General features: G+C 29.0%; 2 protein-coding genes across 4 annotated transcripts; both read right to left on the bottom strand.

Annotated features, from left to right (window-relative positions):
• Nucleotides 1-37,338: 37,338 nt before the first annotated feature.
• Nucleotides 37,339-78,290, bottom strand: LOC119683158 (zinc finger protein squeeze). 2 transcript variants are annotated; one of them, XM_038096772.1, is made up of 4 exons: nt 78,028-78,290; nt 77,857-77,952; nt 39,032-39,672; nt 37,339-38,836 (listed from the first exon to the last, which is right to left on the bottom strand). In XM_038096772.1, exons 3-4 carry the CDS (start codon nt 39,518-39,520, stop codon nt 37,583-37,585), a joined length of 1,743 nt encoding a protein of 580 aa, XP_037952700.1. In that variant the 5' UTR covers nt 39,521-39,672; nt 77,857-77,952; nt 78,028-78,290; the 3' UTR covers nt 37,339-37,582. The 2 variants fall into 2 exon arrangements, with proteins under 2 accessions (XP_037952700.1, XP_037952699.1); XM_038096771.1 differs by lacking the exons at nt 77,857-77,952; nt 78,028-78,290 and adding exons at nt 62,791-63,032; nt 63,254-63,431.
• Nucleotides 78,291-115,641: 37,351 nt separating this feature from the next.
• LOC119681098 lies at nt 115,642-117,087 on the bottom strand. 2 transcript variants are annotated; one of them, XM_038094174.1, is made up of 2 exons: nt 116,917-117,003; nt 115,642-116,705 (listed from the first exon to the last, which is right to left on the bottom strand). In XM_038094174.1, exons 1-2 carry the CDS (start codon nt 116,923-116,925, stop codon nt 115,779-115,781), a joined length of 936 nt encoding a protein of 311 aa, XP_037950102.1. In that variant the 5' UTR covers nt 116,926-117,003; the 3' UTR covers nt 115,642-115,778. The 2 variants fall into 2 exon arrangements, with proteins under 2 accessions (XP_037950102.1, XP_037950101.1); XM_038094173.1 differs by having other exon boundaries at nt 115,643-116,881; nt 116,953-117,087.
• Between the last annotated feature and the right edge of the window lie 17,632 nt (nt 117,088-134,719).

Below are 134,719 nucleotides of genomic sequence, written 5' to 3'. Positions count from 1 at the left end.
TAAAGTATAAAAGAAAATCATTCGGAATTTATTTTTCTGCTTTTTGTAACGGTTTTACTAAAAACAAAACTTTTTACACTATTTATGATATTTTAAACAAATTGTGATCACATAATTTTTATGAACTTATTAAATGTTTATTGCAAATTTAATGCTCTACTATATACAAAAAAATATTTTTACATTTACACAAATGGTGATAAAATATCAATGACGGAATGTAAAGCAGTTTTATCGGTTGTTTAAATATTGAAACCAGCTTCAGAAAGTTATTGGTTTTTAAATATGATCATCACATTCAACATACCACAAAGCAGGTCCAATGTCGGTTGAATAGCCATTCCTGAATCAATTCTTACTAACAATAATCACAACAAGTTCTAAGACTTTAATTTTTGTATCCTGCAGCAGTTTTTTAATTTTAAATTATGTTTCAATTTTATCGACGTGATAGAACTGATTTGAAGGAGCTAAGAGATTTATTGCGTTAGCATATTTTCTGCAAAAAAAGTGAGTTTAACTTTCTATTAATAAATATATCTATGTGGGAGCGGCTGTGATTTGTAGAACTAATTTTTATGTACTCTATTTCTGTGAATATGGACCCGTTCAAAAAATAAGAATATTTAAATTTTGCCTCAACATATAAGTATTGACGTCGACACTAATATAAACATTCTAAAATAAGAATGTTTTTAATAAAAGTTAGTGTTTCTATTAGGATGATTTTTCTACAGAGTTTTTTAAAATTTTTTTTCTATTACTAACAGAATTTATTATTTTTAATTTATCATTTTCATTTTATTATTTTTATATGATTATTTTTTATGTTACAATTTTTTTCACATTATTTCAGATTTATTATTTTTAATTTATAATTTTAATTATTGCTTTTTTATTATTATTATTTTTATATTATTACTTTTATATTATTTTTATTTGGTTTCTGTAAGGTTTCCAACCGTAGCTATGTTTCTGATATTTGATCAGGTCAGCACTTTACGCGCAGACATTGTTAATCCAAATTTACAACTTTTAGTTACGATTCCCAAAATTTTAAAAAATTAAACATTCAAAGTAAAAAGTAAATTTGAAAATTAAGTATAAAAAAATAAGACCTGATTTTTAAACATTTGAAGGCTTCGACACAAACGTTTAAATACGAGTATTCTTGAATCATATAGAAACTGTGTCCGTCATTACGAATCTCGAAAAATTAATTCAGATCCCGAAAAAGATCTTCAATCAGAAAAACCTTAATATTAATATTTAATATTATTTAAACGACTTAAATTATATTTCAATAAGCAACCTAACAAATAATATTTGATTCGATGTAATTGGCTATTCTACTGACTAAGATTTGAAAAATATAGTAATTCAAATTGCATTTATTTCGTGTCCTCTTCTAGATCCCAGGAGGATCTATCTTAATAATCATGAAATCCCTAATATATTCAGAAATTCATTTGGGAAATCATCCACTATTTCTGAGGTAGTCTTTGCAAACTGGAACGCTGTTAATACCGCTCGACTCTGCGTGAATATATATGTAGACAAACAGAAAGATGAAAGCGTGAGAAATACAAATGAAGTTATGAATTTTCGTATAAATTTATTTACTAAAGACTTTTAGTTATGGTAAATTCGCGCAGTGTATTTATTCTTCTTTATATATCTCGTGTTCAGTTTGATAATTTAACTATAGCCCAAAGTGATCTATAAAATACAGTTATCAAGTGGATCTATAAAATACAGTAATCCTCCTATAATGCGGTATTATTATACCGCGATTTCAATCCCCCGTATAACACGGGCATTCCCCCATTTAACGCGGGGATTTTTACAGTTCATAATTAGATTCACGCACCTTTGCACGTTTGTATACTGGGTATACAGGAATACCCCTATAACGCGGAACTAATCTACTGTATACAGATTACTACTGTATGGATTACTATATTCAGAATTTCATAGCTAATTGGTCTCTTTAAGTATATAATATATATTATTCAATCAGGTGATCTTGATATTTGATCATCTGCCATTTGATTAATTTCTTTATTAAAAACTCCAATAACTGTAAATTGCTGTATATACAATTTGCAACTTATATGGTAGCGGAGTCGCCAGTAATTTTTTTAAACAAAGTTCTAATATGTTGGTAAGATATCGATATTGTCCTGGTTTTATTGAGGAATATCATTTTTTGTTATTTGATTACATTTAAAGTCATAAGACTCTAGTGTGGGGAACACAGATTCCCCACATTTCTTCTCTTCTTTTCTTTTCTCTTCTCTTCTCTTCTCTTCTCTTCTCTTCTCTTCTCTTCTCTTCTCTTCTCTTCTCTTCTCTTCTCTTCTCTTCTCTTCTCTTCTCTTCTCTTCTCCTCTCTTCTCTTCTCTTCTCTTCTCTTCTCTTCTCTTCTCTTCTCTTCTCTTCTCTTCTCTTCTCTTCTCTTCTCTTCTCTTCTCTTCTCTTCTCTTCCCTTCTCTTCTCTTCTCTTCTTTTTTTCCTCTTCTCTTCTCTTCTCTGTTGCTTCTCTTCTCTTGCTGCTTCGTATCTCGTCTTTGCTTCTCTTGCTGCTGCTCGTTTCTCTTCTGCTTCTCTTCCTCTTCTCTCTTCTTATCTCTCTTTCTCTTCTCTTCTCTTCTCTGTTCTCTTCTCTTGCTTCTTCTCTCTCTCTCTTCTCTGCTCGTTCGTCTTTCTCTTCTCTTCTCTTCTCTTCTCTTCGCGTGTGGCATGGGTGGTCTCGCGCTGTCTCGTTGCGTCTTCTTTTCTCTTCTCTTCTCTTCTCTTCTCTTCTCTTCTCTTCTCTTCTCTTCTCTTCTCTTCTCTTCTCTTCTCTTCTCTTCTCTTCTCTTCTCTTCTCTTCACTTCACTTCACATAGAATAGAAGATTCTATGCTTCACTTGAAATACCTATTTATTGTAAGTGAACATATATTTCAATAAACTCAGCAAATACTAAATGCGAGTTTACTAGGCCTTTTGGTTTCTTTTAAACAAAAATATTAAAATGGTGGAAAACCCCAACGAAACTTCTGGTGTAAAATAAAATAAAATAAAATAATTTTTTATAACTACTAAACTCATTATATATTAATATAAATAACTGGAACTTTCACAGCAAATTGACAAAACTCCAAGTTCGAACGTACGTGTCAACTATGGCTTTGCGTCAGTTGGCTAACGAACACTGACTCTGAGTTCCAAATTTAACAGGGTACAAGTTCAACCTTTGGTACTTGCAGTCTCTAAAAATTATTTACGAATAATTAAATATAAAAAGTAGTTCCAAGACTACTGATGATGGGTATGGTCAGCCAAAATTTAAAAAACTAAGTTTAAAAAAGAATTTTTGTTGTAGTTCACGATAAGTATATCGAAACCTCTCTAATAAATTACTAGTTAAAAAAAAATGTAAATTTACTTTGATATCAAAGTACAAGACAATTGTAGTTAATTTTTTAAAATAGTTGATACTAATAAGATTGAAGTTTTGAATTTAGTAGATTTTAATGTTATCAAAAGTAAACCTACCGTTTAGTTATGTTACATTATTTGAAATCATTATATTACATGTCATGTAATTTGTCTGTTAAGTGTCTAGTAATATAATTTAATATTGAAGTGAGCTGCTTTTGTTGTACGGTATATAATTTTGTATAATAATGTCTTCGATATCTGATATATTGCATATTATTTCTTTGTAATATATGTTGATAATTCAACAATTCTAATTTGGCTTTGTATGTTTTAGTTAGTTAGTAGCAAGTGAAAATTTGAACTTAATATTTCATTATTTAAAGCAAACTCTTTGTCTAGCTTACACTATATAAAACTTATATTAATTGCGTACACCAAATAGTTGTGTAATTTATATTATTTATGATGTTAGCTTACACAGACTTAGCTTGCAAGACATTGAATAATATGTACAGATTTCTTGACAACACCTTCAAATTAAATCTTGAAAACCAGTCCTTGTTTTACGGAGTAATTTTAAAGTTAGACTAGGTTCAGGGGTTCGATTTGTTGGAAATGAATTTTGGTATATTCAGATATATAAATTAATGCTCCTAGTAAAGCTGAGTATCACAAGCAGTTTTTCAGAAATTGTAGTAGTAGTAAAGGAGATGTCGGAAATAACATAAATACCATTTTTAAATAGATTAATTTGATGTTCTTTTTTAGATTAAGCTTAAGTTAAGCTTAAGTTAAAATTTAACATATGTCACTACATATATATAAATATTATATATATATGCAATTGTTTTTTACTTAAAATATTGGTCTGAAAATCTCAATAGAACAAATTTTAGTATGTAGACAGTACCTAATTAAATATAGGTGTAAACGGTATTGAGTTTAGACAAACTTAAAACTAATATTTTTCTTCTTATTATAAGGATTATATATATTTATATGTATATATATACTTTGTGTTATTGTGTTTTTTTACCATTAGCACCGAACAAATTTTTGTCATCAATGTTAGTTCATGGTTCTTTGAATTCCTACTTTTTAATAAAACTATATAATATTATATATATATATATATATAATATATATATATATATATATATACTGAAATTAATTTATATATTAAATTTAATTAATTAATTTTAATTATTTATATATATATATATATATATATATATATAACATATATTATATATTTTTATATATTTATATATTTATAAATATATAAAATATATTATATTTATAATTTTATTAATATTTAGTTTTGAACTAATAGTAAATTTTTGTTATTAATTTTATTCTGGTTCGGATTAAACAATTTTTATTTTGTTTTAACAATTTTTCCCAAATTTCTCAATATTATTAATACAATTCTTTTTTAATTTCGCATACTCATTAAAGTCTCATATAAACTTAATTTTGGGAAAAAATCCCCTCTTTCTTTGAACGATGCTCATTAAACGCAGAACAACAAAAATTCCAAATTTGATCTTCCAACTGGTTTGACTAGAATCGTCCAACAGACCAAATAAAAAAAGTTAATTTTAATTTGTGTCTATAATTTTTGGCAATTAATCATTATTTTTTTATATATTTAACATTTCTTCAGATTTAGCTGGGATTTGTTGTTGCAGTCGATTTTAACACATGAGCGCTGAATTAATACAAAATTCTATCTGAAGATTGATCGAAAGTTAATTTAGAAGAAATACAAACAAAATCTTTTGAAAATATATTTTTTATTTTGGCTTTTAGTATGAATTTGCAACTTTCCTACAATTGCCAGAAAACGAAAACGTGTAATTAGCTTCAGCTTGATGCTGGTATTCTAATAAATTAATTTCAGTTCTCAAGATTCTGTTTATTTTTAGAATATTATTTTTTATAAATTTACGAATATAAAACAAATTGTTTATGACAAATTTTTTGACGCATTTTGAGAAGTTAAAACATAGAGAAAACTCTTAATAGTCAATTCTCAGAAAGACAAAGAAATCTTATACTATATAATTTTAATATTAAATTAAAACAATTAAAATACCTAAGTAGTACTTATAGTCTATCAATATTAATTTAATTATCATTTATTTAATTTAATATACCATACTTGCTGGAAAAACCATTTTTATAGCTATTTATGATAGGCCACTGATCTTGAAATTGTTGCTTACAACTATATGGTATTATAAGATGTGGGTTGAATAATGCGATTGTTGGAATTACTTTGATTCCAGACAATTGTTATTGACCATAGTACAATATCAAAACAATTTTTTTTAATGATATCCAATATGCTTTTAGAAATAACATATGAGCACTTTTCTAATTTTAGTTAGTATAAATTAATATTTTTATTTCAACTTATAGCTGTGATTTTTTCATGACTATATAAGACCCTTTGAACTTCGTTTCCTTAAATTAAAGAAAAATTATTGGTATTCCATGTTCAATTACTTCATGATTGAACACGCTCTGTTCATGATATTTTTAAGATTCTTCCACAGAGTCATAGTTCAAATGATTCAAGGTTGTTGATATCTACTGTTTTCAAAGATCAGATTTTCATGGCATAGAGAGCACGGTTTGTTTTTATATTGAAATCATGACTAGTAAACACTTTCTTATATTTGAGAAAAGTATTATGTGCTGTTTCTTTTGAGATTCATTAATATAGATTGAGATTTTTCATTAATATAGTATCCCAGATACTTAAAATTATTTACTCTTTCAATAAAAATGTTGGTAATCATTATCTTCGTGTTCTACTTATGGTGGGACGTTGGGACACCGCACCGTCCAACAAGTGGCTCCACTGAAGTGAAGGATAAGCCGAAGTGTTATCTTTGTGTTAGTATAAATGTTTGTTTCTGATTACAATCATATATTTAGTTTTATTTATATTGATTCGTAGTCTTGTTAATTAGTTCTTGTAGACCTGCTAAACTGTCAGCGATGATAGTGGTGTCGTTTGTATATCTTATATGGTTAATAAAGATATCATTCACCCAATGTTATTTATTAAATCTTCACAGATATTTTCTGAGTATATGTTGAATTAAAGGGGTGACAAAATGCATACCTATCTTACACTCTGTGAGATGGGTACATTATCGGTCATATAACCAATAAAACCACATGGGCAATAAGTCGAAAACGATTTCGGTTAGAAAGTCGTTAAGCAACATTTTAAAAGTTGCATTCTAACATAGAGTTCCGAAACAGTACTTTTTCAAATAATTCAATCATAGCCTCCTCGATCTAATATTTTTTTTAGATTCATTTGAAGAAACAATGCAAGTAGTGTTATCTTATTAATATATCTTTGATATATTGTCTCGTTGAAACCAAAAATCGACCAGAACATGTTTCCCACACATAGGAAATAAATTGTTATTAGTGGCTTTGTTGAAGACCCTTGAAAAGTGATAAATTTTTTCACTTTTGAAGAAATATGGCGTAATCATACCCACTGCTAGAGGTGAAAAGCTATCGATAGTCGGTACCATCGATAGTGAGCGATAGTTTTTTCCAAACCATTGATTACTATCGATACTTTTCGATAGTTTATTAATTTTAATACAAATGTCTGTTCAATTCAAAAAATTACGTTTTTATTTAAAATTTCAATTAAAATTTAATTAATATGACACAGTGCTGTTGCTCCTGTTGGATTAATAACCCCTGGATGAAATCTCTTCGAGGTGTTACCGCTCGTCTTATATTCTATGACACCGTTTAGATACTTGGCGAGTTTTTTATCCTCAGATTTTTTAAAATATCTCCATACTTTCGAAATACTTTTTCGTGCCAGCGTCCGAGTCAGTGCTGCTGCATTCGCATGGCACTTCGCACTCACTTTTAGGCATCGGCGAACTGCGGCGCTTTGCTTAAATTAAACGGTAACATTTTGAATACTGCAGAATAAGTCATACATGAAATAATACCTTTTTCGACTTCAGTCAGAAAATTCTTCATACTATTTAATAGTAATTTAATGAGAAAATACTTGTCTTCGTGACGTTTTTAGAATTAGAATATAAAATTCACTATGTGCTGTGGAAACAACAGATGCCAAAAGTGCGCCTTTTTTGTGAAGCGTTGCTATGGCAAACTATAGTTGATTATCGATAGTCTAGCACTGCCATCGATGGCAGATGGATAGTAGTAACCCTTCGATACTGTCGATAGTACCATCGATAGTTCTGTCCACTGCTCATAAATAGTTTGGGATTAACGTAAACTCGTAGGATTTTATAGTTTCTTTGGTTCGAAGATATTTTATTATATTGTTTTAATATACATATATATTGATCTAATAATTACATTAAGTATTTTTATTAAAACGCTTTAAATAATATTAATGTTTGAGAAACTGGCTGGAAACTTTTAAACCCAATGCAATAAATAAATTTTCGTGTGATATATTTCATATTTCACACTTGAAGAAGATAGACACTTATAGAAATTCCAGAATCTTCACTTTTGCATCTACTTCTACATTGGCATGTAGAAGTAATAAGATAATTACTTGTAAATATGAAAACTTAAATGTGATGAATAAGAGTGGTCACGAATAATTTTCTGAGCGAAGCCAATATTTATAGATAAGTCATGATTTTTTGGGATTGATGATTAAAATAATACTCGGAGGTAATAAACATTGAATTTTGCCACATTTTACAAAATGTTTATTTAACATCAAGAAGGACTGTAAAGCTTTATGCCGTGTTTGGGTAAGGACTTTGAAACATTACTTCGTATCTGGGTAATTCTATTAGATCTTAAAGTTAAAGAAATAAAGTTATAAATTAAATTTAAATTAAATTAATTTAAAATAAAATAATACTCCTTTTAATGTCCGTCATTTTTGGTTTTTTGTTTTGATATATGTTTATATTTTTATTTACATGTACAAATTTTAAAGCAAATTATTCAGTTAATTTTTTCTTATCATTTTTATGTGTTAAATAAATGGCGTTTAGTTCGGTTAAAAATAAAAAACTTATTTCTATAAATCTCTATATAAACATTTACCAATGTTTTAAGTTTGTTAAAAGCTTGCTATATCCTTAAAAAGGACACGTGTTATTTTCAGAATAAAAAATAAATATGAAATAAATTAAAAATTTTACGCAGTTAGCAGTAAAAATTCATTTTCTATTCAAAAAAAGTATTAAAACTGACTCAAAAAAAAAATAATTTTAATAAAATGCCAAAAACCAGTTCGTTTTTTTTTTGTGCTTTTAAACAATTTTTTTTATACTAAAAAAAAAAAGGATACAAATATTTTTTTATAATTAAATGCACAATCCTTTTTTTTATAAAATTTTTTTATTCTATTATTTTTTTTTTTAAAAGTACGTCATTTTGTAACAATGACACGAAAAAAGCGTTTTCTGACAGTTACGAAAAAAAGTCACCACACAGGATTTTTTATAAAAAGCCAGCATACGTAAAAAATATAAAAAAAAGCAAATCAATTATTAAAAAAGGATGTTTTTTTTTGCATTATTCAAATTGTGAGAAAAAAATTCAAGCGTAACGAACAATCGGTATACGAATTAAGGATTTCTTGGCTGCGCATCCTAATGACTTTTTCATGGAAAATAGCCCAAAAATGATGCTGCAAGTAGAAATCTGCTGATGTTACTGTTGTAGAAGCCAAGCAGCTCATTTGAATATCAACGCATAACGAGTATATCGCGTTTTATCCTTTTTTCATTGTAGAGGATCGCTTTTTCTCACGATTTTTTTCTTCATGTTTTTTTATATCATGAGCTGCATTTGTGTCTCTCAGCTGACAGTGCGTTTTGTCAGGGTGACGTTCTGAAAATATACAAAAAATATTTAAGTCAAAATTTGCATACACAAGAGACAAACTGAAAAAAAAATCCAGATTTTTTGCCTTATTTCTATGCAAGAAACACACCAAAGAAAATAATTTCAAGTAAAGATGTGAGTCTACAAAGAAAGAAGAAAGGATCACCCGAAGGGTGAACAAAAGCTGAACAATATAACGTGTAGTGATTAATAGAAATAATAAAAATTTATTTAATTTATGCACATCACGAATAACAAAAATTCCTTAATGGGCCAAAGGGTTAGCTTACTGTTGCTATAAGGGATGTCCTAGCAAAGGATAACGTTTAATTTGCATATTTGATCATAAACGTGTATGTGCTTAAATTTGTATACATCTAGGCCGGCAAACAATAACTTTATCACATATTTCTAGTCCGAGGTTCATTATTCAAAAATTTCAACGGAAATGACGCAAAAATGAAATAATTTTTTATTAAAACGCATAATAAAAATTACTAACGGAATGCTATTTTTAACACCTCAGAAAGGTACATATTATGTATGCGTAGTTGCTGAATTACATGTTACTTGCAAATCAAGGGTTAACATAATACCGATAAGAATGTAAATGCAAAACTTTAGCTTGATATAAAATATATCAACTGTCATTTTCGTTATCCTTTAAGCCGCTGGCTATATTATTTTTGTATTTTTCAAATTTTTTCTAATGATCAATCATTATCATTATTTCTCTAATGACATTAACAATCAAATTTCAATATGCAAATCAATGATATTTCAAGTTCAATTGAATTTGCATATGAAAAATCGCTTAGTTTAACCCTTGCCTGGCTTGCAACCACTTCGGGTTTTGTGTGGCATCCTTTCTTCTGGTCGTCTTTATCTATTTTTCATGCCGTCGCTTTATGTTCTTCATTAGGCAAGTAAAATATTAAGCAAATATCAATTAGTCTCATTTATAAAATTTCTGAAAACAATTGTTATTGTTAAGCATTCAAATGTTCAATGTATTATTAATTATGTTTATTTAAGGACAGCTGTGTCTATTTAACTATTGGGAGAATAGAAATAAGATATAAATCCACGTCTCTTGAAGATTCTTAGAAATTATTAGATAAATTAGATTCATTATTTCTATTAATATTAGGTCCTCAAAGTAGATATTTTATAACGTCTTTTTATTTGAAGATAACTTTGTAAATGGGGAATACCGCTACGTATCTTTGTTTAATATTGCCATAAGTCTGTAATGAAAATTTTTTATAAAAATAATTGTGAAAAATTGAGACTGTATTGACATTAACTCTTAAGCAATATTTCAAAATTTTATATCTTTAGAATAATAAGAAAATGTATGTATAACATTTATGTTAATCGATAGATCTATGTTTTTTATTATGACTTTTCTTACATCCTTAAACTCAGCTCTAAGTAAGAATATGACATTTTGGTTTTCTTAGGTTAGGTTAGCTTAAGCACAAATAATGTCCTGTATAATACCGCGCATTAGACAATCCGTACACTAGATCGGAAGAACCACCTTAAAGGCCCCCCAAACATTTAGTGCGTGAATATCGTCTCTTTGAGAAGGCGCGACTCTTCAATTTAAACTGAAGGAATTAACATGATAAATCTGTGAACTTGGCTATATATTTCAAAAGATGACAGGTCTGTAAGGTCAGTTAGAAAATGGACCCCTTATATTTTAAATCTTAACATCTAGTTTACGACGGGCACATACACTTGATATGAAGTACAGTTTCCTTATCATTCGTAGCGCCAAAATTTCGAAAAATGTTGTTAAAGAGCTGACCAAGTTTTATTACATGCCTTTATCTCAGCGCGGATTACGTAGTAGTGAGTTGATTCTGCTTTAATCGAAGCAGTAGACTAGTACGAATTTTGTCAGATTTGGACTAGGTGATTTTGTCGTGATCTGACAAGCATCTTAATCTAGTCAGGCTATCCATAGATCTTTTTACTTATATACAATATTGCTTTACATTGTGCTTCTTTTTTTTATTAGAACGGTGACATTACCTCCTTCCTAGGTAATGTTTAAGCTGAAATCTAGTTAGTGGATTTACAGTAACATATATGTACGATTTTGATTTCAAAATACACCATATCTGTTCTATTAATTCATTGCAGTTAATTTTTTTTGAAAAGATTAGATACAATAAGTATAGTACAATATGGTGTCGATAATTTGAACACTCTATATTTCAGATATCACGTTAATCTGCATAACTCTTGAAACATAATAATCTGCAAAGCAAGAACATACTTTATATACATATATGTTTTAAGTTTGTTGTTTAAATCCTATGTTTTTAATGTAAACTATAATATTTTCTCGACTTTAGTCTAAACGAGTTTGTTGTTTTATTTTATTTTAAACTCAGTTATTTCGTCTCCCTTATCATTTATTTAGCTTATTTAGAGATAGCTTATTTTTTTATTTTAAATAAATAAATTAGTAAAACTTGAATAGCGTTAGTGTTCTTTGACTATTACAAATGGTCCAGATATCCAATCAGGCATTTTAGTGCAATAGTTATAGATTAGATGTAAAATATTAATGAAATAAATTCTTAAAATTAATATTTTTTTGCAAATAATATAGATATAATATAGAAACTAATATCCTGTTAGTCTTATATGTGGCAAGACTTACCAATCTGTAATTCACTATTTGATGCTATTTGGGTTAAATACCTCTTTCAATCATACTTAGTGGTTTGTACAGGTTTTTCATGATTGATCCTTTTCGCACCAGCCCATCTTCTTTTTTTCCATTGTCCTTAAGATTGAGCTTAAGATTGTAGTGGCTAAATGTGAAGCCTAAATTACAGATAGACTAACCGATGATTTTAAACAACTTGGTTTGTAATATATTGGTTACATCTCTCCATAATTGCAAATATTTTAGCTTAGAATGTGCTTGATTAATTGCCAGCTCACCGATCTTTTAATGTCATCTTTTAAATATTTATATATCTATATCGACACCGTTATCCATTTGAGAACCATCCGTAAATTTTGCATTGTAGACATTTTTTAAAAAAATCCCATCGTGAAATTGCACGAAATATACCTTTAAAGGTATATCTAACATACAGTGAAATTATTGTTCAATATTAATCTCGGAACGGTATATTTAGTGAATTTTATCGGAAAAGATTTGTATAGAGAAGATTTCATAGTGCAGAAAATTATTATTAAATTATTATCATAAATTTTATTATAATTATTATTATTATTGTTAATTCTTCCATTTACTGAATTTTTGAATTGATCAAAATATTGCCATATATTTATTATAAGTTGTCTTTGGAAGTATCTAAAGGTTTTAGGGTCCTTATAAGTTTTGAATTGTAAATTTGCGAAATTTTTTTTTCTAATTAGAAAAGCAAAAAAAATAATACAAATAATAGAAATTTTCTTTATCATGAAAACGTTTCTATTTGAAAATCTAACCATTTGTGTATTAGACATTGAATTACTTGCCCACATATGTTCAAAACTGAGAAATTATAGAAACTGGCTTTAAATATATTGCAGATTATGTTAATAGATCAAATTAAATTGGTTTATGTGTATGATTTTTTTGACATGTGATATAATATTAGGATGTATTAGTTTCACCGTTGAGCATTTGTAATGATGTACTCATGGTGATGTATTCGTATGTATAAAAGTGCTTATAATTATTTTTAGTCCTGTAATTAAGCTTCCTTTCTGAAAAGAAAAAAAAAAATACAAATGGCTACAATAAATCAGAATTTACTTATATAAGAGTACATCTTTTAGAGTAATACCGCTAAGATTGATTATGTATATAATGATCTTATGCATTAAAGTACGAGTACAGTATAGAAAACATTCAAGTACAGGGGGGAATACTGAAATCTGAAAGAAGAAAAATACAATAAAAATCATATAAACCAGAAGGTACAATAAAATTCAATAATAAAGTGCATATTCCCACGTAATTGGCGGACAGACAGTTCAGAACTGGTTTCCGAGGTTTAATTTTGAACTCAATTTGCGTTCATTGGGGAGAAATGGAAGATGCAACATCCAAAGTAATAAACAAATTTTTTTGTTATGGCTTTAATGAATTTGGTGCCTGATAATTCGGAGACTTGAACAATTTAAGCCACAAATGAAGCAATTACAGGAGAATGGAAAGTAAAAGAATGGGAAACAATGTTTTTTTACTTTTTGCAAATTATATAAAACAACTTTTGGTATACAACTACCGAAAAAATATATATTTCATAAACTATTTAATATTTGTATATTAAAAAAATATATAAACTATATATTTTTTATATATTGTAATATATATATTATGTAAACGTTTATATTCGAATGGATTAGAAAAAAAATATTTTTTTCAAAAGTAGGTCAATATTTTTGTAGTTACTTATTAATAAATTATATTTATACTTATACTAAAAACAATAGGATGCAGAAGAACTTGATAACAACTATACTATATATGTGAAAACTAGATTAAATTAATAGTTTCTAGCCATAGGGCGTTATATCTCAACTAATAAACATTGAAGTTGTAACATTTCTTACCTCTGTTATTAATTCGCTTTTCTGTGCATCTGTTGATACAGATTCTTTCATATCACCTACATATACAGTAATGAAGCTATAGTATAAGAAGAAAACAACAAATAAGAAGGAAAAAAAGCAGAAACCATGAAGAATCTCAATTTTTACCTTTTTGACCGTTTTAATTCTGCACTTGTAATTTAGCCCATATAAATTTTATTTTTGTTGTTTCTTTTTTTTCTTTTTTATTTATTTTTATTTAATTTTTTTTTAAATTCGCACAAATCTTCCGAAACATCTGCTCTTGGAGGTTGAATAAGATTGATGTGCGGATATAGGCGTCGCACATACTTAAGGTTGCATCAGTTGATAATGCAGGCAGGTTACCTTAATGTGGCTGTGAATTTGATGAGAAAAAAATATGAGAGAATCTTTTTATTCATTTTCTTCTTCTTCAGAATTTGAATGATTTCTTAGGTTTATTGAAGTGGATTGTTTTTCTTTTGAATGAACCAGATAATACTGATATTTACAGCAACAACAATGTTTATGAACAATTAATTTTATAATGATTATCATTGATTCTAATTGATATCATAATGCTACTGAATTAATTTTTATTGATATGAATGCTTTTTTATTAAAAATAATTTGAGTGGAAGACTATACTTAAAAGCGGAAATTAACAGATTAATCATTTTCTCAAGTGATTTTCTTCAAAGCCAATTATTACTCATATTACTCATGCTTAATTAATAATAGTTATTAGCGTGGACATTAAATAACAAATTATTCCTGTATGAAATCATTTAATAATACATTGTTGGTATTGGGAAAAATATTAAACTATTATAAGTGAAGAAATATCTGTATTCATTGTATGTTTTGAAAGAGGCAAAATGAACATATTAAAACATATTAAAAATCTTATAGATTCTAAATAATATAGTCCTTTCATTTTCATCTTCATCTTATCTCAACAACTTGTCTTTTAATGGTGTCTTTGCAAATTTTCTTAAAGTCGTCAATATAATGTTTAAAATTTAATCTCAAAGTAATTTATATACGAACATTAAGCATAATCCTTGGAGTTTAACTAGTCGGAAGTGTCTATAAAACCACACAAGTTACAATAAATGCAAAATATTTTTACTATTAAGTTGGGCGATCAAAAGATCTATTGTGCTCAAACCATATATTAGTTTCCGTAGATCCTATGAGGAGCAAAGGGCCACCATGGACTTAAAGTATTTTTCTAAGTCTGATTTTTTCAAAAAATTGCAATATTGAATATACTGTACCGAGTCTTATTTCTTCATTAAATATAAGATGCCTATCTTAGTATTTCTTTCGTTTATGCATCAGTGCTGGACAAGTTCAAGTCTCATTCTATTTCTCATACAACCTGTAAATTCCTTTAGAAAAACTCCCAGTCCTGTAAGAGAATAATTCAACCTACGAGGGCGGTTTGATAAGTGAGTGACTTATTGAATTTCCCACGCAGTTACTCCAAATGCAACAGTGCTATCGTTAGCTGTAATCTACCAGTGCGCAACTTTCTAATCTTGAGCAAGCTACATCGTTCAGTTGGTGTTTGATAGCCGTTCAAAGCAGACAACCTCGTGAATTTTTACGAAAATGGAAAAAAGTGAATTTTGTGTGCTGTTTAAGCATTACTTTTTACGTATAAAATCCATCACTGAAACTGAGGAAAGACATGATAAATACTACTGGACTCGGCACCATCAATTTCAATGGTTTAAAAATGGTTTACAGAGTTCCGTTGTGGTCGTACCAGCACTAGTGACGCCGAACGTTCAGGTCGCTCAAAAGAAGTGATCACGCCAGAAATCGTCGATAAAATTTATGAAATGATATTGGATGAGCGTGAGTTGGCTCATGCTGTAGGTATCTCAACTGAACGGGTACATCATATTTTACACGAATATTTGGACATGAAAAAACTCTCCGCGAGATGGGTGCCGCGATTGCTCACACTCGACCATAAGCGCAATCGTGTAACCACTTCAAAACAGTGTTTAGCGATGTTCAGCCTTAATCCGAACCAATTTTTGAACCGTTTTGTTTTGAACGTGGGTCAAAGAAGGCCAAACAGAGTCTGTCAGCCAACAAGGTCATGGCCGAACTGCTACCCCATCCACGATATTCTTCAGATTTAGCCCCCTGCGACTATTTTCTGTTTCCAAACCTAAAGAAATGGCTGGGCGGCAAAAAATTTGAGTCGAATGAAGAAGTCATTACCGAAACAAACGTGTATTTTAAGAGCTTTGAGAAAACCTATTATTTGGAGGGAATAAGAAAATTAGAAAAACGCTGGACTAAATGTATCGAGCTAAAAGGTGATTATATAGAAAAATAAAATGATTATTTGCTGAAAAAAATTTGTTTTATTCAAAAAGTCACTGACTTATCAAATCGTCTTCGTATTATGCTTATAATGTCACAATTACCGCAATGGTTCTTAAATTGTTTTTGTTTAGTTTATCGCAAAACCTTAAACTATTTTAGATTGAAAATCGCAGTCATTTTCTCTATTTCTCCACTTCTTTCTCAATAAGTGAAGAAGAAATTACCTTTTCTTAAGTCACAAAATGTTTCGGGTACAACAAACGGCAAGACTGTTCTTCTTATAGCAAATTGGTCTGCAATTTTGTGGCCAGTAATTCCAGCGTGATCCCTAATCCATAGGATCCATTTCTAAATATTACCGTAAAGAGTATTCAGCTTAGCAAGACACTATATTATCAGTTTTGATATCACCTGATAGGAATCGAGAGTCTTTCGCAGCTATATAGCCATCAAATTTTCTATTATCATTAAAACGGGCTAATTGGTTAATAGTTATATAAAATAATTTAAAAAAGTTTGGTTTTTTAAAAACAATTTTTATTTAAACCAATATTTCGACTATATTCTATACTTTTTTTAGGGTAGTACAAATATAATAAATAATAAATAAATTATTATAATTATTAAAGCGTTTTCATTTTAACATTGAGAACATTTGTACTATACAGACGTTTCTAATTGAAATTTTTTGTAAAATTGTAAAATTATTTACTACTTTTTGGTACTGTCAGCTGCCACATTTTATATACTACTTCAATTATTTGCCGTTATTAGCAGGTTGCTTCGCTTGCTGCAATGTTTATAATATTGTGGTGAGTTGACTGGTTGCGTGAGTGAAGTGAATAAGTATAACTTGCAATTGCTAATAATTTCAGTTTAGTAGGGCAACTAGAGTATGGTAGTTTCAATGTGTCTTAATTATTTTAGTAAATAATGTTGACGATGTATTGTGTAATCTTTATAGCTTTTGCAGATGTTAATCAGTTGGTGGAATGATGATCACGACTTTAAAATACTTTTATCAGTAACAGTTTCTACATTGATAACAGAACTCGATTAAAGAAGATTACTCAAGCATATCTATATTTAAGTCGTTTATTTATTGCTAGAATATTTGTACTGAGGATCCTGAATGAGGTTACCTTGTGGAATTAAGTCGAATTTTTTTCAAAAAGCTGTTATTTATATTGGTTATCACATGGGCTTATCAGCCGATGAGTTGCTTTAATATACTCGATTTTATTTATTGTCGGACTATTTGGTAATTCTTGATTTCTTGTTTTCTTTTTCTTGAATTTATAGTTCTTTGTATTATATTTATGTTCTTTTAAATTCTTTGTTCTACATTTAAAAAGAAACACTTTTTGTTCCATTTTTTTTTCAAATGGACACACTTCAAGCAATCCTTCTTCTATTGTGCAAATTTCCAAAAGGTTAAAATTGTGGCAAAATCCATTATCAGCAACAATAGATATCCTTTTATATGACTTGAAGCCGCAAATATGATGTGACAAACTATAAAAAAATAAAATGAGATAAAATGAAATGAAATAAATTATAGATAACAATTAAATTAACAAATCATTTTTTAGGATCTCATAAAAGATAAAGAAATTGAACAATTTCTTTGTTTGTGCATAATGGATAATGAAAACATATGAGTGATCGAACAATCGATCATTTGCCAATTTAATATTTGCAAAAAAAATAAAAAGATAATGTATCTAAAAAGGTTTTTTCTAAAAGGAGGGCGAAACACAATGTTTGCCAATTTTTTAATTGATAAATGATTTGATTTTTGTGGATTTGTTAAAGGGTGTTGCTTATATTACTTAACAATACTTTTTTATGCTTTTATGCTTTTGTAATGGAGAACAAGGAGAACAAAACCTGACAAAAGTTGATAAGATCATTGATCATAATTTTATGTTGAAATAATAACAACAAACATGAAAATCAATAGAATGAAACTTTATACGAACTATAGGATAGGGTAGTTATAAGGCACTACCTGAATTGAGCATAGTTTATTGATTAGCATATCAATATATTAAATGTGAAAGATAGAGAAAAGGTGCTGTGTTCGTGTCCGTGTCTAGGAAGGATGAGTGCTCAGATTGCGCTTATATTTACGTGCAGCTTTGTTTACCTGACAACTTTCTTCACATAGCAAAATAGAAAAAAATTGTGAAGACGGAACAAAGCCGTAATAGTGCTGAAATCATCACGAATGCCTCTACACACATCATCATCGTCATCGACTCGCTTCGACACTGGTTTGGGCTTAGCTCACCCTCAGTTGATGCAGCAACACACATGATCAGATGCTGCTGATTCATTGTTATGTTAACTATGAGAAAAAATATTGTTGAGATATGAAATGATGGAAGAGCTTCAAGTATATTTTGTAGTAAATGAGCTGCAGAAGAAAACAAACTTCCTATTCTTGTTTTGGGACAGATACAAATCTGTGTCTTGACTATGGAAAAGTAAGCAACATTAGCATATTGATTATTATACGAATCTATAGTTATTTGAAAGGATGAAGATTGTTGAGGTTTGGAAGAACTTAAGTATGCTGCGAACGTTTTTATTTAAATAATTATATTTTGTTAATACGATTTTTTTTATGTGATCTACAATCGATTTATTTTATGTAAATTAAACAAATCACGCACCCCTCAGTAACTGTTGGGCTCATGGATGTATGAGCAGGATGCTTTGACTAAGCTGCAAGAATCGTAAAGTGCCTTCAAGCAGATTTACGGTTTATAAATTTTTTATTGTCAAAATGCTGGTATAGACGATCTGCCCTCATATGCTCGAAACTCATCGCTGCAGCAGCCAATCTCCAGGTAAAGCAGATTGAGGGTAAGGATATTTGTTTGGCTTTTTGTTGTATTTGGGGTGTTACATTCGTTAATTTCCTGCTCATTATGCAACTTTGTTCGCTGTAACTGACAATGAAATATTTTCATTTTTGCGAAACCATTTAGTATCCTCAAATTCTATTGTTTGCCATTGTAGTGCAAAAATTTATGTGCCAAAGCGATTGTTTGTCTGTCTGTTTGCATATCCAATACGGATACAATAATTTTATTAGCATTGTCATAAACTCGGGTAGATCTATTTAGATATTTGAGTTATGGCATCTTATCGTTTCTGTTTGTTATGCGCGAGTATGAACAAAGTTGCCTCTGCGCTCACGCGTATATCCTTTGCAGGCTTGTTCTTGCGGTACCATTTTGCGTTAACATATTTTAGTTAAAACTACAATAGCGGTTTTTGCCATGGAACTATGCTTCTATTTCTCTTGTATTCTAATTTTATTGGCTTCAGCAGATTGTATTGGTTCCGATTCTTTATTTGTCGTTCTTTTGTTGTCGATGTACTGTACTGTTTTCTGCTCTGTACTTTCTATTTTTATTGGGTGATATATTGTGAAATTTGATGCGATTTGTAATCTGTGGTAAATATTTATTCGCACGTTCCTTTTTTATTGAAATATTTTTTATTATGCGAAAGTTTTTGCAATTTGATTGCTTATTTTGTATTAGCATTTATGCAATTATTATGGAAATTAAATCGAAATTGATATTAAATTATTTATAAGTTTTTGAGATTTATCGAACGTTCCCCTAGCGTACACTTAATAAACATATTTTAAAAGAAATCATTGAAAAGTAGTTATTGGGATGTTATTTTTATGATAAATCAAGCTTCAGATAAAATATATGCGGGAAAAAAATATATTTTTTTTATTTTCATACGAATATGTTTTATGTGATATTTTTTACAAAAATTACACGGCACTTGATTTTTTTAGAGAGGCCAACATTTATTTGTTGTTCTTTTGTTGGATCGCAGCTAGGATCGTTGCGCCATTAATGATGATAATGATGATTTTTTCTCTCGGATATTATTTTTATGTGTTTATAAAACTTTTTATGTGTTCCACAACTGTTGATACTTCGTCATTGCTGCAGAAACGTAAAAGGGTTTACGTCATAACTGATATTAATTCAATTTTATGAAGTAATTGATATAAAGTCACCAAAATATTCAATATATTTGTTATTTTTAAAATTCAATGGCAAGTTATTATTGTCCTTACGTACGTTAATTTAAATATTTATCTAAAAAGATTACAGATAAGTACTTAGTGCTTTATTCTTAGCAGACTCTATCATTGCCTTTGGCGTCGATATCTTATATATATAAAAAAGCGTCGAAATTAATATTGCATATTCTTTTCTTTTTCTTTATTTTTTTATTATTTTTTGATTTTTATTGTTTTTTTGATTTTTATGTTTTTTTATTTTTTTTTTTTCATTTTGTTTTAATTTATTTTTTTTGTCAATACCATCATTATTTGTCACCACAATTCACACAGTTCCCATACTAGTATGGTCAGCTTTTCTTCATCTTCACTAAATCTGTCTCGAGTTTTTATTATTGCTTATTTCTAGTATTTATGAAATACTAGATTTTATCTAAATTTTATCTAAATTTTTTGATATATATTAAAATAAAGAGGTTTCGAATAGTAGTAAACAACATCATAAAAAATTATTTTTATATTATTTTAAATAATTGAATATTTGGCTGACCATACAGCTGTTTCGAGTCTTGCCAAATATCCATCATCAGTAATCTTGGAATTATTTATTGCATTTAATTATTCGTAAATAATTTTTTGTGACCGTAAGTACCAGAAATTGCACTCGTGCTCTGCCAAATTAAAATATATATTATAATATATTATAATATTATACTAATATTTATTATCTAAATATTTTTTAAAATACATTTAAAAATTTTAATACACATTTAACATATGTGTTTCCGATTACCAAATGAAGTGTTAAATAGCCGACCTTAAGTTCCGTAAAAATAAGATTTATTTCTTGTATGATATATTAGGATAAGTCTGTACTATGTAGACCGGCTATGAATACGTTGCGTTATCTTAGGGCTTATGCCAAAAGATTATCCTCTTCTACTGATTTGTTTGGTATGGTCATAAAGTAAGAGCCAACTCCATCATTTTAATAAAATTATTTCTCTTTTCGAGGTTTCCGGTTTTTGAAGTTTATTTTATTTTTTGAGTTTTTCGATATCACCTTTTAAAAAGGTGATTACAATCTTGTAAATAATAAGTTAAGGTAACTGTAAGATGATGCGGATGCTTAACACTACAAGCATTATAAGGAATATATAATGATGAAGATTATAATCATGATGATGAAGATAATAAAAATAATGATGATGAGTATGATAATAATGATAATAAAAATAGTAATATTAAATTAAACTGTGCTTCTAATTAAGATTAAAGAGAGGTTTTCTCATGCTTTAAGGCTGTGAAGTAAAATCAACGACTCTCCAACCGTACAAGCATCATTAAAGTCCAAAACTCTACTGATGAAAAATAGTAAAGAACGAAAAAGTACAATATTGTTTGTTCTTCAATCTATAAAGGCACTTCAGTAGGAATTTATAAAAGAACTTTTTTTTCTAAACTCCAATAAACTTTAAATTTTTACTGCTAATAACATTTATAATATTCCAACTGTATAGCACTTCAGTAAACTCTGTGTTATATATAACATTTTAACTAAATACAATATTTGGAAATTATATCTAAGAACTTATAAAACTTTCTTTATTAAGATCACTATATTAAGTTATATAGGTTGTTCACTAGTCTAGAAATTGCATGCAATCATTTCTTTCTGGAATTACCAAAACTGTTTGGCCCTTTTACCACACTAATTTCAAAAAACAATACATCAAACTGAAAAAGTCATCAATTTTTTCCTAAGAACACGAACAAACATTTTCGAAACTGGTTAAACTTGATGATTAAGTTTGTTTTCATTTTGTTTAATTTATGGTTTCAATTAGTTAATTCAATATCTGAAGTTCTCTGTTTCAATTTTTCGAACGTGTTTCGGTGCTTTGCAAAATTTAGGTCGATTAAATTTTGATTAAGTCTTTAGCTTTTATTGGTTTCGTTGTAATGTTTGATCGAAGTTTAATAATACATTTCTGAATATCTAAGCAGTTCAAGTAAAAAAGGAACTTTCACTTAAATTGTTAATTTGCATTAATTAATGCTAATGAAACGTTAACGCACGCATCTGTGATGGATTATCGGAATTTTAAAGATTTTATTTCTTGCAGTGCAACAAACTTTTCGAAGAAGCTCTCGAAAAACAATTGTTGATTTACTGCAGTAAGAAATGGTGGAGTAAGGGTTTTTATCGTTTCCCATTTAGCACAGATGTTTACTGCCAGACTATGAGCTAATTTGGCTAGATATTATTGCGTTCGGATACATATGTTTTATATAAAAATATAAACGATTAAGATTTTTGGTTGATATCACTTAGTTTACTAACTTCCTAAAGTAAAAAGAAAGATACTGTAAAGGCGACCTTGATAAAATGCTTTGCTTAAAAAAGATTTAATGATATCATTAGGTAAACATAGACTCACAATTAATTTTGTAAACTGAAGACCAGAATGTATTTTTATATTCTTAATTTTAATTACACTCTGTTTTCTTAATAGATTTATTTTGTTAATTTATTACAATTGATTACAAATTTTAAAATTTTATAAAAAAAAAGTAACCGACTACTAGTTGGCAGGATAGCTTGAGATTTAAATAATATAATCAAGTTTAGGAAACCAATTTAAATATACTCGTATATATGAAGCGCAGAAACCGCGAGAACACAATTATAATGATAACAGATAAGAATAGAAATTCAAGATTGCGAAACTTTGGATCATGGTACAGACATATTATTTTACATAAATAAATCTAAATTTATATGTCTCTGTGAAATTTTATACTATTCATAGAAACGGCATAAAAGTATTATCTAAATTATCAAAAGAGTTTATGAGAAATTTAACTTCACGAGATACAGTAAAATAGCATAGTAGTCTATTAATTTCGCTATGGTAATAATTAAAATAATTAAAACAAACCTTAGTAATTTTATTACCTAATCTAATTGGAAGAGGAAAGGTTTGTAAATATGAAATTAAGAAATTTTTTAGATCAGACATTCCATATATCTTCAAAAACGCAACTAGATTCGATATAACGTTCGAAATAAAACTTAAGTTGTAGTAGTAATTTCTTTATTTAACTCTTATTATTTTTAAATTATATAAAGTTATAAATAAACTTCAGAGTATTTTAACCAATAATAATTATAAAGTTATATTATTTGACGTTATATTCAACGACGTTATCACCTACCTTTAAAAATAATAATAATTTTAATAATAATAATTTAATAATATTAATTTTAATAATAAATATTTTAATAATAATAATTTTAATAATAATAAGTTTTAACATCATTTTAATAACATCATAATTGTGTTGTATGATATTCTCTGTTCTATGTTAAGGGTTTATTATTTTCAAGTAAGTACTTTTTCATATATACGTTAAAAACTATCCTAATTTACTTGCAATTGTTTCATTTACATATATTGAAATCAACGACAAATTTATAAATGACGTTGACATGATCGACACTCCTCTTTGGTAGACAATTTTTCTAAACCCACATTTTATAATTTTTTGAATGAACTTAACCCGGACCTATTTGGCTGGACAACCCTTTTGAACGCACAAAAGTTCATTAACGATGTCCACTTACGAAACTTTTAACTATATTAACAAATTATACGGAGATATACATAGTTGTTCTCTAACTTAATTTTAATATTTTATATCCTTCACACAAATGGTATGAAATATGTATTATCACTTATAAATAGTATAAGATTGTAAAACCTTATAGCACCTCATAAAGCATGTTAAATTGATTTAGTCTGTGTATCTGTTTGGGAGTATACAAATAACTTCTTCGGGTTTTAAGCCAAAACAATGAAGTTTTTCTCAGGATATTATAAATTCAAGAAATTCAAAAAATATTAGAAATTCAAGAAGTTGAAAAAGACTTTAATCTATTTGATAAATGTTTAAATTTTTTGTAGAAATGGGATATCAGAAATCTTTTATATATAGAGATATATTGGATAACAGATTTAAATCTTATCTCATTTCTTTTAAACATTTTGCGATAAAAAATGTTGAACTCAGGATTATAAGGTCCACAAATGAATTGAAATAAGTTGACTTGACTGCATTCTAACGTTTTTAGTAAGTTGAAAATGACTTTCTTCTATTTGATGAGAGTTTTCATTTTGTCGGCTTTAGAAATGGCATATTAGAAATCTTTCATATATAGAAAATTCTTGCAAAAATTTTGTTTTTGGAATAAGAAGTTCTATTATATTTCTAATAAAAGCTTTGAAAAGAGAATCCTTAAGTATGGCATAGTAACTGAATAATATTTTATGAAGTGCTATTAGAATTTTAGAAATAAAATTTTATATAAAAAATAAATGGCAAATTATATTTCAAATTTTATTACAGTCTTCACCATTAATTTTTAGAATTACTTTAGATGAAGTAAGAGGCTACGGACTTGAACTATCTAAACTGTGAACAAATTTGTTATTGCTATTTTAAATGAATGTATTTAGCTGAAAGTATTTATATCTGTGCAATTATACTTATATAAAATTATTATAACGTACACACTCATTTAGTTATCTAAGTACTATAAAAGCTTTTTAACTTATATAAATCTCAAGGTCTTCGCTGTGACGAACTAAATTTCAAGTCATTCGCATTTGAAGACTTGTTTGTAATTTCGGTTTTATTATTTTTAAAATTTTCTCAGTACACAAATACAGAAATATAGAAATACTGAAACCATTCAAATTCTAACTAGAATGTTTGGAACGTGATTCAAAGTGATGGTGTGGTTGCCTGATCTGGTTGACGCTGGCTGGCACATGTTTAATACAAAAATGAAAAATATAAGAAAAAACGCTAACAAAAACCAAAAAAAAAAAAAACAAAAAAAAACGAAAATTGAAATAACAAAAATATTGTATATATTCTGTTAAGTAGATACAAACCCCACAAACATTATGCTATGTGGCGTAGCGAAGCGATACCAAATTTTGAAAGTCTTAGAATAACACAACGCCAACTTCACTTGTACATGATTCAATTCAATATTTATTCCATTCCATTCAAAGTTAAAGTTAAAGCACACGCAAGCCGAGCCGAACTGAATCGAGCCAAGCCAACCTAAGCCAAGCCAAGCCATGCCAACTCAAGCCAAGTCAAGCCAAACCAACTCAAGCCAAATAGAAGATATTTATTATACTGGCATGTATCTTAGACGTACTAACATAGTAAGGCATGCTCTATTGTCTTGTTCTTGGTGTTGTGGTGTGGTTGTTGTAGCTTATGGTATTGTTATTGTTATTGTTGTTGTTGCTGTTCTAGTATATTTTTGGGGATTTTTTTTTTATTTGGTTTCTTAAGAAATTTTTGGGTTATTTATCATTTTGGAGTAGCCTCTTGTAGTGGGCACTTGTCTGCATACTCGTCTCTGATTTAAATTTATAATTTGGTTTTCTATTTTTATAATTTTTATACCCTACATCATGTAAGAAATTTTTTTACAATATTAGAACACGACTTTAAAGTAATTAGTCAAGAATCGATAAATAGAGTTACTCATTTAAGATAGAAGAGAGTTTTATTTTGAATGTTAAAATTTATAAATGAAACTTTTATTTGATAAGATCTTAAAGCAATTAATGTCTTCTCATATGAAAAATAAAAATATAAGATTCAACACACTAAATTATACTGAATTGAGTTATATGATATATGTTATCGCAATGGACCTTAATAGTCTACGCTTGGCCAGTTTGGCTTACCAGCATAACCTGATCTATATGATATATGGCTGAGTCCTTAAATAATTTTTAAAGTGAGAGTAAATGGCAATTTAGTATATTCAAAATTAATAATTTTTTTTTAAAGATTTGATTTCTACAATTTATTTCACTAGGATTAGAGGAATAATACATAGATCGTTCATATACATACATGTTATGATTAAAATATAACATTCAGATTTAAGTTTTTAATCCTACTAATAGTCTAAATTCCTTATTAATAGAAGTTCTATCACTATTACAGTGGAAACTTTGTCGAGCAGACACTTATAAGATGTTAACTTTTGCACATTTAAGAGGTGTGTCTGCTCGAATGGGGTAAAAGGGTTGCAAATACTTGTAAAATAAAGTTAGCTTTAGCAAAATGTTTCATCCGGTCAATAGGGGTGCTCGTTAGGAGAAAAAAACAAATTAACTGAATTATAGAATGTCAAATAATCTACATTCTAGTATAACTAGTAAAAAAAGGAGGTATTTTTAAAAACAAGTAATCTTGTAATCTAAATCAGGGCTGTCTAAGGCATGGCTCGCGGAATAAAATTTTATTTTTGTCCAAAAAAACCATGGGCGTATGTACTTGTTTATGTGGCCATCCAATCGGACTTGTATTGGCCCGCGATCGTATCTAGTCTGGGCAGCCCTGATTTAGATAACAAAGGAATAAATTACGATAATGAAAGACATTATTTGGTTGACTTAATATAAATGAGTTATACGGCGGCTATTTAGTTTTAATTATCACTACAGCTCCGTCATATCTCAAGATTTTTCTATGCACTTTTCAAATATATTTTTGAAATGCAAACATATTCTTAGTGATTTAAATTAAATTTTTGAAATTTTGTGCCTTATTTAATTTTGCTTATGTACTGTTTTTCAAGTATATGGGTCCACATATTCTTCTAACCGTTCTTTTTTCAAATCAAAGTAGTTGCATTGCATTATTTGTTTTTTGGATGATGTTTTCTAACTAAATATCAAATCTGATATTTCTGATTCATATTCTGATAACAACCTAAATTTTAGTAACTTTGATTAAACGAAATGGATGTTTTATGGACTAAATAATTCATTTATAGTATAAATACTATTATAGTATATATACAGTATAAATAATCTAGGAATAGAAATAGGAAACTAATCAGTATTATATATATATAAAGTATAATATAAAAAGACATGAGTATAAAAAATGATATTTATGTACTAAGTTTTCATTATAGAAAATATTTTGCGCACAATATCTTTGTTTTCTACAGAATGAATACGACTGAATGATATAGTATTAAGTATTAATATTGTATAAACAGGTGCCTTTAGATAGTTTCAGCAATTAAAACAAAATTATATCGTTTTATTAAACAGACATGTTGCCATTTATAATAAATATACATATATTTAAATATAGTCCTCAGATTCGTTTTGGTAGAAAAGCGCTTAAATTGACAAGCCTTATTATTCACTCTAAATATTGTATTAACGATCCCGTCTTATTGTTAACAGGATCTACTTTCAATCTACTTCTACTTTCAATCTGAAAGCAAGTAGAAACTTGTTGTGGACTATTTGCCTTGAAATCTTTCGTACATCTATTGGCCCCGGCGGAAATATATAATGTTTAGTGTTGAGTGTATAGAATAAAACTAACATAACTAAAACTAACTCGTAGTACGAGTATATTTATTAGATCGTTGCCACTTCTTAATAAAAAATATTATTATTTTGAGTACATGAGATTGTGATGAATATACTTAGATGTAAAGAAGATATATTCATTATCTATATTTGTTTGTTTTTCTTAGTAATAATCGTATTACCAAAATTATGACTATACAAGTTTATTAAGAACAGGAATATGTCTCGTTTCACCTATTTTTTCAAAAATTTTGTGCTTTAACAGTCGATGAGGTGAGCTTTATTATCTTTTAGCGTGTATGTTTATCAATTCTAATAATGTATATTTAAGTCTCTACAGCAATTCTAGCAATTACAAATATATTCGACAATAAAAATTAAAATATAGAATAATAGGCGATCAATGTGGATATGTATCTGATTTAAGAAAGAGTTCAAATCTGAATTTCTTGCAAGTTTTAATACACTTATTAGAAACCTTATTAATCACTCCACAAGTAAGATGTTGCTAGTAAGATATATATTAATTAAATCTCTTGTTTGATTGTCTTGATCGGGTCGGTTATATGTACTTATATGTACATTTTGTATAATAAGATATATAAACGTCTAAGAGAGAGAGAGAGAGAGACAGAGATTTAATATTAGAAAATGCTTTTAATTTTTTTCATAAAGAAATAGTCTTGAAAATAAATATTGTTTCTACTATTTTACACTTTGTTGATGTGTGTTTTTATTGCAGTGATTTTTTGTAAACCTTTTATTTTTCTTAAGTTCCTACCTTACTTATCAAAACAGAAACTTCTTATTAATAATGATATTACTGACAGGATAACCTCTTGTGGGTATCTGTTTTATGTTACGAAAGTCACTGCGTTGTTTTAATGCTAGATGCAAGCATAAAAATATGCAGAAACAGCACTAATTAACTTATGACGATATAAAATCAAAAGCTTAATGTTAATTAAATGTTACTAAATTTGAACTTAACATATTTATATATAATTGTTTCATAGCTAACAATTTGTTTTATTAAAATATTAGCTAAAAATTAAAAAAAAAATAATTAAAAATGTAAATGAAATTATTATTAATTTTGTTAGATAATGTTGTTTATTTATTTCTCTGGAGGTTATGGTTGATGTTCGATTATTTCAATTTTCAAGATAATTTAGTTTAGAAATTTATTTCAAAATTCCATTGGAAAACGAAATGGAGGGAATTAAAGAAAGAAATAAACATATATTTTATTTTTTTTAACTATAGAAAATTTTTAAAGTATTTGATCAGTATGTAAAGGCTCAGTAATTATGATATCAACTGAAAATATTCCGTATATTTTGTTATTAAGAATTCATTAGAAATAGATAAATTATTTTTATAATTTATTCAACAGAATTTTTTTCCTAATTATAAATTAATTTTGTCCTATCGTAAGACTTGCATTTCAAATAGAAATCTTAAAACGATATTATATTATAGGGATTTCCTCGTCGTTTACTACCGGTTATGCTGTATACTCACATATGTTATATGGAACACAGAACGTTATGGTTGTCATGATGGCATTTGTGGATTTTATAATTTATGCTAAAAAATATACGAAATTTAGATCAAATACATGCTTAACTTATTATTGAGTTATTATTAAGAATTCCCGCAGCAATAAAAACAAAATTGCAAGATTTCATCGAACCAACTAAATGATTTCATCCAATCATCTTTCTCACCTTTCGATTTTTATTCTTTACTATTTCTTTTGCATCAGGGTAAGATTCATTCTAGCATGAATTTTAAATGAACTTTTGTGAGCATGTAATCCTCGGGAAATGCAATCGCCTTACAATTTCTGAGTAGATTAAACGGATTAATCGTATTTTTTTCCCAAAATTTAAGTTGTGGAATCTTTTGATCATGTTGCGATAAAATTTAATCCTTATTGTGTCCAATATTTCAGTTCGTTACTTACTTTTCTTTCAAGTACTCACAACACACACCTTGTGATTTTTCGCTTGAGAAGAGATTGATAATTTTAATAAAAATTGCTTTTAGAGTGATTTTGTAATATAGTGAAGAGGACAGATATTGGTAATGTGTGCTAACGAATATTCAAATGAAATTGCTTTTTCAACCTTTTACGAGTTTAAATTCACAATATGATATTATGCAAATCATGTCGAAGCTTCATATAGTATGTGCATAATTAGGGGAATCACACTTGTTTTGTTTATGAGTCTTTTATGATAAGTTTTATGCGTCGAAAGTGACATATGTCTGCTTTTTAATAGTCTTTTATTTATGAAATGAAGTGGCTACTCGTGTTGTCTAACCTAAATTTATTAATATGATATAGTTTCTAAATTACATAGTAGAGAGCCATATAATCAATCACTTAATAAATTCGTTGGAAAATTAATAAAAAAGCAACTTTTATGCAAAATTTGAGGCTTTAAGTGATATAGTTTCCTTTAAGAGTGATCCATGCATCCATCTTAATGAAATTGGATCTTTTTATGGCTTTTTTTCTGTCGATTAATTTATTTTTGACTTCAAACTTGGTTTCTATTTGGATAATTACATCTTCATTCAAGTAAAATGTTCTGCCTTGGAGTATTTGTTTAAGATCTGCAAACAGGTAGTAATTATTGGGTGTTAGTTAAAGAAAACAATGGAGGGGAAGCAATTCCAAGTCAAATTCGAACAAATTTACAATTTTTGTAATCGACTTCTTAATTTTCTTTTTTTTCATTAATGGTTATATATAATTTATTTTTGCAATTTCTTTCTTAAATACTTCAATAACGTTCTATATTTTGTTTTGATTGCTCCTCGTTACTCAAGGTGATCGATTAATAAAGTACCATACGCATCCCAAATAAGTAAAACAAATCCTATCCACTTGATTGCTGATTTGAATCTACTTTTAGAAATGATCGAAGGACATTTTACATACATATGTCATGGTGACTGGTTGGTTTTAGTTACTTGGCTCCGTTTTTATACTAGATATAATTGAACGGTTAAAGTTCACTGTGAGTAATATTTGTTTGTCGAAGCTAGTATTTACACCTCCCTCTAACATTTTATCAGATATCAGCTATCTCTCTGAATATTCATTTTGTTATCATACAAAACGATTTCATGAACATAGCATAACATAGCGGGTCTTACAGATTTTCAGCAATACAGACAGATCCTGGATACATGTGAGTTGCTCTTGTTATGTTAGTTTTGAAAATTGTTTATAATTTTGTAACTTTTTAATCTCTATTAAATCAATTATAGCTTTGTTATAGTATATATATGAATATATATATCTTTGTCTTTTATCTATCAATTTTGTATATTTATTTATATTTGAGTTACCACGACTTTAAATAGTTGAGCATAGTAAATGGGATGTTCCAGTATAAAAACTATAACTAAGTAAGTCAAGGAAGTCTAAAAGATTGTTATAGAAGAATTAAACTTTTTTAGAGATATATATAAACTAAGAAGATTCTATGAAGCTATTGCGTCATAAAACAGTTTGAATATTTCAAATTTGAAATAAAAATTAAAAATATATTACTGATTGCAATCTGTTTCTTGTTTGTCATTCCTATTAACCTTTCTTACTTATTTCCAACCAGCACTAAATATGCTTCACAAATGTAGTTGGCACTCCTTTTTCTTTAATTCTTACATCAAATTATCTATTATGGAATATATAGAGTACACACATATACAAAAATATATAATATTTATATTTGAAAAACGCCACTGCTTTTTGATTGTATGACATATGATTTTAGGTAGAAAAAAATTGAAGTTAAGAAATTTAAGTAGTTTAAATCTCTGGAGTTGCACAAGTACGCAACAATAAAGATAAAATAAGTATAAAATGCATTCATCCTATGGATGTAGAAATAAAGGAGAATAAAATAAGAAAAAAAAGCAGCTTCAAGCAGTTATCTTCCTGCTGCGCGATCCTTATTATAAATAAGAGCAGTAATAGGGGCGTAGATGTTATTGAACTTGATATGTGCGCAGAGATCCTTACGTTAGGGTAGCTGCACAGATTGGAACTACCTGCAAACGAGTTTGTTTGCTTTGAACTGTACTGTAATATATAAGGCATATCAGTAAAAAAACATCTCGGAATGAAAACAACACTTGTTAGAGAAACAGGATGCGACTGATAAAACGTCCAAGTACTACAAATACAAAGAAAATAAAAGAGCAATCATTTTAATTTTTTTTAAAAAATTTTATTTAAATTTTAATGTTTGTTTTTTGTATTTTATTATTTGTTTTTATTTTGTTTCATATATAAATCTTTGTCACAATCGCTTGATTTTGTCATATTTTACATATTTAAATGTGTGTATAAGTTTCGCTTAAATTAAATTAATTATAATAATAAAAATATAGATAAAAGCAAAATAGAGGAAAGGCTTTTTACAGAAATAAAAGCAATAAATATATTAATTTGTTAAATGTAAAATATTCAAAATGTCTGTTATAAATTATATATGTGTCAAAATGTGCGCATATACATTACATTCACATAAATGAAGTTAATCAAAAGATTATATGCTTTCAATTAAAAATTACAAAAATCTATTAAAAAACTTTTATTCATGTTCATGTTGAAGTTATGTTTAGAAATTCAATATACAGATAAGTAGCCGTAGTTCTTTAAATAATTTAGTATAGGATATTGTTAAACTCAAAATAAAGCAATTAAAACTTAAATGTAGAAAAAATCTTCAAGTACTTACACTACCATCTACAAATGAGTAAATGTAGCGACAATGATTAAATCATTCTATTTTATACTGTATAAACTAAATAATATTATAATATAGTATACACCAGTTTTTCTTAATTCATATTACTACAAAGAAAAATTTTTATCAATAAAGCGACTAAAATATCTGTTGCTTTTTACCATTATAAACTAAAGTTTACATAACATAACTTAATGTTATATATTTTATATATATTATACATTTCTATTAGATAAAAAAAATTGTTTTAAGAGAACTTATATATTAAAAAATACTGTGCTTAGTTGAAAGGTTTTAAAATTTATTTAAATTAGAATTTTTAATTTTTAAATAAAACTATTTTCTTTACTTTATTAATTTCAATTTTGAAACGCTACAAAACAGCAGAAAATCAATTTGTATTGTACACTTGAAGATGCCTTCAGCAATCTAGTATGTATATATACGTAAAGTCTGTAATTTATATTGCACTAAAATCAGAAACTATAGAAAAACCTGGATATTTTGTAATATAGATAGTATCCAAAGGATAACACTATCTAATAATATTATATAGTATCCAAAGGATAACACGGTCCTCACAGTAACACTAACATAATTTGGTAGTTTCGAACAGTAACAAGAGCTATTGTGCTGCTTACTGTTATGTTATATACGTATTCTCATCGGGCTATGAAAAAGTAATTAGCAATATACATTAAGTTTATAGAAGGTAATGAAATATTGTTTATGATTATTTGATTAGGCGGAATTATTTAATTCTTAATTATTTAATGTAAATATTTGTTAAGTGATTTTCGCAATATTAACAATATATAAGTTCGGACACAATAGTTCATCAATACACGCAGTTTCACAAACATCAATAGTTTTTACAAACCATATATTTTAAATTTGTTTTGAATCCAGGATAATAATGTGACATGCTTATAACATGATCTAGAATAGTGCGAAATATTTATATATTCTACATAGAATGCAAATAGAAAAACATACACATGGTCAATTAAATTATATTTCACCACGTGAGGTGAAGAAACACAACAGTGATCCTGTCGAAAATACCAAACTCAACATAGTGCAAAAAAAAACATTAGCATCAAAGTTGCTGCTGACCTGCAAATGAGGTTTCTTATTCAAAATTCTGTTAAATGAAAAAACCAAAAATATAGTTGCTGAACTTTGTTTTTTTTTTATCTTTTCAATTTCAAAACTTGGATTTATACGAACTGTGTAATGAATATAACCGATAAAGAATTATATATATACTAAAATATATTTTAATTTAAATTCGGTGGTTTCTATAAAAAAGCTTTGTACTAGTTTACTTGATATAGTTGTACATATATATCTAAGTATGATGAGTAATGAATAAATTCATTACCTCTACAATTGACTTTTTCGAAATAATAAAATGATTTTAATTATGACGAAAAAACTTATTTGTACCACAGAAATCGGGACCGAATTAAAAAAAATTATATTTTTTTCCGGAGCAAAAACCCAAAATTGATAATTTTGGATAATAACTCCGGATAATAACTACGATATAACAAATGAAATATATTTTGTGGTATCACAGTTAAAACTGACCTAAATTCAAATATAGTTTTATGCATTCTAAATTTTCTTCTTTTCCTCTTCAGTTTTTATTATTTTGTTATTTCTAATATTAATATAAGACTACTTTTATTAACTGAGGTTTTCTGATTTTTATATGATTTGTTCCAGTAATTTGGTTTAGCCTACTATCGTATCAATATATTTATAAAATATTCAAAATTTTACGATATTTTAATATCCGAAACTGAACATTATAAAGTTCTATGTAAATTTCCTTCATCGGCAAAAATAATTTTGGTGTTGTTGATATAGAAGAGGGTTCAGTAAACACTATTCATTCGAAACCCCTATTCTGTATATAAGTTTAAATTTCTATTGAGTTATTGTTATACAAAATTAACAATTAATCCTCTATTCGAGTAAATCATATATCGAAAAATAGATATTATAGTAAAAGCAATTTAGAAAATGTTTTGAAAATTTAAAGCTGTAGTCTATTTGGCTATTGCGTATTGCTAATACAACTATATTGGAGATGTTACCAGTTATAGATTAAGTTGAACGATCTTCCTATCTTAAAAGTGTGTTAAATTTTTAAGTTCGTTTCTCTTAGTGCGATTTAAAAACAAAGTTTACATACATAAAAATAAAACAAAAAAAATATATATATACTAAAAATAAAGATGTTTAAATAATAAAGTAAATACAGCATAATAATTTTGTAGTTAATTATTTAAAAACAATCTTTTTAACTTAATATTATATAAATATAAATGGAAGATAATTCGATGGAGTACTTAACTAAAGCAGGTCTTATGTACATTATTAGGATAAAATCTTTTTATAAAAACTTGATTTTGTTGTCATAATTATAAATTAAAACATTGTAAAAATAAAATAATAGAAGATTTTTTTTCTGATTATTACATATGTATATCTCTTATTTTTTTTAGTTTTTTTCTTCTTAATATATACTTAACTATAACTTATATTACATACCTTTAAAATAATAATAATTTCCTTTTTTATTATAAATATAAGTATATATATAAATTCCCATCATTATGATATTTCTTAATTTTTATTTTTGTGTATTAGCGACAATGATTGCTATTAACCTAACCTTTTTATGGAGTTTAAAATTTTGTTGCTTTTTAACAGGTTTTATTTTTTATTTTTGTACGAATTTTTCTTTGAAATATCGTAATAATATATTTCCTAGAAATTATTGCTATTTTAATCTCTTCATTATAGCTCTTTTGCAAATTTCGCTTGTGTTCATCATTAGTTCATCATTATAATTATTCCCCTTGAACATTTTTTAAATTTGCAGTAACTACATCTATTTTAATAACATACCAATTAAACAATAAAATTTTAATTAAAGATTGAATTGTGTAATTAATAATAATTAAAAATTAAATAAGTGTAAATTGTTAAGTGTACATAAAGTAAAGCTTTTACGAAATGTTTGAACCATTAAATCCAACAACATGACCTATAAAAACGAAGTGAAGGTGTGATTATATTCATCGAATGGAAATTAAGTCTGGAAGTAAATCGACTAATTGAAGTCTGAGTGTGATAATTTTTTTTTAGTGCTGAACCCTTCTATATATAGCCTGTAATTATTTTCTTTTCTCATTTTATTAAAGATAGACAATATCAGTTTCAAGCAATAAAATCAAGTAAAAGAATCTAAAATAAGTAAATTATTATGACAATGTTTTAAAAACATAATATTCTTATAATTTGTTCATTATTCAGAAAATTATATTTCTAAATGTATTGAAATAATAATAAAAATATTATATGAATAATAATACTTGTGATCCGAAGGACTGAATTTAAGTATTTGAAAAAAATCGATGTATGAAAAATCATTCAATTTAAAATAATGTTAGTTTTATCGATTACTTAATAAAATAAAGATAATTAGGAAAGATATAGTGTTAGAGTTATAAGATACATGTACGCATCTTTAGAGTCATTTTAAACAGAGAGTCATGGGCACGTCAAAATTGCAATTGTTGTTTTTTTCAATATAAATTAAACAATTGAAAATGTGTGAGAGAGAGAGAGAGCGAGAGAGTCTTTGTGTGCGAAGTCATGTTGATCAAAACAATGTGGCTTAGGGCCATGTTATATAGAGTGTCACCGGCACGACAAAATTGGCTCTTTTGGGCTATCATGAAAATGTAGAGTGTCACATCAGTATTATCAATTTTGTATTTTTACTATTATTTTTATACTTTCTCATTGTGCCTTAATTACAAAGGAAATGTAGATACTACTAAAAATAATCAGCGAAAACTCAGAGGCTGTAAAAATATTAATTCATTAATATATTTTCTTATAATAAAATAGGTTGTTAGCCTCAGTTTTAATGCCGAAATTTGAAATTTTATAATTTGCATTGAAAACAACAACAATTTTGCTCATAATGTGCCTGTGACACTGTACATAACATGGCCGTTAGTAAAAAAAATTTCAGAATTTGCATCTATTAGAAGTAAATATGTGTATTTTTTGTATGGGTATCGACATAAAAACTAATATTTTTTCAAATCATATACAAAAAAACATATCAAAATAGAGTCTCTGCTTAAAATGCCTTTTGGCCATGACCAAATAGAGTGCAAAATTGCCGTTACCATTTGTCATATGACTACCTGCTTAACATGGCCCTAACTAGTAAACTACAACAAAAAAATATATATTATTTTTATTGATTCTATTATCTCAAGAAACTGTGTTTTATTTATAAATTGGTATAATTTTTTTTATGTAATGGTTTGCATGGACAAAAAGTAATGCTGTAGATTGAAAGTACTTTGATTTCCTTTTAACTTATATTAAATATTATTTTCTTTCACAATACCTTTTTCTTTGTATTTTCTTTAGTAATAGGTCTAAGCGTTCGACAAAAGTATATGTACGTTAACATTTCGAAAAAGCTTTAAGTGAAATTTTTGTCAAAAATAGTAAATTAAATTTTTTTTCATTATATCTTATTATTTGTTTTTATATGTCGTTATAAGTTATTAGCATCGCTTAATTTAAAACCTATTCAAAAACTAAATGCAGTACTCTGTACAGCATCAGTATTAAGTATCCAGATACAAATTTTATCTTATTACTCTTAGGCGAAATATTGTTATTACTTCTATTTCATATTGTTATATGATACTATTCTCAATTAATTATTAAAAATTTATTTATATATCTTAAATATATATTAACTATAAATCTTACCAACTATACTATATTTAACCTGAGATGCCCTAAAATTTTCGTATATACTTGTATATGTAAATATATGTATATTTCTTCTTTACACTAACTTTAAGCCTAAATCCCTAAAATTTTGAACCTTACAAATGCGTTTAAATAAAATATTATTTTACCACCTCTTAAATTTGAACTTACGTATGTATGAAAATCAAATTCTACATCTATTATCATGTGTTGCTATGCTTCTTCGTTCTCTGCTTTTTTCGATACTATTGTCCTTTATCTTTACCAGCACCGCCAGCCGCCACGCTCAAGCCGAGCAAGTGATCGCCAGCCAATAATCCAGCTGCTGCTGCCGCCCCCGGTTGATGTACATAGTTACGTATTTGATGCAATGATATCAGTTGCGTTGGAAAAGGAGATGCTGCTGCATTTTGTTGATAAAGGTACGGTGCCGCTGCTGGAGGACGTTGTTGTGCTGCCAAAGCGTTCAAATGTGGTGATCCCGTGTTAATGGGTGTGAAGGCTGAGGTGGTTTTGATGTCATAATTTGGGTTACCAGGAGAATTATTTACAACAACAAGATTATTTGGCGATTGTTGTTGCTGTTGTTGCAAATGATGTTGCGGTGTTTGACGCATTACTAAATCTTCACCCTCATCTGGGCTCTGTGAGTGATTGGGCGTGCTCCCACTACCACTGTCGCCACCACTTGCACCATTTACTAAACGCTGATGATGTTGTAGCAGCTCCTGCTGTTGTTGTTGCTGTAGCGAGGCGAAATTATAATTTTGTGCCTGTTGTTGTTGTGCTTGTTGTTGCTGCTGTATAGCTTCTGCTAAGGTAGCTGCATTGACTGCTCCACCTTCCGCTCCTACTTTCGCCCAATATGCTGCATTCGCATCATTGGCAGCTGCTGCCGCATTCATTACCACTTGTCGCTGTAAATTGAGACCAATACCCCCAGCTGGCACATGGTGTTGCACGCTATTATTTGAATGGCGTTGTTGTTGCTTCTCCGCTTTTTCGGCATGTTTCTGTAGATGTTTTTGCAGATATGTTTCCTGTGTATATGATTTGCCACACAAATTACAAATGTGCGTCTTGAGATGTTTCGAATCTTTGTGCTTCGGTATGTGTTCCAGTAATGTCATTTCGTCGCTAAAGCATTTGTAACAAGAATTACATTTGAAGGGTTTGTCGGTTTGGTGACAACGTGAATGTGATTGCAGATTTGAGAGTTGGGAAAAAGCTTTAGGACAACCTGTATGACGACATTTGTATGGTTTGTCGCCGGTATGCGTACGTATGTGCTGTTGCAGGTGTGACAATTGTGTGAATTTCCGTTGGCAGATCTCACAGCGATATGGTTTTATGCCTAAATGTATGCGTGTGTGCTGGGAGAGGTAAGAAGAATTCGCAAATGTTTTCGAACATTGCGTACATTTATAGGGTTTAGCTTCCCGACCTTCCGGTGAGGTGGAATTTTGATTTCGTGCTTGTTTAACAGAATTCGGATCATACTAAAATAAAAAGTGCAGAAGAGAAGAATAACTGTTGTTAGGAAATAGTCTTTAAAGCGCTAAAGAAATGATATATAAAATTCAATTCAAATAATATTCAAAAATATTTAAAATATGTACTATGTTTGTTAAGCCTTAAAAAGTATGAAGAAGCATTTCTACTATTTTTTTCTGATTGCTTGTACAAGTACTTACCTTTTGTTCCGGCTGCTCTGTCATAGTAGGCGTAGGCGGTGAATTTGGCGGACTATAGGATTGCTTTAATTGATGTTGCTGTAAATGCTGCTGTTGCTGCTGTTGTTGCTGTTGTTCATGTGCTTGTTGCTGCTGCTGTTGTTGTTGTTGCTGTTGTTCATGAGCTTGTTGCTGCTGCTGCTGTTGTTGTTGTTGTTGCTGTTGCTGCTGTTGATTTAATTGCTCAACAAGATGTTGCTGTTGTTGATGATGTTGCTGTTGTAAATTTACACCTACTAAACCATTTTTAATGGAGTAATCGAGTCGTTCAACATTTTGTCGAAACTCATTTATATTGAATGGCTTATAATCGTGTACAAGTTGCGCTGTACGCAAATCAGCTGTGGTCAAATGACTCAGCGATGAGAGCACACCACGTTCATTCATCGAACGTAATTGGTCTATAGAACGATGCAAGTAATCTGTCGTTGGCGCTGGTATTTCGGCCATCAGTGGTATGTGCTGATGGTGACTGTAATCGAGTCCACCAGCGAAATTATTACGAAATGCAACAGTACGTGCCTCCAGCGTAAGTTTATGTTAACACCAGACTTGTAGGTATGTGAATAATTCTATGCGCGTTTTTTGCGTAGCGACGAAAACTGCAAAACATTTAAAAAACAATTTTAAAAATCGAAAAATTATAATAGAATTTGCATATAAAACATAATAAAAATATGTATAGTGACACATAAACAAATTAATATATAATATATAATATAGATTAGCTGTTGGCTTACTGTGAACTAAAAAATTTCTATAAATTTTATTAAAAATAATTTCTATAAAATAAATTTTTCAAAGTTACAAAAAAAAAATGGCTGAATTGCGAAAAATGGCATTTCTGTGGAATAAAAAATATATGGACTATCGCAGAGTTTTTTTTTTTTGTTGTGTTGTATTTGTATGATCGTTGCCTAAATATATTTATAGAGTTCATTTGGTTCGTTTCCGGTAAAGTATATGTCTTACGCAACATTTCAAAATGAACAAAGTATTTCGAAATTTGATATTAATAAACTGTTCTTTTCTTACTTGGTAGTTAATGCTTGATCCCATCGTTTTATAAATCAGACTTGCATATGTAAACGATTTTGTCTCATCTTTTTACTGGATCAATGCTATATTACTATATCATATGCTAATAACAGAAAAAAAAAACAATTATATGGATTTAATCTAATTTAGATGATTATTAATGTCATCACAAAGCTGCTCTGCTAATATAGCTCTTTGCTACAGCAACTATATATAATAATAATAAAAGTGGTTCAAACCATCATAAGATACGTAAAGCCTCACCACATAATATAGTTGTCACACTTAGCCTGTAAAACAGATTTTTGCTAAAATGCTAATCGGACAGAGAAGAGTGTGCATATATAAAATATAGTTTAGCAAGCACTACTTTACACTAGACTATGCATTAGAATGAAAAAGTTTATAATCGAAAATGTATACTAGACTATGTGGTTTAAGTTGAAATGTTCGTAAGTTAGATATTGCACATAACTACATGCACTATCTCGTCATAATCACAAAAAGAAAAATTTTTGATTGGACGATAAAAAGAAGAATTTATATATTAACTTGCAAGAGTTGTCACTATAGTCTACAAATTAAAATACTAGTTGCATAATATCAATAAACTAAACAAAAAATTATTATAGAAAAAAACCTATTAATTTTTTTTGTTTTATTCTAAATGGGTACGTCTATATTCTCTTAAAAATGTTTATTTATTATATAAGGGGTGCGACTATTTTTTATCTTTTAAACAATTTAACTATTATTATTAACTCATACTTATTAATCAAATATTTAGTTTAAAATAACATAATTTATTTTGCTAATTAACTTCTCTAGATACGATATATAGGGTATAAATCCCTAATAACCCGGGAGTTATTTGACAAATAATAAAGATAATAAAAAGTAATAAAAAATAAAAAAATAATATGTAATATTTTAATATTGGACAAAATTTTTGGAGATAGGAGTTATCATTTCAATTTAAAAAAAAAATTAAATTCATACAAATACAATTTTATTTATCTTCCTTGCTTAATGAAACGAGAGTTAGTGTCTAAACCCTAAGTAGTGTCAGTCATACACTGTAATAAGTGTTTCGTCCAATTATCTCTTAACAAGCTTAAGTTTCAAGCTTAAAATAAAATATTAGGAGAGCAGTCAAAATGTGATCCTAAAGAAAGGGTTTCAAAAGCAATATCTATCACATCCAGTTGTAAACATCGCCATTTAAGTGTGTCATTACTTGAAAAGAAACTTTTCAGTTTTTCGAGATTACTTACTTTTCAGTTTTTTCAACTTAATTAAAAACAATAATATTAAAAAAAAAATGGTTTGAGATAATTACATCAAGAGGTTAAACTAAAAAAAAATTTGGCACAGAGGCAATTGAGTGTAGAAGTATGATAAACATATAAGATCAATTTAAATTCACAGTCGTAAAAAAGATATTTTGTCTGCTTAATTAAAATCAGAATTTTTTTTATCGAAGAGTTTCAGATTACAGATTTGCTCAAAATATACTTAATACTGGTGAATTTTGAATTTCGTTGAATTTTTAACTAAATAATATAAATTAATAGAGAAAGATTAAAGTACAAACTTGGCATTTTGTACGGTGGAAATTTTTCAATAAATCGATTGAGCAATATTTTTTAACTGATGATGATATTAATGTTAATAGCATGTGTGAAAGATACAGAAACATCCTTACATATCCTTGGAAAATTTCCTGCTTTTATACAATATAGGAGAGAATTTACCACGAAGAATTGATTCTCATATCAGAGTGGTCAGACAACGATCTGAAAAAGACGAAAACTTTTCTTGATACAGTTGAAGTGACAAAAATCAGTAATACCGATGTGACAAGATACTTTTATCAATAGACACAATGTCACGAACAGCTAATGTTCCAGCCTAACAAATATTAATAAAAGTTCAAGTAGATACTAGTGCTGTTCATATTCGAATTTACGAAGTATTCGAAGAAATTCGAATATTCGAATAGTAAACGAAGTCTTCGAAGTTGAAAAAAACTTCGAAGTTTTTGTGAATTTTTATTCTCGAAGTCTTCGAAGTTTAAATGTAGTGAAAAACTTCGAAGACTTCGAAGACTTCGTAAGCAAAAAGTGAAGTGAGAACGCACAATGCAAACAAACGTGCATCACACAAATTATTTGAGGGATGAAAGCGTTTGCTTTGTTTGTACGGTTTTATGTTTTTTGTTGTTATTCTATGCAGAAAATTAAAAACATGTTTTTTTGTTTTATTTTATTACATAAAATTTATTTTATTATTAAATATGTATTATAATATATATTATTATTAAATATGTTATTATTAAATATTATTTATATTAAATAAAAAATTTACATTTTAAATAACTTATATTTATTATTTATATTTAAAAAATCATATTTGAGAAAATTTTTAATATAATATAAAATATATACGTAATAATATGAAAATATTGATATTGATGGATTTTATTAGTAATGGAATTTTATAAAAATTTTCATTTTCCTTTAAAAAGAAAATCACAAATTAAAACCTTGAAAATTAGTTATGGAAAAATGAGTTTTGCTCATTAATGCCTAATTATTTGACCTGTATGAGCTGTGATGATCACGCAGGTAAGCGCAAATTTATTTTTGCATTATAAAATTTTGAATGTTTTGTTGTAGTTACAGTTTTTTTACTGTTTATGGAAAATTTTTAAATCCCTTATTCTAGGAAAAGAAATACATAATATTATAAGGAAGTATCTAAATAAAATGTAAATTAGTGTATAAGCAAAATTGTATAAAAGAAATTCCATCAAATTTTCATGTATTTTATATTATATTAAAAATTTTCATAAATATATAATTTTTTAAATATAAATAATAAATATAAGTTATTTAAAATGTGAATTTTTTATTTAATATAAAAAATATTTAATAATAACATATTTAAAAATAATATATATTATAATACATATTTAATAATAAAATAATAAAATAAATTTTATGTAATAAAATAAAACAAAAAAACATGTTTTTAATTTTCTGCATAGAATAACAACAAAAAACATAAAACCGTACAAACAAAGCAAACGCTTTCATCCCTCAAATAATTTGTGTGATGCACGTTTGTTTGCATTGTGCGCTCTCACTTCACCTTTTGCTTACGAAGTCTTCGAAGTTTTTCACTACATTTAAACTTCGAAGACTTCGAGAACAAAAATTCACAAAAACTTCGAAGTTTTTTCCAACTTCGAAGACTTCGTTGAAATGCGAATATTCGAATATTCGAAGAACTTCGAATTTTTAAAAACTTCGAATAATGTGAACAGCACTAGTAGATACCATAGATATATAAAATAAAATGTTTACAGGTCACAAGTAAACTGATATTTGACATTCTTATTATAAATTAGTTTAAATTGATATCCCCAAAGATATCAGCAATGTTAAAGCAAAGAATATATATAGCAAATTAAAACTCGCTAATATGTTTTTAATATTGTGAACGCTTATGTAGTAAAAGCTACGATTTTTGTGTGTTTTTTTTACTTAGGAGTGCAAAATAATATGTAAATTTTACCATGAGTTGTAAGAACATTCCAAAGCATAAATTGAATTTACAGTAAATATAGCAAGTAATGGATTTTAACACATTTATAAAACTAGATAGATAAAAGCCCAGAAACCTGAGCTTGTAGGATTTTCAACATAAAAGAAAACATTCCATCAATTAAAACAGAAAACGTCTCTATAGTTTATTGTAGTGATACATTTCAAAATAATGGCTTTCACAGAGCAGGGACAGATAACAATAGACCACTTAACGTCTACCGTTTATGTAGAGGTCTTGCTTACCCACTGATTATACTAATATATAGTATATATGGGTTAAATGTTGATGTAAAAATTTCTTTTAAAACATAGCTAAAGATAAAAGGATAGTTTGTTATGAACTTTTTTGCACGCATAGGTATATGTATTATTTAAAAGTTTTAGCCTTTTCGATATATGTATATTTTAACACTACTGTTTTTTTTTTTATAGAGAGCATATTTTCTTTTTATAGATTTCGGTATTAAAATGGTAAATGATGTGTAATAAGTTTCTTCACAGATAATATTTGCAATAGAAAAAAGCACTGATGTGTATAAAAATATTTGTATACAAATTTTTGGTTAAAACGCTCTTTGGGCAAATTGGTCTGATATTTTTTATAAAATCAACTTTGACTCTCATTATTTCTAAATCCCGTAAAATAAAATAAAAGAATAAAAATCAGATAAAACAGTGTAAAATGGTTTCGATTTGTTGTGTATTGTAAATGAGTAACGAATAAATTGGTTTTGTATATGTTGCTCTTCATGACTGATCCCTTTTTTTTTGGGTGAAAAGTTTTCTTTGACACCCCGCGGTTTAATCTTTTTTTTAAAAAAAATTATTTGACTGAAGTAATATCCTGAATTTATGCCATTCTATCAAAATAACATAAACTTTATATTTTAAATGAAACATTTTTAAGGTCAAATTTTTTAAAAACATCATAACTATAAATAAATAAATTATTAAATATAAAATTTGGCGCAAATAAGTGTATTTATCTGTTTTTCTATATAACATAATACAAAATGCAAGAAATGAATTTGTTAATAAAACTTTACAGCAAAGTAACAAAACTCCAGAAAAATGTGCGAACATAAAAGTTAAATACGGCTTTGGGTCAGTTGGTTAAGGTACGCTAGCTTCAAATTTGGCAGGACACGAGTTCGATTCCTGGTACATGCAATCTCAATTGTAAATAGTTTACGAATAATTAAATATAAGAATTATTTTCAAGATCACTGATGATGGGTCGGCCAAAAATTTAATTAATTAAAATAATATAAAATGAATTTTTGTTGTTGTAGTTCACTATTTTTCGAAAAATTTCTTTATAATACAAAATCATTATTGTTGTTATACTGTTTATTTCATTACTTTTTCATATGGATTTGAATTGTTGCTTCTTATACACGTTAAAAAAAACTGAACTCAACTTAATTCATATATATGCAATAGAATCAAACTATGTCGACAGACAAGGATTTAGCTTTTCAATAGATTTCTGGCTTATCCGGCTTGGTAGAAAATGAAACTGAGGACGAATTTGCATAAACCCGTTCTAATGCGGTAACTTTTTCTTGGCTTTCCTGATTTCCAACTTCTTCTTTGCCGTCTAATATGCTTAAGTATGTTCAAAGCCTGAGGATCGGCTGCTTACACCACAATAGATCGCTTTTTCTAGCTATTGGTGGCTTAAGCCCAGCCATGAAATTTGATATTTTTAAATTGATCATTTTGGTCAGTTGAAAGATTGCAGGTTTTATTGTGATATGTCTGTCGCAAGGACTGCAGACAATTATTTGATCTGATCACTGTGGTGTCAAACAAGTGCACTTTGTTTGGAGGATGACGATACTGTGGAAAAGATTTAATGTTCTTGGCCACTTACTTAAAATTTTTTATTAAATATCTCGAGTTCGATATATATATTTTAGTTAATTAAATATCAGCTTTTATTCTCTTTCAATCTCTTTTAATCTCTATTTATCCCGCTTCCTTTAACGAAGCCAAAAACTTTTGTAAAAAAATCAGAATGAGATTGTACTTTACAATGGAACTTCACTTTTAGAAATCATTCTTAAAAGGTAGCTTTATTCGGTTAAGGTCTTAAATGGGGCTTTTACAGAAAAAAGATTACACACATTTTAACCTTTTGAATAAAAGGCTTCTGCTTCTTAAATTTAATTTTTTGTCGAAATGCTCAAATTTATTACACACACGTTCTAAGCTGTTGTGTAACAGCGTTTGCTTTGGTTGTACAACAGGTTGGACCTTGTATACTTTTCATTTATTGTGCTCTTAGTAAAAAAAAAAAAAAGTAGTGCAAGGCGCAAGAAGTAACAATTAAACAGTGGCTGAAATTATAGGTGACCAACTGGCCTTAAATATATATTTTTTTTTAATTACATAAAAAATTGAAATTCATATGGAATCTTGCATGGTTGAAAGGCACATTATTTTTTTTTAGAAATATTATTTTAATTATACTATAATTAATTATTATTAAATTTTGAAAAATTTAAAATCTTTAGAAAATGCATTTACTTTCAATAAAAAAAAAGAAGAAGAAGAAATTTTTACATGAAACAAGCAATTTTACACGAATTGTTTGTTAAGTGATAATTTCTTTTATTTTCTTTTCATTGAGCAACATTTAAACAATTGCTCAATTTTGTAACATATTTATGAATTATAAGGCAGAATTTTAGAATTAATTTAAATTAAATTAAATTGAATACCAAATTATATCAAAAGTAGAAGTAGAAAAAATAAAATGAATTTTACACTTTGCATTAAAAAAACAGCAAAGCACGCACAAAACTCAAAAGTAAGCAGGCGCCAAAAAGTAAAAAAATCTAAAACATGTGCAGAAACCGAACAACAAAAACAAAAACAACAATAACATAAACATACATAAAATTAATTTATTTATAATACAAAAAAAACAACAACAACAAAGTAATAAAAAGAACGCAAAGCTTACAAAACCCAAAACGTAACCAAATAAAATGTCCACTCAACACGAATTCATCAAAACAAAAAGCAAAAAAATTGAAATGAAAAACACATGCAAATTTAATTCATCTTTCGCACAAGATTTTCTCACTTTTTTGACTTTTCAATGCTGCTGCTGTTGCTGCTGCAATGTACAAACACAAAACAAATACAGAAATACAAAAAAAAAAAAAATAAAGTGGGAAAAATATATTACAGAATGAAAAAAAAAGAACGTACAAAAAAAAATCAATAAAAAGGCACAACCACAATCTGTGATATAAAACTGAGCGAATTAAATATGTTGCAAAAAAAAAAATGGTAGAAAAAAAAAGTTTTGTGCCAAAGAGAGCATATACAGGGGTTAACAAACTTTTGAATTGTAAGTTCTTACACAAAAATATTTTGACAGAACGCGGATTATTTCTAGATAAAGTTAAGGATCAAAGTTAAAAATTATATAGAAAAAATTAAAAAAATTATGCAAATATGTTCCAGTTCTAAAATTCTATATAAAATATACCAATAATAATAAACCTTGATTTACTGGAAAAGACTACGGAATGCTATACAGCTGATACTTCACATTTTCCTAACATTTCTAACAAATAAAAATGCTTCTACAGGTTTCTACAGATACCTATATTTTTTTTTATTTATTATATCCTTTTTTGTTTTGCAAAACATTGATTCGCCCAGTAGTAAAATATGATTAAGTTAAACGCAGTTATGGAGATTAACTGAAACTGAAGTAAGTAAGATAGCAGTGTTTGAAAGGAAAATAATCAAACGGATAAGATACAACTACAACATAAGATAAGATACAACTATACAACGATCTAGAACGGCTAGCTGAAAGTGATACAATCAACAAATTTATGAAAAAGCAGCGATTAAGATGGGTTGGAGATGTGATAAGAATTTCGGATGTGAGAGCACCCCTTAAGATTTATGAGAACTTCGATAGGAACCAGCAGAAGAGGTCAACGATAGAAAGATAGTGTGCAGCAGGATTTAGAAGAAACAAACATAAGAAATTGGAAAACAAAAGCAAAAAACAGAAGAGAATGGAAGGATGTTGTCCTACATGGAGTGTATAGTCACGGATGATGATGATATCATTATTTTTTGTGGTGCTGTTAGCATTTGATGATCGACGTTGAATAGTGGTTACTTTTGTTGAACTGTTAAAACAATGCGACATTAAACTAAATGGAAATGGAATAAATGGAATTATAAAATAAACGGATGAAATGGTATTGATACAAAAATTATTTGGAATAAGAACTATGTCAGACAACAATAATGGTTCAAAAAACGTCGTTAAGATGCTTCTTTCTGAACTATAAGTGTAATTAAGACACGAATTAATAAAAATTATTAATTTACAGCAGTGGTTCTCAATTTTTTTTACTAAGGAACACTATGATATTTTTGTTTTTAATAGGGATCATAAAGTTTAAGAATAATAAACTGTATGATTATTTCAAAATGCTTTATGCATCTCTGGTGGTATAATGTATAATGAATTGTATAAGTGCATAGGTTCATTTTATAGTCTCAAAAATGGGTATATAATTTGTTGAGGTCTCAGTGGACAAACTACAAGCTATGCATCCATACCTGTTAAATTTGATTCAAGAACCATTTTTAACCAACTCGCAGACCATCGGTTAGGGGAACCATTGATTTACAGAATCTCAAAATGTAGTTCATACATATTGGAAATTCGTATATGATACAGTAACAAATGATAATAAAACCCAGGATCTATGGGATATGTAAGCAAGTATTTTTCGTTTTTAATGCGTTTGTTTGTTTAAATGTAAGCTGAGTCATATAAAGTATTTATGAATATAAACATTTAAATTACGTTACATTTCATTTGTAAATAACGTTTAAATTATCTTACGTTACTCATTGAAGTCCACTTTTTAAGTCTTAAATAATTTTAATATTGTATAAAATCAGATATTTTATTTGAAACATAAATGTTGTTATATGAGATCAGTTATAAAAAATATGGCACACAAAAATCGTTTGAAGTTGAGATCCCTCAATAAATGAAAAGTAAAAACACTGTTTATGTCATCATAAAAATTCAATTTTTAAATTTCTTTATTAAAGTAAAATGGAGAGATATTGTGTGACAGCCTTAAGGCCCTCATTAATGTCATTAATCTCATTAATGTCAAAATTCTGTGACATAAATCAGTAATGTTTTGCCTAACGCCAATTAATTGGAACTGAAATCAGTATTCAAATTGTATTCAACTGCATTCATACAGATTCATACAGGAATTCCTCAAGGTAAGTTGAGGAAAGTCATCTTCTGGCGGATTCTGGGCCATAACACAGTTAATGACAAGTCCACCGCCAATTAATGAGACTTGAAGCATTCTGTACTCATGTATTGTGAAAAAAACTATATACTGAGAGTGTCTCAATTAAAAATTATTAATTGAAAGAATTATTATCTCTTTCAAGACAGGACACTATAAGTTAAGTTGCCATCTGAAGAAAATCGGCAATAAAGGTAGTTAGCAACCTCAAACTTATTGTAATTTACATTAGACTTATTGCCTGATACAAAAAAATATAATTGACAATAAAGCCGTATAATATGCTTATGTTTGTTAACAGCCTTAGACTAGATTAACACATCTGGTTAAAGCCTTTCCGATCTTATAATAATAAGAATATTTTCAAATGCTGACTCTGACTAATAGTGAACGATACTTCTTATCACAGTCACATAAAGACTGTTCAGATTTATTTTGTAACAAAAACAGGATATTGTAAAAGTATGTTTTGAAATAGATTTGAAAATCAGCGACTTCTCGACTGTTTTCTGTTTTCATAAATTACACACTATCGGCGACAGAAAATTGGTAATGAGCGTAGTATTTTTATTCCTCAAGAAAGGTTACGTTTCTATAATTTCTTTATGTTTTACTACATTTTCTTCAAATAGAAGATACTTTTCTGGAAAACTATTTCTATTTCAAACATAATAAATTAAATATCATAGCTATAAGTAAGAACTACAGAAATATCGAATCTAAACCAACGTTGTTTTGGTTCGGATTTGTTGGGAAACGCTGGCACATCTCAATGAATAAAAACTGAAATCAATTGATGCTTGTTGATTTATTGCAAATTTTTTATGAATATTTTTTTATTTGAATGTTGTAAAAAAAATTTATTTTAATACCTTTAAATAACTCAAATTATTCAAATATAAAATTTTAATATATTTTTAAAAGGCCCACAATTTAATATCAAAATTTGTTATGCATTGTTGTATAAAAACAGGAATTAAATCATATAACAAATAATTAATATTAAATATAAAAAACATTAATTTTTATAGAAATATTTAATTTCAAATAATTTGCAATTTGGCGATAAGAACGCAGATAAGTTTTGTGCGGTGATGTTTTTAGAAATTGTGCAATTTGAAACGATTTATTTAAAAAAAAAATGTAATAAATAAATAAATATAGCTTATCTTACAATAAGTGGGGAGGTATATTTAGTTTGGTAAGTAGTTAATAATATTAAGGTTTACTATAGTTTTATGAGCAATACAAAACTCCAACAATTTAAACAACGTAATTATTGTTTATTGCAACAATAATTTCATAATTTCAATTTGTACATAATTTCAGTTATAAACAAATATGAGAATTTGTTACTGTGTAGACTCAGGCTTGTCAAACTCAAAACTGCTTTCCGCAGGATTAACTGCATTGCTAAACCATTGCTGTAATAAACTGATCTACCCTCTTTTGGCCCCTTTTAACACAAAGTTCTGCGTGATTGTCTTAAGTGTAAACGCAAGCTTAATGGCACGCAATTTACAAATATCCCTTACTTACTTCCTTACGACCTTACTTTTATTTGACTAAATGATCCTTCTGAGTTTCTTCATACCACTAACACTTGCTGCGTTTCAGTAAACAATGAACTAGATAATTTTTCTTGAAACGGTACGGATCACAAATACAGTTAAACTTCCATAACTTGAATTTTCTATAACTTGAACTTAATAGATTGCAAACAGGGTTTAACTCGAACTCATATGTCGAACCTTTTTGCCAACGCGTCATATTTGTCTACTGTGTATTTGTTTATTAAATGTTGCTTTACTCTTTTGGTTACAATTTTATGTTTTTATTAGTTGCTAATTTTATCAATGCACCGCATTATATGAATTAATCGGACTGCCATAAACCTTTTCCATCAATTTGTTTTCATTTTTATTTTGAAAATATATTTCACATTAATCGAGAATTCACCCAGCTTAATGTCTAGTTTACCGCATTCTTACTGTTTCGCATGTTAATTGTCCAGATCATTGTTTGCTGGAACGTAACTACCATTCCTCTTAATTTAGCTTTAACTAATGGTGTATAAGTGATTTCAATACTTTTCACTTTAGTTCTATGAGGTGCAACTTATTCCTTTCATCACCTACCTTTATAATCGTGATTTTCGTGACCCTGACCATAGGGTTTATATCGAATAACCTCCTAGTGAATATCAAAATTAACCCACACCTTTCAACAGTTACTAAACTAAAACTTTGTTTAACCTTCTCCTTTATCGATGTCATTGTGCTTCGGCTTAGATAAATTCTCATTAAGCTTATTAACTTTAAGCCTATAATTTTGCCCTTGATTACTGGAATCAAGCACTTAAATTAAATAGTTGGAATCTAAGAATATCTTAGAATTGTATTTAGTGGGTTAAAGTGTCACACGGTGTGTATATATTTTTCACCCACCACCACAAAGAAAACAAAAAAAAAGAATTGCAGTATCTGCATGTAATTGAAGAAGTGCTTAATATAAAAATATCAATAAAAATTTGGTGATTCATCCAGAATCGGATGGTCACGCGAAGCTGTGAAAATAAGTAGCCATAAAATGAGTATTTAAGTTTTGTGAAGAAACTACAAATTTTGTAAGTTAAGTGGTTGTGTATACGGATATGTTCTGGATAATAAAAGATACGATTTATACTATATATTATGAAGGAAAATTTACTTTACTTTAAGTAATTGTAATTATCTCTTTCTCTCTTTGCATTTTAAAATCCTAGTATTAAGGAATCATTCTCACATTATTGTGTTCCTTGCTAACTAAACATCCTGTCTAATATTAAGATTTTAAAGGCGCGAAAGAATAAGTACAGTCTTACTATTTCAAGAAATGTAATTTTCCTTTTTTTTTTTGAGAAAACTTTAACCATTTCTCAAAGCAAAAAAAAAATAAAGCATACACCAATTGGGTGCTGGAATTCTTAATATAAGAAAAGTTTTTTCGGGAACCTGATCATGCTAGATGAGATATAATTATTCTTGTACGTAATTTCAATATTTTATATACAATTTGAACATAAATTCGATTTAAAAATATATGATATTGGAATCTCATATATCTTCACATATATCAAGTTAATTTGGTCTCTTCGAAGCTTAAATAATCTTAATCGTCACAGTACACTAAACCGGTTCCTTATCAGAAGTTATAGCAAATGTTTGATAATCTGTTTACTGATGTTAAGTAGCACAAATAATCTGTTAGGATCGCAATTCTCTGTTTCGTTAGGATTCATTTTCTTATTTTTATTTCATTGGTGTGAGTGAGGAACTGAAGTGAAAAGGTTGTCTAACAATATTCATTTAGCTTGAAAGCGTTTATGATTAAACGATCTTCGTAAATCTGGCTGGCTATGGGGTTGGGTGTCTTAAACCTTGAGTGTCTTAATAATTTTAATTATTCTACAGCGTGTACTTGACTACGAGTTCAACTCTCGGTACTTGCAGTCTCAAAAAAAAAAAATATTTACGAATAATTAGATATAAGAATCACTACAAAAGATCAACCATGGTCGCAGTGCTCTGCTCTGTTGGGAGCTGGTATCCTCTTTATTTCTAGATATGAGAATTAATTCCAAGCCTATTGATGATGGCTAATTGGCAATACTCGAAGCAGCTGTATGGTTAGTCAAAAATTCAATTAATTAAAAATACTAAAAAAAAATATTTGTTATTTTATTACTGTTCGATAAAAATCTCTCTATCGAAAACAATAATTTATATTAAGAATTTAATAACGAACGTTAAAAATTAATAAAATGTACTGTCGATTTGGAAATATTGTGAATTGAGTTAAAATGAATAATGACACAAAATGTGTTCAGGTGTCCTTTTCACGAATACGAAAGCATGTGTTCTGTAGAAGTTGAGATGTACCAAATCTAGCTTAACTGTATGCCATTCTATATTTTGTATATAAGATACTTTGAAATAGCTTTCTTCGTGAATCTAAACCTAAAGCTTTTAGAATAAACTTGCATTGTAAAATATATCTACGATATTTTTAATATTTTACCAAAACCTCTAGGTTTTGTTTTTAAAGATTTTAGGTCTCACAATAATTCTTTTAAAACCTGAACTTATATGTTTCATCTAACCATTCAATTTACGTAAATATTATACATATTTCAATACAAATAATAATAATATAATAAATAAATTCATAACTGAAAAGTAGGATAAAATCATACGATAAAAACTTTTCCCAAGGGATCTTTATGCTAAATTTTGACACTATGTTGAAAATAAACTAATCATTTCAGAGTTCTATTTTAAGTCGTAATGAGTTCTCTACTGAGCCTTAAATATTTGGTGTGCATAATATACGGACACTTAATAAAATTAGTGTATAATACGAATATATATGAAATTTCTGGATAAAAAAAAAATATATTATTTCATAAAATTTTATATATGAACATCATTATATAAATTCATAGTATGACACTAGCTAAACTTATAGTAAATGTGCATACTTTATTTTCGTCGAAATTACGAGGTTATTTTATTAGCAATAAAGTTAAAAAAGATAGATTTTGAATAAAATAGAATCTGTTTATTATTGTAAAAGCCACTACAGGTTCATAAGCCTGTATAAAATAAATTAAAGAAGTGTTTTTGTCATAAATAATGGTAGAGAATAAAAGTTTTTCATTACAATTATTATATTATATATAAGCTATATATAAATCTAACTACAAAGCAAAGTATAATTATAAATACTTTAATATAAATTATGGGAACATTATCGGATACAGTTGTCTGATATTGTCTGTTCAGGGTCATGTTTAGGGTTCATTTTCAATATGTTTTAAATAACGAATATCGAAGGATATATTTGTCATGTCAAGCTGATCTTCATACATTCTGAAAAACCTAATATATCCTTTATTTACAAATGCGATAAGGGTTAAAATTTATATTTATATAAATTTATATATGTATATATAACATAATAATATATCTGTTTTTAATTTATAATCTCTTAGGTTTATTCGACAATGAGAACACTGATATAAACGCAGTTTAATATGTTGGAGTTATTACTGTCGATTGAATTAGAAGAAAAGAACTCCTGTTTGGACTTTTTGGTATACTTGACAAAGAACCTATATACATAGCCTATATATACTATATAAGAGAATATATAAAACAATTAAAAAAAAAGAAGAATATATATAATTATAATAATTTCAAATATTTTGTGTTATTTAAAATTTGTGATTTATATATATATACAGATAATGCATTTACTATATATTAAATTCTTTGTCATAATAATTTTAACAATTTAAAATGTAGTATTAACGATTTCAATAAGTATTCTAGAATTATTTTTAAAATATGTTCGATAGCATATATTGTTAACAACTGAATAAAAAACACTTAAATTTTAAATCGAAGCGAAACAATTGGTTAATTTAAAGTTCATTTTTTTCGTAAAACTTTAAAATTGGTTTTCCAGGTTGGGTGATGCGCAGGTTGGCTGATAACCCGAATATATAAAAAAAATAGATTAGCCTTATAAAACATGGATCAGCCAAGATACACAATGAGTTGTAGCTTTGTAAAAGTAAAAGAACAGAAAAAAAATATATATTTATGGGAAAAACTCAAAATAAAATAATGGTCAGATTACTTCTATAAAAAAATATATTTAACTCTTTACTAAACTTCAGAGATTAGACCGTAGTTGAAAACCATTTAGTTCATTTTATGTTTTATATCCAGTCATATATGTAACTAAGTCTCTTACTTGTAAATTTCATCTCAAAGTAGTATTACTTCACAGAATTTCATATATTTCTTAAAAAATGTTTAGCTAATCAAAATTAATTTATTTTCAAACAAGATTAGGAGAATTTTAATGATTCGATCGTTTTTTTTTCTTACTAGTAGTTAAAGATCTTTTCTTTAAAATCTTAGACAGCAAGACTGCCTGATTCCTAGACTGGAATATTGGAGCTTACATAGGTCTGTTAATATTAAAAAGAGATGCGCGTCAACTTTATCAATTACCTCTAGTAAAACTATCTGATTTTATTTTAAAATCATAATAAAGACAATGAAATAATTGTCTAAAACTACAAATAATATATCCAATATCGTATATTTTAATAATTTTTTATTTTTAATATAAAATAGAATAGGACGGGTCTATGTTGATTTGCCAGCAATTGGAAACCTTTAATCATTTGTTGTTATTTTTGCTGTTTTCAGGATAGATTTAATGCTGATGTTTGATCTTATGAATGACTGATTTATTGGATTACTACTTCCAACGGTAAGATGAAATTTAAGCAGTTTGAAATTTGTAGTACTTAATTGCTATAGTTAAATAGTTGATACATAACTAATGTCTGGTTTTAACACTATATGTAGTAGGAGTGTAATGAAATAATACTTGGAAACCCCAAATATTAAGCAGATTAGTATAAGTTGCCGAACAAGAATGTAAGAATTAAAATTAAAAAAATTCTTTCATTTAAAAAGGCCTTAATCTTGGCTTTCGTGAAATTTTAATTTTCTGTAGACGGAGTCATCAAGATTCCACTAACGATAAATTTTCGAATATAGTTGTGAGACCTATACTTATAACTAGTGATAATTAGGTATAAGTTCAATTGGTCAATGAACAAATATATATATTTTAATAAATGAGATTTATTGAATATTATATAGATATTCTTTATCAGAGTGCATTGCAGTTAAATTTAAATCTGAGTTAATATAGTTAATTTTTGTTAATAATATATAGCAAAATTTAAAAATAAATAAAAAATCACTACATTTTTCTGTATTATTTAACAGGGCTGTCCAGACCAGATAAGTCACGGGCCAATAAAAATCATTGAATAGATTGGAGGGCTGCAGAAATAAACACATACGTTCATAATTTTTCCAGAGAAAAATAAAAATACGGCGATAATGATAAATTTAGTTAAATTAATTTTTCATTAATTTATCTTTAACAATTCTATCACTATCAGCATTATCAAGTTGATGACATACGAAAAATATTTTATTTTAAATTTAATGTTAAAATAATGTTATACAAAGAATTGTATACTAAAGTCTTTGTCAATTAAGTAAATGAACGTGAAGTGTTATAAGTTATTTAAAACATTTTAATGTATTTATTTGGGATACATACCATAACAATACAATAACCTGATATTACTAAAATATAACAAAGAAAAATTTGGCCAATTGTGGTAGATTAGAAATATGTCGCGGGCCGCGCAAATATTAGCCGCGGGCCGTGCTAAACAATAAGACAGTTTTGCTATACAATCTCTTGTTTCTGAATCTTTATCATTCAGATTTTAACTGATCTGTCGTATTTTTCATAGTAATGTATATATAACTACAATGGAATACAATATAAGAGAATTCAGACTCGAACTGAAGACGTTCTCTGCGATTACAGTAAAATTTTTTTTGTTTAAGTATAAATTAGAACAATCAAAATTGGTTGAAATATGCTAATATATAAATAAGTTTATATCTAAGCTAGTAGTTAGTTAAGGGGTTATGTTTTGATTTAAACGAATGGTTAAAGGCCCTTGTATCAGATCAGGAAAAACAGATCGCATTGGTTATGGAAACATAAGTCTACTAAAAACTGTATTTGTTAACTATTGAATATAGTCAACCGATTTTGATTATTCCGACAAACGTTTAAGACCTAATCCGAAACTGTATGTAAACAGTACATAGTTAAACCAATTTATTTCGTTCGGGCGATCAAAAATATGTCCTATTTACTGATATGTCTTTCCAGCGTTGCCTTCAATTCGTTACAAACATCTTGAATATAATAGACTCTCATGGTAACAGTGTGAAGGATACTCATATTAGTATGCAGAACGTAAATGTGCATTTTGCAAACTATTTTTTTAAGGACACGCGTTGCTTAACAATGAAATTTATATAAATAGTAAAACACGTGTTTCTACTTAGACACACTCTAAATTGTTGTAGTAATTATGGATGAATTATGGATATTAAGTAACATATTTAAGAGTTTTGACTTCATAAAATAATTTTTATTCTAAAAATTTAAAAACTTGGTTTTCTCTACTTTATTCAAACTACTTTTACTGTTACGTGCAAAATGAGTCTATTCGAAGAGTTAGAATTTCGACACTGCTTAGAAGCAGACGAGACTTTCAGACAGATTCTATGTGACTGTCTAATCTTGATCTGGGCTAAGAGGAGGTCACTGGGTCGGGAATTGCTTTCCCTTACTGACGTTAGGAGGTCCTCAACGGCTAACATTTTGGCTCTCATTCGAAGAGTGGAATGTCTTGTGCTCAGTTAGGGTTTGTAGTAGCACAAAAGAAAAACTATGGTCGCAGTGCTCCGCTCCGTTAGGAGGCGGTACCCTATTTCTTTCTATTCTATACTGTTACTTTTACATTTCAGTAAGGCAAGAAATTACTATTAAGCCCTACAATCACATAAAGAAAGTATTAAGATTGGTATTAGCAATGTTATGTTATGTTGGGCTTTTCCGAGTTAGTGCATCTGGGTGCTTTTACTCTTTGAAAGCTGGGGTATTTCTGCAGAATCCAACCTCACTGACTAATTTGTGTATTCCCCATAAGCTTCGCGATTATTCAATGACTGATCTAAGATCTGCATATCGCCTCGTGCGGTTAGTGATTACTTTGAGATTAGATAGTGCTAAGTGGGCCAGTCTATTGATTTTCGCATATAGCTTCAGGGCTCTGTCCCTTATGTATGTTTTGACCGGATCTATTCTAAGGTCTATTCTTAGCATGTCATTCGTACGAACCATGGCACTTTGAATAGTGTTCGGAGAGCCTGACTTTGAGCAACTTGCAGCTCGTCAGCTTTGCCATACGCAATGTAAATATATTACCTATAGTTAACAGTTTGTTCTCTTATAAGGAAAATGAAGCGACCTTACACAATACCACACTACATAAAATATAGTACCTGACCGGCATTTTGGTCCAATCTCTATTAGCATCTTTGGCTGTAACATTTGGGTACTGCCACAGCATAAGCAAATATTATTCATCTAACAAATTTATTCACCTCAACTTTCTTAATTCACCAACTGACATAATTACTAAATAAAATAAGTATTAAAATTTAGGCGCCAAAAATAATATTTTCCATCTACCAACAAAATTTATTATAATTTTCTATTAAAATAAAAACAAATAAAACGATGCCACCACAATGTGAAAGCAGTAATAAAAAGCAAATGAAAAAAATGTATACACAAAAAATTAATGTGAACGATAAAAAAAAATTGCAAATTAAGTAGCAGAGAATGAGGGAGTTGTTGAAAAAAAAATGCGCGGCAACAATACATGTAAACAAAGCAAACAGAGACAACACAAAAACAGAAAAAAACAAAAATACACAAGCATAAAAGGAGAGCATACTTAATGAGAGCAGCAGCAAGCAAATTTGTGAGCGCAAATGGTCAAAAAAGCAGAACAAAAAAACAATTTTTAATGGTTGGCAAAAAATTACAAACAGCATACAAAATAAAAGGAAAAAGACATACCAATAAGCAAAAAAATAAATAAAAAAAATACAAAATTGAATTTAATAAAGTTGTGTAAAGTTGGTATAAAAAAAGCCGAAAATCAAATAAATGAAGTAATGAAAATGGAAAAAAATGTAAATCAAATAAATGAGTGGGGGAACAAGTCAATGAGGCACAAAAACCAAAAATTAAAACAAAAATATAGGAAAAAAGGAATAAGAAAATCAAGTTAAGAACAGCGTGTAGCAGTGTAGCGCAAGCAGCAGCAATCGAAAGAATTAAAAAAATATATGATAAATAATAAATCCTACCATTTAGCATTATTGGTGGCACAGAGTGAGTTCATGAGTGGTGTAGGGGCAAATAAAGAGGGAGTAGAATATTTTTCTTTTTTATTTTTTGTTTTTTTTGTTTTGAAATCTTTACGTTGTGTTTTCTTTGCTGTTGCCTTTTTGGCTCGTGCTTATCTCATTTTTTGAGGTTTCTTTTTTTAAACTACATTTGGTTTCTGCTTTTTTTCTGTTCTAATTTGTTGCACTACATTTTAGTAGTTGCATGTTTAGTTTTTGTTGTGTTTTGTTCAATTAGGTATGAAAGTATGAACGAACGAAGGTAAATGCGGTGTTGCAAATTAGAAAATTTAAGGGATTGCAATTTCACTTGTAGTAGAGAAAAAAAAACAATTTACAATTGGAAGAGGGTAATTAGGTTTTTTTTTTCGTTTGATTTGTTTTTCCAAAAAATTTAAAAAGTAAGAGTATCTTTAAAGGGGAAAAATAGATGAGTTTCATCAATTGCTGATTAGTAGATGTAAGGGTGATGCAAATGTGAAATTGTAAGGGATTTACTAAAAGAAAAATAACTATATGTATAAGAATATTATCATATTATCAAGAATCTAAAAAACTTATCCACACTTACTTATAACACCTATAAAGTGATTATATTCAATTTATTTAATATAGTAGTAGTTGTTGCTGCATCCCGTTGGGACCTGCTTGTGAAGTTATTTTGGAAGCTATCGAACGGTACTTGGTCGTCCCTGGCGACGAGTGGCTCCGGGATAAAGACCCGGTCGTTCTTGGAACCATTTAATAGAGTCGGTAATGGTAACATAAAATTAATAATTAAACCTATACGACCGTTGCATATTTATATATTAGAGAGATTCTGTTAGTGAGATAATTTTATTTATTAAATATATCCCTGTAAAAATTTGAAATAAATAGATTCATTACTTGTTTAAATTAAAAATTTTAATTAAGATTTTATTGAAATTAAACTCCTACACACATATATAACCGTTTGCGCATCACGGTGAAAAAGAGAGACGAGTAAAGCTTGATGGCTCGACTTTATGTGAGTATGAATAGAATGGAAAACAATTTAATATAAAGTAGGATCAATATTCTGATAGAATTTGAGTGTAGGTATTTTATATTAAAGTTTAGAATGAATTCTTAAAAGTACTATAAAGAAAGAATCGAATCCAATGTGAGAAATAAATTATTTAGTATGTACAGTCAAAACGAACACCAATGGCATCGGTAGTTCTGCACATTTGAGAGAATCGTCCATTTAAAGAAACTTATATTGTATGAAAAATCAAAACTGATGACTAGAAAAAAGCTACGGTTGAGACATATGTCCGTTAATTAGTGTATTCCCGTCACAGAATTTTCACTGTATATATCATTTATTCAAAGAGTTATTAATTTGTTCATAACTAGACAAACTCTGTTAAAATTACTTATATTAAGTGACTAATCAATTTAAAATTGTTAATATTGAAATAAAACTGCAAGTATACGTAACAAAGTTTCAATTTTTTATAATATTTTTGAAAACAAACAGCGATAAGACCTTTTTTTTATAACAAAGTTAGGCCCTTAAACGGTGTTGAATCCCTATCTCGAAAAGTTATTTAAAGGGTCAACATCAAAACTAAAACTTGTGCAACAAATATATATTTTGTTAAAGGTGTACTTATTCATAAAACATATAAGATTATAAAAATTATTTTTAGTATTTTATAGTGTTTACAATTTCTCTGATTTGCTCAAATATAGTTAGGTTTTATTTTTCTTCTAATTTTTTTTTTAAAAATAATATAAATGATATATATTCTATATAATAATGCACACCATAATAAAATTGTGTAAGAAGAAATGGTATAATGCATAATTGCAATCCAAAAATAGAATATAATAAATACCAATATATATAAAGAATTAAAATATATATTTGTATATAAATATACACGAGTATGTATAATAAATATATTACAATAATAAAAATGAAATAAAATCAATTGTGATTATAACATTAAACAATTATCCAACATAAATTATAATAAGTTATATTCTTCAAGATCACTTAAATCTACCAGATAGTGTTTCTTTATAAAAAATATAATGCCGTCGGTCTATATAGACAATTGATGATTCATAACAAAATAAAAATTTAAACTTCTTGAACATTTTTATTAAAACAAGAAACAATGGTACACTGTGACCTGTTTGATCCTGGGTGGTAATCTAAGAAAGAAGATTTTAAAGTTGTATTGGACAAATTAAAGGTATTAATAAACCTAGTAATATCACTTCATGCAGAACTGCAAACTTTATTCAATAAAGGGAAAGGGCCCAGAATTAGTTTTTAGAAACTTGCAGGGAAAAAAAATTACCTTAGCATAAAAGAACAATGCAGTAATAACTTAAATTTGCTTATTGGAAAGGAACGAATAGAGATTATGACAATTGATATGAAAAAAAAATAAAAATAATAAAAAATCACGATTTGAATTATATTTATTAATACATATTGATTAGGTTTAAAAATAGAATAGTTCAACAATGTTGCAAGTCTCCAATTTTAATTTTCTTACAAGGTTTGTTTTTTTAAACGGACGGTTTTCTTAATGAAACATAGCTGCTGGTTCTATCGGTAACATTTTATATATTCAGAAGAAATGAGTCCTGCCATTTAGGTATAAATTATATTGGGCTTTCAATAAATAATCGTTACGATCTCGCATAACTAAATTATGTATTATCCGAAATTGTTACGTCATTTGATCGTGATGCGCAGTTCTTATATTTGATGCCCATTTAACTACAAATCACGTTTGAAATATTCATATTTATTGTAATTTGTTACAATTTTTGTCAAATGTATTGATATTCTACAATAATAAGCTAAGTGCTAGTGCAAAAATAACTATTATTTAAAGATAGTTTGATAGTTTAAAAGTATACTTTTTATAGCTTAATACTACATTATATAGCAAATATATTTATTAACTACAAGCTGTGTATAAAAAAGAATTCATTTTCCGTCGGTAATAAAGGTACTAACATTGGCAACCTACAGATTACTTATAGACAGGTACCTAGCCATAATCAATATGTAGCATAGAACATTAAAGACAGATTTTAATCTGTCTTTTTATATATACATTTGGTTGACTATACTTGGAGTGATGTGTGTCATGTGGTTTGATACAAAATTTGATTTGGGTAGATTTTTAAGACACTATGCTTCACTGGGATTTTATGATGGCGGTAAGTAAGCAAGTAATTCTATATAAAATTAAGATTTATATATCACATCTATTGTAGTAACAGTGTTTGACAACATGAGAGTAATGAATGTCATCAACTGGAAGATAAAAGTCAAAAATAGAGAAGAATGGAGGAATGTCGCAAAACAAGCTTAGGTCCTACATGGACTGTGTAGCTATGGATGATGGTAATATCACAGCTATACTGTAACAATTTTTTCGATTAATAAGTATTCATACAAGTGACATTGAAGATGGTAGATTATATCATAATTATATCATTATATATATACATTTGGCATGTATGTTATATTATAAATATATAAGTATTATTATTACAAAAAATTGATATTAATTTTTATATTATTTTAATTAATAACAATTGTATTTTTTTTCTTCCGCTTTTCACCGTTAAGCGATGTTGAGTGCTTTATGATCGACTATAAAGGGCCGACCGCTCGCTTAGAACTTAAATTTGTTATGCATGCAAAATATGTAAATTTTTTTTACTTTTTTTTATTTTGTTTTTATTTTTATGTAATGTTTGTAAACAATTTAGCTACCGTCTTAAACTAAATAATTTATTATTTTATAAACAATTCCAATACGTACCTATTTGTGTATGGAAACACGTGCTTTTCTGAAACGTTTTTTTATTGCTCGGCAGGTACTATTTAGTTTTCGATTTTATTAATTATTTTGGGCGCTAAATTTTAATTACTGCAATTATTATAACTTTTTTTTTTTTTTGAATTTGTAATTTATATACAAAGCCGCTGCTGCGTTGCATTCAATTCATTCAACAATTTATAACATAAATTTTATTTTACCGACACATCAAATGCCTGAGCAAACTTGCAAAAAATATAAAAAGAAAAAATTTTCCTCCTTCTTTGATATAATTTTTTTTTTATTTTACTTTACTTTTCTTTTTATTAGACACACCAAAAAAATAAAATAAAATAAAATGGCCGTGCACCAAAAATACACTAATTACAAATTTTTATATAAAAATATATAATTTATTAAATTTTTTTTTTTCAAAATAAATTTCTTTAATTCACTGATTTATTACTTTTTAATTTGATTGTTGCATTATTTTTGAAATGAACTTTTTATGTGGCTGAAAGCTTCACTTGCATTTCATACAAATTCAAATCCAAATCCAAATTCAAATACAAAACAGAAAAACGAAAAAACTTTGTTTACTCCGCTCAATGTTTACCAAATCCAAGCATAAACTGGACTGTTGAAAAAAATGTTCAAAAAAAATTACTTCACAATTTTTTCTACTTGGTTTAGTTGGTTTAGTGAGCGTAATTGAGCACAAAATTATTTTTTTCCTTACCCCTCACACATCTGTCAGTTAGTGCGAGTGAGATGCTTGTTGTGTATAAAAACGTGTTTAAATTTTTTTATATGCAAAGAAAAAAGTAAAAAAGAGCGCTCACTATTTACATTATAAAAGTAAACATTATTTGCATTTGAGCAGAATTTTTTTTTGTGTATACGTTTTTTTTGGTGTGTGAGCAATCATTCTTATTTTTTTCTTATAAATTTACTATGTGTTTGCATTATTTGTATTCTCAATCATGCAACCCTTTTTTATTCATTTTATTTGCCGGTGAATTGACAGCGTTGCCCAAACATTTCCTCTTTTACGTGTACTGAGATTTAATTTGCGAATGTAACGGCTAAATGGAAAGCGTGGGTGTAATGGAGTGCTACGGTACGTATGCGATGGAATCAACAATTTATTTATTTGAATTCAAAAAAGAATAGAAAATAAAATTAAATTTTATGTCTGTTGTAAATATAAAATAATAAATAATAAAAAAATTTAAAATAAAAATATATACATACATAATATATAAATAAATATTATTATCTTATAAATTTATATATAAATTGATGTACAAAGAGGTTTTTTCGAACAGTAGTGAACTACAACAACAAAAATTTTATTTTTTATATAATTTTAATTAATTAAATTTTTGGCTGACCATACAGCTGTTTCGAGTATTGCCAAATACCCATCATCAGTGGTCTTGGAAGTAATTCTTGTATTTAATTATTCGTAAATAATAATTTTTGAGACTGCAAGTACCAGGAATCGAACTCGGATCCTGCCAAATGTGAAGCTCAGAATCAATGCACCTGAACCAACTGATACAAAGCCGAACTTGATTCACAATGACGCACAATATATTCACAATAAATTGATTTATATAATAATGTTGGACATAATATATTTATAAATAATTTAAAAAAAAAATTTAATTTCTTAACATATTGTAATTATTTATAGAATGTTTAGGGAAAAAAATATTAGCTATAGTGATTTTAAGTAAGTAAGGACAGTGACGTAATAAAATGGTTTATTAAAAAAGGGTTTCAGATATAGAACAATGGTCTTTCCCGAAAAAAATATAGTATTTTATTAATCAATAGTACAATTAGTTAAATAAAAATAATTTTAAGAAAAGGGTTGGAACCTATCTCACACCGTCCTTGCATCCTTTCAGGATTACTGTGACCATTAATAATATATAATAATAATATTATAATTAATTAATTACGATATTATAATTAGTAAATTATAATATTATAATTTATTACCCCGTTTATTTCGGTGGTGGTTGAGTCTACAATATTTTGTTAGAATTGTTGTTAATTTTTATATTAATTTGACACTTTAAGCATACTGAATTAGAAATCTTGTTGATTGAAGTAATTGGTCACTTTAATAACGTGGGACAGGGCTAAGTCACGTCTCATGAAACAGATCTATTGTGTAACCATATGATTTAGTATGTCATATTATTATAATAATTAAATAATTCAGGTAAAATAGGAAAAGATAGGAAAACCTAAAGAATATGATCTTCATATACCGAATGTTTGTGTCAAGATGGTGAGCAGCCTTTTATTTTTTTTATTTTATCCATAATTTTAATACGAGTAGCAGTCATTTAGCGTCCTTGCCGGTCATCATGCTGGTACAAAAATCATGTCCATAATATTGTATTTTTCATGGAAAGTAATATATAATACATATCCATCAATTACGGAACTTTTTATTTGAAATTAATCCATTTAAAATTGATATTTAGTTAAACTGCTAAACCTAATAGGAAAGTATGCATTTAATTTAAATAAGTAATTTTCTCAATTTTAACTTAAAATAAATTTTGCTTAAAACCAAGTTGTTTTCGGTCCTTTTGAATTCGGTTTAAATGGTTTGATTTTGCATATCGGGCGACCTATTTTTATGGTCGTCTCGGTTTAACATATGACAATTATAAACAAGGAAAAGAATTTTATTAAATTAATGGGTGTATTAAAATAAAAAAAGTTGATAAATAATATCCTCTTCCTGTACTTAGCTTTTACTTTTTCGTTATCCTACATATGGACAAACTCAGTACAATAATACCCAAAATGAAGTGGATTAAACGACCATCTTATACAGTCCACTAGTGCATGTGTTTAATGTACCGGTAGACCAAAATTTGTAGTCGTACAATATATTTAGGTCCAATAGGAAATTTCTTCACACTATTCGAGACATAAATATATAGCAATATAAAAACTTTATAAATATTATATATACGAATAGATAGTTTTAAGCTCTCCAGTTTCGAAAGTTGATCAGAATCAAATATTAAATAGCAGCTAATACAGATGCGCAAAAAACTAAAATCAAAAATAACAATCGCAGCCATTCAAAGTGCCAGTTAACTGCAATATAAACACGAAAATAAAAATAATTTCTATAGGAAACCTATAATTATCAATCGTAATACAATATAACTAAAAAAAGACAACCAATTTTGCATTACAAAATGCTGGGAAATAAATAGATTTTAACTTAGAAGATTGTGGCGATCATATTTAACTCACAACTGAATGTAAGTAAAACGAGTTTAGGAACTTAAATTATCCATCATTTGGTATATTAGGTAAATAACTGTAGATTAATTTGCTATTATTAAGATGAGACACACAATTAAAAATATATTTATCTCTTCTACTTTGATATAAGGCACCGATTTTTGAATTGTAACACATGAGTCCCCTTTTATCTACTTTGACATTCATATACGTATATATGAATGTATTGAATACCAGAAATAAATCGTTAAAATATTATGAAGTTGCTTTTACCTATCCTATGAGGGAATATCAGTATGAAAATTCCTTTTCTCCAAGTTCTAAACCTTCCTTTCGTCTTTTTCATATCTTAACCGCAGTTGCATACCTATGAACACTATTTTTAATAGAATTAGTTAGAGTTATAAAAAAATGTATATGTCCTGCTGTTGAGTGAACCAACCCTCTATCTAATCCTTTTAAAAATATCTCAATATGCAAATTAGCTTCGAGCCACTTGGTTTTTTTTAACACTTAAGCCAATCAAAAGTTACATGATTACGATTTTTTTGAACTTTGACCCTGCCTTTTTTTAAATGAAATCACTGATGATCTTCCTCAAGTGTGGTAACAGTGGTGGGCAACTCTTATTAATGATTAGGACCAAAATACACGTGAAATAGAGAATTTTTTTATAAAAAATCGGAAAATAATATATTTTGAGTTTTTTTTAATTTTTTAAAATTTTTTTCAAGAGTTTATTTTTTAGATAAGAATATGCGGTTATTTAAAAAGTAACTTGAAAAAGGGTGAACTTTAAAACAACATGATGTCAGAAGGGTGAAGTGTCCACAATTTCCTTAATGAATTTTGGTAAAATAATTTTAAATTTAAAGCAATATGTCGTTAAAGTGAGACAAAATTACCGACAGTGGCCCAAATAGCAAGAACAAATTCAATAATTTCAACTGACAATCACATAGGATGTCAGAGAGGGCACCTATAAACCTCTCGTTTTCATATATATGACAAGAATCTGAAAAACCAAAAGTAGACCTGTTAAAATGAAAAACATTGGCGTTTAAAATACAATGGTAACATCTACAGAAATGTCGGTTGCAGGAAAGTGCTGCTTAATACACTCGTTTAGTATGAGTAACGAAGAATATGTGAGACACTAAACGATATTTTGCTAAAAGTCGTAGTTGGAAATTGCTCTGGACGATCGACCATCGATATCAATGATCCTTCCAGATCATTTAAAAGATGTTTTGTGCCTGGAAAGAGTGAAATTATATTTGGTGCCAAACACAATTTTTTGAAAAAACAGACTTCGTACAGTTTATCATAAGAGAGGACGTATTGTCATATACGGTGGTTGTGAAAGTAAAAACTTCACAATTATGTACTTTACTTGTTCCGGATACTTTCAAAAAAAAAAAAAATAATAATAAATAAATAAGGTCCACCTTAGGGAAATAGAATTAAAATTTGTAATAATATGTTTTAATGAAATGTCTTAAATTGAAATAAAAAATTAAAATAGAAATCATATATACACTAGTAATATGGCACCCACATTTTAGAGAGAAATGATCTCTAATTTAAACCGAACCTGTGTCAAAATAGCGGAGAAATGTCAATAGAGGTAAAAATAGGCGGTAATACCAAGTTAAATCTGCTAAGCTTTTCACAATAAAGTGAGATTTAGTAAGCTTGTGGAAATTCTAGGCTTTTCCGAAATTTAGATTAGATTAGGCTTCTATTACATGTGATTACTTTTAATCTCTCAACTTGAAATTATTTTTATATTGCATAATTACTGGAAATTATAGCTCTACATTAAAGAACCATTAGTATGTACAGCTGACTAATTAGCGCTTACTTTTATCATCAGGAACCCCAAAGAGATGGTCATATATCTGGCCTGCAACAATAACAATATGTTATATTGCACCATTCTTAAAGAAGAAACTTCAAGAAGTTATATGTAAGCCAATTTTTGCAGAATGTCACTTGTATATATTATTTAATAAATTATATACTGTTTTATATTATATCAGAATTGCGTAGTAGAAAACAAATATACTAGAATCAAAGTTTCAGCTCATAAATTGCAATATTATTAAATTTCCCCATTTTGGCAGCTTACACAAGTTTATGTAAATTTTAAATGCTATATAGTTTTTTGTTGGCATATATTTCAAAAACGTGCTGTTAGAGAGCAATTTTAATAAGTAATAAGTAAATGGTGTTTTGGATTGGTAAATCTGGAGTAATTTTTTTCAATTGAAATGCTCTTTTAATGCACTTTTAGTGCAATTTTATTTTTGGTTGGTAAATCTAGGGAAAATGTACAACACTCGAGATTAATTTATAACATTTTAGATATTTTGCCAGACTAGCAAGATAACCCTGAAATTAACAGCTGTTTTATATGACTTGACAAATAATCAAATTTATCGTGATTTGATTCGATATATGTATTTGTGAATCATATAAATGTCTATTAACACGATTAAAAAATGTTAGATTACTCTAAAAGTGTTTGATTGGACATCAAAATTTTATAGATCGAGAGTAAATGTATATTGAATCTAGGTTTACCAATCGAAAACTCTATAAGTAATAACCGTCTACATTTTATTTTGCAATGTATTTTCAAATATAAAACATTTCTGGTTATTTTCTGAGAAATATGTATTCATTTTAAGACTGAATTTATGTATTTATATACTAAGTCAGCGACTTATTTTGCTTTAAAATGAAAAACAGCAAAATATTGTATTAAATAATAACTGTTTTTAATAGTTATTTTATTGATTTTCTTCATTTATTTTATAATTAGGAAATTAATAAATGAAATATTTTTTTAAACAATAAATATTGGGTGCTTTATTGGTATTCTGTATTCATACTTCTATACGTACTGTAAATAATTTTGACCGTATATAAAAGTCACTTACGATCTGTTGTTTACGATATGTATTATTTAGTAAAGAAACTTACCATTGCCAACTAAACCAACGTGAGATGGCGCTAAACACTATTTAGTTGTTATTAGCAATTTATGCGTTATTGGATGGGGATTGATTTATTTAGTTATAAAGTAATAATAATATTAAGTTTAATACCTTAATGCCCGACCTTATTTAGTAGTATAATTTTTTACTTACGTTGAATTCATTATTCAAATATTAAGAGTTAATCAGTTTTTTTTTGTACATAACTTGATGACAGCCATAGACACTTCATTGATTAATAGTTGTAATTTTATATTTTGTATCTCCTATAACACGTTATGCTTAAGAGAGTAAAATCGATTATAATCTATTTTAAAAAGTCAACACCAACTGCAACAAGTATACATGAGTATGTTTAATCATTATTATCCTAGTTTACGTCCACAGCATATTATTTGCTTCTCAGCATTTGTCCAATATCTGATGTTCATCTTCTTTAAGTCTGCTTTGACGTTCAAGTAGTACTACTTTAGAAGTACTGTTTGCTTTTTAATTATTTGATCCAGTTCAATATTTGCAATTTTACCGTACGATTCTTATTTTCTGGGCACACCTATTCGATACATTTTCTCTTTATGTGATATAACTTGGTTTTCGAAATATCGGGTCTCAAAGCTTACAATTTTTGAGTCTATTTATTTACATTAGTTTGCGCTAAATGACGTACCTAGTTTCTGTAAGTGTGATCAAATAGTTAGCTTTATTTAAATAGTTTATTTAAAAATAGTTCAGCCAAGTATATATTCGTGAATTTTTATACTATATATATTTCAAATGTATATCCATTTTGTGGATTTTACTTGATAGCACTGTTTCAGTAACCGTTATGTCGAGTATAACTGTTATCTAAGGCATTATATTTTCAACTTAAGATAATAATATGAATCTTTGAATAACCGCTAGAGCAGCGAAAATCCACAAGCAACTTTTTTAAAAGATCATTTTATTCACAAAAAGTTACTGAATGTTACGGTTTAAAGATTTCTTAAATTGACCACCAAGATACTAGTGTGGACAACACAGTCCTTTTTTTTGTAGGGCTACGTTAAGGATCATGCTTATGTAGACAATCTTCCAAGTATCAACGTTTTTAAAGCATATTTCTGTCAATTTATGGCGAACTATGCTATCAATCTGGACAATACCAAAACTAACCGAATGTTTTGTATGATATAGGGTATACCATTAGGGTGGCTTAGAAAAACTAAAATGCGATTTTTAATGAGCGCACCCCCTAGGAATATGCCATTGACCAAAAAAATGATATTCCCAAAGTTTTGGAGCAATAGGATTAAAAATGACGTTGCGCCACTCGAGCAAAGTTGGGTTTTCAGGACAAAAAACAGTAATTTTTCAATTCAAGGTCATTTTTTATCTTTGTTACTTGTTTCAACACTTATTAATATATACAGTTATTAATATATATAAATGATATATAATATATATCATTTGATAGATAATTAAAATATCTTTTTAATAAGATACTGATGAGCAAAATCGGTTAAAAACTATGCGCAAAACACAATAATTAGTTCAGCGACTGTGCTCTGTTTTCTATTTCATACCTTTTAGATGGCATGCGCAATGCAATCGAAAATATTTACAAGAAACATAAATAAAAAATAAAAATAATACATTTCTATTTAATAATTTATATAGATATTTAAGTAGAATTGAAAATGTAGTCAAAACTAGAATTTTTCGAAAACAAAGAGAAAATGGTCGTACAGGGAGTATGACTGAAGTTAATATCCTTTTAGCAAACGAAGCAAAAGGGGCTAAAAATTGCATTGAATTTAATTTGAATAAATTCGATGAAGAAATTTGTCTCAAAATGGAAGCTGAATCTTTAGACACAGTTCAACAAAATTGGGATAACGCAGACAGAACGATTCAATTTATCACTCCTAGTTTAGTTTCCGCCCTTGACAAATGCAAGGTTTCGGATCGCTACGCTATACATATTTTGTAGTTGTAGGTATGGCGCCCAGGTGCCATCTAAGATTCTCGATGGATGGCGAAAATCATGTACTTATTAAAAATATTTCTTTTAAGAGATCAATTTACATATAACTCGGATGATTTGTACGAGATATATACATTTTTATGGTGAGCATATGTGTGAACATTTTAACCCACACTAGGTTAGGTTATGTTCGGAAGGCTCGTGCTGACAGTTGTCAGCACTTCTACTCGGAGACATATATTGCCCATTGGGATGCCCTTAAAAAATTTTACCAGGAGATGCGAGTTGCTAACCTTTGTTATCCTTGTAAAACCATTTGGTTTTCCAGATGAAGTTGAGGAGATTCGATAAGTTTGCTTTCGTTATCTCTTCCAAGCCAGTAAAATAAGGATCCCCAAGACATTAAAGTAGGCTTGTTTGAAGTCCTAGACAGAGACACAGGAAGTGGTTGATAGATTTTACCTCCTCCTCATCTTGGCAACTCCTGTATAATCCACTTGTTGGAACTCGCCACCGTTGGAGCATAGGCGCAATGGCACAGTGCCCCTGCACACGAACTGCAGATTTGCTCAAACCTTGAAGGCTTTTCGTTTTATTTTTGTCCAACTTAGGCCATAAGATTCTAGCGATCTAGTCTTCGCGGTTAGTTTATAAATTGTTAGTCACCGTATTGATTCCCTCTATTATCCTAAACAGTTTACATATCGGTGTATGTATTGAGAGGTCGGCCTCTCCTGTATGCAATTCAGAACCTCTTCTGGCCATCTCATCTGCTAGTTCATTCCCTTCAATATTGCTATGTCCAAATATTCGAAATGTACTATGTCCAACAAAGAGAGACTTTATGATGTTGGATGCTCATCAGTGATGCGAGTATCTTGGAATTTAGATTCAATTGTTTTCAGTGCGGCCTATCTACAAAAATCGTGATATTCGAAGGACGAATTGTACTTTGTTGTTTAATGTTGACATCTTTCTCGATAGCATATATCTCGCCGTGAAAGACGCTGTAAGTAGCAGGGATTCGGTAGCACTGTCTTATCTGCATATCTTTCGAGAAGATACCTGCTCCCGTACCGCCTTCCATCTTTGAGCCATCTGCGTAGATAGTAACTGTAGAGGTACCGGTCACAGATCCAAGCTTCCAGCTATCTATCTCTGGTTAGATAAAGAGTGGGAACCCACTAATGAAGTTATTTTCCTCAAAGAACCTTATTGATTTCGTGACCGAAGAGATAACAAATTTTTTTGATCGTTTTTGCCTATCTAATAGTTTTATCAGTTTCGATCCATCGCCATGGATGGAGACGCAAGATTATAGAGATGCACTTGAATTCTGTGCCAGACTTTATATGATAAATGATTGAAAGAGGAATTAGGCTTATGATGGATTATAATTCGATTTTGACAAAATATGAAGAGGAAAAACAATATATTCTGCAAGTAGTCGAACATTATCATAAAAATTATCCTTCACATAGTCAGATTTATGTCATAAAACATAATAAACACAATATATTAATTACTGAAAAAAAAAAGTTTTATTGAAATTATAATTTTTTATAAATAATTAACTAAATCGTAGCATATACCTATTACGTAATTGTGCATGCCATCTAAAAGGTATGAAATAGAAAACAGAGCACAGTCGCTGAACTAATTATTGTGTTTTGCGCATAGTTTTTAACCGATTTTATTATTAAAAGATATTATTAAAAAGATATTTTAATTATCTATCAAATGAGTATATATTAATAAGTGTTGAAACAAGTAACAAAGATAAAAAATGACCTTGAATTGAAAAATTACTGTTTTTTGTCCTGAAAAGCCAACTTTGCTCGAGTGGCGCAACGTCATTTTTAATCCTATTGCTCCAAAACTTTGGGAATATCATTTTTTTGGTCAATGGCATATTCCTAGGGGGTGCGCTCATTCAAAACTTCATTTTTAATTTTCCCCCTTATAACGTGAGCCACCCTAGTATACCATTATCAGGTTTTGCTTTGACGCAGCACTTCTGTCTAGGCGTTCGCATTTTCTCTAGTCTTGTATATTAGTTATGATACCAGATGATCACTCTACCAGAGATAGAGTCTCCTTCGATGCCTTTTACTTCCAACCAAATTATATCAAATTCGTAATAAAGCTCATACAGTTCCTGGTTTATTCGGATGCGGTAGTCGTCGCCAACTCAAAAAGGACCAAAAACCATATGATGAGCTTTCGTCATCAGCACAGGTTGGATTAGTGATCTATAAAATTTAAGTTTTGTCGATTGAGAGAGAGAAAGAGAGAGATAGAACTCTGCATCCCAATTGTATACTAAGACCATAGTAACACCTATTGGCAATGGTATTTTTTCATCTGATCCCCTAGAGTAATCTTACATAGCTGTTTTTCGTTACTGCAGTGCCCAGATAGATAAAATCCTTGAGGATTTCGAAAGTATAGTCACCAGCTATTAGTATCGTAACTATTACAGTGGAAATGAAGTACAATTTTTTATTTTTTTTTACTTATATATAATTTTTCTGTTACTGTGGAAAAGAAAAATATAACGTCTATATTTGGATACTATCAGCTGAAAGCAGATCCATTGTCAGAAATTTACTACAGGAGACTTTTAGATAATTTTAGTAATTAAACAAAAATAAATTACAGTTATGACGTCTTGATAATGAGTATACATATGTATAAAGCAGGTTCTTCGATGGTAGCGTAGGGGATGATGTTAGGTCATTAACCGTAAAGACCTCTCCGCGGCCACGTGTTTGGTTGGATGTTGTATTATATATCGCCTATTTGGTTGAATCTATTTGGTTTCACGAGGCCGCATAACCTGAATTAGAGCCCTACTAGGATTAAGTGGTATAACAATGGAACAATTTATTTTAAGTTTGCTGGTTTTTAAATAAATGAATCTGCAACTAAACTTATTTGCGTAACTACCTACATGTGTTTATTACCAGTTCAACTAATGTTAGTACTAGTTAAAGTACTAACTTTAACTCAACTATTAAATAATTTAAGGCTTTTCAACAACACTAGTCATGCTGACTTCTTGTTTTTGGATACATGAAACAATGCCGCACAAATGAGCGTCAAAGTGTAAACTATATCTCGTTGACCGACCAATACTCTAACTCCCACCGCTGAATTTGTTAGTATTACTGCCACCACCGTCGAAGCTTAACAGTTCACTGAAAGCAATACGCGAAAGGGACTAGGAAAGATGCGCTGCAAATCCCACAAAACAAATGACTTGGAATTTTTCAAGTGAAATGCCTTTGGACAGATTGTTTATTGTATTATTTACTACACGGACTATTGCCGCTGCGTCTGTTGTTGTTGTTGGCACCATATGCCAAGTGGCTGCAGCATTTGGATTTCGGATGATTTGGCGATAATTTGTCGATGTTAGACTTAAACTATTGAAACATTAAATAAATTGAAACAATGTATAAGACTCATAATGAATGTACATGAATTCATAACATTCATCAGTCATGTGGAAGCATTCATTGCTACACTGAGAAACCAACTAGGACGAAAATGTATTGTACATTGAGTTGACTTTAATTTAATGATTTTGAATAGTCTTCTATTTTGACTTTAAGAGAAAACAAAAATATAGAAATTTTTTCAGAAATTCGAAATTTTAGTGCTATTTTCAAAGTCAATTTAAGTTTGGCATAAATTTTCCCCAGAGTCCCATGAAATTGTGTTTAATACCAGCATTGCACTTCTGTGGAGAAGTCCTTGGTATTTTTGCGAAAAAGTTTTTATATCAGAGAATCAAATATCGAATTGACCATAGCCAATTGACAACTTCTAAATCGTTTTATAGCATCATTGACAATTTCACACCCAACATCTTAAACTATAAGAAAAAATGGAATAGTACCAAATGAAAAAAAAATGTACGAGAGCAACCTTTTTTTTCAGAAACAGAGTTGCAATTGAAAATGGGGAAAGAAAAAAAACAAAAATCCAATATGAAGGGAAATAAGTAGAGCATTAATACCCAAAATAATACTAAAAAAATATTTTATCAAAGTTTCAAACAACTTTTCAGTACTTTCACATATTTTGTTTTTTTTTTCATATTTCAGAACAATTAAATTCCACTTATGGAGGCAGAAAAACAAAAATTGAGTTTCAAAAAAAAAAGGAAGTACAAGTATTGACTCTTTCAGATATTTAATTTAAGTTAAATACTCCAAACAATTTACAGCTGAATTCCTGTGGATTTCGTTTGCATTAAAATATTTAAGCATTGGCACTTGCAGAAGCGGCGTATGCAGCGTTCATACTCAAATTGCCATAAATTATCGTCGACGAAACATATTTTAATAAATAAAATACGAAAATAATAAGGAAACATGTTAACCGATTCTGTGCGGCTTGTTGTGGAGACAGTCAAGGAAGTAAATAAGTTGGAAGCGCTTCCTTCACAACCCCCTCACGGAAAGCGCACAATACGTGCCAGAAATTGCTTAAAGATATGACTATAATGTAGCATGAACTTGCTAGTTTCAAGAAGCACTTATTCCTATGCTCGAAAGATATGGGTGTAGTGCAGTTAAGAAAATCAAGGGGCACAGTTAAGAACACTAATGATAACAAACAACATTACAACAAATAAGCGACTTGAAACAGTACATAAAAGGTAAAGCAAGGGTTTTCTATAAGAATTCACTAGTAGGTATAAAAAAATGTAATTCAATCAAATGAACTGATACATTAGTTTCCATACTGGAAACCGATTAAATTTGAAAAAGCTATTTGCTCTTGTAGGTCTAACAACGAAAAAGACAATGTAAGATTTGGAGAAGAGTTAATGTACTATTAGTGGATTCAGTCGTGAGGATAGGTTGTCATTTGGTGCAATTTGAAAGTATTCAAATATCTGGACAATAATTAATACAGTATTTAGTGGATTTAGTCATGAGGATACGTTTATCTCTGGCTCTGCATTTTAGAGGGTATTTAAATATTTGAAAACAAATATCACATTTCCAAAAACATAGACGAAAAATATATTAAGTTATAATGGTAATGTTAAACCACACACATTTTTGGTATCTACGCTAAGAAATAAAGAGGCTGTGGTAGGAAAGTTTTGATGTATCTGTTATGTATCAAATTTATATAGTACAAATTATCATCACTTGTGATCTCTGGAAAAATATATTATTGATTTACTTTAAAATGAACTGAGAAAGAAACTTGTGTCAGTATTTAATTCTGAATATAATTTAATTCTGAAAACTAGGTTGAAGTAATAAAAGCAAGAAATGCTTATTTTTTAACTTGACTTTCTAGAATTTTTTTTTAACAAAATAACAATTTTAGGAATATTTTTTCTTTAAGTACTTTTTTTTTGTTAAACCTACTGCAAAGTTGCAAAAGTGGGGATGGATAATGATCAATACTTTCCGGCCTCGTATATATCAATTTGCTCCTGCCAACTATTGGAAAATTATTTGAAAAGCACATTTGTAAAAAGCTCGAAAAAATCGTTTACTAAGGGCATTTTATCGCAAATCATCATTTTGAGTTTCGAAAAAAAACACACAACGATCGAACAAGTACACAGAGTTACGTACAGCTGTGTTTCTTGATATCTCAAAGGTTTTTGATGGAGTCTGGCATTCTGACCTGCTTTACGAACTAAATAATTTTTTACCACAGCAATACTGTAAATTGTTGGTATCATATATTGTAAAAAATTACTATCGAGTTAAACTACGTGACACGTATTTGTAATTATATCTCATAAATCGCGGGGTCCCTCAGGGAAGTATATTAGGCCTGTTGTTCTGCTGTACACATATGACTTGCCAGCGAACTCAAAGTGTATTGTCGGAACTTTTGCAGATGATATGAAAATAATGACTACGTGTCTACCAAATAACAACGTGTCTACCATCAAGCTATAAACCGCTCTTCAAGAAAATGAACAATGGACTAATAAATGGAAATTGACAGTAAATATTTCAAAGTCTAATCAAGTTGACTTTATGCTGTTTTTAAACAGCATAAAAATTCCAGTTGTTAATTTTGTGAAATATCTGGGTATGAAAGTAGATGCTAAACTGATATTGTAGGCACACGTCAAGAAAAAACTATCTGAGCTGAATAATTAATTCAAAAAACGAACTTGGGTTATTGGAAGAAATTCAAAGTATCTCAGCAAAACAAACTCATGATATACAAACAAGTCTTCGACCCTATGGCTCTATGGTATTCAAATTTTAGGGTTCTGCAAAAAATGATACAAAAATATGATACAAAGGTTCCAAAAGAAATCACTTAAGGATGCAGGTAACGTTTTGTGGTATGAGCTAAATGTTGATCTACGTCGTGATCTTGAAAAACCTACAGTCAGGCAAGATATACAGTAGGCTGCTAACACATATTATGACAGATTGAGTCAACGCTAAAACAGCATCATTCCGACGTTACTTTGCGATGTTACTGGCAGACGCTTAAGTCTCTTCAACCCAAAACATCTTTTGAGGCATTTCAACCAGAAAACAGATAACTAACTCAGATCTGTATGCTCACTGTAGATTGCAATATAAAATTAATTCAACTCCTGTTAGTCAATGTCAATAGATGGTGTTAACTTAAACGTTTCTATTTTGTTTAAATAACAAAAAAAAACTATCTTTAAGTATAGATTTTATGGACTATTGAAATCTATCAAGATACTAAATCTTGAAATATTCTTAGGAAACTTATATTAATGAATAATATCAACTCTTTTGGGATTTTAAAATTAACTTCACTACTGTAATAATGTAAACCTACCTCTCTCTTTGTCTTGGTTTTGCTTTCGGATGTATGAAATGTAATACTCGTATCATGTTGAACCTTGTTTTTTGGAAGAGTTCATACCAATTATTTCTGAAATTTAAATTTGATTGCATTATCGATAACATTACGTCTAAAATTACAAGTAGTTTTAGAATATTCACTTACATATTTACATAAGCATCCCTTTCCCCCACGACTCTGTTGTTCAGTTTCATCAGCTCCAATTGATATGAATGCATTGGTCTGTATTTATGCTCCTATATTTGTTCGCATAGTTGTCAGCATAAATCATGCTTCGCTTGTGCAGCCTTTGACACATAATTCGGTGATATCCAAAATTTTCTACAACAACAACAGCAACACATTTATAATGAGCATAAGGAAATACATACCAAGTGGCAACATATGAGCGAGTAAAATTCCATCTGAAATTATATATACCAAATTTGTTTCAATGATTTCATTCATTTTATTATGGACTAATATAATTTAAAAGTATTTTGACAAAAAAGACAAATAAATCTGCTTGACTTTCAAAATTTGTTGTTATTTCTTGTAATCGAGGTTATTGTGTTGACTCTTTGAGAGTTAATTTAAGGGCTTGACTCCTTTTATTTTCTTCCTATGCCACTCGTTTCAAAAGGGGTTAATTTTTTTTGAAATTATTTGGTTTTTAAGTGTCACTGTTGCGTACTCTTTTGAAAGTATTTTACGTTTTGTTTCTATATAAGGAAAAAATATCTAATAAATATTATTAACTTATATGTCAGTGAAATATGTTATTCCCGTTAATTAGTCAGTGAATTCACTTTGACTAATGGCTGCTTGGATAAGAGTTAAGTATATAAAGAAATAAAGAATTAATGACTACGCTACGATGCAATGCTTCAAGTCTTCGCCAGGCTAAAGAGCTGTTCCGTTCTTATATAGAGAGACATAGTTCCTTATTAGGGATTATTATTATCAAGATTATGACTTCCTAGTGCAGTCTTCTTCAGTTGTCATTTTGTGTTGCATTGAAGTTAAATTAATCTTTTGCAGCAAGCGTCATTTACTTTAACTTAAATTTCTTTAATTGTCTAAAAATTGTTTTAAGTTATTTTTTAGATAATAGAATCTAAACTGACATTTTGCATCTAGGCACTTGTAATTATTAACAATAGATAGCTAACCAAGCTCGGTGTACATCAACTCTATCTAGTCTATATCAGTTATAGGCACCCCTTTCTTATTATAATATAATATTTATTATTAGTTTTTCATCCAGTAATCGTAAATTCTTTTTTTTTGATTTTATTAGTAATAGAGTTAATGATTCTGATTAAATTAATTATAGTTTAATGATCCATTTTTACAGTTATGTAAATGTTTTTCCGAAAGAGCTGTGTGTTTCATTGATAATGCTTCTACATGTACGGATAGGTCCCATTTTAGGGGCTGTAGGACAAAATAAGAAGTCAATTAAGAAGAAAGCGGTATAAGAACTGATATTTGATTAAATTTAGTTAGAGTATAATATCAAAATAAAACATACGTAGGCTTTCAAAAACATTTACCACTACAATAATATCTCGGTTTTAAACTTGGGTTGACCTATATGTGTTCATTAATTGGGGACATAGTGGAAATTTTCAATCAGCTGCAATTGAAACTTTTTGCAGTTAACTTCTATTTATATTATATTACGTTTCATTTTCTGTTCAATCCTATTAATTGAACTCCTCTTAGGTAGTTTTTAGCTAAATGCTATAATTTAATTTATTAATAGGTAACTTTCAGTAACTGAGTTCGGTTACAACGAACACATGGATAATATCAACAATTTGATTCAAATCTGATTGAACACACATAATTTTGTGGATTAAAATCGATTGTTTTTAATCGTGCAATATATATATGAACATTACTGAGCCTTCTATATACTAATATATTTAGAATTAGTGAATTAGTTCACTAATTAGTGAATTAGTGAATACCGACTTTTTAAGAAATAATATAGTATCTTAATGTCTCTCTTCCTTTCTCTCACTCCCTCGACTTAAAGTTAACACCTGAAGAGAAATCTTCTTTGAGAAATCTACAGAGCTAGACACAGCATCCAGTGTTGTGTGGTGTGGTTACCTCTCTTAAAGGCTTAAGACCAGAGTCTTCTTAAAAATAAATGTATCAAAACAATGCCTCTATAAATGCCACATTGGAAATTCCAACGTGTTTTTGTCAGCACCAATTCAGTTATATGTTTGGTGAGGAGCAAGATTAACCCAACTATGCTGATCTTTGAGTCACAGCACCAAGTGAGAATACGCACCTACATGCTGCATAAAAATAAAATACAATCATTATTCCCGCATAAATTTGGGTATTAATCACAACCACCACGAAACTGCCAACCTCATTGGTTAGGACAGCTGAACCTGTGGGCACTGTCCCCCATAGTATCAGATTTGCACTTCCATGTTGGAATAGCGTCAAGAACCTAGTTGCTTCTTACGACAGGCATGCTTTACCTCAGGAAAGCACCTTACCCGGGAAAGCACCTTACCTCATTACCCGCAGGTGGAAGAGCTAGACACAGTGGATTAAATAAAATCAATTAGGTTGGTCATTGAAAACAGATGGTTCGGATAGGAAGTCCAGTTGAGTCTCTTAATGGTATTACAATCAGTCTCAGGTTTTGTATGTTTGCTGTAGGCAAATTTCCAATTAAAGTTGTCATCTCAAACTTTTTATTATTATGGAGTGTAAAGAACAATTTTACTGTAGTAAATATTGCTTTATTAAAGTTGACACAATATAATGTGACCCTAAAATTAATTTTAACCTTAAAACATCAACGAACTACCTGCGCATGATTAAGCCTGAACAACAAAAACTAACCCATCCCACCATTTTTTACCTAACACCCTCAAGGACAAGAACAACAATAACCCTACCAATTAGATTTAAATTATAAGACCTGTAATAAGTATAAATAGCTTGTAAGTTGCATAGATGTTTTTAATATTAGGAATCCTCCTGATGAAGGCAAAAGCGAATTTGCCGAAATACGTATAGAATTATACTAAAAAATAACGCACGAAATAAAAGTTAACATTCTTAAAAAACAAAACAGATTTTAATAAAAATTTCGACGTAACAACTCAAAAAATTAATAACAAAATTATCAACAGTTTTGTTGTAATAGGGTTTACCAAAATCGGTCAGAATCATTTAAAACTGATATAGGTATGTATTTAAAAATGATTGAGGTTATTGATCAAAATTTTGATAGCATTTCGAGAGATCAATTTAAAAACAATGAATTATTAAATTCGAAGTGAAAATATTATTATGACAAAATATATTTTCTCTTATCTTTTATAACTAATATTAAATAAAATCATCTTTTTAGGTGAAAATTAGTTTTCCTGCGTTTTATTTGCTTAAATTTTTTGCTTAAAGACCTGCAAAGCTGTATGTTTCATTAGTTTTTCTTCAGAGTCAATGCAGCCTGTAATGTAGAAAAAAAATTAAGAAATTAATTTTAAAATAACCAGAAATTTGTTTTCCTTAAGATAAGATACTTTCTTCTTTCTACTTATCATTTGCCTTGTATAAATATTTAATGATTTAAATCAGCTTAAAATAACCTAAAGTAACTTGTGTATCAGATACATATATGTATTTACATATGTATATGTTTATTTTACTTATATCTACATATGTTCCTTGTCATAATTTTAAATCCTCCTCTGACCACATTGCAAAAACCTTATTTCTGAGTCATTATCACGTCAATATTATTTTTTGTCTTCCATGACTGTCAAGAAGAAAGAAGTCAGTATAATGTTTAAGAAGAAAGTTTGAATTTTTCTTTTGAGTGTATTAAAAACTTAAAAGAAAATTGAATGTTTGTCATGTGGTTAAAGCATATTTTCGACAACCTCACATTCTCTTCTTAACTCACCAACTTCTTCTACTTTAACGAAATATTCAAGACATTTTGATTTTTGACAGGAGTGCACATTTTGTATCCGTCTGGCTTTTGTGGTGGCATCACTTAAGTAGGAAAGCGCAAAGTAAGAAGATGAGTAAAACAATAATGGCGACGATTACGGTTGACCGACTGAAACGGATGTGCAATGTCAAAGGACTCATTTTTCTCCAGATAACTATAAAATGATAAACGTCATCATCGTTAACAACAGTAACACAACAACAAATATCAAATGCATTTACGTGTAATATTCGTAAGGAAAGCTCAATAAGAGTAAGAAGAGTTCTGTGGCTAAAGAGAACTATCGAAAGCAGTGTAGGAGAGTTTTTGGGTACAATATATTTGGGGAGAAAAAATTGCACGCATCCTGTCAATTGTCAACGAATATTTTTCAAAAAGAAAACAATTGTCACATGGAAAACGCATACAGCATACAACGTGTCATACAAATGTCCTTTTTGTTGTGGCATGTCTTGGTCACGGCAGCCGTATCATAAATCATTGTTCCCGCAATGGCAACAACACGAACAGCAGCAACTACAGTAACTACAACAACAACAGCAACAGCAACAATAAACAGGCTCAGTAACAACAGCAACAAATGACGTTCTTACTGCTTTTGATGGTTAGTCTACGCCTTGTGATTTTGGTCCATAGCGCTGCTATTTTGATGCTAAACAAATACGCATTCTTCCACACACTGTTTGTCGTTCGTCCTTTTGTTGTTTGTTATCCTTGACATTTGTCGCCTTAACCATCGGCGACAGCTACACAAAAGCACATACCAACGTATTCTCTATTTAGTTCTGTACTGAAGAATCTTTTGCGCTTTTCATTCATCAGTCTCGCTTGTCTTGTGGACACGTGGTCTTTATCCAGTTTTCCTCCACTCTGCCCCTGCTACTATCGCAGACCAAATATGAGGCGCAAATCGCTGGCAGTCATCATGCCTGCATTTATTTTGCGTACATTAAATATAATGCGAGTCATTTAACAAAAAAATAAATATTCAAGAACAAACGTCAAAATGCTCGTACTATCCTTCGGTACATCGGTGTTTACTCTGTTATTCGCTGGATTTTTCTAGATGATAATTTTCCATAACCAACGCCACACTAAGATAGCTACCATAATTTTTCGAAGCGCCCAAAATCATTTATATGTTATTTTGTTTTACTTAATCAGCAAAAGATAAAAATAAACATGACAGTTCGCAATTTTCCATTTATTTTACATATTTTCAGTCATTTTTTTTTAAATATTTTTCTCTGTCCCTGTTTTAGAGCTGTAAATCAAAAACTGTTTCTTAATTTATTTAACCCCTTTTCATAGAAAACCCACTCCACACATATATTTTATAAAAAATGTAAGTGTTGTGGGAGAAGTTCTTTAAAGTTACTCTAATAGCAGGTACATTATGTATTTGACCTTTGAATCGTTGACATTTAATTTTATTTCAGAGCCTTACTGGTTAAAGTAGATAGCTGATTTAATATATAGTCTTCAGATTAATATGCATATATTTTTTATTTTTCATAACATTGGTGACATCTAATTATTTAGTTTTTCAACTAAAGTATAAATGAACATATAGTAACAATATGTGTTATTTGTGTTGAGTTCTATTGGATATAAATTCTGTAAATAAATTCTTTTGCAAACAGAGAAGAAACTTAAATTTTGTGGAACCGAGTTAAAAGCCTTGGCAAATATTCGAATCTGACAATTTTATTTCAAAGAAACGCTATACTTCAATGAGAATTACAGAAATCAACGATTTAAAAAATATTGAATAGATAATCTGTATTATCTGTTATCTGCTCATTATTGCTAATTATTGTATACTAGATAATGCTAAACAATATAATAATTAATAATAATTAATATAATAATAATATAAATAATTAATAATAATAATTAATAATTCATATAATTATATAATAATTAAAAATAGTTTATATAATTATTTATTTTAAAACCAGCTTTATAAATATTAAATGAGAAGAATAACAGTATTAGAATTCAATGATAAAAGTATGAAGTCCAGGATTTGAAAAATGAGTAGAGGATTTGAGAAGTTAATGAAATTTTTTGTACATACATATATTGAAATTTTATCTATTGTCTTACGTTATACATTCACCCCTTCTTTGTATGTTTTTAGTTAATATTAATTATATATTCTTTATAATGCCCAACTTTTATAATGAATTTTTTAATTAAAAATTATTTATTATAATTTTACGAAAAATGTATTTAATTATACTTAATTAGTTATTTTCAATATACTATTTTACGAGACTAGGTATATATATCGATGCAAACTATAGATTCTAAGAAGAGAATGAAAAGCTAGACATCACATGTGCTATTAGAATGTTCTGTGGTAATGCATATACGGAATAGACTCCTAGGAATATATATCCTTACGGAAGAGGCAATACAACTGTGTAAATTATTTTCAATATTACTTTTTATCGATGCAACAGGGCTGGGAGACTTACTCTAAACCCAGAAGGAAACACAATAGAACCGATGGTCGCAGTGCCACATCCCATAGCAAAAATAATAATAGTTATTTAATTTTTTTTTCAAGATTTACTAACAGGGAAGGTTTTTTTTTCTTTTTTTGTGCAGTAGATGAAAAGTATCAAAAGGTACTTACTGCTTCCTTCCCTAAGGAAGGTTGCAACATCTTCCTTATGGAAATTTTCTAGACATAAAAATAAACATAAAATAACTCTAAACCCAGTAATCGTTTAATTCGTTTAGTTAACGAATATATAATAAAACAAAACTAATTCATTAAAAAGGAGTGAGGAGGGGATTTTTACCGAATTGTTGCGATAGGTCAGAAAAAGCAAATGATAGAAAAGGAATATATTTAAAGATGTGCAGTGACTTCAATTACTTACAATTTAAATAACAATAATGGTTTATTTAATATTAATAATAATAACAGTTTTTTTAATTTACGAACAATTCGATGCAATAGATATGTACATACATCTCTCAATGCAATGGTCTTTGGAAAAGGTCAGTTATCAGTTATCTAAATATTTTTTATTTATGTTTCATTTGTAATAGATTGAATTACATTGGAATTTGAATTTCAAAAATTTCTACGATATTAAATTCTTTTTAATTTATTGAATAGCTTTAATTGTATTGCACAAAAACTAAAACTTCATTCCTAACCAAACCGAATATGAAGGAGTTTCATAAATCATAGTTTAAAACCTTTTAACATTTAAAACTAGAAATAATTTTATATTTTCTATACCAAATATGAATTAGTAAATTGAATACACAAGAGCTCATACCAAAAAAGATACATAATTATGAATACAAAATTGCAAATAAATCAATGGTTATGCGAAATGGAAGGCTCTGACAAGATTTGTGGCAAATATTGTAGATTGCAACATAATGGATTAAGTTTAGTCGCACAAAGCTTTTAGTATTAAGAATATAGTAAGAAAGATATATAAATGCTCGTGAAAAAGAAAAAAAAATTAAAAAAGAAATTTATAATTTATTCTCTTGGAAAATATCCTTCAGAAATATTTGTAAAATTTGTTCTTCATAACTAATTCAAATTAAGTATTTAATAACGGTTTACTTGATATACATATTGAGCTTCGGATATTGAGAATGCTGTGACTATGGTACATCAATAACATAAATATCCACAAAGATCTAAATGTACGGCAGGTGAAGGAAGAAATTTGATATTCAAAAAATATGAGTATTATATACTTAATCTATCACCCAAAACTTTTCATGCAGAATTTGTTGGTGGTCCCACCTTTGACGCGCTTGAAACTTGAAAAAACGTTCTGGACTTGATCTGATTCAATCATATAATAAATAATTAATCTAATCCATAATAACTAATTATTATTCACTAGAGTAAAAATATCGCAACAATGGTTAAAAGCACTTGTTAATTATAATTCCTTAATTTATACTCCTTTAATAATTGTTATTTTTTTTAGTAAGAAGGAAGATTTTATAAAAAAATATGATAAAAAGTAGTATTGTCTCTTCCTTAATGGTACACATTCCCAGGAGTCTTTTCCGCATATGATTACCGCAGGGTACTCTAAAAGCATATCTGTGGCTGACTCTTTATTCTCTTCACAAAGTTTACAGTTTGTTTCCGTATATATGCCTAGTCTCGTAAGATGGTATTTTAGTTTACAGTGTCCTGTTAAGATTTTTGTGATGATTTTAAGTCTTTCTTTTGATAAGTCCATACAATTCTGGTACCTCGTATTATTATAGGTATCAATAAGGGCTTTGGATTGTATTAATGCTAGGAACTTATCCTTTTTGTTCTGGTTCTACTTCCTTTTAATGATATAAAGAAGGGTATTGTGTCCTAATACACAGAAAGGTTTCAGTCCCATCATCGGTGTGGCTGGTACTTTCCGGGCTAGTTTGTCTGATTTGTCTGTATTAATTTTCGAGTATGCCAGTATGTCCCGGTACCAAAAGAACTGACATCTGATTCGATTCACCGAGCAGATTTAGCTTTTCTTACACTAGTTTTAAAGTCACCTGCTGTAAGTTTATTGCCTTGATAGCTATTTGACTGTCTGTCAGTATTACGATACCTCTACATAAAGTAAAAAAAAAACAGGATTTTACTATATAGTAAGTTGAAATTGTGAATTAACAGAGTTGGTAAAAGATTTACTTTCTCATCTATGTGTATCATATTCAATCTGCTCTGGAAGAACTTGGTAGTTTATACCTCATTGATGGTACAACCCAATTTTTGAACTATATCTGCAAATATTTCCTCTACGTTGGGATGATCAGCTATTTTGCTGAATAGCTTACATTCTTTCACTTTGAAACACTTGGTTATGCTGTCAATAGAGAGATCAGAATTTCTGATTAACTTATATAAGATAATTATGATAATTATGTTCTGAAATTTTTAGATTTTCTGAAGCTTGATTTTCGTTGCCTTAATGAACGCCATCTAACCATATAGCAATGATGCCCTGACGGTTCTTATAGAAGACGGTTCTTATTTTTTTTCAAAAGTGCGTACATTTAAATACATACTAATTTAATATTTAATTACATTGTTTAGTATTGATATTATTATTTGTCTTTTCTCTCATTGCCATCCCAATTCAATATTTAGCACTATGTGTACTCTATTTAATATTGTTTTAAGGGTAAGTGCACGTCCAAATGTCATAAATTAAATATTTTCTAACCGCACATAATTTAACTGCAATGTTTTAGTTACATTAACCGATGAACTTTCTGTGCTGTATTGGTGTATGCAAAGTATGAATTGAGATTGTTTATCTTAAGAGTAAAACAACAACAATTTTCATAACAATTTCATTAAGTTGTATGCTCATTGCTAAATTTATTGTTGTCGGTATGGCTTTACCGCATGTATTTCTAAATTTTAGTTTGAAATGCATTTCATAAATGAGTTTCCACTTTTCATGGTGTTATGCGTAATGTCCACTTGTGCTAGTTGGAAAATGACTAAGCACCAAAAACTAATCAACGCCCATAATTTTGATAGCACAAACTTTATGTGAAGTTTCTGGAGCAGTTTTTCAAAATTGTTTAGCGGGTTGAGGCGTTGAACTCGAGCTGTTCACTTGACTACCTAAAAAATTAATAGTTTCGGTCACTCCAATAGCCAGTAGCTAAACAAAATACTTCTGGTTTAGCTACCAAGTTTCTGTATGCAAATTTATTACCGCATGAGAATTATGGACATACGTATAGTTCCCCCTTCAAGGGGTCTCTTTTTTCGCACAAAGTTATTTAGTTAAATGTAAACAAATCTCGAACAGATAAATCTTTTTACAAATATCATAAAAAGATACACAAATACAAATATTTTGTGCATACAAATTCATTGCGGTCTTTCATTTAGAAATTTAGAAATTGCCAAGTGACCATTGTCCAGTGTCTCGGATTTTTGGAAAAAATTGTTGCCATTGTACATTGGCTTTGTTACTAATTTCATAATTTTTGCATGTAACTACAGATAAGAAAATTAATTAATTAAAGTGAATTTAATGACCATAACATTGATAAGATTGAAAAGATTTATGTTCTGAAAATATGTAGCAAGAAATTATAAGGTATTTGAAATAGTAACGTGGTGATATAACAACGGATGCAGAATACTGAACAAAAAAAATAATATATATATAGAAAGAAGGAATGAAGTAAGAGTAAGAGTAAAGGTAAGAGTAAGAATAATAGTAACTATTTTTTTTTTTTTTTATTTTCAAAAAGGGTTGGGAAGTAGTCACCGCGTCACTGCATCCTCGAGGATTATTGTGACATACCCACTTCAGTTCCATAGACGAGTAGCAGTTAAGAATGCCAATATGTCCTTTGGAGAGATGTTGCCTAATTCCTAATTCTAACTGTGATGCACTAGGCTAGAGGAGATACAAAATTTGTTTCCTCGATATATTTAACTATAAATATACAAAGGAAGCATAGTAGATCAAGCTGGTTGTAGTGCATAAACCCTTAAACCTAAGCCGTAATCCATTACTATTACCAAGAGTAAGAATAAGAGTAAGAAAAAAAGTGAGAGTAAAAGTAAGAGTAAGAATAACAGTAAGAGCAAAAATAGGAATAACATTAATAGTAAGATTAAAAGAGTAAGAGTAAGAGTAAGAGTAAGAGTAAGAGTAAGAGTAAGAGTAAGAGTAAGAGTAAGAGTAAGAGTAAGAGTAAGAGTAAGAGTAAGAGTAAGAGTAAGAGTAAGAGTAAGAGTAAGAGTAAGAGTAAGAGTAAGAGTAAGAATAAGAATAAGAGTGATGATCTTAGTAGTATAGAACCATAACGTAATGGACTGATTTAATTAGCCCGATCGCTATTGATATTGCAACTAAGTTAATGCTGAAATGAATTATTTTCTCATTTCGCGAATAATTTTTTTATTGCATTGTTTGTAATTAAATCGATGCAAGAGCCATCTTTGGATTTTTGGCTTTTATTAATTTTAATCACTTTAAATATACGATAATGGTAATAGTTACGTATGTAGAGAATAAAGCGATTTTCGATTGACTAAGAGAAAAAGATGAACTTAAAAAGAGTGAAGTTAGTAAAGGTATAAAGTTGCTTAAGTATAAATAAACAAGTGATAGTCCCTTAAATCTGGGATTAAATTTTTGTTTTTAATTTGTAATTAAAACCAAATAAGATTTCTTTATTGATCCTATGAGGTTATGAGTTAATATGACGTTCTGAGGGATAAATTTCATTATAAGCAACGTAAGTGAAAGAGATATTTTTGCTATACTCGGCTTATATTAGTTCGCCGCCAATGTTATTTAACCAAATCTTCTAAAATATGCATTATATATGTGTATTGAGAAAGTAGTAAAGCAAAATTTGAATCAACTGCTTTATTAATTTGAGAGCATAAATCATAGCTCATTAAAAACTGAAAATAAGAGCTTTCTACTTCACTTCACATAAAGAAGCTCATTGCCTTTACATCCTTTAGATAAGAAAAGTAAAATTACGCCTCATTTAAGTTAATTTTGTTGGCCGGTGTCGGTCAGTAAGCTTAGACCCACCACCAACTTTATGCTCTGTGTGCAAGAATAAAAAATAAAAACAAGAAAAAAAAATGGACGTAAAACTAAAAGTAAAAATTTAAATACTAATAAGCTTCGCTGGTGAAGAGAAGTTAAGTAAAGTGAAACGTATTCAAACTTATTCAAGACAAAACATTTTCAATGAGACATTGTTGTTGATGAAGATGAAATTACTGCCAAAGTTGCTAACAAGAAAAGTTATTGTTCGTTCAAATTTAGTTTTTCGAGATGCGCGACGAGCACTTGGCCATCGCAAGTAACTGCAGTGGCAATGCTAAATTATGACGCGCACACACAGAAGCCTTAATTTGAAATCGTAAAATTTTTAAAAAGTTAATTGATTTCTGTCTAATAAAAATGCTGAAATTATGTGGTGCAGTCGGACGCAGTTTACGCTGCACATATCCACCTTTTGACAGTTGGAAGAGTTGTAAATTTATGCACGCAGGATAAGAGTGGCGAGGCAGATTGTTGCTGGTGCCTTGATTGAGCATTGCTTTTTCTATAGATATTGGGGATACATACTTGTGTATATATTGTTTATAGAAATGTTAACTTCATTAAGCTTTTATAATATTATTTATTTTTTATACCTAAGTAACCATTGCTAAAATTATGTAGGTACTATCTTCTTTAGTACTAACACTTCGAATAATTAAATAGATGTATAACTAAATATAAGCTCTATAAGTTCTTTCAGAACATCATACTTAAATCTTTTAAATAATAAAAGTCCAATAATACAAAATTTCACATAAATATTGACTAAAGGTTTAATAGATCTATTATTTAATAAATTAAAATGAAAGTCCAGTATAAATATATCTGAGTAGTATGTAGGCATAGTAAGTATGCTTACATACTCAATATAATATGAGTCAGTATAAGGTACCACACTGGACAAGGCATGCAGGAAGTCCAGTGTAGACATGACTCTGGAGACATCCTTATGATTACCAAAAATAATCAAAGTTTTCAGTAAAATATCAATACGATATCATTGTTATAACACAATTTGATTTCATGTAACAGAGTTCACATATTTAACAATAAGAGATATTGGAAAAATGGATGCGCTATGATTAAATTAATAGAAATTTGAGGTTTATATGTAAAATCATAACAGCGTAATGCAACCAAAAATTTATGCCCTGCAGTAACTAGGCACATAAAACTCGTACAAATGCATATATAACATATCTGTAAAGATAAATAGACATTGGCACATTTCAATGTCAAAAACACAGATCTATCTAAACCTCAATTAAGATAGATAGAAAGGGATGAACTTATACAAAAGAACTGGACAAAAATTCAAGTTAGAAATTTATTTGCGTAATTAAAAAAATATGAAACTAATTAGGTTTGCAAAAAGCACAACCATCCGTAGGCCAACTTGTAGTTGCAGTATAAACGGTCAATACTCACATTTACGAATGTAACTTTTTAATAGTAAGTCACTAACTACAAACATTTTTCGAAGTTAGATATATAGTTTTAGATTATTAAAGGTTGTTCAGATGTTGTTATATATAATTTCTACAAAAACTCCTATTTTAAACTAAATCACAATTAAATTATTTGGCTTCTTCCGATTATATGTTGATCCTTTTTTCGAGTCAGCGCAACTGGGCAGTTTTACTCTTTGATAGTTGGGGGTACTACAGGGTCCCACCCATCTCATTGACTAATTTATGAATTGCCTATAAACTTCATGATTATTTAGTGATTGATCTAAGATCTGCGTACCTCCCCGTGCGAAGAGTGATTACTCTCAGATTGGATAGATAATCTAAGATTAGACGCTATAAGCGACACACCTATAAAGTAATGCTGGTCTAATTATCTGGCTTCTTCCGATTAATTTGTCGTTGTAGGACTGTAGTTTTGAGAAGCTAGCTTTTTTGTGAACATATGTATTGTGCAGCAAAGAATGAGCTCCTACTTGTCCATTAATTTCTTTAGCAAATGTTGATATGTTAAGGTCTCGGTGAATTTCGCCATTGCGAATATACCATGGTTGAATGAATAATAGAAATGAAAAATATTTCGGAGAATTTTATTTTAAAACCTTTCAATTATGTTGATGGGATAGCTCCAAATTTGATAATTTAATAATTTATTATATATAGAGAGTTTCATCTTCGTCTAATAATTTTTGTAACCTTTACCTTGAGTTAGTTTTGTTTCATTTTGATGTGCTCTTTACTTAACATCAGGACTTAAGCCAAAATATTTTGGATATATATTTAAGCTTCTTGTAAAATTATTGTGTAATAATATGCTTTTTGGTTGGTGAAGTTCATATAGATTGATTTGTTTAGTTTAATTCTACAAGCTTTTGCGGTCTTTTTCTGTTCCAAGTATGGTTGTGTCATCAGTAAAGGGGGGTGTGTGGCAATCATGGTGTTCCGTGCTAGTAGTTATTTTAAGTATAGAAGAGTTATAGAAGTTGGCTATATATCATTCTTTGTGGGACATCAGATTGTATTTGTCTCCGGTTGGAGTAATCATTTCATTGATTTATATGCTGAATAATAATAATTTATATACAGGTTTTAATTTTTCTGCTAACTATGAACAATTTGAGTTTCATGTGAGCTGAGATTTTCAAAATACGGTTATCACTTTTTCAGAAGTTTTATGTATTTATATTTTCTCAACAAGTTTTTCACTTTATCCCTTGGCATACAACCTTTATATATGAACTGCTTAGAGAAAGCAAATCAAGTTATTCCCTAATACGTTCACCCCAACACTATAACTAATATTCTAATAAAATCTAACAAAATTACTCATTTAATTACAAAAGTAATTAAGATACTCATATTCTATTCCATATGAAAGGTAAACTTGAAGTTCACAATCTTTCCACTTCGGTATACTAGCAAACGCAATCTCATTACAACAATTGAAAATGGGCATTTCGACAAATGACCAAAGCTGTGAGCGTAGTAACATGCAGTTATATAAATGTTCATCTACATCTATAAACCATTGAGGAATGAAAAGATACCAAGTCATTCTTGATGGTACTACGTAAAATGTATGAATGTATGAAATGTTTGTGATGATTATGATGTTTCACTGACCGGCTACTGTAGCAACAGTAAATAAATGAGTGTGAACATTTTAATGACCATTGCTTAAGGCTACAGCAACCCCAGACTGGAAGAGGTAGCAATGATACGAAAATAGTGCTCCAATGCGCTTAATTGACCATAAGCAAAAGGACAATTAAGTGCTTTTACAAAGGATATTAACATTTTACAGAGTAATTATGTCAAATTTAAATTGAACAAATATTTTACCTGAATTCTGAAGTTGAAATAATTTTTTTTCACATATTTTATTAAATTTTTATACATAATAAGATTTACCATAAGATTTCAAGGATTTTTCGAATGAGAAATTTACATCGGATAAAGTGAATTCACTCTTTTAGACAATGTTAAATAAATATATTATTATTATAATGTCATTAAGAGGCTTTAATATAATGTTATTATAATACACAATTGGATAATGTTTTTGTTAAAATGCTCTCAGGGACCACTATTCGAATGCATAGTCTTGGGTCACACAACTTTTAGTTAAAATATTCTATAGAGGTTTTCGAAAATACAAATATTCTTGTATTGTGAAATGTCGTTTTTGGTTGGAGTTCGGCAAAAAATCAATTAATTAACTCGAATGAATACTGTCTCCAAAAAAGAGGTTTGAAATAATCCAAAAAAGTCTAAAGCTTGTTAATCGTAACAGAGTTGTATTCCATCACAATCTGATACCACACCCAAATATGATTACTTGTCAAATATTGAATGGGATATGTTACTGTACTCATTGTACTAATTATAGTTCGCGACATCAGATATTCAATTGTTTCACTGTCTTTGGACTCCTTGCGTAGTGAAACTCTTAATTCAGATGGGACTGTAATTCAGTATCATATTCAGTTTTTCACCGAGGAACATGGAACCATTTATGAGATAGGAATTTTGAAATTAACTCAAATACACCATTAATTAGCGAATAAAATACGCAATGAAGGTTTAATAGATTTTTTTCTTTATATATGTTAAATAAAAGACTTTTGATATGCCAGTTTCTTGCGAAAACCCAATATTATGTTTCTAACTTAATATAACAATGTATTATTTGCAATCCAATCTTCAATCTTAAATCTTATATTCTTTTGTTAATTCAGCGAATTGTTATAGTTTACGAATGAATACTATGACTGCACATAACACAAAATTCCCGAGACCACTCTCAGTTAAGCCCTTATATTCTCTTAGTAAACGTACAGATTTTTTAGGTGTCAGTTTACAGAATCACAAAGAATTCTCAATTTTTTGTTACTAATTGTCATGAATCGTAATATATTTGATAAATTTCTAAAATTTAAATCGTGTTAAATATTCTGTGATATGTGTTTCATTTAAGATACTGATTAAGATACTGTTATGGAAATGATAGACGGCTAAAATGCCATAGCTGTAAGCTATAAGTTTCTATGTAATACAAAAAATTTAAAATTAAGCTAAAATACTATTACTACTACTATACAAAAGATATAACTCAAATGTTGACGTAGTATGATAATATACTTAAATCCTTCAAGTTAATATGTTAAAAATTCTTCAATTATTGACAAGAAATCTAAAATTAAACAAATATTATTATGTAGAGAACATTAATACACGGGGGCTCCAAGTTATACAGCATCTAAATAAATCTTCTTTATTTATTTAGTTGAAAAAAAAGTCGAAGTTACTGGCTACTTTAAATTTCTTTTAAAAAATACATTTTTTAAATTCATTTCTTATATTAAGTAGTGCTATATATATTTTAAGATCTTTGTTTATATACTAATATATACTAATTTTTTAAAATATGTCGAGGAGAATTATATTATGCGCTTTGCTCTTATTTAACACAGATACTTCAAAATTTGTATATATGACTACTTAATATGTTTATTTTAAAAATTTCATATTATTATTTCCTAATGCGATACAAGCTCTATTCTTGCTATTAAGCGTTTATTATGCATTTAGTTAATTACACAATATTAAGTAGCTAACTTAGCGCCTTGTTCGAACTGATGAATCAACGGCTTAATGCATAATAATAGCTCAACATCCTACACAAATTATTATGAATGAAATGAAAGATAAAAACAAAAAACAAATTTAAATCCTAAACAATACATATGAGTATCAAACCCAATCACAGCAGTAACACAGCAAATGTCGATTGACTACCAAAGTCACAGTAAAAAGTATCTTACCGTAGCTTCATCAACTGCCACTAGATAATTACGTACTCGTCTTAAATTGCGCTACTTACTAAAGCGCAAACAAATCGCACCCAGAGTCTAGTGTGAGACCTGTCTACCGTGTTTATGCTTAAGCCTGTCTGTCCTACCATGATAATCGCAGTTTAAGTACGAACCGAATGGAATAGGTATTACGCCCAATGTTGAGGCTCATTTAAGCAAACAATAATTAAAAGCACCACACACATTCCGATACTGGCAAAAGGGTAGAGATACGCTAAATGTGAAGCATTTCAAGTGCTGCATTCATTTCCGAGAGGTAGACGTATCATGATTCGATGGATTGCACTTCTATATGCACTTTGCTTGATTACATAAATTTGAATTCATAAAATTGCGGCTCATTATTGTACAAAGTATTACGAAGGGCAACGCTTCCACAATGACCATAATCAAGCATTTTGTTGGTGTTGGTTCTAAAGAAGCCAAACGAATGGAAATACTTATTTTGGTTGTCATAATGGCAGTAAAAATTTACTAAATATTAAATACTATATGTAGTAGAGTATGCTATCAATGCTATCATAGTTTCCATAAATAAAATCAGTGTTAAGAATTGGTACAGAATAATATATTTCTCGAGATCGAAATCAACATATTGACTAAACCTGGAATTGAAAAAAAGCACAAACGGTTAGGCAAAGCCAACAACACTTTATTTTCGCAATAGATTTTAATTAAATTGCTTTTCGACACGCACGAAAGTGAACCTATTTATAAATATATATATATATAGAGAGTTTCTAACCCTATAAATAAAACGAATGTTAAAATGGATCAGCTGCAAATTTCTACTTTGGCTATTGAACCCTTTTGCCACACTTTAAAAAAGACTAAAACAAAAAAATTTCCGAAAAAAGGACGATATTATAATTTTTATGCTATCTTAGAGTTAAGTGAATGAAGAACCCAAATTCTTGAAACTTGGTCCAAAACAGAGTTCTCTGTAGAAATAAAATCACTACCGTATTCCTTTATTACAGAAAATGATTATCATGATTATTACGTATAAACTTTATAAAATGTATAATTAAGTTGATTTTCTTAATATGAACACAATATAATCTTATACATTCTCAGGAATGCATGCCTTCAAAATAGTTGGAACTTTCACGAAACACTGAAATGCAAATTTTCTGTTAGACTATATTATCGGTAAGATTACTATCACTGTAGGAAGTAGTAAGAATTTAATATTTTATTTCATTGAAGTTTAAGGATATACGAGCAGTATCAAAATGTTTCAGACTAGGTTAAATAATCAAGCAAATTTGTTAGAAAAGGGTGATAATAGTGAGGAAATTTTCAATCAATTAAATTTTTGGGTTAACCATACAGCCTTTTCAGATATCGCCAAATATTCATTATCATCGTGCATTCCGTATATAATTTTTTAAATAATTTCTACAAATTTCTACAAATAAAAGTGTTAAAGTTTGAGAAATCAGTAATTTTAAGTTAATTTAAACAACTGTTGTTTATGCGTTAATTCTAATTAATAACGCAGTAAGTGCAAGATTTGATTATATGGTATATAAACTAAAGATATTGTCAAAACTCCAAATTTGAATAACGCAATTTAAATGCACTTTGGTTAATTGCTTTAACACATGATTCAAAATTGACAGAATATAATTCTTGACACTTGTTGCAGGATAATTATTCTAACAGATTTTTCAAGGACTATTGATTATATGCATTTGCGATATTTCCAGCATTTTCGAAATAGCTATATGGCCAACCCAAGAATTTGATAGATTAAAAAATTTCATTTGGACTTTAAAATTTCTTTGCTATTACCACCTTTTTCTATTTGAAATACATTTTTTGGCGTAGGATTTACAATTTTTAATTGAAAATATGTTAGCAATTTTTTGGAGTCATCTGTAGATTAATGGCTGCTGTGTTGATACAATATATTTGAGACAGAGGAAGCCGTGTACTTGTAATAAGGATCAATTTTAGAGAAGTTTAAGTTTGTCAATCTTAAAGTGAGACTTTTTACTTGTATATTTAATAAATAATGGTTGAAATGCCTTGTACTCACAGTTTTCAAGCTATGGGTATTCGTATATTTTTCAAGCTGCACTATACTTTACTAGTGCAGCGATTATGTTCCAAGTGCAATGAAGTTATTCATGGTTTTTAAAATCTAAACAGTATTATGAAAGATTATAAATAATACTTTTTTTCACATTTTTTTTTCTTTTCAAATGAGAAAAAAAAACCAAAACTGTTACCTTCAAACACACTTTGATTTATATAACAAATGGGTACCAATATCAACTAGTGAGAAGAAATGGGGGTAACTTCTTATATCACCTATTATTAAATTATAATTCTTTTACAAAAATAATTATCCGTACCTAAAAGTTAATGACGAAACATTATCGTTATTTACACAATTTTTAAATTTTAAATTGAAGTTTTAAAATTAACAAAATTTGACTACTGTCACATATATTTTCCATTCCTTTAACTTTATTTCAGGCCACAGCTTTTTGTCTGTCAGCATGAGTTAGCGTTTCTATTTAAGAGGATTTCAATATCCTTCACAGTCTTAGGCTTAATTAAAATTACATTAATTCGAAATGTTTGCACTTGCAAAAATGTCTGTTCATGTTGTGTTGGCACTTTAAGTGTTTAATTTTTTAATTAATTATAGCCACAACACTTCAGTCAACTTTGAAATTGTTTAAAAATTTAATTTTTCTTATTAGCATTTGGATATTTTGGTATCCTTTAACTTGGATATGTTCTAAATCGAATATTAAAACTTTTTCGATAATGTTTTTGTATTAAGTCATGCTAAAAATTAATTATATGATGTTACATAGAAATTATGCACTCTTTATATTAATCGTTGAAGTTTTTCAATACTTCATTTTAAATTTGATTTTAGGATTATATATAATGAATGTACAATATTAGTTATAAATAGATTTTCAAAGACATAATATAAATTTAATTTAATAATTTTATGGTTATGTTAACTTACACCATTTCCATAAATAAGACTTAACTAATTTTAATATAGTTCCTTTTAAAGCCTATATTTTTGTATCTTTACTGAACTATCAGTTGAAAAAATAACAAAATAGACCCATTTTAGCTTTGTGATATGAACACAGCTGTGAAACAACACTGAATTGATCACGTTTTGAACTGGAGACTCCGACTTTTTAGTGAATCAAATGATTGCAAATTCTAAATCATAACTTCAAAACATGATAATTTTTAAAAAACAGTATTCAAATATTACTTCACTGTTTTGTGAAAAACAAACTATTTTTGGATTGAACCGCTGCACACTGGGGTATTTGACCAATTTAGGCGGCCAAAATTATTTTTGTGTGATTTTTAACTCAAAATGGTACGTAAAGCTACTTCATGACTTTTAAAGTTGCTAAAACAAAAAAATAAACAAAATAATTAATAATGTCTAAAAAAAATACACTGTGCTTGATAAAATGTTGCATATGTATGGCAAGCGGCTTCTCTCAATTCAGAATTCGAGTAAGATATTAAAACAAATAAATATTATTTATTATATTATTATAAATATAATTATAAATATTATTATAATAATAAAAAGTATTTCAGTTCTTTAATGCGACGTTTTGGTTAAACATATTCGTATACCTAACAACAGTAAAATTATGATTGAAACATGCATTTTTCTGCTCTTACCTAAGAACAATAAGTGTAATTTAAAAAAATTTTAAATATTTAAAAATTTAATATTTCGCTATCTGAGCTAAGTTCATCCTTCTCACTTAAGCACATTATGGTGTCTTCCAGTTCATTAGTAGGAAGAAGCATTTCTAACGCATCCTTTGTGAAAGCCTGTGATGGTTTTTTTGGCTTTGCTCTCAATTCAGTCAGGAGAGAATCTGAAGTTAATAACAGTCTATTTAATATATCTGTATTGCAGGATTCCCGAGAAAATTTTCGTGAGTAGTTCTCACGATACAGTCTGAAATGCTTATTACGTGGTTCTGCCGCTTCTTCTGACAGTTGTCCTATTGGCAGCAGTGCATTTAATGACAATTTCTCCATGAATAAGAATCTTATGCATAGAAGGCGTCATAGGATACCATGGATACAACATTACGTACAGCTTCGCTGTATCGAAAGCATTATGATTAAATTTTTCAGTATCTATGTGATGTCCACTTGATATGACTTCCAAAATCACTTTTAAACGAAAAATTAGGTTTGGATCTATACTCGTGATTTCTGCTGATAACTCAGGCTCTGAAAACAATCGTGACCTTGTGTTTCCATCATTACTTCTTCCGAATCCAAGTTTAGGCACATCTACAACCAGACCCATTTTGTTTTTGAATGCCTTTTGAATTTCAATTTTTCTTTGCAAAGTTGAAATATTGTCAGTATCTTAACGTGATAGCCATATCTGAATAGGCAATTTATAGGACAACTGTAACAGCCTCTCAAATATTCTTATTCTCGCATGCAGAATTGATAAACTAAACGTTAGAGAGTTTTCGTTTATTAGTACACTGTAGTCAAATCATAAAAATCCTTTGAAGTTTTGTTACATATGTTATATAGCATTTCATAGTAGAACTAGTGTGTGTGATAGCATTGCATACCTACTTTAACATCTACCATGGTAAGCAGCAATTTATGTTTTGTACGTATATTTTTTCCCATTTAGGTTATATTTGTTTCTACTAAGAAGCTTATTGCATTTTGAATGTAATTCACTTCTTCGTTCGTTACGTCGACTGTTTGTTTTACAAATCGAAACCGGATAGGACGGCAATAGCGTGGTAAAGAAGGAGTTGAGTTCTCCCATATCACTTTCTGAGTGTTTAATAATATTAGTTGCAGTGGTACCAACGAACTTAGAAGAATATTCGTATCCAAACCGAACTCATTGTCAAATTAGAAACACATAGTATACAGAGATCACAAACGCTGCTCATGAGTACACTAAATGCTGCTGGTGCGCTTGATTAGGATTTCAAATACTCACAAAAATTAGTAAATATTAACTTTATTTTCAATATTTCAATGTGTCAGATCTTTACATTTCAGGCATAACAATATTTTTTCTCCTACATTATCTAAATATTATGTTTACTCGTTTTGTATACGAAGCAATGCAAAATATTGCTTCAAATATGCATGACTCTACTTCACTTTTTTGCTGCTTACAAAGCCATCCGCAAAAATCCGCAGCCAAACTTTTTTTTTCTTAAATGAAGAAACTTCCACCTTTATAATGCAGTTAATATCATAGTGGAATATTGCGGAATTCTATAACTTTTTAACTATAATGCATTCGCTTAAATCAAAAAAATTCATTCAAATTGCAACTTTTAGATTAAAGCCTCAACAGCACTAAAACACAGAATATCTACTTTAAATTTTATGAGTAGATCTCTAATTATCTGCTTTAAACGATGTCATAATTTAAATCTTTAAAGAATGTTGTCGCTATTAATAATATCACTTTTTATTAGCTACTAGCGTAAGTTGCAACTCAAACAAAAATTTTACTTTCAAAATGCTCCACTTCAAATCAGCTGTTCATGCGAATGGCAGCACAGAGAAAAATAAAAAAAACATAATTTTGTAGCAAATTCTATTTTGTAAAGTCCCCAATTAAAAATTTTTATGAAAAATTAATTTCAAAAATTCGATTTTTGGCCGCCTAAATTGAGCAAATGTGCGCTGGTCGAGAGTATTAAAACATTCAACCTAATGAATTCAGATATTTATGTGGTTAAGTTTTAGCCGTAATATCTTATAATATTCTATGGCATCAATTATAAAATATTTTTTTTTGGAATAAATACAACAATTTTAATGTTTAGTGAAATTTAATGTTTGTACTGAAATTTAATAAATAAAAACTATAATTGATTAATTCAATTATTCTAAAGTTGGTTAATGATTTTTATCTAGTATAACACAGTAAGTTAATTTGTTAATGAATTTTTACAGCAAACTCAAAAAACTCTAAGTGAGAATAATGCAAGTCAAATACGATTTTGGGTCAGTTGGTCAAACAACGTTGACTTCTAGTTCCAAATTTCAATCGGTAGAAGTTCAAATCTTTATATATGCAGTCTATAAAAATTATTTACGAGTAATTAAGTTAGGTTAAGTTATAACGGCGATTTCTAGAGGATCCACTTAGGGTTTTTGTTATACGAATTATGTTATGCGAATAATTAAATAAGAGAAATATCCTAAAAAAGGCCACTGATATAATTGTTTATTATTATTCAGTAAAAATAAACCTTTAAACTTATCAGAATACTGTACTATAATGTATGCTAAAAGCTCCATGGTACATTAGAAATGAAGACATACACGTACACAAAGACTTGAGAGTCGAGAGTGTGCAAAAGTATATCAAAGAGGATTGAAATTGTTTGATTCTGTGGAAGCGCACACTTATTCAGAATTGCACTCCTGTTAAATCAAATGCAATGTATATTTCGTCAGGAAGATATGCTGGGCTTGAAAGGATAGATAACTATAGATCTATAAAATTATCTGAATAACTTGTTATCAGAATTCATCGGAGCTCTTGTTACTGTGGATCATCCAAGTAGGCACAGATACGATTGAGTAAATGTGCTTTAGACATTAATTCACGTTTCATCAAGCAAAGAAGAAGAAGAAGGAACAAAAACAGAAAGAAAAATTTGCAAAATTTTGAATTATTAACTTATATTCTTCCATCTGGTTTATTACCATAGATTTTTATGTGTATCCACATATGTGCACAACATAGTTATTTCTTAGCTATAGCATTTATCACTATTATCAATTTAAGGATCAAAATTGTAATTCCGGTACTTAAGAGTATAAAATCATAATTTGCGGAAATCATAGTTTTACTAGACAAAACTGAATTAATTGTTTTCCTGCGTTCACACAAAAACTTTTAACCTTTCACACCGCCCCACACAATAGGAAAATGAATAAAATTACTTTAAACCCGAAGTGCAATAGTTTTAATGAAATATGAACCCCAAGAAATTAAATACGAAATTGAATTTAAATGTGCTCATTATGTGCCTGATGACTTGGAACTTAGAAGTTGTGTCTTGCAGAAGTTGTGCTGTGTGCGTTTCATTTCCGTTAAAGTTACCAGGGACAGGCAGAAATTCGTACTTGCCACACTGCACAATTTAAATTGTACCATATACGACTGTGGAGAAATTCTACTCCACCTCTCGCAATCGGTTGGAAAGTTTGTTGTTGTCAAAAATCATGTCTATTTGGTTTTCTTTTCCTATTGCCAAGAGTCCTTCTGCTTATCTGTGCATACGTAGCCAAGCATCTCGGTACTCTTTCTATGGAATCACATCCATGTTTGGTTTGTCATACCATTGCCATATCAAAATCATTTGTTTATAATTCACATCCTTTTTGCGTGATTTATGTGCTCCTTTTGAATAATTTTATACGTCCGACAAATTTATTTTTATTTTAGTGTATCGCCGTTGCTGTCTCCGATTCTTGTTATTCCACACCCACAAAATTTTGGTGCACCAAAACTAAAAATAATTCTGTCTTGGAAATTTCATTTTAGTTGACATTTTGTTTATGAAACTCATTGGCTCAGCATTTATACTTTTGGCTTCATTCGTTCTGGCTTTTTTGTTCGATGCTTTCAAATTACTTGCGTTCATTTCTGTGTAGATTGCTTATTTGAGTCTGTCTTGTGTATAATTGCTGACTTCTGACATCCTGCAGTTATCCTTTTCTTAAATTATTAGTTTTCGATAAAGCAATTTGATATTCTAACCACATGCTGTGATTAAATTGTCTCCGTTATTTGGTAACATTGCAGATACATGAATGATAGTAAGTGCTTTTTTTATGTTAGGTTATGTCCTTCAAGTAATTTTAGACTTGTAGGTGTTGCCATATTTGTGCAATTGCTTTTCGCATTTACTTATGAGAAGTGAAATCTGTAGCAGGCGTTGCTTTGATTACAATTTAATGATAATTTTTGGTACGTATGAAGGGATTGTTTAGATGTATTGACATTATACTAAGAGTACTGTTATATAAAATTTTTAGGATAACTTACCAAATATGCGGAAACTTATATGTAAAACCGGACATACCATATTAAATTGGTGAAGTGAATAACTGTTGAAGTGTCTAGTAACAAAATCTAGTGAATATAGTTTTCATGTTATCTAACAGTTAGTTGCTATTTTTATACTTTGATTGCAAGTTTAATTGCTTATGATTAATGTGTACACATTTTTGCCGCCTTATAGGAACAGATTTTTGAAAGATGATCAATTTTTTAATATTATTGTTTTTGTTTTTTATTATTTATTATTTAAAATGATTATTTTTATTAATTATTTAATTCATTAATTCATTTCTTCGATAAGTTAATTACGTTTTGACATCAGTTTTTATCAACCTTTTAGAAGTATAATATTCATAGATTGCTTACTAAGGTTAGAGTTTTATGTTTTTGTGTAATGGTTGTAATTAAACTATATATCACGTACAGCTTTTTTTCTTTCTTACGTTCCGTATCAACGTTGTTTCACCTTACGGTTCAAATTTGTAAGTATAAATAGTAATAACTTAGGTCCGAAATAGGCATCATAATAAATATTATATTAATATTGACAATAATATAATAATTACAATATTATAGCAATATAATAACTATAATATTATAATAATATTATAATAAAGTATTTTAATTAATTAGAAGAGTAGTCAATCAATTCTCCGATTTCGTAGTTTATGACGTTAACTTTCTTAAGGAATACTGTATAGTGTATTCCAGTTAGTGGGCAATCCATTCATTGTAGTAATCAGAAACATGCTGTTTCCTGGTATTCCAAGAAACAGTAGTAATGACCATCCTGGCTGGCAGCCAGTAGCGTATTTACTTTTCGATCAAAAGCAAGTAAATGCGGTAAAAGCGCGGATAGCTTTGTCATGATTAGATCTTCGACGCAATATCATTGAGCTGTAATTAACCCATATCCGCCCAACGTTCGATTAATCGAACAGCAAATTTTATCACTTTTCATGGATTTTTTGTTTATATTAGAAAAATTTTAGAGTTTATATATATCATTACTTTGAATGTATGAAGCTTTAGCTTTACAAAAATATTTGTGACTTCACTCCACACCCCCCTCCCACTCCTTACTTTAAGCTTTAAAAAAAATATTTTGACCAATAATTCCAAAAAAAAATCCTTGGGCGGATGTGGGTTAAACAAAACTTTTACAGTTTTCTGATTTTTAGATTTTTGTTTGATATCGACGTGTCACTAGACGTAGCAAGCTTGACGTTACTGCTGTTTTGGGGTTAGTAAAAGAGAATCACGTGAGGGGTTGTATTTGATTTACGAGACTGGGGAAGTGCGAATTCTTCTCTGGTTCTAAGAACAATGGTTTACGCTTCGTACTATTTTTTTTGAAGAGTTATTTTATTACTACTTTATACCAATCATACGTATTGTTGCAGATATCATAAATTATAATATATAATATATATTCTTAATCAGCATCTTAAACTCACATGACTTCTGTGCATAGCTGAAATAGATTGCGCATTTGTCAGTTAGTCTCAGATATTAAGTGAATGAAATAAACTAACAACAAAAAACTATTTGCGTATCGAGTTAACCAGGTAAATACAGGTAGTTAAAAAAAATAATAAACTTAGTTGATAAACGCTACTGTGTTCATATGAAAGAAATGCTGAAACGTAAATCATATTTATATATACAATTATATATGTACGTATTATCACAGAATTTATCGATGAAAATATAACTGTTATTGTCAGAAACCTAGATGTCAGGAACAAAGACGAGTAGTAAATTTGTGTTAATTGATTCAAATTAAACTAAAACCATCAAAAAATTAGAAAAAAGTGAAAAAAATGGAATTATATTTGTTTCACAGTGTTGTTTCTATTAATTACATAAGAGATCATTGATATTACATAAAATTAAAGCTAAAGCAAAAAAAGTTAAAGCAAAACTTGTTCTATGCAACTCTCCAGCGGCGGAAAGGCGTGGACTTGATTATTTTGGAATTGGGATCTTGATCCCAAATTAAATAGATAAAATTAAACCCAAAGCAATTACGAAATACTATAAAATTGATTTAGTTGAGCTTTTAGGCGCATACATCTTTAAGGTTGGGGTGCATTCATAGCTAATTATTTAATAATAATAATAAGTTAAAGCTACTCTTTGTGTTGTTTTTTAACAATCTCGTACAATTTTTTTCTTTTAAAAACATTTTTTCACTATGTTTATATAGAAAAGTATGAATGAATATAATTTTATTTTTATTCCATTTTATTATCATTTTTAAATTCTGTAGTCAATGTTATTGACGGTACAATACGCATTGTTCTTAACATCCCCAATAATAAATTTTACTTTAATAAATAATTAAGGTAAGTCTTTAAACTTATAATCACTTTAAAGTGCTCATTTTAAACTCCTGTGGTCGACTGAGTGTAAAGGATAACAAATTAACTTTTCAACTACTATATATATACTATATTACTACATACTACTATTACATACTATACTACTATATACTTTTTTATAACTTATTGTGAATTTTACTAACTTATTTTGGATACTTGAGAAATCCTCATAGAACTTTTCCTCTGTTTATTCTTACCTATTCAATTCCTGCAACAGTCCAGCAATTAAGAGTGGACGTTACGTCTGACAATTCGTGATAAACAAATGATGGCAGCCAGAGATTGCAACTGAATTAATGGTGACACCATCAAAGGTGGTTTTATGTCATGTTTCGCAACAAAAATCAAATAAAATGAAGTAATAAAATTTATTATTTCCTTAGAAAAAAAATCCTTCCCGGAATTTCAAAGTAAATTTTAATTAATTTACGTGCTGTTAAAATTCAAGTGAACCGATAAATGTGAAGGAAAATTTGTTACACTTGGCAATGCAATTACATTAAAGCGTGAAAGTGTACATTAAGGGCGTGGTCTTCCGCTACGTTTTGTACTAAATTTAGTTAAAAAGTTTGTATTGCATTTCCTCCATTTGTAGCAGTTTCAGTATTGAAAATGCAATATTGGTCCTGGCGCAGTATTTTGTGCGCAACTCAATATATTTCAGTTGAAACCAACGATTGCATACATATATATCCTTCCATGTTATTGTATATCCTCAAGTTTTCTTATATGTGCTTCAAAACTGTTGGAGAGCGGTGTTATGCAATATTGTGTATAGAGGAACGCCCACAAAACGAAGTTGTTGCAGTTTGTGTATGCAAAATTTATCTAAAAACTCTGGAATTTATCTGGATTCAAATTCCTTTCACATATATGCAATAAATAAAAATTTTTTTAACTTCTACGAGTGAACGTACATTTTTTCTGTTGAAATTCAGGTTCCTTTTATTATCTTGTCAGCAATTTGTTTTCATAATATTTCTCTGTTTTTGCTGTTAAAACTCAGAAAATGTTGCAAATTAATTATTAACTTTTTTCCAAAAGTTGCCAGATTTAATTAATTTAATTGTGAGGTGACAATGTGCATGTTGCAATGTTATAATTACTTGGAGCATATACTATATATAGTATGGCAAAAGATGGGGAATTGTGCAGAATTCAATTTTTCTCAGTAGACTAATCGTTCATCCGATACCAATTAACTTTTTTAATTTTTTTTTTATTTAATTTAAGTATTTGATTTTGTTTTCAAATTAATTATGTTCAGTATTTTTTGCTAAGGTGTAATATAAGAAACATATGCGGCATTAAAATCTTTTTAGGTTACTGAAATAAGTTTATTTCCTTCCACTTCCACTAACTAACGTTGTAGTTTCTCGATAAATTACTAACTTTATTATATAAATTTAAATAAAATCTGTGGACATAGACTGATTATGAAATAATATTAATTTTAGTTTTTACTATAAAGAAATCGATAAAGGAGTTATTAATTTGATTTAACTTTTGCTGTAACAAGAGTTAAAGGGATAGTTTAGTGTAAATTAAGTTACTTATGCTTTATACGAGTATAAGTAACTTATGAATACATAAATAAAATAAACATGTAAATAATAACTGAACAACAGTGAACCACAGCTTAGGAGTACATATAGTAGGCAATAAGTTCTGCTCAAATCGTTATATCGATTTTAACGTAAAGATTTTAGCTATAAGTGCGGGTTTAATAGTATAGGAACAGTTACCATTTCTTAGATCACGTTGTAATGCTAACATTTCTTGTACAGACAATAGATTCTGTCTTCGCCCGACGCACAGTTTGTCAAATGAAAATGCGTATATCGATTTTGGGGTATACAAAAAAATATAAATTTTTGAATGGGCTCCGATAAGCCCATTTGAATCACAATGCACCAAAAGGCCATCCTTAAAACTAAGTCTAACGAAATTTTCATTTTAATATTTCTATTAGCTCAGAAAATACCGAATTTTGATCGTTCAATTTTCATTTTGACAAGCTGTGCGACGGTATTTCAGTACTCTACACGGCTCCTATTCAGTCATATTACTAAATGGCAGTTATAGCTACGATTTAATATGAGACACAAACACTATTAATATGGCTAGTCTCATTTCGTGCGATTAAAATGAGATGTAGTAGGCAGAAATTTTTTCTAAGGACATGAATAAAATTATGAATAGCGAAATAATTGGTATAAAAAAGAAAATCAGAATAATAATGAAAAAAATAATACTGAGATGAATGAGAAAGAAAATAGATCATGATTGAACAGTGTTTTTGGTGGGTGTTTCTATTATTCTTATCATCACATTACTAAATCTAATACTAACTTAAGAGTAAAAAATGTTACTATTCTAACAATACTGAAATTGCAACAACAAAAACTTTTTTTATTATTTTTAATTAAAAAAGTACTCATCATCAGTGATCTTGGAATTATTTCTTGTATTTAACTATTCGTAAATAATTTTTTGAGACTGCAAGTACCAAGGGTTGAACTCGTACCCTGCCAAATTGGACTCTTATAATCAGTTTTCATTAGCCAATTGACCCAAAGTCGTACATGACTTGTTTGAATGTTTGAATTTGGAGTTTTATTAATTTGCTATGAAAGTTCATTGACAAATTTTGTGTTATTATTGTGTTATAAACAAATTAAAATTGATATTTTAATAATTGATAACTGATAAGTATTAATTAAAAAAATGCTGCAATTCGTGATTCTAATCCAACGTTTGTATTTTGGGAGAAAACATTAAATGACAGCTACTGAATTGATTCTTAACCTCAAAACCATTATTGTAAGTGAATGATTATAACTTTCTAAAATAATAGAGATACTTTAATAAATATATTATTAAATTCCTAAACATAAAGGATTAGTATTGCAAACATATACATATTTCACTATTTCATCGCAACACAAAAATCCATATTGTAGTTAAGGATGAGATATGCCATAATATATACATTTTTATATTTTATTAAAACAAATGCTTTTAAGATGATATATTTTTTAGAATGGTAGCAAGAGTTAAGAAAGCAGGGTATGTTTTATAGAAAAATTTTAGAATAATAGTATCTAATGGAATAAAATTTCAGTGAAATTGTTGTTTTATTCCCTGTTCAGTGTTAGATAATCATGTTAAAAGATTGAATCTATATTTTCAATGATTTTGCCACAGCTATATAGCATACGAAAAAAGTGCTTTCCATCTGTTTTGTAACTGTACATATGCAACGAATATTAAACATTAATCCCTTATTTTATGAAGATCGTAGTCTATTCTCCTTCAAAAGAATTTTAAGAAGAAGCTTAAAAGAAGCTTTACTTCTAGTTTTATAAAATAACACAAAATAGGTCACTGGTATTAAGTGTATGTACAATCAATATATTTTACATATGTTTATCATGTTTCGTTAAGGGCTGCAGTTTAGTTCAAAGAATCGTAAAGAAGAGATATCACTTCATAGTCGCAGATACGAACTGAGTCATTAATCGAGAGTTTCACATCAGTTAACATGTGAATATTTTTTCATTTGAAAATTTGAAACATTGATGAATCTTTTTCTTTTCCATGTATATGGTACATTTAAGTATATTAAAAATGATTAAATAAATGGTAAAAACACTTGATCTGATATTATTACATAGACAATTTTTTGACTATACCTTTTACGTGTAGAGGTATAACTTTGAAGTCAAATTTAAAAATTAAATGCTTTGAATCACATAGTTAGAGATTCCAATAGACATAAGATAGATCCTCAGCGTTGAATGGCTCTATATTGTCGGACCAAAGACATTTATTGTGTGAAATATTGAAATATTGAAAATATTTTGACTAAGATTATTTATATCAGAGTATGTAATTTCAAAATTTTTGTTAATAATTATGATATCAAATAGTACAGTGTATATATATATTTAAAATTGAATTTTTTTTTGTTTAAAATTTTTAATCTTTATGGTGCCAGCTTTAACTTATCTTTCATTATTAATGTGCAAACATTTAATATACATATATGCATATATAATCGTGTCTTTTTTCTATGCAATAGTTTTTGTAAGGCAATATTTATGATTATTGACTATGGTTTCTTGAAATAATTACAGTTCCTGGTAGAGAAACTCTATTAGTGTAAGCAAAGCAAACAAATAAATTAATAACTTTTAGAAAATTTTGCGGAACAGTTCCACTTTAATAGGAAATGCTTAAAAAGTTAAGGTTTTACACTTGTAAAAATTAATCATTTTGGGCTACTGCACTCGCTCCTGTTGCTATTTCTACTGTGACTCAAAGTGATTACTTTTACATATAGACATCTGTAATAACTTCAAAAGCATAGTAAGAGGAAAAGAAGTTATGAACTACTGTTGAAGAAGGTAAATTATTGTTTGTCTAACCAACGACCATACTAATGCGAATTTTCACAATTTCACGGTGAAAATACATTTGCAGTCAACTTGGCAGAAAGCATACCTACAAAGTACAGGCCACAAGATAAGCACACATGGCCATTTCACACCTTGTACCATCAGCACTTGATGACCAACTTTAATGTTGCAGCGCAAAGAATTACAGCAAATATTTTGCAATTGCAATCACAGTCAGCAAGTGAACAGACCTTGCAGACAAATAAATCAAATAACGACTTTAATATTCGTACAACTCATATTTGCCAATATGCAATGAATGGAAGCAGTTGGAGCAGTAACAGTGATTACCGCAGCATCAATTGCAGTAACTACGGCAGCGGTAGCCATTGGTACCAGTTAGTGGATGCTGAAGCAGCGCATTAAAACATCGATTCATCATAGTCAGCTTGCCGCAAGGCTGCTAGATTTACTTAAATGCAGACACGCCTCTTTTAGTCGTTTGTCGCCTTAATTACTGTGTTTTAGCTGTGCATTAAAATCGCTGCGGTAGCATTTTACTGATGATTTTCTGAGTGACATTGTCGGAATTTTTTGATGAATGAAACAAACTGTCATGGCATGCATATTTACCGCTTTCATTGTACCCATACGCTGGGACATTAGTCATTAATGAGCCCCTGCAAATGCTGTTGGGATTACTTTTGGGCATTGCTACTCGAATGCAGCGGAAGCTGTAATGAGTGATTAAGCGCCACATTTAATTTTTAAAATATAATTTTATATAATCAGGAATTCGATTATTTCAAAGTACTGGAATATATATGCTAATAGGGATTTATATGAGAAATTTGTACATATTTCTATAAGATGGTATAATGATAGTGATCGTACTGGCTTAGTTTTGGACAGAAAAAAACTACGGCCACTGACGAAAACATGGAAAAACGACATTAAATATTTTTTGATTATTGTTGAATAAACATCGTAGATCTTATGAAAACTTAACACTATTAGGTGTACCGGTATGAAATGAGCGTTAAGATACAAATGTTCCGACAGGGAACATTTATTGTGAACGAGCCTTTATTTTTTTTGTTTGTTTGCTATGACATGTGTGAAATATATTTAGTATACATCAAGTCATTGAACAGACAATATCATATTTTTTCATCGTGTTAAAAATGTCGAATTTTGTACCAGAAAGTGATGATTTGCGGAAAACATTAATTTTTTGTTTTCATTTGAAGAAAAGTGGTGCAGAGTTGCATCGAATGCTTGTCGGATTGTTACTGGCGATGAAAAATGGATTTATTTTAATAATCCTAAACGGAAAAAATCATGGGTTAATCCGAGACAACCATCAACATCGACTGCAAAACCAGATCGATTCGGCAAGAAGACAATGCTGTGTGTTTGGTGGGACCAGAAAGGTGTGGTGTACCACGAGCTCCTAAAACCTGGTGAAACCGTCAATGCTGGTCGCTATGAACAACAAATGATAAATTTGAACCATGCATTGATCGAGAAACGACCAGAATGAGCCAGAAGACACGGCAAGGTAATTCGGGTTCAGGATGCAATCAAAACACTTGGCTGGAAGCTGCTACCCCACCCGCCGTATTCACCAGACTTGGTTCCTTCCGACTATCATTTGTTTTCATCGATGGGACACGCATTGGCTGAGCAGCACTTTGATTCCTACGAGGAGGTCGAAAATTGAGTGTCTGGTTGGTTTGTTTTAAAAGACGAACAATTTTTTTGGCGTGGTATCCACAAATTGCCAGAAAGGTGGTCAAAATGTTTAGAAAGTAATGGCCAATACTTTGAATAAAATGTTTTTTACTTTCCTATTAATAATTAGTGTTTTATTTTCACCAAAAAACGCTCATTTCATACCGGTACACCTGGTATTTATTTGACAGTTTTTGAAAGAGACGATGACTGAATACAGATTACGGTATATATTGGCTGCAATGTGCAATTAGAATAATTGAAGTAAAAAAAAAATGGTGTTCTTGTACAGCTTTATCAGTTGTATGAAGTAAGGATACTTCTATAAATCTATAAAAGGGGTCTAAGTGTACAATGATAATCGATTAGTTGGCTTTTGTTAGAAAGTTAAATTGAAACCATAGTTAAATAGTCAAAGTTAAAAAATTAGTTGAAAAAAAATTGGATAATAAGTAATGTTTTTAAAAATGATTAATAACCCTCTATGAAAATGAAAGACGATTTTTATATCGTGAACAAATATTATATTGAATTATAATTATTTATTTATTTGTTATATTTATTTTATATTGCCCATTACCCTCATCGAATTTTTCTTCTTTTTTCTCCTAATTGAAAACAAATGATTTATCAACTAAAAAATTTTATAGAGACTGAAATTTACAACAATTAGGAGGTTCCAGTTCTGGAGAATATTGTGGGTGTGACAGTATATAATATTCAAGCTGTAAAAGGCTGTGTGGGTTTCAAATTATCTTGGAGGAACACCACTTATACTGACCATTTTAGCTTTTTTAGCGACTCACAAGTTATTTGCTTCAATATATGTTTTTATTATGTCTTCATCAGTTTCAATTGACCCTCCAGAACCTTGTATATATTTAACATAATGATAACATAATAAAACTTGTATAAAATTGTTGGATCGAAATTTTGGAAACCAGTTTTGGCACTGTCGCTCTATCAATACATCTTCTTCAAACACATCGGATCGGATTATTTTTTCCTTCAACAGTATTTTTATTTTTTTAATAACGAGAAAATAATATATGTCAAATATGCTGCTTTTTACTTTCTGTATTCGAAAGGACATCAACCAAAAATTGTTGTGTACAATCAATCGAATTTATTTATAAACAAGTTTCACTGTATTAGCTATCAGAATACAATACGTAATAATTAAGTAGCTTAAGTGTAAAGTTGGTTGTGAAAAAATATATTGTTATTAAGCCCTATCTTGAGAAAAAATTAAATTACTTTGCAAAGAAACTATTATGAAATGAAATATATTGAATTCTGTATAAATTATCCACACTTCGGCATGAATGTTATACCAATCTTATCAGATCTAAATCAATTACTACATCATAATTCCATTTTTAATTCATAATAAATTATTTTCAATGCATAATAATTAAAATTTCTTCTAGCTTAATCAATATATCATTTTTTATTTAATATATAATAAATATAGTTTTTACTTTCCATTGAATTTACTAAACTCCACTTGTTATTGCTCCAGACTTCTCGACTCTTTTTAAATCTAAATGAGTTATAAAATTACTAGCCAGACTCCCTTTTTCAGCATAAATCTGCTGTCTGCATTGTATAAATTTGTATCTTTAAAACGCGTCGGCAATTTGCGTATTAATGGCAGGCAATTCATGTTTCCTGAAGGCAAAAGCAGTAGCAGTGCCGTAACAACATGTGTCGGCAACATTTTCAGCAAATAAATCAAAAATTGCTTGAAGTTTTGGTGAAAACGTTGAATATGTACAGTGTACACAAGCCTGGTGGGCTTATTAGAGAAAAAGTATTGATCCCTTGTTAAAGTCAAATAAATTTGCATTACAGTGAAGAGCAGAAATACTCATATATTGAAGTAAATATGCTGTGCCAAAAAATGTTAGTTTAAAATTACTAGAGAAAATTTTAATTATATTTAATTCCTAGTTAAAGTAGTTTCTGGAAAAATCTTAGAAAAGTTTTTTTTGTGCAGATTAAATCAATGCCATAATAATCTATATAATAATAGATCCAGTTTTTTTCAATATGAAAATTAATTAAAAATAGAAAAGTAAGTTAGGTTAAGATTTGATAAGCCTTTACTTCATAAATTTGTATGTATAGTTAAGTTATTAATCAATTAATTCACCCATCACATATATAACACAAACTGTGTATATAATGATTACGAGATTTCGTTTGTCGATCTTTCTGCATCCCTATTAACAGACAAGTTAGAAAATCTGGTTTTGATCTAAACGAATAAAGTTTTGTACCCATTCTTTCTATGAATCCATGTTTCTTGGATCTAAATACATATGTGGTTTATTCATTTATTGTTCTCTTCAATCTGAATAGTTTCAGCCAAGTACCTTCTGCTCAAAAAGTATCCGGATTTTGTTGTTTGTTAACTACTTCTTAAGTAATAGACCTTTTTCAAAATTTTTTTGTTATGTTGTTACACCCCTTCTTGATATATGGTACAAATTTGAACGCCATCTGTCAATTAGTTTGTTTACAGCAGCTGTCAATGTGACACTACCTCAAGTGCATTTAGCGATTTTTACTATGGAAAATTCTTGTTGTACGCGATTTTTTAACCAAACACGGCACCACTGTCAACGCTTAGGCACCATATTCTCCAGATCTGGATCCATGCGATTTTTTCCTGTTCCCGAAATTAAACTGTCCCTTCGTACGTTGGCATATGTGTATCGCTTCAGAAGGAGAATATTTTGAAGGAGATAAAATAAATTTGGAATAAAATTAAAATTTGTGTTTTATTTACAAAATCCGGGTACTTTTTGAGCTGGAGGTATGGTGTTTATTCACTAAACGCCAGCAAACGAGATATACTCGTATAATAACTTTTTGGAAAATTTAACCTTCTTTAGCAATATAGTATTTTTCAAGACCATTATATATTCATTCCAACGCTCTCTAATATTAGGTTGCCGTTTTTGTGAAACAATTTAAGTTCCAGGCTTCTCTTCTTGGAGAATTATTTTTAGGTTCATGAAGTAATAGTTGCTGGAACACAGAACTTCAGAATATAATGATTGGAAAAGCTGTTCAAAGTGAAATTCTGTGATCGTTGTGAACCACGTGTGACATAGTATAATAGTTTAAGACTGAAGACACACTTTTTCTTCTTCATTTGAATTTGTTTCTTGGCGAATTCTTTTTTCGAACACTGCAGCAATATATTTCGAGCTGATATCTTCATTTTTGATTGATGTGTACGACTTTTGCCAGATTTGTCGTCCTTTTCTTTACTACTCTTATTGACGATTGTGCTATATGGTCTAATGCATCTACATTATTATATACATATATCGAATGAGCAAAATCCATTTTAATGCGGAGAAACAGCCTCAAACAGCGTTCGCAATCATTAACAAATTGTTGATTTCGCGTAAACAAACGTTAAATCTACTACAATCATAAATCCTACACCATTAAATATGGCTGCAAAATAATGTTTATACTCTCTACTGATATTAGACATCTCTCTAAACTACAGTATATAGTCATCAGAAATGTATTCGTAAACATTTTTGATGTTTTCTGGAAATATCTCCCATGGACCAAACATGTCGGAGACGGAAAATTTCCTTAAGAAACCCCTGACATAAGCTGACTAAATCATATCTTTTAGATCCAGCTTAAGCTCGCCGCTGCATACTTTTTGCACAGGATGATATAGAAGAGAAGATGTCGGAGAAATCAACAACGGCTTTCAGACTTAAAAAGCAAATTACACCCCTTAAGTTCATCACTTATAGAACATCTGTTTTTCTTTAAAACGTAAATATTAAATCACATGATTTGAATTCACGGAATATCTACTCCAAGGGGTAGCCATAAATATATGCAAAATTCTCCTTTCACGGGAGCAAGCACAACGGTTTTGAAGGAATCATTGATGAATGAAACCGAGTTGCTACTACTAAGAGAAACAGACATAAGAAGAAAGAAGATCTTCTAAAATAGAAAAAAATAGTTAAAATTACATATACAGAGCAAATTTGAGAAAACTACTATTTACATGATCCGTAAATAATAAATTGGGACTAAGGGTAACGCCACTTTGACATACGCATGCATATAAATGATTTATTCTACATCTACATCAAAAAATATTATAGTAAAAATAATATTTAAATTTGTTACTCTTCAAATTAAATAGAATGATTGAGATATTATTATTAAAATACTATTGCTTGAAAAATTTTATTTGTTTTAAACCAAATGAATTTTTGTATTTATATACTTTAAAAGATACGGGTAAATTACTATAGATTTTGATACGGGTTTGCAAAAACATTTGTTATTCAGTTCTTAAAAGTCCTATGTAGATAAGTCTAGTCTAGCGACCCGCAGCTACTTTCGGCACCATCTTTTGCAGCTAACGACATTTTGATATTTATTAATTCTATTTGTTTTTTAAATTTTAGTTCCTCGTAAACCTTTATCCGCTTTTGTCGATCTAATTTTGCATTTAATAATTCCACCCTTTTTTGCTCTCGGATCGTAGTAAGCCGCATTAAATCTAGTTTATATTTTCTTAAAATATTTGAGAAATTTTCAGCTGTGTTGATGCTTTCATCCAATCCAGGATTGCTGTTTACAAACGCCTGTGATTGGAACCTAAAACTATCCGTATCAGTTTCAGATTCATTAGGTATAGATGGAAACTGAACGTTCTCATTCTTTAGACTGTTGATAGGTTCATCTTTATCATCTTTGTCGTCCTTTTCACAATTCTCATACGAGGTTGACTTAAATGTTATCTTTCGTGCTGGTGTTGTAGTAGTTTTGAGTGATGTAGTTGAGTTCTCTGTAAACTGTGCGCTTTTGTTCGCAAGATATCTGCTGCACGTTGGTTCTTCAGAAAATTCTGGGTATTCCTTATTTAAGACAAAATCTATTACGGATCTTACTTGTTGTATTGGTTTGGTATTGTAGAACTCTACTTCGATTTTACTATTTTCATTTTTGGCATAGCGACTACAGCATGGCTTTTCTATATCTTCGTCGTATAGTTGCTTAAGATTGTGCATGATTTCGTCATCACTAAGAGTATTCGGATAGAAACTTTTGCGTAGGTGTAACATGGAGTCATCTTTAATATTGACAAGATTTTTTAATTGCTCTTTTTCCTCGCCAGATGTATAAGCATTCTGTATTCCACAAATAATTGAGTCATCACTTTGGGAAAGAACATAAGTTTTTTTTTCATAGAGGCTTTCATTAACATCTTGTTCAGTAATTTCATCATCGGATTTTTCCTGTAAGAAAAGATCTCTTATACTAAGCAAGGTGTCCTCGTCATTTAAAAGGCTGGTGTGCATAAATTGATTTGGAGTTTGCCGCATTTTTAGCACACCAGGCATGAAAATCGGTTTGTAAACGCTTGGCATTAGAGATTGACGAATTTTCCGCGTTTTAAATTGAAATGACGACACTGAAACGAATTTAATATATTTAAATATTGCTTACCATTCTCATTTTTGGTTCATAAACTGTATAACTCACCAGAATCCTCTTTATCCGAACTCATACTGACTTTAAACTTTTGCAAATTTTCGAGTCAAACTGGAATTTTCTAAACTATGTGAATAAGTGCAGCATACTTTTTGAATTTAATTTATTTAAAAGAATTCAAAATGTTTTTTTATTAGATATTTTTCGTTTGACAGATATTAAATTACATTCTCTTTGAAATAGTTTATTTAAACCTTATCGATATTGGGTTCCCAAAATATTTGTAAATAATCTAAATATATATACTTGATTAGAATAAGATTAGTACTCGATTAGTACTAGTTAGTATTCCGTGTATTGGGGAGTAAATTTGCACAATGATGCTAATAAAATTTTTCAGAATAACAATATTATTTTTAATATATTGAAAATATTGAGAAACAATTTAAAGATAAAGATGTTAAAATTTAATGGTTTAAGTAAAATTTGATTTCAGGATTTCAGTACAGATTTTTCAGTTTTAAGCCACTTACCTTATGTTTTGAGTAATTATAATTTTTTTGCTATTAATTATTTATCAAAGGGCATGGTTAAATGTGCACGGATAAGCAAGCTTCTGGAATGTGAGTGTTACTTAAGCTGGTCTTGTTTTATTGGACTTGGAAAGTGAATCTTTGAACAGAGAAGTAATTTTTGGAGAAAGTCACTTTTGCAAAATTACTAATGCAAAATTAATTATGTTATCAGCAGCATTCTTTTAGTAGTTGGTATTTCGTAAATACTTTTTCGACAACTGGTATACTGTACATATATAGTAAATATAAAATGAGATTCTTAGCACTGCCATAAGTTGTTTCAGCTGAGAATTTTCAAGAATTCTCTCAAAAAGTAGCTCTTATTTAGATTTGCTAAAGCTATGAACGTTTATTGAAAAATAAATTTTGATTACTTATCCGTTCTGCTAAAAGCGATCAAAATCTTGTGAAATTTTAAGAAACGCAGGAATGGAAAATTTTATGGATTTAAATAAATCATCATAATCAAATATGTATGAAATGTGTACATATTTTTTTTTTTGCATAGGAAATTTGCTTAGACTAAAAATAATCTCCTTTGTATACTTAACTCTTTCAACCCAGTAACTTTATCATGCATACTTCCAGATAGAGTATCCATGTTGATTATCTATTGATATTTTTCTTCCTTAGCCTACTTACAGGCTAGCATCATCATCGTTGTGATATTTTTGACGTCTATTTTACTGACTTCTGTTGTTTTAAGTAATGTTCTTTCGGTGTTCCCTCTGTTTCATTTCAAAATAGTACTGTTGAGCATCGTCTTCGTCTGTATCTCTATACATATATATCGGATCGCTTGCTTTATCATTTCATGAAGGTTTTCTTGAAACTATTTGTGAACAGAGAGGAATTGGGTTAGAGAATAGTTTACATTTTCAGTTCTTCTATATCACCACTCTACCACATTTGGGTTCAATGTTGTTACCCATCTGCCTTTTATTTCTGGGTTTCATATTTGCTATAATTGTCATTGTATCTATCGTTTTACGTCTAGATCATTTAACTTAGTAATTTGTTACTGGTTTATTTGGCATTTCTTTTCCTTTTCTTTAGCTGTTAAATTAACCAGTAAGTTGCCACTAATGACTACCACAGCGGCTTAAGACACAGTATTGTGTTACTGCCGCAACTCTTGAAGCTACCTTTAATTGTTCTGATACTAAAGCCTTACATTTCTGTTCTACTTTCAGTGCTTGTACCAATAGTTCTTATCCATGTAATAGGACAGAGTAGGATTTTGATATTAACAATTTTTGTTTAAACTGTGTTAGGCCGTCAACGTTTACCATCAGTTTACTCAACATTATGATGCCCTACATTTCTGTCTATGGTATGTTATCTTGTAGCTTGTTAGATTTGTGCTTAGCATGAAATCCAGTTTCAGTCCTACGAGTTTATTACTTCTTTCGTGTAGAATCTGTATTCACATGCCACACCGCTAGAAGTGAACTGTAGCGGTGTGTGGCGAGAAAAAGAAATTAATTATTAGAGTTATTTTATCTATAGAACAGATGAAATATATTATAGTTATATTTTTGATATAACAGATTTATTAAATTAATAGATTGATTGATAAATAAAAATTAAATCGTTATGAGTATTTTCTGCAACAGAAATAAGTCTAAACAATTAAAAAAAAACAAACGAGTAACTATATTAATTTTATAATATAGAGCTTTAATATTCTGGTATGTGACATAAATGAGAAGTAATGAACGAGCTAGGAAAATTTCCGATTTTATACTTTTATTCACGAAGTTAATTATCAGTTTTAGTAGAAAACAATTAGTCAGCTAAGTATAGTATAGTATAGTAAAATTAGCTTTCCAAGAAAATATAGGATTATTAGAAACGATATAGGAATATCATTAGGTTAAAAATTATGAATACACCTGATTTCATAGTGCATTCTAGCCCAAACCATTAAAGTTTTCAATTGCAACATGTTTAATAGATGTTTTGAAAAAAACATCCTTATATACAGGATTTAGTAACTAGTTTTATTACGCAGATAGAGAATAATAGAGCTTAACTTCTTCATCAAAAATATGGATACATAATTTCTTCAATATTGCTACCGTGTAGTTTACGCTATTTAAACATCAACTAACGTATATTATTTACTTGTATATAAATGTTATTTTTTATATAAATAACCTCTTACATTTTTGTAACAATTGTTTCTGAATTTCATTAAATTTATTATTTTAAAGTTCATTTCTGAATTCGCACATTTATTCAATTTGAAAAAAAAACTCCAAGTCAAGCGAAATTCCTGAACGTGTGATTTTTATAATTTATGGAGCATAAGTTTTTAGCCCGATGTATTTACACAACTAAAAGATAAAGAATGAGGGAAAATTCTTGTTTTATCTTTTGTGAAATTTTTATTTATGCGGTGAAAATCAAAAAGGTAGAAAATTATTTTAATGTGTACAGTAATTAAATTAAATTTAAAATGGTGCCTTAAATGAATTAATTTAGTGAAATTTAGCTGTTCAGATCTGGAGAAGCTGGCATACATCCAGCATGTACTCGTAAGAAACACATCTTCTATTTTCGAAATAATATAAATATATCTAAAGGACACAACAACCATACAAGATTTGTTTCACTTGATTTTGGTAATCCAATTGATTTCCTCCGTCACTGGAACTGCGTTATAAGTCAGACAATAAACATATTTGTCAGTGCTGAGAGTGCGACTGATGTCTTTTGTTTGCTGCTTAAACCCTCCTACAAAAGTGGTAGATACATTTATCAAATCTGCATGCAGCATGAGATACGACGTATGTGCTGACACATAAGCAAACATGAAACATGTTAAGTTTGTTTGTAATGTTGACTTAAAAATGGTTTTAACAGATATTTTTGCATAAACAACAACATTCCTTGGATATAATTTAGTGCCGTTTATGAAATAAACTTATCTAAGCGGAACTAAAAGAACTTGGCGGCAGTACGAAGAAAACGGGTACTACCGCAGCTAAATAAACAAGTCAAGACGTGGGCACATTTCGGCGGCTTACCACACGTACAAGTGCATATGAGCTACTGTGAACTCTCAGGTTATGCTTCCGCGCCGTGTTTTGGGTCGTACGTCAAATGTTAGTAGCTGATAGTACGACGTTTGTGGTACGTATACGGCTGTACAGACGTCACTTTAGTGGGAGGAGTGTCAAGCGGTTATGTTTTGTATATGGATTTGAAATTGCATAAATTTCTTTTATATAATTTTTTTTTACTTTTATTTTATCTTTTTGGTAGAATTTAGTTCGTAAAAAATGGCGCTGAAATTTAAATTCTTTGCACTGTCGTAAATTATTTTTTGAGGTTGAGAGTAACGTATTAAGGAAGAGAAAGAGTATGTGTAGAATGCCGTTGTGGGAAAGGCATTCTAATTACTGTTGATTTTTGTTTTCTATAGGTGATGATACATGAGATGGTATTGCTGCTTTTAAATAAATATTTTTACTTAGATATTTTTGGAGAGGTTTCGAAAAGTACTGAACAATTACAACAAAACTTATTTTTATATTATTTATACGATTCCTGGTACTTGCAGTCTCAAAAAATTATTTACGAAAATTTAAAAACAAGAATTATTTCCAAGACCATCTAGGACGGGTATTTGGCATCACTCGAAACAGCTGTATGGTCAGCCAGAAATTCACTTAAAATATTAAAATAATATTAAAAAAAATGAATTTTTGTTGTTGTATATTGTTGTCTATATTATTTAATTTAATTCTGGGCTGACTATACAGTTGTTTCGATATTTTTAGCAATTTTATATAATATTAATGGCGTAGAATTGATAGTAGTAGTAGTAATACACTAAGACGAATTAAATAAATTATATTTACAAAATTTGGCAAAATTTAGAAAATGTTAAAATTTCCGAAATATTCACAAACTCTTATTTGATTAGGTCTATTCATATACTACCTAATTTGTATACCAATACATATAAAATTTATAATTTTATATTTAATTTAATTTTAAATTTATATTTAATTTTAATTTTATTTAATTTATTTATATACAAAATTTTATTCTGTTTCTTCTTAATAGTTCTTCTAACTGCTATAAGCTTTTAGGAAACTAACGAAGGGTATATATTTCGTATACCTTCGTACTCGGATATTTTGACTGAAGAAATTTGGAAATTATGCAAAACCTCGTAAACAAACAATATATATATATAGCCCTTTGAGTTCTTCTGAGTTCTTATACCCTATGAGTGTAAATTCTATTATTCTTATGTTAGATGTAGATTCCCAGAGGCTTGTATAAACTTTAGAAAGTTGCTGTATCTGATCAAGGGAACATCAATCATACAGTTCTATTAATTTAGAGTTGCATAGATAAAGATATTAACACAGAATTGCTGATAAAATCAATTTATAGCCATAATATTAAGTAATTTATATATCATATGATAGAAACTTTGAGGGTATTTATAATATAACGACGGTTACTAATAAACAGTGTTAGGGCACACAGTTTGAGAGTAGTAAGATTGCTTTAGTTTATACTAGACATAGATAGGATATACAGATTAAATGATGCACTTCGTAAATAAACTTTATATTATTTAATTTTAGAAATTTTATTATACTTAATTTAAGTAATTGTTGATATAAAAGTGATTATCTGAACGGATTCAAAATATAGTAGTCTAAACATTTCTGTCTTAACCAAATCTTATAGGTTAGGAAAGTTAAAAAAAAATGAAACATGGGTATACATTTTAATGTTCTCGATATTAGTTAGTGATAAACGCTCATACCTCACCATGTTTTTAGTTTAAGTAACTTTATGAGACATCCAACATTGAAGACATCTAACATTCTTTTTGAATTTACAGCATTTTTAGTTGAGCTTAGCTATTTGTATTTTGGATGTTTGAAAAATAAAGGTATCGAAAATAATTAGTTTCCATACACTCAGAAACATTTACTCTAACCACATACTAGTTGTATTGACCTGAACATTTTGTTAGAAAAATTTGGGGTCATCTGGTTGATATGGTTAAACCAACCAACCACATGTTGGGGTGGAGTAAGAATATTATGACCTAGGATTTAGTTAAAATCTAATTAAATCAACCAAATTATTTTTCTGGGTATACATGAATAAAAATGGTCAGCAAATCACGCTGGAAATTATTTTCAAGAAAAATATGTTCTTAATTCATTTAATTACATATTAGCTAACAATATTTTTTCATGATATATTTCATTAGATTAAATTCTCGAATTTTCGAGTTATTGTTGTAAAATGTCATAAGTAAAGAAAAGTTAAATATTGTTACACTTGATCAGAAATAATCAACTTAAAGTCTTTGAAATGTTTAACATTTTAAATCTTTAAATATATCTAAATTCATTTCTGACATAAGGCATGTGATTAAATGGAAAAAATTTTAAGTCAAATGACCCACATGAGGAAGGATTACAAGAATAACAAACGCACACCTCAGATTTTTGGGGAAAAGCCAAAAACAAAAAAACTCATATAACATACATACAAGGATTGGTATTCGTCTGGTCATTTTACTGTGGGAAGAATGGTTGGCCTGCAATAGCTGCTGATGGCAACAATGATGAAATCTAATGATGAAGATGAGATTCTGCGAAATTGGTTAAGCCACAAAGCATATGTGGTAAGCAGCTATTTAAGGTTAACCTTATGTGTTTTTTTTTAATGTTATAAAATTTATAATAAATAAACCCAAAAGTGTTTATATAGGCCTATAAAATTGCCGTATAAGCGACGTGCCGGTATGAAATGTTGACTTGGGGTTACCACATTTTTCAACTAAGCCAACCTTAGCAATCGCTACGGGCGAGGGTTGCTTATTAATGACCAACAATTTAATGTTTTTCTATTTATCACATTTAAGGCTAATAGGAGAAAAATGTGTGCTTGTGTTAGTTTAAGGATGAAGGGGAAAAGGTAACCTGCACTAAGGCTTATAAAGTTTCTTAAAACTTGACAGACTTGTTGTTCGTTTGTAAATTTATTTATTGTTTTTTCTTTTTGTTGCCAAAATGATATGACAAAAGTCTACGACACAGCCGACATGTTTGCCAGTTTTCCGGTTGACCGCAACAAAAGACATGTCAAGCCGTGTTACAACGAGTTCAACAACAAACACAACAACAATGCTAATAAAGTGCTACAACAATGTAAACAATCATTGGTAATACAGAAATTAACAACAACACAAAACATGGTAGCTTTAACCTGTACAAACAGTCAACTACCAACAGGATTCACATGATTCACCATTGTCAACGATGGTGTCAATTGTAACGTAGTGAAGTGAACTCACTTCAACTGACTTTATTAAGCGGCCTTAAGCCACACATGCCACGGATAATGCCTTTGCGTCAAGCTGCTTTGTTGCTTGATGTATTTGCTGTATGGCAAATGTCGTATTTATTTACACGACATGTTTTTGTTGTAAAATATATAACAGGTTGTTTAAAACTAAGTTTAGTTTTGCATATTTGTTGTTTTTTGCTGTGAATGTGAGTGAAGTAAAATGCTTTATTACTATGTTGGGAGGGTCAGAGTTGCCCACTTTGGGATTTCTGGAACAAGCTGAATTTTACACTGAATGGCTTTATTGCAATTATTACTGGAATGGCTGAAGTTGTTTTCAGAAATTATGGCAATTATGAAATTGGGATTAGTTAAAGTGCAATTTGTTTCCTGGTGAAGTTATATGGAAATTTTTCGTAATATCAATAACAGTTGTCAGTCTTTATAAGTTTAAAAAGACTTTAAAAATTTGCTGACATCGTGTTGACTCATTATAAACACAACATATTAACAACTTATTGTCTCACAAGAAGAGGATTTTATTATTTTATGTAAAATTCTATTTAGGTTGTTTAGAAACTAATATAATAATACAGCAAAACTAACGTTGCCTTCAGAAATAGCATATCCAAAAAAACAGAAATAAAATAATATTCCAATTAAAATGTTCAAGCAAATATCCAAATATTTCAAAATCATGTTCTAGTTGACTCAATACAGAACCCAAGCTTCACTATTTACAAAGCTATTTAATAGCACTTATAATGCACATTTTGTTTTAAATTTGTGTGGGAGTTAAAAATATATTTGCTTAAAAAGTTTATGCTGCTTCTAGCTAATGCCGGAGAGCTCTTCATGATTTTAGCAATATTCAGTGGAGGGTCTCAGCTCTTAAGCTGATTCTACTAAAAGTGTGTAATAATTTAACGGTGTTTTATCTGGATGGTCTAAGTAAGTCCCTTGATTTCTTCTTATCAAGTATTTATCATAGACCTTAAAAATGTGCCTTTATTTGTCCAAAAACTGTTGGTCTTTTGATTATCCCTATGCCTTAACAATAGTTTACAGGTGACGATATGTATTGCCAAAATTGCTTCTATTTGCAATCAGGTGAAGATGATTATCCCATCTGGCGAATGTAGGGTTGATGCCTATATTTTGCCTCAATGTTATTGTAGCCTGGAATACATAATAGGCGCATCATTACAACGATGCACATGTTATTTAAAGTTGCCAGGAAATTCTGATCGTAATACCACCCACTTATTGATTTGGTGGACGCCTGGCTATTCGAGTGTATATATATATATATATATATATATATATATATATATATTGTGGTTATAGTGATCGCATGACAACTTAAATAACAGCTACTTTATTGATTGCTAAGATCTTTGCCGGAAAAACATTACAGTTCTTAGGTAGATGGACACATAGTTCTAACCTTTGTCTTTAAAGTAATAACGTAAGTTTAAACAAACCATAATCACATATATTTCAAAAAAAACATAATTTAATTTAAATTAATATTTTATCTAATTATTCTTATAAAAATATTTTAAGATCCTTTTATAAATTATAGTTGGTCATCGTTTACCCAAGTCGTCACTTTCATTTTCGGTTTGTATGCCTCCTTGCGGTTGTCGAAAGAATTTCAACTATTTGAAATCGGCAACATTTAAGAGTTTAGACTCAGACTCTAACGGAGCACTGTCTCACTCCAGGGAATCCATCAAACATCAATGTTTGGTAACAGCACATCAAGTTATTTGAAAATTTTAACAAAATTATTTATATGTCTTAACGCATTGTACTTTTCTAATGAACAGAGGCGTTTCGATGAAAGTTGTGCATTATTGGGCCCCATTTTAGTTTTGAAGATTAAAGTATAAAAGACTTTTTCTAAATTTTACATAAATATTTATAGATGTATATACATAAATATTTAATTGCTATTAGTTTTTATTGATAAAGTTCTTAAATATATAAGGAACATTTGTCACCTTTCTATAACTAGAATTACTTTTATTACAAAAAGCTATAGCTGATTAGATTTACTTACAATAGTTTGATACACTCTTTTATATTTTTTTTATTTAATTATTTAATATAATTTATAAAGTAATAATATAATAATGTTAATTTGCTGACTGGTCATATTATGTTATAATATTTGATCTAACGTGACTGAGCATGAATGTGCGACAATGCACTCAGTTTTGAAGCAGTAAGCCAACATATTATTGAGAAAATGGGGTAGAAAGACGAAACAAAAGTCGCCCAGAACAAAATGGATAGTTGAAGTGCAGCATGATAATGGGGAAGAGTCAGGAATAAAAGAACACCTGCTCCAGATCGTGAGCAATAGAGATGAGTAAAGTAAAGCAAGTAAAGTTTTGGGCAGGGTCTTATCACCAATGATAGCCAACTTAAGTTTAAAGAATTTATAGAAAAATAAATTAATAATTTATATGTAAACCATCGAATTCGCTACTGTGCCTTTAACTAAGACGATAAGCAGCTGCCTTTAATCATTGCTACTACAGCGTATCAAAAATAATACAAATGACAAAATACTCAAAAGTTTAAGCGCTCATATGAAGATAAAAAAAATAGGCTTAAATGATACCGCTATTAAAGTACTCACCAGCTTTTTTTAACTAACAACACAGCTACTGGAATTTAGCAATTTGGCAAACAAAAGGATAACAACAAATGAAGCGCTTTTGCAGCGAAATTGTTTATCTTTAAGATAAGACGGCAATGGATCAAAGAAGTCAAAAATTTCAAAGTGAAGATGGCAGAACAAAAATAAAAAATGTATCATGTATAGCGCGATACAAGTAGCTTAATAACAATAAATAACACATGCATTAGAATCGTATTGTCGACTTCTAAGTGGGATAATATTTTTAAAATTATTAATAAAAATTATTTATGAGTTTCATTTTGATTTCATTATGTCTGCAATATTAATTAACGAAATTAAAGATGAGTGCTTTTTGTTCATTTTTTGAAGACTGCTCTTCTTTCAATTATGTGTGAACTTGCGAACTGTTATATTTGCGATGAAATGTCCACCAGTTTCTTAACTTTCACATATCACTCGCAACTATTGTTTGTGGAAAAACTTGTGAAATCTAAACTAAAGATCAAATATCTTTGCCGTCTTCAGTCCTTTTGAAGTTTCCGATACGCATGCGTGCCAACGATTTTAACTTTGGTCTTATTTGTCATTTGCTTGCTGAAAGAATTGCGTTCTGTCTTCACGAAGTCAGCATAGTTTTAAAATTTAATTGTTAATTATTTTGTTTATATTAATTTAAAATTATATTTTCAAAAAGGATTAAATGTATTTGACTACCTGCACATGTATCTGATCTTATTAAATCTTATTAAATCTTATTAAATCTTATTAAATCTTATTAAATCTTATTAAATCTTATTAAATCTTATTAAATCTTATTAAATTCATATAGAAATTCAAAAACTAAACTTCTGTCATCTCTGCTTTATCTATTTTTCCATATTATATTGCATACATATCTTTTATATAATATAAGGATATAAGTATATAAGTAAGATATAAGTAACTTAAATCAGTCAGTTTGTATATGAATACTGTAAGCTAGTTCAACTAGACGTACAGTTAGATAGAGGGATTGACGCGCTAAATCATCACCTGATATGAACTGAAGAATAATAAGAATATTGATATATATATATATATATATTTATTACTAATGTGTGTGTATTATGACTGTTCCATACAGTGGTGTCGCTAGGCGTCAGCGATGTCGGCGACCGCCGATCGCCGCGCGCTCACAGGGGCCTCGTAAAAAGTTACCGACTGTGGATTCTAAGCACTTAATAAATATTTTAAACAATTTGGTTTGATAATGGCATTAACCATATTCGAAATATTTCCGAATGTTTATATAGTAACCAGATTCATGTTCACAGTTCTAATCAGTATAGCTTCGACGGAAAGAAGCTTCACAAAGTTAAAATTGATTAAGACGTAGTAGAAAAGTATGATGATCCTATGGAAATTCTATAAACTAAAGCCAAAAAAGCAATTGCCACAAATTATGATATAATTTAAAAAAAAATTAAGTGAAGCTAAATGTAGGAAAATTCATTTATTTTAATTTGTGTTAATTTTAAATTGATAAGCAATAAAACTTTCAATCATGCTTTGTCATATTAGTGAATGTAACTTATTAAGTTTTACAACTGGGTTATAAAGGGGGCCTCGCAATTCTAACGACGCCGACGTCCAGAGTTAGTCTAGCTCCGCCACTGGTTCCATATATTGTTTTTGTGCAATATAGGCAACAGAACTAATAACATAACGAATTGAAATATATTATATTTTATTAATATATATTAATGTATATTAATTGTAGAGTTCTTATCGTAATAATGACTCTTAAAAAAAGTCAAAATGAGAATATATTATAAACAAAAAAAATAAATAAATGTTTAATTTAAAAAAGATTACTGAGCTAACTTTATAACAGATATCTTACATATAGGTGAATGTATTATTTTAGTGTCTTAAAGTTATCCATTTCTATATAAAGAGTGTAATAATTTATGCTAATGCTTATTTTATAGAACTTACTAATTTTTGACTGCTTTTAATATAGCCTGTCATAATCTTTACAAGAAGAATATAAAATGTTCATATATATGATATACCAGATTATTGTACATTAATGCCACTTATCATTTAAAATACATATTCACATTAAAAGTATACAATTCTTTTAGCTAAATGCTGATTATTTTGTAGAATTATAAGGATGTGTGAATGATACTGAATCAAGAGAGAATAAGAATTTTTATTCGACAGGATATTGGGTTACAATTGGAGCGGAGCAACGCTATAATACTTAATTATTTGTGCTTATAATTAACTATAACCGATTAGGAGAACCTTAATATAGGTGAAAATGTCTTTTGTTAAGGATTTCTTATATGATAGACAGAGATAGGAATGAAACGCATTTTTTTGTGTTTTATTTAGTAAACCTTATAACATGGCAGTAAACTATTTTGGTTTAATTCTTGATAAGAAACTCACTTCGAATGTATTATAATATAGATGTAAGAAATCATTTACGACAATTTAGAAATAAATGGAGGTTTTAATCAAGAACAGTGTGTTATTCTATATTGGTTGTTAAAGTGATAATACTTTACGTGAAGTTACTTGGTAGTCATTATTTAAAATGAAAAGTAAGCTTTTAAAGCTAGATCTAATTCGAAGAATAACCTATCTAAGGTCAACTCTTTCAAAATGTATACATACCTTACATAATCTTCTCCCATTCGGGAGAATAATTAAAATAATCTGCATAGAAATGTGGAAACTCCAATTAGGATATTTTAGCATTCTAAACAAAGTTCAAATATTCCACAAGATATCGACCACTACATGAATCCACTTAATCTAATAAGACTATTAAAACATTCTTTCCCGAAATTAGATTAGTGGCAAAATAACTTTTCTGACTTCTGCATACAATACGAGTATATTGTAATACTTAGATAGGCAGCCTGAATCTAGATTGGGTTGGCTAAATAAAGATGAAAATCTGAAGACAAGTTTCCACCCAAACGCACATCAATAAAGTATATAACTAATTATCTAGATATTTACATATTCATAACCACAAATTATTTTAGGAAAATAAAACAATTGAGCTATAGCTAAACAAATCGTTCTATCCATAAATCTATATAGAAGTTGTAATCTAATTAATTTAAATACGACCGAAATCGGCATATTATTTCTTTTGAAACTGGTTACTTATTTACGTAACAATAGAGTAACCAGTTGGTTACATATTGAGCAATTTTTTTATGTTGCCACATTCCACCATATAGGGGTAGCACATATATCGAGTTAGTACTGTATTATTCTACTTATTATAATTTCCGTGTAAAGCAAAATTAAATGGGTAAAATTCTGTTTTGATAACTAACGTTTTATAGAAATGCATAATTTCAGAATTTTTTATTTCTGGTAGCATTATTTTATGCTATCCAGAAATAATAGATTAAATTATGAAAATATATTTGAATAATATTTAATTAAAAACTATTCTTATAAAGAACAAACTATTCCGCCTGTTAAAATATCATTTTATATAACTAGTTCTTATTTAGTTCTTATTTTGTATCATTAGCTTACTTTTATTATTTTTGAATCTGATTGGTAATTTAATCTCATATGCAAATTTAGCAGACATTAAGTATATAGCAGCGCTTGGATCGAAATCTCACAACCAATTCTTCAATAAAAAAGGATACCTTTTCATTGCAAATTAACACAAACCGTTAAGATAATAAACGCATTTGCATTGATGCATCTGAGGAAAGTGAAAAATGATTAAATTTGATTTGATTGTATCTTGCGGCAAAATCGGTAGCTTATTTAAGTGCTCATAAATGACTAAATAAAATAAACTCGGATCTCAAGACTCAAGAACCTTATCTGGCTTATAGCCAATTTAAAGTGCATAGCGTGTGTCAAAATCTTTCAGTTTTATGCATAATAATGAAAAAAATTTTTTTTAGTATTATTTTTATATTAAAAAATTTATGTTTTCGTTAAATTCAACGTTTAAAATTATTAAGTCGTGGCATTTATAAAAACTTGAAGAGATTATAAAAAAAAATTGTGTGCGCTACTGCAATTTTGTACGATTTTTTGTGCTTCTCTAAGCACTCAAATTAGTTCCAAACATGAAATTTTAGAATTTTTGTTTTAAAATTTAAGCACATAAAAAGTAATTTATGCTACGTAACTGTTTAAAAACACGATACTTAAGTTGGAGGGAAGGAAGAATGGATTAATTTTTTAATCATTTTTATCTTCACTTTATATTTTGTATAAATTATTTATTATTTTTTGGATACTTGGATTAAAATAGTATGAAGTTGTTTTTTGACTGAGCATACAATAGTCCTTTTGTATATCAATGTATGTAAGAAGTATGCATTTATAAAATTGTATAATCAAACTTTCTTATGATTACGTAAAGGCGTTGTAAATATAAATAAAAGCAAATTAATTTTAGTAATGGTTTTTTTGTTCTTAAAACTCTGGTATCAACGTAGAATGTCTCTAATAAACCAATCAATATATATCTTTTAAATGAATTTATCAAAGAAATTTGTTAAATAAATAACGAACATTTAAAGTACATATGCACTTAATAGATAAATAGACTTTAGACAACATAGTGATTGAATAGCAGAGATTCTGTTATATTTATCAAAAGAGATAAAAAAGTATGTTGAGTAAAAGCAGAGAAATAAATGTTCTCAAAAATTATCACACATCGCATTTACTGGTATTTGGACAACGACAAGGTTTTAGGCAAAATAGATGACACCTGTTGTAATATTAACACAAAAAATTACTGGTTATAGAATACTACGGCGTATATATGTTTTGTGGACTTCATGAAAGCATTCGATAAGCCAGTATTATTTTGTTATAAAAGTTTTTTAGAAACGAAGAGTAGCCGGCACCAATATTCCATTATAAACTACTAAGTGAACAGCGGCGGAACCAATAGTTTAGTTAGTTTAAGAAATCCGTTCTTTTAAAAGAAAGTAAGTCTTTTATAGTAAGATTTAAATACTAAGATCACCATATCCATTAAGTCTTATAACAAATAAGTACAGCTTATAATTGAAGACAGAGATATATGGAAACAAGCTTAATATTGTTTGCTTTGCGAAAATAACTAAATAGTTTGATAACTTTGCGAAAAGAGATTAATATACAGTAGTATTTTCCAACTTTTTTTGTGGTATGATTTATCAAAAATCAAATATTTGCTTTGTCCAACGAACACAAGGCAAACTAAAATAGATTTCCCTCGAATTAAATTTGAATTGTATGCTTCACCTTTCCAACGAAGAAAATCTTTTTATTTTTCTCGTGCATTACTATATTACTTCGTAATGTTCGTAGATTTGCTGATCACCGATCTTCTAAAGTTAATAACGTAAATTGTAAATAGTTTCTAACTGTGTGAAAGTTACACCCCACGTTAAGAAACACTGATCTAATGTAACTGTAATATAATTTTGAGAAAATAGAAGACTATATAAGCAGAAAAAATAAAGTCTTCGGCGCTTTGTAGGCGGTGATCCTTTAAAAAAAAAAAGTTTCTTAGAATTCTCGTCAGTGAAACGCTGCTGAAGCCCAATGAAATCGATCGGAGTATTTGATAGGATTGAAAAAAATTGTCTATTACGAGATACTCCAGCCTGGTATACTGGTTAATCTGATCCTATACTGCCCAAAACTCGACCATTTGAAGGAAACGATTAGAAAAAGCGACCAGGAATGGTCAATTTTCTATCGAATTATGTTCCGTCATTAGAATGCAAGGCTACACACATCTCTAATAACTTAAAGCAGTTGTGATACATTTATCGTATAGTCTGGATCTTACACTATTTGACTAACTTGTTTTAGTGTCTAAGAAACTCTCTTAGTGGTAACAAAATAGTCGAGTGAAGATTAATTGAATAACACTTTTGCACGTTTTTCACTGAATTATGAATTATTAAAAAATTAGGAAGTTATTAGGAATTATGAAGTTATTAGAAAAAATATAAGAAGGCAAAAATATTAATAGGTAATATAAACTTTATTAAAATAAATTCTCAATAAAGAAAATTGTTGTTCAAAAATGTACCGCAGATACTTTTTATATCATTTATGGTGCTGTAACATCTTTGCTACTTTAAAGAAGAAGATACCTAAGTATATTTTTTGGAATACCTACATATGTATATACCTATATATAACTCGTATATTGCTTTGCAAATTTTTCTGAAACAATGTTAATAAAATGTAACTAATTATAAACTCATTAATTAAATAGCGAACTCATATTGAGATACATTCCCGTTCTTGTTACTTTCTGTTTTCATATTTATTAGATATCTAATCATTAACACTTCACAACTGTGCACTCGGTTTTTTTACTGAAATTAGTTGAAGCAAATTCTTCCTTCCGTTTGCTTTCATTATAAATAAATTGACCACGCATTTTATTTAATTTTTTTATCTTATAATTATTTTTTTTTTGTTACCATAAAAATACACAATGAACTGGAAGAGAGCACAAAATAATTGAGAGCTTTCGTTGGGTGGCGGTAAGTATATGGGTGCGCTTACAATAATTGCCTAGACTAGAATTAGTATCATTAAAATCAGAAACCTATCATCATCATTATCAGCACTGCCAACACAATGGCATGTGTTGAGATACGGTTCTGCCGGTTTTGAATTAATAGTAAAAAATAAAACTAACAAAATCACTCTGGAGTAGGCGCACGAGTTTTTCCAATTGCACGCGATACACACAAATATGGAAAATGTCGAACAGACTTTGCTGCTGGTACGTAGATACTTCCGATGTTTCGCATGGCTCGGATGCAATCAATGTAGCATGTGTTGCTGATTGTTACAGCAATTTCAATGACAGTGTTAAGTACATTTTAATATTTCCATCATATCAGTTGGCGCTAACGTATATATTTAATTGAATTCTTAGATATAAGATAATAATGCAAAAATGTTAGATATAAATTAATACAATTTATGTAACTATTAAAATAAAATGTATCGCACTGCTAGTCTATCAATTGATTAGTACATATTTACCATATATATTTTTAACGTTCATGATTTTACATATTAATTAAACTTAAACTTGTTTTAAATAGTTTATATTCAAATAAAAATTTAAAAATATTACTTTCTGCAGCTTCTACAGCAGTCTTTATTTTTCGGCCATAACCGCATTCTCAAACTACACTTTCCCGATACCGTTTCCTTTCCCGCACCTCACCCAACTGCACAGTACCCGTCCGACCGTACAATTTTCCCCCGACGTCTCTATCCCCAGCACCCTCTCTGCAGACCTCGTCCGAGCCAAGCGCTTGCGGTATACCTCGAAGAGCGAGATTTAGATGCCTCCATTATCTCACTCTACAACCATGGCTCTCGTGACCCATGTCACAAAATTTACTATTAGTTCACCCCCACGCTCCCGCAATAACTACGGCTTCTTGACCTACTCGTCATCTACCTGCGTCACGCCAATGCCATCTGGCCTAGATAAATCTCTAGTATTTAACTTGTTCACCATTCTCTTCTTTGATTACTGGGAAGATTATTTAAAGTTTCCTTCTCGCTGTGAAAATCATTTCCCTTTATTCATAAGAGATGGTGTTAATAGGTTCAAGTCTCACACTGTGGCTTTTGATGTTTTCCATCGACTACTAAACAAAAAAGAAAAACTGTATCTGAGTTTCATGTACCTTTTGAGTGCTTTCAAAAGTAAAACATTTTAAAAATAGGTGTTTGTAGTAAGAATATAAACTGCAAATCAATTGCATCGGTAAACTAAGTATAATATCAATATTTTATGATATTTGAGCGAATAGAAGCAGAGTTATTGAGTATAAAGCCACAGTTCATTTACGTTAACGGAACAAAAATGGGCATGGATCAAAAAAACGTTCTATTTCAAACCTGATAATCATATACACGCTTTAAAAGTAATCGTGTGATGTGGAAGAATCGTGTGGAAGAACAACAAATTAGCCGAACAAAATCCATGCAAATCCTAGCAGATTCTATAAAAACTGATTAAGGTATCAATCTCTACTTTATACGAGTACTTTATACCTATTGTTTAGTTTATGAACTTCTGACAGACCTTAATCGGTTTGACAAAAACCACGCGCAGATACTGGATTTGTTTCCTGGTAAATCCAGATCACGAGTGCTAAAATTTGCGAATACTAAAAGTTTGTTATGTGTTGAAAAATTCAATGTTCTGCGCTACTTTAAGAGTTTT

Source organism: Teleopsis dalmanni, chromosome 2 (assembly GCF_002237135.1).
Source record: "Teleopsis dalmanni isolate 2A chromosome 2, ASM223713v2, whole genome shotgun sequence".
Taxonomy (NCBI): domain Eukaryota; kingdom Metazoa; phylum Arthropoda; class Insecta; order Diptera; family Diopsidae; genus Teleopsis; species Teleopsis dalmanni.
The sequence above is the reverse complement of the archived record's forward strand: the minus strand, read 5'-3'. Positions and strand labels throughout refer to the sequence as shown.

Excerpts from the sequence above, each read along its gene's own strand:
- LOC119683158 (XM_038096772.1), bottom strand. The coding sequence starts at position 39,520 with ATGGCCGAAATACCAGCGCCAACGACAGATTACTTGCATCGTTCTATA. Across the intron at positions 38,837-39,031 it reads CAGAGCAGCCGGAACAAAAG|TATGATCCGAATTCTGTTAA; the intron begins GTAAGTACTTGT and ends TTTTTATTTTAG.
- LOC119681098 (XM_038094173.1), bottom strand. The coding sequence starts at position 116,977 with ATGAGTTCGGATAAAGAGGATTCTG. Across the intron at positions 116,882-116,952 it reads TTCGGATAAAGAGGATTCTG|TGTCGTCATTTCAATTTAAA; the intron begins GTGAGTTATACA and ends AATTCGTTTCAG.